At 37.6% G+C, this 144179-nt stretch overlaps 1 protein-coding gene across 1 annotated transcript; it reads left to right on the top strand.

Annotated features, from left to right (window-relative positions):
* The first annotated feature begins 37045 nt into the window (after window positions 1-37045).
* TMEM38B (transmembrane protein 38B) lies at window positions 37046-111544 on the top strand. The gene is made up of 6 exons (XM_027863052.1): window positions 37046-37264; window positions 67860-68016; window positions 100028-100212; window positions 101152-101239; window positions 105199-105316; window positions 110970-111544. The coding sequence occupies exons 1-6, from the start codon at window positions 37126-37128 to the stop codon at window positions 111168-111170; spliced, it is 888 nt and encodes a 295-aa protein (XP_027718853.1). The 5' UTR covers window positions 37046-37125; the 3' UTR covers window positions 111171-111544.
* Window positions 111545-144179: the final 32635 nt, after the last annotated feature.

Raw genomic sequence — 144179 nt, 5'->3', positions numbered from 1 at the left:
ACTTTCTGAAATGCATAAGTTAAAACCATTGCTGATTTCTGTGTTGGTGCTGGACATATCCCTGAATACATGGACATTGGAAGCAGGGCTAATGTTCAATTTTCTCTTTTGTTGATGATAGACTATCATGATGATATTGCAAAGAGAGCAAGGTATTTCATTTAAGCCTCATACACATTGCATTTATACAACATTTTAACTTTTACCAAGTATTTTCCACATAACCACCTTGTAAAATTGGTTGTGAAGACTTATTATCCCCATTTTATGGCTGAGAAAACTATTCAAAATAACTAATAATCAGAGAAACTAAAATTAAAATTTGGTAGAAAAAATGCAGCCTTCAAGGCTCTCCTTAAATGATATGTCTCCCATGCATATGTTAAAATCATACAAGAGTTCTTGACAAATGCAATCATGGAGATAATTATGTTCAGCAATCCTCTGATTATCATATCAAATGAAGCATAAAATGGGTAGACATACGCTTGGTTAATGTGTTAGCCAATGTAATGGAGAGAAGCAAAATCCAAATAGGATTCCTCATTGATGGCAAGGTTCTCCATATGCTCTTATTTGAAGCTGAAATTATACTCATTGCATCAAGTCTTAGAATACTACAAAACTTCCTTGATGAAATCTGTAATTACTCAAAAAAGTTGTCTGGAAAAATGAAGAGTATGAAAAATGCTTATTGCAAATTACACCAGGCATTTGGATGGATGGTCCATTAAACTAGTCCATCACTAGATGAGTCTTTGTCAGGAATAGTAGACAGGAAAGCTGGGCCCACAACTGATTAGAAGATCAGGCTGGATGACACTGGGGTAACTGTACAGTGATTCCAACCCCAATACAGTGCATCTCCTTTCCAATCCTCTCTGTGTGATCATTGGCCACATCCCTCCACTTATGTGCAGATGTACCCAGGGTTCTATTGTGGGCCATATTCTCTCTCTACACTTTTCAGTGTTGGTTTAATTCCTCAATTCTCATGGGTTTGAGCACCATTTCTATGCAGAAGTGCTAGGAGTCGTCACTACTGTCAAATGAAACTCAATTAGAAATGAAATTAAAATTTCCTTTGAATTAAAATGAACTTCATTGTTCAGGAGAATAGATGATGAACAATGACATCTATTTTTCTTCCTCTTGTTGCAGTGGTTCTCTCCTAATATTTCATTTTTTCATCATTGTGCAGTCATCTATATGCCAGCCCTGCAGTAGAGGATATTGAAGTGATGGGAGTTTTTAAAAAAAAAAAAAAGTTGTATTAATGACTTTTGCTTTTTACACACAGTTATTTCCCAGCTAACCTTTCTACCTTGGACCTCCATTTAACTCTTCCACGTACAATGATAAAAAAAGCAAACAAATGAAAACACCTCGCAAAACCAGCTGACAAGACAACCATAGTGGACGCCGCTACACACCATATTCTGAGAGGAGAGAAGTTGGTTGTCTAGGACCACACCCAGTAACTGCAGCAAATCTGACTTCAACTGCCTTTTAGTACTGTTTTCATTCACATCACTTTAGTTATTTTTGTGTAGATTATTTTTTTGGCTCTTATTGCTTTGATCTGACAGTTCATACATGTGCCTCCCATGTTTCTGCTAATTTCTCATAGTCATTGTTTCTTAAAGCTTAAAGTTTCTACATTCTATGAAAGCCTAAATTGCCATTAGATAATTCCAAGTAGATATCTTGTGGATGTTTTAACTCAAAGTTTCCAAACAAGACTCATTGTCCTTTCCTCAAATCCTCCATTCTTTGTAACTTCCTTTAAAAAAAAAAATGAGAGTCAATATGACATAATAGATAAGGAAAGGGAGAAGGAAGCATTTCTATAGTGCCTACTATGTGCCAGGCACTGTATTAAGCATTTCTATAAATATTATCTCATTTAATCCTTACAACAGCCCTTTTACAGTTGAATAAATTGAAGCAAACAGAGTTTAAGTGACTTACTCAGGGTCACACAGCTAGCAAGATGGTCTCAAAGCCAGAAAGCTTAGGTTCAAGCACTACCTCTGATACATACTATCTGTGTAACCTCTCGGGCCTTTTGGTAGATCTTGGACTCTAAGCCGTAGAGAAGGTGCCGCTTTATATTAATAGAAGGAGTTTCCTCACTTGGGAGTTCCCTATACCAACGAAATTACGAATCTGATACCTATCACCATATTATGCCATAATTAGTTAGTTAATTAATTCAGCCATAATTTATTTGACTGTTTCCTAAACAAAACATCTACTTTGTTTCTAGTTTTGTTTTGTTTTGTTTTGTTTTTGCTACTACAAAGAAAAATGGTATGAATATTTTATAGTATCTAGAAATGTTCTTTCTGTATTTGGCTTCTTTGAGGTTATATACCCATTAGTGGGATTATTGGATGAAAGGATATGAATAATTGACTCTTCTCACATAATTAAAAACTATTTTCTGGAACGTTTGTAGGGCTTTAAATAGTTGAGCCCTGAATAAATTTGGCAGTTCAGATGAGTGGAGACCAGGCACTGGCTGTAGAAGAGACTTTTACAGGAAAGAAGAAAGGGATTTATTTCTCCTTTCCCCTATCAGCCATAGAAGTTAGCAGGGGAGCACCTGGCTAGAATGAGATAACCACATTTAGTAGATGAAGAAGCAGTTTGAGTTCTAGGAAGAGCTGAGGGAGCAGAGACACACACTGCAAACAGACATTGACACAGAGAGGCAGTTGCTCCAAGGAAGAAGTAGCTTTGAGGTGTGAGACCTCCGGCAGTAGAAAAGAGAGCTGGTTACAGATTCAAGAGAAAGCTACGATAAGCAAGAGTTAAGTTGTGGAGAAGATCAGACTCGGGGAACCAAGCTAAGTGTCCTATTCAGTGGAAATACTATACCCAGGAGGGGCTTAGTAAAGACCCTACTCTGACATTGGAGGTCTTGTAACACTGCAGTTGTGAGTTGCTGTGGCCATATGGGTTCACTACATGTATGCCCCTCTATTAGGGTACTCTTAGTCTGAAACCACTCTTCCCATGGACACTCTCTGTAATTGTGGGAGAGTGCATCCCAAGTTGGGTGGGTTGCGGAATGTTTTGTAGCTACTGTTTTTACTATCCCATCTTTATAAATGTCTTTGCTAAGTGTTAGTTGTGTCTACTTATTGTTAATAAGAAATATGCTGTTGAGAGGTTTGTGAGCTATACTATTAGGAGCAACCAACTTCAAGGTGTCCCTAGAACTTATGGGAGGAGTAGCTACTCTTTGAAGACCAAAACAATGTGTTTGAGTGCAATTTGGGGGAATGTCTCAGAGACGGTGCTGCATGTACATTATAAAACATATACAAAAGATAGAAATGAGAAGACATAAGAAAAAGAAATAATATTTCAAGAATATTTTATTTTATGTTTTAATGGTATAAAATCCATTTTGGCTGTTGCTTAAATATCATTAATATTTTTAATGAGAGCAATGGGATTAAATATGTTTCATTACTTCTGAAAATCTTAGTTTAACATTTTATCATACAATAATTCCAACATTTTATTCTAAGTGTGGCTTATTTTGATAGTTGGTTTTAAGTCTATCATACTGGAGGAAAAAACCTAATAAAGATATGTAGATTCAAATGGAAGAATTATATTAATGTATATTATTATTAACTCATGATACTCATTTTCAATCCCACCTACTAACTATGCAAAGGTTTTTCTTTTAATTAATTTCTTTTTAGTTTTCCATTTCCATTTTAATCACTTCCATAATCTTTTGAGTTTTAAATTTTCTCCCTCTCCCTCACTCCCTTTCCCCCCAAGATGGTGAGTAATCTGATATAGTCTTTTTTTTTTTTTGGCTAGGCAGTGGAGTTAAGTGACTTGCCCAGGATCACACAGCTAGTGACTGTTATGTGTCTGAGGCCGAATTTGAACTCAGGTCCTCCTATATCCAGGACCTGTGCTCTATTCACTGTGCCACCTAGCTGCCCCCAGTATAGTCTATACATATACATTCCTATTAAACATATTTTCATATTAGTCATGTTGTAAAGAGGAATTAGAACCAATAGGAGGAACCACAGGAAAGAAGAAACAAAACAAAACAGAAGTTAAAAAAAGAGCAAATAGTATGCTTCAATTTGTATTCCAACTCCATAGTTCTTTCTCTGGATGTGGATAGTGTTTTCCATCATGAGACTTTTGGAGATGTCTTAGATTCTTTATGCAAAGGTTTTTGATGAAATTTGATTAACAAATTCATATCTTCCTTGATGTCGATTAGTTGTTCTTTTAAACAAATCAGAGAGGGCTACATTTTTGTATTTTTAACAAATGAGTTCAAAATGCACCGACCTGTTTTTTGGAAGGTGCTTCAGTAGGTTAAAATAGAATTTCCAAGTTTTTAAAGTGTGCAGACCCAAAAGGTTTTACGGATGCCACACAACATCAATTTGACAACAAAAGCTTAGTTTTAAAATGTCTGGCTAATCAAAATGGCTTTATCCTATTATTAATTTAGTATCTCAAGGTACAATATACCATTAGAGTGAGGTTCATTGTTAATGAGTACGTATGACCCCATATTTCAAATAATCTTGATATTTAAATTTTTTTTTGCAGACCTTATCAGGCCTGATTAAATTATTATTGTTTTAATCTTGGAGTGTGGAATCATAGATTTAGAGCCAGGAAAGGATCCTACAGGTTATCTGGTCCAGTTCTCATATTTTACAAGTGTTGTGAATGAACTTTAGCAAAAGGGTAAACCAAGACACATTTCTTCACATAAGATAACATTTATTAACAGTGACATATATAGCTGTCATTCATTTATGCCAAAGACACCGAGCAAAGGGATAGCTTCCCTTTTATAGGCTTTGGGGAGTATAAAACAAAGAACAGAATAGGGTAGATGCCATCATGGGATTGAGGACAACATGACTGGTTGGAAGTTTGGTAATGAGGGGCTAGCAACAACCCCCTATTTTTCTCCTGTGACTAAGAAGTATTCATTGTTTGAGTCCATGTGGAAGATAACGGCCCAAATTTTTTGGACAGCAAATCAGACATCCTTGAAGGATAGCTTGGTAGTGTAAATGTATTGCGCCCAACTTCCTTATGGCAAACTGCACCCCCCAAGATCAACTAAATTCGTTGATGCAAGAATGGAACAATGATCATCAAGGGAACAGAATTTCTAAACTTAACCCATTACAAGCCAGCTGAATTCTGAACTAAGTTCAGGGACAGAGTTAGTTACAGAAAAAAAAATCAATTAATTATAAATAGGATCAATAAATAAATGATAAAGAATTGATCTTAGTCATTTCACAGATGAAGACACTGAGGCCCAGAGAAGGAAAGTAACTTGTCTAAGGTCACACAGATGGTAAATGGAAGAGCCAAGATTTGAAGTTAGGTCCTCTGATTCCAAATCTAGCATTTTTTTTTTTTAGGGAGAAGGTAGGGTGGAGGATAAGTAGTTTATTCACACATAGAAAAGGGAATGCTATATGTTAAAAATTGTAGAATGATTAAAGCAGAATCAATTAAATTTATCTCACTTGTATAGATGGTTGGGAAGCCAACATTTAAGCCTCAGTGGGAAGAAGCCATTTTAAACTTCAACTCCAGTGAACACAGTCAGATTAAACATCACAGGGACTGTCTTTTTGGGGCCTCCCTTTCTGATGGCTTCTTTTTCCTTGCCACCAGCCTGATTCTGCTACGGTTGTTGCACACTGCTCTTGTTGCTGGCATTGAGAAGCCTTCTAAGACCTTTGTATTCCACAAGGAAGACACTACAGAAAATGAAACACAAACTGAGAGGTAAGGCAGCCAGGATTCTCCAGTACAAGCATGGCTAGTTGAGTCCTCACTGTACATGGAAGCTTGGCCCCACCATTGTTTATACAGAGAGAATGAAGGACTTTTCAAATTAACTAATATTTTATCTATTTTGTTTTTAATTCAACTCTTTATCAGTGCAATTATAATTTTGTTTATCTCTCCTTTGATTTTTAAAATTTCTGCTTTTATTTGTTTTGAGATTTTTAATGTGTTGATTTTTCTTGATTTTCTAGTTATAGGTTCAATTCATTGGTCTTATTTTCCTCTCTTTTGTTAAAATCCGTCCAGGTCCAAGATTGATTTAGTTGGGGTCCATGAATTTTGTAATGTTTTCTCATCATTATTATTTTCTTGAATATAATTTTAAGAAATTGTTTCTATGATTTGCATTTTCATCCTTTCATCATTTAGTTTCCAGTTGCCTGTGCCTTGGTTAGTTCCTTATCAATTATACTTTTAATGTATTATAGTTGGCAAAGAATGCATTTAATATTTTTGCCTTTCTGCATTTATTTATGAGTCCTTTATGCCTTAACACATTCATTATTGTAAAAGTGTTGTGCAGTACCAATAAGTAGGCATATCCCTTAAGATTACCATTTAGTAAGTGCTAAAGATCTATCACATTTCATTTTTCTAACCTTTTTTTTTCCAGATCTTGAATTTCTTTCTTTCTTTCTTTTTTTTTTGTTAGGTTTGTCTAAGGCTTTTAGAAAATCATTGAACTTACCTATGATTAACATTCCTATTTTTCTCCTTGGGGTAAAACAGACAATTCTAATCTCTCTATATGATAGACTTTCAACTACTTAAAAATAGCTATCTTGTTCCTCCAGAGTCTTCTCTTTTTCAAGCTAAGTATGCCTAATACCTTCAACCAAATCCTCTCATGACTAGGATTCAAGGTTCTTCACCATCCTTCTTAAACTGTAGTGGTCAGAACTTAGTATAGTACTCTAAATGAGGTCTGATGAAGTGGGAGCATTATCTTCCTATTATTCCTAGAAGATATTCTTTTTTTTTTAATGCAATCCTAGATTGCATTAGCTTTTTTTGATTATCATTTCATGATGCTGATCCATATTGAACTTGTGGTCCATTATATCCACAGTATCTTTTTAGAACAACTGCTTACTAGTCATGCCTACCCTACCTTGTACTTGGGAAGCTAGTTTCTTGTACCCAATTGTAAAACTAAATTTATTCCTATTGAATTTAATTTTATTAGATTCATCCCAGTGCATTAGTTTGTCAAAATCCTTTTGCTTTCTGGTTCTATCATCTAGTGTGTTAGCTATCCTTTCTCACTTCATATGATCTGAAAATTTGATGAGCATGCCATCTATGCTTTTATCTAAGTCACTGATAAAAACATGAAATAACATAGGGCCAAATAAAGATCCCTGAAGTATTCCACTGGAAACCTCTTGCCATTTTAACTTTGAATAATGAATGACTTCTCTTTGTCTGGCCATCCAACCAGATCTGAATCCATCAAATAGTATCATCATTTAATATATAGTTCTTCATCCTGTCTACAAGAACAGTACAAGATATTTTATCAAAAACTTTGCAAAAATCTAGGTGAACTATATCTACAGCATTCCTCTCATTAACTAGATTTTGTCAAAAAAAAAAGAAATAAGGCTAGTCTGGCATAAACTGTTCTTGTTGAAACCATTTTTACTCTTGAGTTCATTTCACAACAATATTTTTAATGATCCATTCTATAGTTTTCCCAAAATTCATATTTGGCTCACTGGACTACCATATAGTCAATCAACAAGCATTCATTAAGCTCTTACTATGTGGTAGGCATTGTACTAAGTGCTGGGGATATAAAGGAAGAACAAAACCAGTTCCTGCCCTCAAGGAGCTTACATTCCAATGGGGGAGATAACTTGTCCCTAAATAGGTATGTATCTTGCCTTTTTTTCTTTTTGAAAGTTGGGACATTTGCCATTCTCCAATATTGTGGTACCTTTCCTCTTTTCCATGGTTGTATGATTTTTTTTCCAACCTTACTGACAGTAGCTTAGCAACCACACCTGCCACTTCTTTCAATTCCTATTCTGGACTAGATGACCGGAATTCATCAAGGACAGCTGGGAACTATCTAGCTTTTCCTTCTTTTCTTTACTCCTTAGCCCTCTTTCATTTTTAAAATTAAGCTTTTCCATTGCTCTCTCCATTAGCTCCCCCCTCTCCCATCCCGTGCCCAGGTATTTTTGTGGTTATTCCATTCTCTTTTCTGCTCTTCTAGTTATAGTTAATACAAGATTATCATTTTCTGGAGGTTTCTCCTGGCACTCTTTTACTCCATAGTGTTAGGAGAGGGTTGGTTTGTTGTTGTTACAATCGTTTTGCTGGGTTTTTCCTGTGGGAATTTTTTTTGGGGGTGGAGGGTTAAAGATTTATTTTCCTTTCTCTCTCTTAGTTGTTATTGTTTTACTTTTTCTGGTGCATTTTTTGCTGTTTTGGATTCCAATGAGAACTGTTTTAGATACACCCTCTCTCATTTATCCATCTTGTTGGAAGCTCTTGTCTTAAGTTTCATGCTCAAGACTTCACAATCCTTAGCAATGCTTTTTAAATTCTTTGTGGCAGTATTACTTGTGACCATGTGAATCACCTGAAGATAATGGTTACTATCTGGTTTGATAAGTTTAAGGAGGTTCTCTGTCATATCTTGAACACATAATTAGGGGAAAGTAATACATCTTTCTATTGTTACTGCCAGGTCAACAAAGAGTTGGTTCAGGACCCTTCAACAAGGGGTCACCAACCACCACTAGAAGTCTCTTCTTTTTCTGACTTTTACTGAATTACTTCTCGGATAATGGCACCTATGTGTCCACACAATAATTCCTCAGAGGATAAGCATCTCTTTCCTTCTCAGAGGATCTACTCTTTGAGAAAACCTCACGTCAGTTTCTTATCTTCTATCGTGCAGAAGTCCTTCCATTATTCCTCTGTGTTATGTCCTGTTTGCAAAGTGGATATTTTCATTGATTCTGCTCTTTTATATTTCATATCCAATCATTTGCCAAATCCTTTTAATTATTTCCTCATGATATTTGCTGTACCTGTTGTTTCTTGTCTATTCCTACTGCCATCCTTCCAGGATAGACCCCATTACCATCCACCTAAACAATTATAATAGCCTCCTAAGAGATCTTCTCACCCTCATTCTCTTCCTATCTAACTCATCCTGCATACCACTACCAGACTCATCTTCCTTATGCACAAATCTGTCATATTATCCCTTTGCTCAAAAATCTTCGGGGGTTCTCTATTGCCTACCAAGTAAAAATATTTTTTCCTAGGCATTAAGTTCTATTTTCCTCCTCTCCAAAAGCCCAGAAAAATGCTCTACACACAGTAGGTATGTAAAAAAAAAGTAAGTTGAATTGGTAAATGAAAGCACAGACGGCATGCTCATTATATTTGCAGATGATACAAGGGCTGAGGCATGTCCCTTATGCTCATCGACAAGACTGATCCAGGAAGAGACAGTAGTGGGAGAACAAGAGGTACAGAAGAGAAATGAAAGATGAAAGTGAGAAGCCTTTGACACCAGTTCACTCTGCATCAGGAAGCTCTGATCCTGACTTCCCAGACTTCAGAATCATTCTTTATCTTCTCTCTCATTCTGGAACTTCTCTCAGCACCTAGAATATCCAACTATTCCTATAGCCTTCTCACCCTGGAATATCCCTTCTCCAGGCTGGCCCCCTTTTCCCATTGGTGAGTTCCCCTTGAGGCCTCCATTTTATGGAACTGCCCAGGCTGGATGGCCTCCATTCCCCCATGCTTGACTTTCTGATTCTGAAAACCATGCTCCCTATTAAGTAGCTGAATATCTAGTTTGAGGATGGTAAGGTTGGGATGGGAGGGAGTAACAATCTATCAACCCCTGAAAAGGACAAAAACCAAAAAAAAGAAAATGCTTATTGTTAGGCAGGCAGTCCTAGGTGAGAAAAGGAAATGACATTAAATGAATTAGACTAGAAGTTAGGACCTTCATTGGAATTATTAGCTAAATGAAACATCATCCATAGAAAATTATTGAAGTTCTATTTCACAGATAATTCCAGCTGAGATTAACCTTAGAGGTCATCAGTTCTGATCTCTTAAATGTATATCAAGGAGAATTGATTTGTTCAAGGAGATACAGTATATTCATAGAAAATCCAAAGGTAGAACCCGTATCTTCTGATTCCGATTCCGGGGCTCTTGGCATGACGTCATACTACCTCTCTAGAATAAAATCAGGTTGGATATAACCATAGAGGATTCATCCAATGGAAAAATTCTTTTTAGGGTGAGCCATGACTTTTCAGGTCTTTTCCTCTTCTTATTGTTGTCATGCATCAAAGCTCTGTCTATGTAGGGCAGGTCTAAGAAAGAGCTTCCCTTCAAACAACTGAAGGATTAAGTAGTTAGTAAGAATCATGTAAATCAGTTTATAGGATGACTGAATTGAGGGAATCTGGCAACTGAAAAAACCAATACCTTCTGTTTTTCATATGGTTAGTTCCTTCATCTTTGTGACAAAAACAAATCTTTGTTCCATCATGAAAGGAGGAAAGAAACCAGTTGTTTGAAACCAAAATGGTTGGTTTACATGGAGTCATATCACTCTTTTCTTTTTGGAAGTAGTGAAAAACTCAATTGTGCTCTCAAGATGTCGGTCACTGAGAATGGTACACATAGTCAAAACCACTCTGGTCTTCAGATTCACTTGAACTAAATGGTTTCCTTTCTTCCTCCCTCCCTCCCTTCTTTCCTTCCTTCCTTCCTTCCTTCCTTCCTTCCTTCCTTCCTTCCTTCTTTCCTTCCTTCCTTCCTTCCTTCCTTCCTTCCTTCCTTCCTTCCTTCCTTCCTTCCTTCCTTCCTTCCTTCCTTCCTTCCTTGTTTCTTTCCCCATTCAGTATTTCAGGAGTTTCAAAAGGATCCATTGCCCAAATACCTACAACCACCACCATCTATGTTTATATCTTAAAAATAAATGAGGGGCACAAATCTAATAGAGAATTCCCTGAAATAAAATACCCAGTGGACTGTATTCCCCACAAGCCCCTTATCAGTCTCCTGCAGAGATTCTAAAATGCTTATCTCGATAGACCAGATTATGGGGCTCACCCACTCTACATGCTGAGTAGGAATCAAGGGACATTCTCCACTGTCAGCAGCCCCTGCTTTGCCAAGCCAGATAAATCAATTAATGGGATGCAAGGCTGCTTGCCTTTCTTTCTCCTTCCTAATGTTTCCCTAGCCCACACTCTCTCCCCCCAACCCCAACCCCTTAGTTCCAAGTTTAATACCATCTGAGAGTCCTTATTTACAAGAGGGCTTGTGCAGGTGCAAGCTTTCAGCCCAACAGCATAGGAGCTATTGCCAGCCCCCCTCCTAGTCCTCAGGGCTCCCCTCTTTGTGTGATACCTTTTCTCTCCTCTCCTTTTCAGACTGAAGGCTACCCCTGAGCAGTTAATCGGATTATGCTAATTTATACTTCATGAACCCAAACAGTGTAAGGGATCTGCAGAGGGTCTGGGGAGGGTGGGACAATGAGTTTAAGTCAGTTAACAACAACAACAACGGCCACCAAAAACACATTGCAAGAAAAGAGTATGTCTTTTGTGCCCTAAAACAAAGACTGCTACTCTGGGAAGCCCACATAGCTCTTGACAGTTTAAAGTGCTCACCACTGGAGCAGAAAAGGCACAACGGTGAATGTACCATGAGTGGCATAATGGAAAAACTGTTTCCTGTTGTTGTTTTTTAAAGGGAGATTCTTCCTCCTGCTTCAACACTCTGCCCTTCACCTCCCTCTATGGCAGACCCTTTTATGTATGATTCTGGAAGCTGATGTATCCTATTGCAGTGGACAGTTCAATGTTTATCAATGAAACTCAACAAATATGTATTAAATGCCTATTAGGCAGGAAGCACTGTTCCTGTGAGGTGCTTTGCCAGGCTAGCTGCAGGTGTAAATTTAGTTAGAAAAACATTTTCTAAGGCTCTTCTATGGCACATGGTGTAATATTTTATCCGATCGGTTAGCTCTCCTAACTTTGTGGCATCGGCAGATACAATGAGCAATGTTTTCATTTAGTAACTCCATTAACAAACATTTATTAAATGGTATTTAGAATAACTCACTAGGAAGGCACTGGAAGAGATTAAAAAGAATTGTATCCTCAGAAGTGGTATGCCAAAATGAAAAATGACACAATCTCAGCTTTTCAAAGACTTTCAGTTTAATAGGAGGATATAACAGATACACAAATTAGCATGTTACAAGGTAGAATGAAAGAGGTAGGGGAGAAATCCAGACAAAATGTTTAAAGAAAATTTGTGGAAGTCAAGAGATGACTTTAAGTCTGGACTATGTAGATCAGTGAGGTTTCATGGAGGGGGAAGCTCCTGAGCTGGGCCTTGAAGGAAAGTGAGATTTTAGCTTGGTTATTGCAATGCAGGCCTGTAATTCTGGCTCCTAGGGAGTCTGAGGTTAGTGGATTGCTTGAGCTTGGGAGTTCTGAGTTGCATTCTTGTTCAAGCCATTCAGGTATCTCTGCACTAAGCCTGGGACCAGGAGCAGGGGGCTACCAGGATGCCTAAGAAGGGGAGAACTGGCCCAGGTCAGGAACTAGATCAGGTCAGAACTCCCATGTCAGTGAGTGGGACCTTTACTTTTAGCCAGAGTAAGCTAGGGAGACCGAATCTTAAAAAAAAAAAAAAAGAATAAAAAGACTTTCTAAAAATAAAATAAAAATTCCAACAGTTGGAAATGAGAATAGACCATGATATACATTATTGGCATGGAGGATAGCCTGCTCAAAGGGTAAGATGAGATGGGGGAAGGAGAGGTGGGGTGTGGTTTAATTTTACTGAAAAGTACACTGAACAATACTATCCATAGGGTTTTCTTGATGAAAATACTGGAGTGGTTTGCTATTTCCTTTTCCAGCAGGTGGTGTGATTACTGACTTAGAACCATACATCCTAGAGACTGAAGTCAAGTGGACCTTTAGAAGCATCGCTAACAATAAGGCTCGTAGAGGTGACAGAATTCCAGTTGAACTATTTAAAATCTTAAAAGATGGTGCTGTTATAGTGCTGAACTCAATATGCCAGCAAATTTGGAAACTCAACAGTGGCCACTGAATTGGAAAAGGTCAGTTTACGTCCCAATCTTAAACAAGGTCAGTGCCAAACAATGTTCAAACTACTGAATAATTGCACTCATTTCACATACCAGCAAGGATATGCTTAAGTTTCTGCAAGCTAGGCTTCAGCAATATGTGAACTGAAAATTACCAGAAGTATAGGTTGGTGTTTGAAGAGGCAGAGGAACTAGAGACCAAATTGCCAACATTTGCTGAATTATGAGGAAAGCAAGGGAGTTCCAGAAAAACATCTACTTCTGTTTCATTGACTACAATAAACTAGATTGTATGGATTACAACAAAGGGTGGCAAGTTCTCAGAGATGGTAGTACCAGATCATCTTACTTGTCTCCTGAGGAACCTGCAATGTGGGTCGAGAAACAACAGTTAGAACTGAATATGGAACGACTGACTGGTTCAAGGCTAGGAAAGGAGTATGACAAGGCTGTATATTGTCACCTTATTTATTTCACTTACATGAAGAGTACATTATGGGAAATGCCAGGCTGGATGAATTAAAAATTGGAATTAATGTTGCTGGGAGAAATATTAACAATCTTTAATGCAGATGATACTACTCTGGTGGCAGAAAGTGAAGAAGAATTGAGAAGTCTCTTGATGAGGGTGAAAAAGGAGAGTGTAAAAGCTAGATTGAAGTTTAATATAAAAAAAAATCATGGCATTAAAAAAAAGATGATAGCATCTGGCCTGTGGTAAAGAAAGTATTTTCCCTTTTTTCTTTTTTGTTTTTTTTGGCAAGGCAGTTGGGGTTAAGTGACTTGTCCAGGGTCACACAGCTAGTGTCAAATGTCTGGCACTGAATTAGAACTCAGGTCCTCCAGATTTGAACTCAGATACTCCTAACTCCAGGGCTGGTTCTCTATTCACTGCACCAACTAGCTGTCCCTCCCTTTTTTTTTTCAGCAGAAGGAAAGCAATTGGGAAAGAGTCAGGAAGGCCCCCTTCACAACCTTCACTAGACTGTCTTCTCAGTCCTTTCTACCAAATCCCACTTATCTACCTGGTACTGATCTAACATTCAGACATGCCACTCAGTGCCCTCTGAGAAGCAGCTTACTAACATTTCCCCCTTGCAAATAAGATTGCTGCTTCATCAGTACAAATACCTTTACAACAAAAATAGCTAATCCAGGATCAGACAGGGTGACAGACAAATAAATAATAATCTATTGTGTCAGTAGGTTCCACTTTGTACAGCAAATTCTATTGTTTACAATCACTGGAATATCTTTCAGGAAGATTATATAAATATCACACTGTCAGTTATCTTTAAAATATTAACATTGATACCACCAAGTGACTTGTTTATTTAGCCTAAGATGTAATTGGTATGCTCCCCTCTACTTCTTGCTTTAAGAATTGCAATCAAGTCAACACTATCAATTCCTCTACTGTCCATTTACCATCCTAGTGACTTCCTAGAATGAAAATACCCTTCATTGCTTACCACTTTCCTATACATGTTGCCTTACACTATTAGAAAGTGTAATAGGGATGAGCTGGCTTATGGGAAGGGGAGGGCAGCCCTTAAACCATGTGCAGATATTGCTGGCCTGGTTCTAGTTCAACAACTACATGAAAACTCAGTGTGAGTCTGTTTTTAGTCATGTGTGACTGAGGGACTGGCACTGAGGGATGACAAAAGGCTTCTATTTGGTTTTAGATTCAGGAGAACTGATGGCTCAGGGGGTTGCTGAGCTAAGACTCAGTGTGCCTACAAAAGGGGTGACCTGCCCTTTTGTGGTTCTTCTCTTTTCTTTTGAAGCTGTGAGAATGCAGGAATATTTAGAGCTAGTCCCAAGATCCAGGTGGGAGGGAGGAAGCTTGCCTCATTCCCCTACCCAGCAATGGTGACTGTGAATGGCCTTTTCTATCTCTTTTTGTGTTTGTTCTTTCATCTTAGATGAATGAGTACCTTAAAATGGAATTGTCCAAGCGTCCTTGTGAATTTGGAAAATCCAGAGATCCCATTAGGAATCAGAACTGAATGGTGGCAGTAACATTGCTTACCTAACATGGGAGCAGTATCCACAGGAGGAGGGAGAGATTAAGCATTAACCTTGAGGTGAACATGCCCAGGAAGCTACCTTCTGAGCATTGCAAGATCTAGAGAGATTTCAGGATATTACCTGGTGACTTTTCCTTCCTCAATACCAGAAGAGAAGGTGCGGGGCTGGAGGAGAGTACCACCAGCAGCAGCAGAACAGACTGACCCAGTGGAGAAGCCATCTGGGCCAGTGGGACTGCTTAGCTTGGCATCAGATCAGCCTAAATCCAGCTTATCATCCAGCAGAGATGATAAGCTCTTCAAGTAACCAGCCCAATTGAGCTGCAGAATGATCATCTATCACTGATGCCATGTTCCATGTTGAACTTCATGAAGACTCCACAAAGGGAAAACAAAAAAGACTTTCAGGGTCAGGAGTTGGGAGGTACTCCTTTACCATACATTGTCTCTACACATATGCCTCACTAACATTGTACTTTACAGTATAGACTAAAGAACAAAATCTATTTTAAAGTGAACACAATCTTGTTAATTCCCATTCTGTCCATGAACCCTTTGGATTTTTATGGAAGAGTGTACCTTAGACATTTGGGAGAATGTTTTGTACTAATTGTTCTTATTATACCTTCTCAGTAAATCTTTTTATTTCTAAAAGCCAATGGAGTTAATTGGTTGATTATAGATGTGGAGTGTACTAGTGGGGACTAATGACTAAAAAGACTAGAAGTAGAACCCCTGATGGTTACCCCTAGAACTGCTTGCATGACTTTATGCAAATCCATTTCCTGGCTTCCTTCAATTCTTAGATCAAACCTCACCTTTGACAAGAGAATATTTCCAATCTCCCCCAATGCTGTTTTTTTTTTTCTCTTTTAGATTGCCTTCAAGTTACCCTGGATGTATCTTATATGTACATAGTTATTTATACGTTGCATCACCCATGAGAAAGTGAATTCCTTGAGGGTAGAGACTGTTTTTGCCCTTTTTTTGTATGCTCCCAGTGCTTAGTACAAAGCCTGTCACATGGTAAGTACTTAATCAATGCTTTTTGACTTGACTTAACTTCTGGGTACCTCAGTTTCCTCATCTGTAAAATAAGGGAGTAGGATTGGTGACCTCAAAGGTCACTTTCAACTCTAAATCTATGATCCTATGATGTTATAGTTATTGATACTCATGGTTCACCTAAAAATACTCATTTTTTTAAATTTTCACTTTCCCTGGAAACACTTACATGAACTGACATAAAGAGTAGTGAGCAGGACCAGGAGAATATTGTACACAGTAACAGCAGTGTTATAATTATGATCAACTGTGAATGTCTTAGCTATTTTCAGCAATTCAATGATCCAAGACAATTCTGAAGGACTTATGTTGTAAAATGCTATCCATCTCCAAAGAGAGAGTCTGAATGTAGATTGAGGCATACTTTTTTTTAAACTTTCTTTATTTTTCCTGCTTTTTTTTTTTTCTTTCACAACATGACTAGTAGGGAAACACATTTCTCACGACTGCACATGTATAACCTATATCAAATTGCTTGCTTTCTCATTGAAGGGAGAGGGAAGGGAGGGAATGTGGGAGAAAATTTGGAATTCAAAATAAAAAAAAGCCAAATGTCAAAAACTGTTTTTACATGTAATTAGGAAAAAATAAAACAATAAATATTTTCACTTTTAACCATGAGAGGCAGTTTTCCATAGTGGATAGAGAGCTGGCCTCAGAATCAGGAATACCAGGATTCAAGATGACTTCTGCCACCCTGCATTTGCAAAGGAAGTTGCTCCTTAAAACAAAGAAATCACAGATTTAATAAAAATAAAACAAACCCCCAAACCCCATATCTCAAAATTCTGTTCCCTGTTCTAAAAGATATTGTTTTTTCCCAGGAGTTCAACTAGAATTTGTATGTGTATACTATATAAATCTACTTTTGAACTTCTCTCTTAGGCCAGATCCAATAATTCACGATATATTGAATTTGCTATCCCAATGTTAACTTTTGTGAAACATGGTGTAAGGGTGCACCCTGTTTAAATTTCATCAAAATTGAAGGGAAAAGACAGAAACAATGAAATGTACAGTTGAGGTCTTTTCAGGGTGTTTTTGTTCAGTTGTTTCAATTATGCCTGACTCTCTGTGGCCCCATTTTGGGGATTTCTTGGCAAAGATACTGGAATGGTTTGCCGTTTCCTTCTTCAGCTCATTCAGATAAGAAACTGAGGCAAATTGGATTAAATGATTCATTCAGAGTCACACAACTAGTAAGTGTCTGAGGCCATATTTGAAATCAGAAAGAGCCATCTTTCTGATTCCAAGCCTAGTGCTCTATCCACTGCACTACCTAGCTGCCCTGCTTTTCACACCTTGGAAGGGACCTGAGGCTTTGAATAGCTCAATAACATAGGAAAAGTCCAACAAGGAAAATAAACTAGCTCCAGAGTATAGACTGCCTCAATACCTTTGTCCCTAGAAACTTTGCTTAAGATCTAAAAAGGAATCTGGGCAATTTAGCTTACTGGTCAACATACGTAAGAGTACAGTTTCTCATTGGAGGAACCAGGCAGACTTGTCAAGAGAGAACAACTAAGCTATCTTCCGCTTCCTGCCTGGGAGGTGACAAACCTTAGAGCCAAGGCCCTGAGGGAGGCAAAGATGAAAGGTTTCTGCCAACTTTAGAACAAGTGATTCTGCCCTTTATTAAAGAGTGCAGCACTGGAACACTCTAGCAGACAAAGCTCAGTAATGCCCAGTTGAGCCGGAGGCTGGAGGTGGTTGAGCATGAAGCTTCCCATTGAAGAGTGAGCCCACAGAGTCCCCAGTATCAATCTGCCTGGCAGAGATACCATCCAAGAGACCTGTCCAGCTCAGCTAGATAAATGACCTGCTTGGCCCAGCCTGGCAGTACCTATAGGGAGTGGGCAGGGGGAAGGTGGCCCAGCAGCAGATAGACCTGTCCAGCAGGGACTTCACACCGTGCAAGAAGCAAGCTCAGCTGACTCACCTGTCCAGCTGAGACACCACACCCTGAGAGGAACCATCTTAGCTGAATCATGGAGTAATTCATCCAACGCTGATGCTACACCCTATAGTGAACTTTGTGAAGACTTTCTGAAGAAAAAGCTGGGCGATCCTATAGTTCTAGAACTTTGAGTTGCCTTGGCCATGGTATTCTCTTCACATAAACCTTACTGTATTATGTCTGTGCCCACTCTCTACCTGTGCATTTGTAGGAGAGTGCATGCCAGGGAAATATGCTTGGTAACTACTGCTCTTTCAATGTTACTTGAGTAAATACTTTTGCTAAGAATTAAACGAGCCTTTTGATTCAGATAATCAGACTAGGAGTAGTGACCAAAAGGTTGCCCCTAGAAAACAAGATAATAGTCACCCATCTGGGGATTCAACTTGTCACAGCTAAGGCAAGTTGGAGATTGAGTTCAGAGAGGGTACAACAATGATAAAGGAAAAGTTGTTAGTCTTTTTCCTCACAATCCTCCCCTATAGCAGGTAATCATAGTTCTACCATCTTAAAAATTATTTTCTCTGGCTGTCTCCCATGTCTGGCATGCTCTCCTTCCTCTTGTCTGTTTACTGGCTTCCCTGGCTTCCTTAAAGTCCCAATTAAAATCCCATCTTCTACAGGAAGCCTTTCTCAACCCCTCTTAATTATAGAGCCTTCCCGTTGTTAATTATTTCCTATTTATCCTACTTATGCTTTGTTTGTACATATTTGATTGCTTGTTGCCTCCCTCATTAGACTGTGAGCTCCTTGAGGGCAGGGACTATGCCTAGCATATAGTGGATGCTTAATAAATGTTTATTAATTAAGGCATCCTCTCAAGTATCTCAAGATGTCCTTTATTCTGTCCATCTACTTCCTTAGTCCAAAACACTAGCTTTTCCAAGCTCCTAATTCATCCCTTCCTAATATTAATGCTATTTTTCATAAACAAAGATGATACTACAAAGTCACCAAAGGCATGGGCCTAGAGGCATTTTTTTCTTCTCTGAACTGGAAGGTATCTTAGAGTCATCCATTCTAATCTGTACTTGAACAAGACTGTCCTCTACAATACAGCCAATGAGTCCCAGGTCAAGTCTTTGCCTGAAGATCTCTACTGAGGAAAACTACTACATCCTGGGGTAGTCCATTCAAGTTTTGCCTAGTTCTAATTGTTAGAAAACTTTTCTTAATATAAAGTCAAAAGCTACCTTTCTGTGACTTTTATACATTCTCTAGTGATGCCCTCCAGGATCACATAGAACAAATCTAATCTTTTTTTTTTTTTTATACAATAGCTCTAGAAATACTCAAAGACACATATCATGGCCTCCCCAAATCTTCTCTCCTCCAGGCTAATCATTTCCTTCAACCAATCCTCACATGGCATGATCTCAAAGCCTTTCATTGTCCTCACCTTTCTCTGGATGCCTTCTTTGACTTAATAAATATCCTTCCTAAAATACGGTATCCAAATATGCCAGACATATTCTGAGCAGGGTACAATAGGACTATCGAATTCTGACTCTTCTCAATACCTGTATAAACTTAGATAGGAGGCAGGTAGGTGGCTTGGTGGATAAAGTACTGGGCCTGGAGTCAGAAAGATCTGAGTTCAAATCTAGTATCAGACACTTACTAGTTGTGTGACCAGGGACTAGTCAAAACTTCTGTTTGCCTTAATCCACTGAAGAAGGAAATGGCAAACCATTCCAGTATCTTTGCCAAGAAAACCCTATGGTCAGCATGCTATGGCACACAAAGTCATGGAGAGTTGGACATGACAGAACACTCATCTTAGACAAATCACCTTGTCTTTTTAGGTTTCAGTTTCCTTACATGTAAAATGAGGGGGTTGGAATAGAACAGAAGTTCTTCATGTATGCTCTGGGGATCCCTGAGATGTTTTATGGGTCCATAAGATCAAAACTATTTTCATAGTAATACTAAGATATTTTAATTTCTAAAATGGAAGTATTGATAGATACAACCCAAATAAACACAAGTTATTTGGAGAAGGATCCTCATTAGTTTTTAAAAGTGTAAAGGGGTCCTAAGACCAAAAAGTCAGAGAATTGCTGAATTAGATCATGGGATTTATAAATGGAAGGGACTTTATAGATTTTTCTAGTCCAGTCTGGTCATTTCATAGATGAGGAAACTGAGACATAGAGGGTTTAAGTAATTTGCCAAATCTCACACCTGACATGACCTACAAGATATCTTCTAGCTCTAAATTTATGTTCCTATGATTCTAGTTCTGAATATTATACCTCTCTTAATGAAGTCTAAGATCTCATTAGCTTTTTTGCTTACTATATCACATTGTTGACCAATATCGGTCTTATAGTCCACCACAATTCCCAGGTATTTTTCCAAATAAACTTCTATCTAGACACAACTTCTCCATCTTAAACTTTTGAAGTTGATTTCTTTTCCAACAAAGGAGTAAGATTTTTATATTCACCTCTATTAAATTTTATCTTATTAGATTCACAACTTCTACCCTTGTGTCATTTGCAGACTACAATCTGCAAATGAAAACAAATCTAATTGTATTTAAAGGCATAGATTGTACTCAGTAAGACTATAATCTATGCCTTTATCCAAATGATTGATTAAAAACATCAATAGCATAGGGCCAAATAGATCTCTGGGGCACTCTTATCAAACTATTAATGATTGCTCTTTGGGTCGAACCATTTAAACAGCTCTAAATCCATTCATTTGGCTGTACTATTTTTAGCCAACATCTAATCTTGCTAATAGTAAGAATGACTTTGTCATATATTTTGAAAAAATCCAGGTAAATTGTATCAATTGCATTTCACTGATTCCCCAGTCTAGTAACCTTGTTCAAAAGGAAATAATGTTAATCTGGAATGATCAAACACCTTTGACAATGGCTCAACAATTATTTTGGCCAGTTCTTTTAGGACCTTGAGACATCTGGGCCTGTTGAGTTGAGCTTATCAAGGACAACTATTTTTTCTCCTAGTATCTCACTATGTTTGATTTCAACCACATATGAACCATTTTTGTTGTGTCCTTTTAGCTATTTTTGGTCTATAAAAATTAGTCTTTACAGAAGACCACATCACAATTGGATGAAAGGATGAAAAAGCATTTGATTCAGTAGAGCAAAATGTTACCTCATAGGCTATTCTCCAATACAGTGCCTCTCATATTCATTTCAAAACTATGTAAGATTCCTTGAAAGATTTTATAAATGATACCTTTGAAAAGTGTCTGGTTATTAATATAAAAAGAAGCATAAAATAAGAAGACATACATTTACCAAAGGTGTTTTCAACTGTCACAGAGTTTATACAAACATAGAATCCAAGTGGCAAAAGGCCATAGATGATTATGTCTTCCAAACATTCCTGATTATAGATGATACTGTAATGGCTGTCCTCAAGTCCCAGAGTGTTACAGGGACTAGGGCTAGAAAGGAGTTCATATGAAACAGAGTCGGGGATTTTAGTGGACTGCTAGCTCAAGCTGAGTCACCTAAAAGTATTTTGCATGGCAACCTAAAAGTATTTAAGCTGCAGAGATAGAACCAAGTGTTTACAGCAAGGGAGGTAATAGTTCTATTGAATTCTGCCCAAGTCAGATGATATCTATAGTATGAGTCTAGTTCTAGGCATCATAATGGAGGAAGGACAATGATAGACTGGAGCATGTCCACAGAAGGACAACCAAGACTAGCGACTTTCATGTCATGTTGTAGGTGGATTATTTGAGAGCATTATGATTACTTATCTTGGAAAAGAGAGCATTTGGGGTGGAGGTGATGTAAATGATAACTGCCCCCAAGTATTTGAAGATCTCTCACATGGAAGAAGGATCTGACTTATTTTGTTTGGTCCCTCAGGGCAGAACTAGGAAGGGATGGAAATTATAGGGAGACAGATTTGGCTTAGAATAAGAGAAAACTTCTTAATAATTAGAGATGTCTAAAGAAGAATGGGCTTCCTCATAAAGTAGTAAATTTCTCATTCCTGCAGAGGATTAATGACCACTTGTCAGGGATACTGTAAGTACTTCTGTTCAGATTCTTTTGGACAAGATGATCTCTGAAGTATCTTCTAACTCTGTGATTTTATGAGTACAATATTTGAAAAAGCTTTTATTTTTATCATAGTGTTTGCTTGGCAGGATGTTTTGAATTTCATTTTCTGTCCCATTATTTTGATACTGAAAACCTTTCAAGGAGGAGGCTGAGTACTTTTTAGGGCTACACTGCACACATCTTTTTTAGTCTTCCTCCCTGTAGAGCTATGGAGGTGGGACCTCAAAATACTCTGTCTCTGAAGTTAAGCCAGAGTCATGGCCTACCAGCTCTAAGCTCAACAGATTCCTTGGAGAACTTTGTAGCTACTATGCTTTACTTCTCTTCCTAAAAACATGAATGTTTCACTAAAAGATATTATAAACTTTTGTAAGAAGATTATGGTAAAGCCAACAATGGAAACAGAATATGTTGGGCCCTCTCTCTTGTCCTGATTCCCCTCCATGTTTCTACCCTTTGAACTCATGGCACTTTCCCAAAGTATCTTCCTGAGTGTGCAGATAACAGACAGTGAAGGATTTTCACAAAATTGCCACATCTCAAATCTCAACATATTCAATAAAGGTGATGGGGAGGAACCTTGAAACAACGATCATATCAAGAATACAACTGAAGGTATCTGAAAGGCCTTCTTATTACAGACTATACCCTTACTGGAACTTTACTCCTTGCCATATGGGGATGGTACCAAGTATTCAAGACACTTGAAGAAAAGATACATATATGCACAAACACTTGGTTTCCTCCCAGCTAGCACACCAAAGAAGAAACACAAAGATATGCTCACATCTGCAAAGTTTTTTGTTTTTGTTTCTTAAACCAGGAAACCAAGAGATATAATAGTGCCTCAGGATTACCAGGCTTATTCTTGCTGTTAGCAACTAAAAAAAAATCAGCCAGCCTAACCAAATCTACTGGCATTGGTTACTGCCTTTGATTTTCCTTAAATATGTTAGTTAATACAACCCCCCCCCCACCCCAACCCCAGTCCAATGATGGAGAAATGCATTCCACTGCCCAAAACCTAGTCTTGAGTTGCTTAGTCTAGCTCTGCACTAACTGCTGGCCATGGTGCTGTTTCCCTGTTCAGTTAACAGAAACCATTTTAACATTGTTTTTTCAAGTCCCAACTTTTCTGTTTTTATATGTTGAAGATACGGTGCTCTATGGTAAAAGATAAAAATAGCTTGTATCAGAGGTGATGCCAGGTGTGCAGAATGATGGGTGGTTACTAACTAATCTTTGCAAATTATATAAGGATCTATATAAGGATCTAGTGGGGAAGAGGATGTTGTCCTTCCTTCTGAGAAGAAAAAACAAACAAGTAGAACTCATGCAATATTACAACTAAAAAGGGTTTGTGACCTTTTATTGTCATAAAAGTCACAGGATCTTAAAACTTGAGGGGACCTTAAAGATAATCTGTTATAACACCCTTATTTTACAAACAAGGAAACTAAGAACCATAGAATGAAAGCAACTTATCTAAGTTTCACTGCCAGTTAGTGACAGAGTGAAAGCAAGTTGGCAGGAAAGCAAGTTGCTGGTAAAGTACACACACACACACACACACACACACACACACACATACCCCGCACAACATACACATATAATATACACATACATACACACACAATGTACTTCCCCCCCCCAAAAAAAACTTGTATATTAGGGAGCAGAGGAGTCAAAAAGGTTCTAGCTAATAAATTGTGCTACAAAAGTAGACAAGCTTTCTCTTTAACCGACTCCAATAGCCCAAACAAGATGAATTTTTCATTTCTTACGTAGCAGAGAGAAACCATTGTTAGTTCAGAACAAACTACTAGGAGAATTGGAGGGATCTCACTCCAAAAAGGATCAGCAATAATTTTAAAAGGAGATAAGTCCTGTGTTACATTAAGCTATCATTGGAAGTAATTAAAATGAGTAAGAAAGGTACTACATTATACCAAGGGTTTATTTCTTTAAAATAATTCTTTATGTTTATAATTTTAATATAGTTTCAGTGAGATAAAATAGGTCAAAGTTTTTAATATGTAGTTACATTTTTTATTTTAGAAAAGAATGAGTGTGCTCATTTTATTAACTACTTAGCTCTGAGAAAACATTTTCATTGTATAAGACTTATTGGCTAAGCCATGTGGCAATTAATGAGGAACTCTTACCATCTAGTTGCAATATACCCTAATTGAATGAATAAATGAATGAATGAATGAATGAAAAAATAAAACATTTATTTAGTGACCACTAAGAAATATAATAAGTGTTGGACATGCAGTTAGAAAAGCAAAAGAGTTCACATTCCAATAACAGGAGATAGAACATATAGGAGGTTTCAGTTTCAAGTCAGAAGGACAGGTCTAGCGGTCCTTAGGGTTCAGTGTTAAAGTAGATGGTAATGGTACTTCCACTTACGTTGTTGAACTATTTGTTAGTATCAAGGGCATTGGTGGCAAGAACTTCCTCCCCGCTTCACCCCTCAATCCCCCACTAGGTCTTTAGTAGTTGTAGTTGATGAGGATGCCTGGGCCAGGCTGGAAGCAGGTTTGGGGGTCACTGCTGTTCCTGGGGCTCTGGGGCTCAGGGTCCTAATGTAATTGGCTTGAACCAACAGTTTCCTGGCTCTCCTTGATAGTGCTTTTCTTTTTCAAGAAGGTAAGACAATTTGCAAATGAATTACTTACTTTGATAATTTGACATCTTTGATCTATTTATGTAGTGACTCTCTCTACTAGGGTAGATTATAACCCAGCCAAACCTTCTCATCCTATGTCGTTCTTGTTAATGTCTTGATATGTATTTGGCAAAGAGGTGCTATCCAATACTTCTAGATCTTTTAACCTTTTATATGTGACACTGTGCAGCACTCCATTCTTACTACCTAACTGACCCATTATATTTTCCTTTCTTTCTTTATGTCTTTCATGGCACTTCTAATGAGCAAGTCATAATTGTTAATACGATCTACACTACTTTATTCCTACCATGAACCTGCCTGTTACTCTTAGGGAAAATTTGGATTCCTCAGAAATTGTGGCATGCCGTGATTTTTGGCCAAATAGCATCACTGGGAGAATATCAATGCCAAAAAATGTTCTTTGAAATGGGAAGCAGTTTGAGATAATTGAAAGCATCATACAATTTCTAAATGAAATCTGTCTTTCTGTTTTTCTTCTGGGTAGTTCTAGGACCAGTCCATAGCTCATCTGTAGTACCCATTCAAGATACATATGTTGAATTAGCTACTCAAGAGTCAACCTGGTCCCCTGGCCTCTGCCTGTCCTGTAGTGACCTACTACTCGGGTGGGACAGAAGTTGAAGTTACTAGAAGTCATTGCATATCATTGAGCACTTGTAAGAAGAAAAAAGCTGTCCTATTTTGGTACTACAGTAGGTGTCCCTCTGTCAATGTTGCAGTTATTAACGGGATTTTCTAACGAAATCCCTGAGGTGCCAATGTCTGTGAGAGATTGCAAGGATGGAGGTAGAAGCCTGTTGGCACTGGTATTATTAGCAGAAATGGCAAATAATATTTCCAGATAAAACGTCTATGGTAGTTTTGAATTTTGTTACTTAAAGGGACTTGACAATTATTTTACAAATGGCAGTAGCTTCTAATAATCTCTAGACTATCAAGATGTTTCAAAACAATATCAACACAATTATGTCAGAAAGATTTTTGGTTAGTTAATTAAATTTTCTTATACTACAGATCCTGAGTATAGGTTGTAGCCCCAGAATGAGTTTTGAAAGGACAATCATTTTTAGACCTATGTAATGCATATAGATATATGAAAATCCCCTCTTCTCTCCCTGCACCCCACCCCTCCATGATAAGCCATATTCAGGTTCACATAAACTAGATTTGAGGAGGAAATATGGCATGTGGTCATATTAATAATATAATTTGTGATACTAGGCAATCATAGCACACTATTTTAACCTACTAGTTTACATGAAAGAGTATAAGTAATACTTATTAAACTTAAAATCATGACAGTGTCCAGAGTAGAAAACAGTTGAAACAACTCATCTTTTCAAATGTGCCATTTCAGGGGCACAATTAGTAAAATTACATTGAGTTTCTATAAATAAGTGTGACTAATGCATATTCAGATATATCTGGGGCTTATAAAATTCAGATGTAGGCAGTACTTATAACTTAATGTATCTCAAAGGTAATAAAGAATGACTTAAATTTTCTTACTTATGTTGAACATTTAAAAAGTTTTCAAATAACATAAAATATCATAGCTTGAAGCCCATATGTCACATTTCTGCACAACATAATTTAAAATAATATGGTCCTAAAGTTTTCCAAAAATGCATATGAAATCTATAATCAGAACACATATACTTAATAATGCAATTAGAGCTTTTACGTGACTTCCTAAATGTGAATTTTCCCATTAAAAAACTCATTAAATATGTGCTCGATTTTACTGATTTCCCAGAAATGAAGCTAATGCCACTCAGTGGATAAGAAACATTACTGCAAGATAAAAATAACTAGTAGAATTTCTGGTCATTGCCATCTTGAGCTAAGATATACAGATGAAGAGATGCTAGAACCAGAAGTTATATTAGTGATAAGACAGACTAACATACTTATTTTATAGGTAAAGAAACAGAGGCTAGGAAGGTTCAGTAACTTGCCTGAGAATGCAGGTACTTACTAACAGTGAGAAAGGTGCCATAGTTCATTAACTCTTATTTAGATCTTTGATACACAAAAGTAATGAGTGAACTTACATTTGAAGCCCAAAGGCATTTATCAGGGACTTGAACAAAAAGACGAGTTTACAATAAAGCCACAAGCATGCAACCCACATGGTGCTCAGTACTGTAAGGATGAGCTACACAGCCAAACAAGAAGTAGACCATCCATATGGTGCTGTAAGATCAGTGCTCATATAGCCTTAGAAAATGGGTGCTCTCACATCCTGGTAAATAGAGTCTCTCTTCAATGATCCTTAACTAAGTATTCCTACATAACCATCCCAGACCTCAGTTTACCTCTCTCTGGAGATGCCATCAGTTTTGGTTCAATGTTAGGAGTCATAGTGGTGAACAATAGCTAGTTGATCACCTTCACCAGACTATTTTGGAGTTGAGTTTTTATATTTCTCTTGGAGGCCATGGCAACACATGGCAACATGACAACTTTCAAACACTCACTTTTTCTATCTGATAGAGTTCAACTTGTCTCTGCGTCAGTAAACTAAACAAATTCCTGGTACTAGGCTTTGGCTAATCAACTGAGTATGGGGGTAGGTAAATGGTAGAACAAAATTCCTTCATTGATCAATTATCACAGAACTAGAATATATGTGATAAATTGTGTCAGGAATATTGCATGCCCAGTTAGTTTACTTAATGCAAAAGGTCAAGGTGGTAGTTTCCATTTAAAAGACATGACTATAACTCTCTCTATATATCCATATCTATATCTATATACCTTTAGACATATAGTGGATTATACTGGATAACTACAGGGGTTTTCTAGGTCCTTGGGTGTGACCTTTTGACTGAGTCCAAGTTTTACAGAATAAATTCATTTTAGGGGATTTGCTCTGTGAAGTTTGGGTTCAGTCACAGGGTCGTGCTTGAGGACCTAGAGGGCCAGATTGGCCTTGCTAGAGCATAGGATTCAGAGTCAGGAGCAACTGAGTTTAAATCTATCTTCACATACACTAGCTGTGTGACCCTGGGCAAATCACTTAACCTTTCTTTGCCTCAGTTTCCTGAACACTAAAATGGGGACGATAATAGCACCGTGCCTGGCACATGGTAGGTTCTAAATAAATGCTCATTTACTAATAAAGACAATAAGGGAAGATACACTAAGGTAAGCATGAAATGCTTTATTATTATTTCTATTAATAATAATGATAATAACAGCTAGCATTTATATAGTGCTTACTATGTGCCAGGAACCAGGCTAAGCATTTAACAAATATTATCTCACTTCATTGTCACAATCACCCTGGGAGGTAGGTGCTATTATTATCTCCATTTTAGAGTTGAAGAAACTGAAGCAAATAGGTTAAATGAGTTGCCCAAGGTCTCATAGCTATTAAGTGTCTGAGGATGAATTTGAACTCAACTCTTCCTCACTCTAGGCCTAACACTATTTATTGTGCCACCTAGCTATTTAATTCCATACAGAAAGCTTATGTCATTGAAACAAGTACCTATGATTTCATAGCTATAGGTACTCCTTGGGTGACAACTTTCTCCATAGATATCAACTCACTTATAATTTATAGTGTTAGAGAGTAGCTTAAAGCTCAGAAAACTTAAACAAATTGCTCATGGTTGTATAGCTAGTGTCAGAGATGGGATTTAAAGCAAGTCTTTTTGACTCTAAGACCAGTGCTCTATCCACTATAGCACACATAAAAAACTCTCAGGCCTTTCATTTAGTCTTTTTCATCTATCATTTTTATATATTGATATGAGATCATAGCCAATATAATGTTTAAGTGGATTAATTCAATGATAGGTATTAACTTTGTATTTCGAAAAATAAGTTTTCTTGGAACACTAATGTATTGTTGGTGGAGTTGTGAAACGATCCAACCATTTTGGAGAGCAATTTGGAACTATGCCCAAAGGGCTATCAAAATGTGCAAACCCTTTGACCCAGCAATAGCACTTCTAGGGCTATATCCCAAAGAGATCATACAAATGGGAAAAGGACCCACGTGTACAAAAATATTCATAGCAGCTCTTTTTGTGGTGGCAAAGAATTGGAAATTGAGAGGATGCCCATTAATTGGGGAATGGCTGAGCAAGTTGTGGTATATGAATGTAATGGAATACTATAGTGCTATAAGAAATGACGAACAGGCTGACTTCACAAAAACCTGGAAAGACTTCTATGGTCTGATGCTGAGTGAAGTGAGCAGAGAACCAAGAGAACATTGTACCCAACAACAGCTACATTGTGTGATGACTAGTATTGATAAACTTAACCCTTCGCAGTAATACAAGGATCTAAGACATCTCCAAAGGCCTTGTGATGGAAAGTGCTATCCACATCCACATAAAGAACTATGGAGTTTGAATGAAGATTGAAGCATACTATTGGCTATTTTTTTTTCCCTTCTGTTGAGTTTTGTTTCCTCTTTCTGGTGGTTCCTCCTATTGGTTCTAATTCTTACTTGCAACATCACTAATGTGAAAATATGTTTAATAGGAATGTAAAAAAAAAAGAAAAGTATGTTTTCAGAAATGAGAAAAACAATTGAATTGGCTCACAAAATTTATACAGGCCTCAATCTCGTTTACTTTTGCTAAGCTAGATTTCCCTCCCACTGTCCCCACTTCCTTCTGTTAGTGTCCCTATCACAAGGTTAAAAACATAAGCATCTGCCAGGATCAAATACACTAAGCTTTCTGGCAAATATATAAAGATTCTAACCTTTGTAGGATTATGATCTCATTTCCCTGAGGTCTTCTTTGTTTTCTTTAGGCCCTAAGCAGGTGGGCTAGTGCTTATTTGCAGTTTTAAAATTAATCCCTATTAATTCATGGACAAATTAACAAAATTTCAAATTAAAAATTTCAAATTATCTAAAGAGTATAAATTGATTTCTAATGATTCTCTACTGCTAAGCACATGCCCTATACCTGATAAAGGGGAAATAATATTTCCAGAACATTTTTTCTAATGCAAATATTACTGTGACCCTTCACTAGTGTGAATTCATTCATTCATTCATTCATCAACTCATTCATTCAGCGAACAGAATATCTACTATACACAATGCACAGTGCTGGGTCCTAGAAGAGATACAAAGAGAAATAAGACAAGAATCTGTCTGGTCCCTTCCTTCTCAACCCCTTTTCCTCCAAGACACAACATAGTAGGAGAGAATCAAGAATTAATGACAGGATCATAAAACCTCAGAGCTAGAAGGTATACCTCAGGGGGTCAGGTATAGCTCAGGCTCTGGGGTCCCTTCTCCCAGCCCACACTCATCAGTACTAGGAGCCTTTTTACTCCAGGGTTAGGAGTATCTTCCTAATGCTTTATAAAACTCTTGAGCTCCCAGCAGAGTGCTTTCCCCTCACTGATTTTCTGTTGATATCAATTAGCCAGCCAGACTTAATTAGCTTTTAGAAATGAATATTTACTAAGGAAGTATAGAAAGAACATTTGGTACAAACATGATTTTATTGGTGCAGGTTACTCCCTGGGAGAAAATTCAACTATATCAATAATAATAATTAACATTTATATAGCCCTTTAAGGTTTAAAAAAGGCTTTACAAATATTATCGAATTTTATCCTCACAACAATCCTGGTAGGTAGATGCTATTATTATCCTCATTTTTTTATATAAAGAAACTGAGTCAATCAATTCTGCTTCCAGGAGCCTAGATGGCAGAGTAAGAAGTAAGTCACTCTCACCGTCCCTTATTGACCTCTGAAAGCCCAGAAAATATCGCCCCAGGAAAAACCCTGGAAAAACTGAACCAGCAAAAAGATGGGATGCAGCAATCTTGTAGCCCAGGAAGCTTGGGATATGAACAGGCAGTTTTCAGATGAAGCAATTAAAGCTATCTATAGTCATATGAAAAAAATGCTCTAAATCACTATTGATTAGAGAAATGCAAATCAAAACAACTCTGAGGTACCACATCACACCTATCAGATTGGCCGACATGACAAAATTGGAAAATGATAAATGTTGGAGAAGATGTGGGAAAATTGAAACACTAATGCACTGTTGGTGGAATTGTGAAATGACCCAACCATTCTGGAGAGCAATTTGGAACTATGCCCAAAGGGCTATAAAAATGTGCATACCCTTTGACCCAGCAATAACACTTCTAGGGCTGTATCTCAAAGAGATCATAAAAACGGGAAAAGGATTTATTCGTACAAAAATATTTATAGTAGCCCTTTCTGTGGTGGCAAAGAATTGGAAATTGAGGGGATGCCCATGAATTGAGGAATGGCTGGACAAGTTGTGGTATATGAATGTGATGGAATACTATTGTGCCGTAAGAAATGATGAGCAAGCAAACTTCAGAAAAACCTGGAAAGAGAGGTATGAACTGATGCTGAGTGAAGTGAACAGAACCAGGAGAATGTTGTACACAGTAACAGCCACGTTGTGCAGTGACAAACTTTATTAGACTTAGCTCTTCTCAGTATTGCAAGGAACATCTCCAAAAATCTCATGATGGAAAATGCTATCCATATGCAGAGAAAGAACTATGGAGTTTGAATGCAGATTAAAGCATACTATTTGTTCTTTTTTTCCTCTCAATTTTATTTTGTTTCCTCTTTCTTGTGGTTCCTTCTATTGGTTCTAATTCTTCTTTAAAACATGACTAACGTGAAAATATGTTTAAAAGGAACGTATATGTAGAGCCTATATCAGATTGCACACTGTCTTGGGGAAAGAGGTGGAGAGGGAAAGGGAGAAAATTTAGAACTCAAAAGCTTATGGAAGTGATTGTTGAAAACTCAAAATAAATTATTTAATTAAAAAAAATAAAGAAACTGAGTCAGACAAAGGCTAAGTGACTTGCTGAGGATCACACAATTAGTTAAATGTCAGAGATATGATTTGAATTCAGGTCTTAGGAACTTCAAGTACAGCATTCTATCCATTGTTAATTACTCTTAGTGGGATGGGGGTGGTTGATTCAATTGCCCCCTCCACCCCACCCTTACATAGTCATACCTGAGGCATGAATATCCTCTACATCATCTTGGACAAGTAGTTCTTAAGGCTCTACTTGAAGACTTTTGAATCATGAAAAAAAAAAAAGACTATCAGCAAAACATTTAAATATATGTATATGTGTATGGTGTATGTGTATATATTATATTTAATAATAAACCCACATATGTATATTTAAAAGTTTCACTGGTATTTTTATTTTATAACATTATTCTTCCTATCAAATAGAACCCTTGCTTTTTAAAAAACGTGTAGTCAAGCAAAGCAAACTAATATGAAACATATGCCTCATTCCTTACCTCTAGTCCAACGTTCTATAGAAAGCTGGGATGCATACTGCACCATCACATTTCTGAATTCATTATTGTTCACAGTATTTATCAAAGTTCAGAAGTATTTCAATTTCTTTTTTTTACATTATTGTGGTCATTGTGTAAATTGTTCTGGTTTTGCTTACTTCATTCTGCATCATTTTGTAGGAGTTTTCCAGTGTTTCTCTAAATTATTCAGATTTGTAATTTCTTTCTGTGAAATCATATTCCATTTAATCATATACCATAATTTAGTTAATCTATTCCCCAAACGAGAAATGCTTACATTGTTTCTAGTTCTTTGAGCACCTTCGGTTATAAACCTGGTAGAGATATTGCTGAGTCAAAGGGTATATAAAGTTTAGTGACATTTTTGGCATAATATCAAATGGTTTTTCCAAAATGGTTAGACCAATTCCACAGCTCCATCTATTTTCTATAGCCCCTCCAACATTTATTATTTTTGTCATTTGCCATTTTTGTCAATTTTCCGGTTATAAGGTGAAACCCCAGAGTTATTATGATTTGCATTTTTAAAATTTTAAATGATTTAGAGCATCTTTCATATGAGTATTGATAGCTTAAATTTATTCTTTTGAAAAAAACACCTTTTTATATCCTTTGATCATTAATCTGCTGTGAAATGGCACTTGCTCTTTATTTATTGAGTCAAAATCTCTACCTTTGTGTAACCACCACTCAGAGGAATTCACAGAATCATAGTACCTCATCTGGAAGGAACCTCAGAGACCATCTCTAGTTTAACCTTAACTTGAGCAAGAATGAAGTCAACAATATACCTACAGAGAGGTCATCCTGCCTTTGTTTGAAGACTTCTAGTGAGGGGGAACCCTGGCTTCCTAAGGTAGCTTATTTTGCTTTTGGCTAGTTTTAATTGTTAGGTAGTTTTCCCTTACAATAAGCCACGATTTGCCTCTTTGTAGCTTTCACCTTTTGTTCCCTCTTCCCAGTTGCAGCCCCTCAGGTTCTTGAAGATAACCTCTTCAAATGGATACTTATGAGGCAGCCCCCATTCCTTTAGCCCAGCATCACAGGGCATGATTTCCATGCCCTTTATCACCTTTATCTCCTCTTTGAGATGCTCTCTAACTGATCAATATTTTTCCTAAAACGTGGTGCTTGGAATCAAACACAGGACTCGAGATGTAGTTTAACTAAGCCAAAGCACAATGGAATGACCACCTCCCCAACCCTAGGTGCTGTGTAGCTTTAATTTAACCTGAGATCACATTAGTTAATGTGGGCTGCCATACCATCCTTTTAACTGATATGGAGTTTACAATTCACTGAAACTCCCAGATCTTTTTCAAGTGCATTACGTTGTGGCCATGTAGCATACCACCCCACATCTTGTACTTGACAAACTGATTATTTTAAACCCAGGTTTACACTTCACCCTATTGAAGTTCATTTAATTAAACTTGGCTGGATATTCTAACCTCCTAAGATCTTTTCGTATTCTTATTCTGCAACCTAGCCTTAGTTATCCTTCCTAGGTTTGTGTTATTCCTGAAGCCAATAGGGCCAATTAACCAGAGAACCTGTTTTCCTGTTTCCTAATTTCCAGGCTAAATAAAGGGAGGAAGGGAGGAAGGAAGGAAGGAAGGAAGGAAGGAAGGAAGAAAGGAAGGAAGGAAGGAAACAAGCATTTATTAAGTGCCTACTATGTGCCAGACACTGTGGTAAGCACTTTACAAATCTCTCTTCTGGTGCAACCAGATCCCTCAGCCAATCCACCATCATCATCCTTACCTCACCCAGAGGGTGACCAAAGAAGTTTTATTAAATTACATTTATTATAGATCAATAAATGAGGGATCTACTTTTAAAAAGTGAATAAACTTGAATGATTTTTAGTTTAACTCCACACAGTTAAAGTGAATGAAGACTGATTGACTTAGTTCTTCTCAGCAATACCATGATCCAAGACAAGACCAAAGGCGTAATGGAAAATGCTATCCACATCTGGAGAAAGAGCTGATGGAATCTGAATGCAAATCGAAGCATTCTATTTTCACTTTCTTTTTTTTTTTTTGTAGTAGCTTCCTTTTGCAAACTGTAACTGTTTTGCATACTCTTTCTTCTTTCACAACATGACTAATATGGAAATAGGTTTTACATGATTCCACATATACAACCTATTTCAAATTCCTCACCATCTTAGGAAGAGAGGAAGGTAAGGAAGGAGGGAAAAAAATCAAAATTTTATAAAAAAAGAATGTTAAAAATTGTCTTTACATGTAATTGGAAAAAAATACTATTAAAAAAGTGAATGAAGAATTGTAATTGTAATATATGTCAAGGAGAAAGTGAGGTCATAGGAACCTCACAACTATTGTACCTTTATGTAAATATAGAAGTGTAGAATCTCCAAAACTTATTTCAACTTATACTGTACTTCCTACGGCGTATCACCTGATCTGGGAGTGAATACTGTGTTACAAAATGTAGTATGACCAGAGTAGGGTGCGGCATATTACTAACTTCCTTTATTCTGAATACTACTTTTCTATTCATGCAGTCCAAGTTTGTATTAGCTTATTTGACTGTCCTGTTACACTTAAGTTACTTAGGTTGAATTTTGCACTAAAATTTCTAGGCTTTTCCCACATAAATCAGTGTCACTAGACATACTTCGACTTTTTCAAATCATTGAAGTGTCCAGGCACATGGACATGAGCTGCAATTAAACATTTCTCATAATCTATGTACCTAAGCAGCTGAATTTTTGAATCCAAGTTCAGCAGTTTGAAATTTAACAGGAATGGTGTGACCTTGGGCAAATCCCTTAATCTCTCTGGGTCTTAGTAAGATGAGAGTGTTGGACTAGACGATCCTTGGGGTTCCTTCTAGTCTTAAATCTATGATCCTAGGGTTCCAAGTTTGAATGAAACAAATATTTTTGACATTTAATTATTACAATTTATTTTAGGATTTAAATGACTTCCAGGTATAATTCTTAAATCCACAACACACTATTAAAAACAAAGAGAACTGCAAACCAAACTCAAACTATCAAACCTATTTGGTTGATTCAATAAAACGAGGTGTCAAATATAAATCAAATAGCCAGTCAATAGGCATGTATTAAACACCTCTTCTGGGCCAGACACTGGGCTAAGCATTGGGGATACAAAGAAAGCTAAGATAGTCTCCACTCTAGGGAAGTGATTGTCTAATGACAGAGACTACGTGAAAGTAATCTCTGTACAGATAAGATACAGGATAAATTGGAGATAATTAACGGAGGGAAGGAGGATCACAAATACATTGTGGAATTAGGAAAGGCTTTAACTTCTGCCTATTTACATTCTTAATACCTCTCCATTTTTATATACTTTGTTTATAATAGCACTCAAGAAAACAGTCTCTTGGTAGGAATAGAGATATATGTGTGTGTGTGTGTATGTATGTATATGAGAAAGAGAGACAGACAGAGAGACAGAGAGACAGACAGAGATAGAGACACAGAGAGACAGAGACACACACACACACACACACACACACACAGAAGAGAGGGAGAGAGAGAAGCTTTCTTTCAAAGGAATTCTCTTATCTTCTGATTTGCTAAAGAATCACTTGTTCGTGTGGTGAGTGCTGGGGACCTGGAGCAATAAATATCTGAGCCAGTACACTTATTAGCTATGTGACCCTGAGCAAATAATGTAAATTTCTTGGGGATAATAGCATCTTCTTCACAGGATTGTCATGAAGATCAAATGAGACAACTGGTGTAAAATGCTTTGCAAATTCTTTTCCTACCAAGAGACACCGTATCTTCGGACTCCACGGTATTTTCACGGGCTGCCTGGACTTCTCTCTCTTACCATCACCGCCCCCTGGTTTCCTTCAAGTTTTAGTTAAAGTCCCACCTTCTGCAACAAACCTTTCGCTTAAATTTAGTTCCTTCCCTTTGAGATTATATCCAATTTATTCGGCCTCTACATAGTTTGTTTGCATGTTCTGTCCCCCGTTAGACTGTGTGCATTGCGGAAACTGAGCCTGTTTTTTGCTGTTCTTTTGTATCCCCAGTGCTTAGCATCGTGCTTGGCCCAGAGTAATTATATTACATTAGTATCTTAATAAATGCTTGTTAATTTGATTTGATTGTTCCTCTACTGGAGACCAAGCTCCCTGAGGGCAAGAGAACCAGTGTTATCTAAACTTTGAATCTCCTCCAGAGCTTAGCACAATGTGATATTAGACTGAACCCCTTACAAGCAGGGCCTGTCTGGGTTTTTTCTTTCTTAGCACAGAAGGGGCTTTGCACACAGCAGTCACTTGATAAATGCTTCTTGACTCTTCACACAGCGGTAATACACCTGCGGATGAACTGAATCAAAGTAAATCCCTGCACAAAATTCTGGACTCTAGAGGGGCAGACTCTGGTGTTTTGAAATGGGAAATCATTCTAATCAGGGCTCCCGGGGGAGGGAACGGAGGCAGATAGCCAGACTTAGGTCGTCCCGGCCCCCGCTTCGGGCCAGCCTCCAAAGCCAATGAAACGACGCCACCGGGCGCCTCAGCTATCCGCAGACTTCGAGCGCCCGGCGTGCGTGGGAGGGCGTGGGGCGCTGAATCACGGAGTATAACACTAGAAAGTCGGCTCTCAGGTCGTTTCCAGTTCTGGACCAGGTGGGGTGGAGGAAGTCTCCCACTTCGGGTCGTGGAACCTCCAAGAACAGCTAAAGTCGCTCCGCCCAGTGACAACTGCCTCCCGCGCCCGGACCTTATGTGGCCGCGGGGGGGAGGGGAGGGAGGAGGCGGGGCCTATCCTGCCTGACCAACCGCCTTCCGCGACTGTTGGCGTCCCGCCCCCGGATTCCCCTTCTCCACCCCCTCCCCCTCCGGGCCGGCGAGGCATTGAGCGCATGCGCGCAGCACTCTAGTGGGTGAGCTGAGGAGGGGGCGGTGGAGGAACGCCCCCATCGGAGCGGAGCTGACCGCTGGAGCTGGAGCCCGAGTCCCGCGATGCGCGGGGGACCCTCCGCCTTCGCCATGGAGTACGTGTGGGAGGAGGTGACCCTCACCTTTTCCCGGGTCCCCATGTTCCCCTTCTTCGATATCGCCCACTACCTGGTGTCTGTGATGACGCTGAGGCAGCAGCTCGGTGAGTCCCCTTGGCTGGGAGGAGCCCGGGACCCTCAAGACGAGGGGCTGCTTGCGGGGCGGCGCGGACTGGCCCCAGTGCCTCTCCCTGCCCGGGGGAGGCGTCGCTCCCCGCCTCAGTTTCCCCGTAACGCCTCTCCTGACCCGCTGCCCCTTTCCCTGGCCCTGCTGTTCGCTGTGCTTAGCACTCGCAGTCTGAGCGCCCTGGAATTGGCGACTGTGATTTTATCATTCTGCACTCCGCAGGGCTGTGAGTGTAAAGTCTGACAATGTTTGTAAAACCCTTTTCAGACCTTAATGGAGCAGTAGAAGTGTTAGCGATTTTATCGGTAGAGTTGTTTCCTCCCAGGAAGTAAACTGTACGGATAATATAGATCCTCCTCCCACTCTTTGGGACCCCCCCCATTTCCCCCCACTTCTCAGGGTCAGGCACAGGATCTCGCCCATACATGGTGCTTAATGGATACGTTCTTGAAATGGGTAAGGAGCACCACTGACACATGGGTTCTTGTGTACCAGTCTGTATATAATTAACTTCGGCCGTCCAGGAAACACATGCAGTCTTGGCCCTTGCCTGTGGAGAAGGCTTGCTGCCTCTGATATGCCATTTAAGACAGGTGGCTAAGTGACTTAGGGCCAGAATTTGTGGCTGCAATGTTTCTGTTGCCATCTAAGGATCTGAAGTTTTGCCCAGTGTTAAAGTCATGTTCTTGTAAAGCATTTAAAAATTGAGACACAAGGTTCACAGCTGACAATCCCAAATCAGAAGTGTGCTTGAGATTTTTTTTTTCTCCATTTAAAAAAAAATGACGTCTCTTAAAATATTCGAGAAGTTATGGGGCACTTTGCAACTATGAATGTTCTGTAAGTTTTTAAAATAACAGTCTCAAAGTAAAAGTTAGAATTATAGAGTTTGAATTACTATCTGATTTGCAGGATTTCTCCAGTATGTCTTCTGCAAACCTTTTCTTCCTTCTTCATACCTCCTTTGGCTTTTCTTCCCCTCACTCTTTCAGCTGAGAATTTGCCTTATTTTTCAATCAGTCAGTAAACATTTATTAAGAGCCTACTATGTGCCAGGCACTGTGCTAAGGTCTGGAAATGTAAATATAAATAGTAACAAAGAGTCCCTGCCTTCTAGGGGTATATAATCTAATGGGGAAAGACAGCACATTAAAGGAATTGAGGGGGAATGGGGAAGGATGATGGGGAGAGGTAGAGAAGAACTAAAGCAGTGGAGCTAGTGGGAAATCAGGAGGAAAGCTGTGCTGAACCCCCTCTTTAAGTAGAGGCCTTGGAGCCTGTGCCCTCACTCTAGTCAGAGGTCCAGTCAGAGGGGCAGAGGGCACTGAAGAGATGTGAAGAACCCGCAGATTCAATCTTGCAGCATAACGAGATTTCCCAATGATGCCTTTTCCTGGGGAAGCAAGGCAAATGGAGAGGTCCAAAGAGATCCAAAATCAGTTGAATTGGTGGGAAATGGGAAGAAAAACTTCACTGAAAAAATTGTGAGCATTTGCTTAGAACTCCCATTTGTCATCTCTTTTTCATCTTATATCTCTCAAATGTCTTCTGCCTCTTACTTCCCCCATGTCTCATGTGAAGAGGTAGCTTTTCTTGCCAAGGCAAATTGTTTTCTGTGCACAAGTGATCCCCTTCCATCTTTTCTTCACCATCAGATCGACCCTTCTATCATCTCCATTCTCTCTCTAATCTTCAGTCACTCTTCATCTACTTAATGGTTGCATCCCTTCTTCCTATAAACACGTCTATGTCTCCAATCCTCAGAGAAACCCTCACTTTATCTATCCTTGCCTAGTTGTCATCCCATATGTCTTCCCTTTAATGGCTAAATGCTTTGAGAAGGCTGAAGGCCATATATAATTGTCAGCAAAACAGTAAATTGTTCAATACCTGCTATGTGCCAGGCATTGTCCTAAGTGCTGAGCATACCAACGGAAAGGTAAATGACAACCTCTGCTCTCAAGGAACTTGAAGTCTAATGGGAGAGACAACATGCAAACCACTAGTAGTAGAGGCAGCTAGGTGGCAGCAGGAGATAGAGTTCTAGGCCTGGAGTTGGGAAAAACTGAGTTGAAGATCAGTTATCAGATATTTACTAGCTATGTGACCCTAGGCAAGTCACTTAACTTCTGTTTGCCTCAATTTCCTTATCTGTAAAATGGGGATAATAATCACACTTACCTTCCAAGGTTGTTGTGAGGATCAAATGAGATAATATTTGTAAAGGGCTTGCACAGTGCCTGGCATGTAGTAGGCTCTATATAAATGCTAACTATCATTATTATTATTTACAAATAAGATATATACAGGATAAGTTGAAAACGATCATTTGGATTCAGTAAACATTTATTAAGCACCTGCTGTGTTCCAGGCATTGTGCTAAGCCCTGGGGGTATAAAAAGAGGCATAAGACAGTCCCTGCCCTCAAGGAGCTTACAATCCAATGTGGGAGACCACATGCAAACAAATATATACAAAGCAAGCTATATACTGGATAGGTAGGAAATAATTAACAGAGAGAAGGCACTGGAAATAACAGAGTTTCAGGAAAGCTTCTTGTAGGAGGTGGGATTTTAGTTGAGACTTAGAGGAAGCCTGGAAGTTAAGTAGTTGGAGTGGAGGAGGGAGAACATTCCACACAGAGAGTGCCTGGAGCCTGTGAATCAGTATCTTGTTTGTAGATTAGCCTGGAAGCCAGTGTCACTGAAGTGAAGAATACATATTGAGGAGTAAGGTAAAGTAAGAAGACTGAAGAGGTAGGAGGTGGCTAGTTTATGAAGGGCTTTGAGTGCCAAACAGGATTTTGTTTTTACTCCTAGCTTCAATAAGGAGGCCATTAGAGCAGGGGTGGGGGGTTATTAGAGTTTATTGCATTAGAGTTTATTGAGGTGTGGGGGGGATGGGTGTGAGGTAGGGTGGGAGGGTGTGAGGGAGTGGAGTTCCCTGATCTGACTTGAGTTTTAGGAAAATCACTTTAGCGGCTGAATGGATTGGATAGAGTAGGGAGAGACTTTGAGGTAGGCAGATCTCCTGTTTAGTCATTTTTTTTTTTTGCAGTTGTGTCCAACTCTTCAAGACCCTATTTAGGGTTTTCTTGGCAGATACTGGAGTGGCTTGTGATTTCCTTCTCCAAGCCCATTTTACAGATGAATAAACTGAGGCAGATGGGTTAAGTGACTCTATTCACTGTGCCACCTAGCTGGCTTAGGCAGGTCTACCAGCAGGCTGTCAACGGAGAGAAGGCAGTAGAAATGAAGGGTATAGAGAAAGATGAAATTTTAGACTTGAAAGAAGCCAGGGAAGCCAGGAAGCTGAGAAGAAGAGGGAGAACATTTCAGGAATGGAGAAACAGTCAGTGAAAATGCCCAGAGTTGGGAGATATCCATCAATTGAGAGAGGCCAGTGTTACTGGTTTGAAGAGTACGTAGCAGGTATAGGGGAAGGAATATAAGGTGTAAGAAGACTGGAAAGGTGGAGGGAAGCAGGTGATAAAAGGCTTTGAGTGTCAAACAGGATTTTATATTTGATATCTCCACTTCCTTTCTTCTCATTCTCTTCTTAGCTCTGCAGTCTGACTTCCAAGCCTCAGCATTCAACTAAAACTGCTCTTCTAGAAGGTTACCAAAGATTTCTTAATCTCCAGATCTACGGGCCTTTTCTCAGCTTTCACCCTTCTTGACCTCTCTGCATCCTTTGACAGTATTGATGCTTCTCTCTAGGCTTTTGTGACACTGTGTGCTGGTTTTCCTAACTATTGAACCACTTTTCTTCTTAATCTCCTTTGTTGGGTCTTTATTTAATGTTGGGTGTTCCTTCAGGCTCTGTCCCATTTTCTTCTCTTTTCCCTCTAAACTCTTTCCCTTAGTGATTTTGTCAGCTCCCATGAATTCAATCATCAGCTCTCTAGCAGATGATTCTAGATCTATTTATCCACCCTTAAGTTCTCTCCTAATTTCCAATTTCATCTGACTGCCCATACATCCCAAATTGGGTGTCCCATCTTAAACTCTTATACATCTTCAACTCAACATGTCCATAATGGAACTCTTCATTTTTCCTCTCAAGCACTCTGTTCTTCCTAACTTCCCATTTACTGTCAAAGGTACTGCTGTCCTCCCAGGCATTCAGGCTGGCAATCTAGATGTCATCACTCCTCACTCTATCTCACCTCCCCATACTTAATCTCTTCCCAAGCCCTGCCGATTTCACTTCAGCAACATCTCTCAAATATGCCCCTTTTTCTCCTCTGATACTGCCACTACTCTAGTGCATGCCCTGTCACCTTATACTTGGGCTATTGAAATAGCCTGCTGGTGGATCTGCCTACCTCACGTCTCTCTTCACTCCAATCCATCCTCTATTCAACTCCCAAAGTGATTTTCCTAAAGCACAGGTCTGACCATGTGGCCCCTTTGCCTCCAGGATCAAATACAAAATTCTCTCTTTGGCATTCAAAGCCAGCCCCTCCCTACTTTCTAGTCTTTTTATACCTTACTCCCTGACACATATACTTGATCCAGCAACAGTGAGCTTCAGGTGGTTCCATGAATAAGGCACTACATCTCTTGGCTTTGGGCATTTTCTCTGACTGTTCCTCTTTCTTGGAGTGTCCTCCCTCCTCACCTTCCTCTGGCTTTCTTTAGTCTCAACCAAAATTCCATCTTCTACAGGAAGCCTTTCCCAAACCCTTTTAAGGGCATCTTCGCTCTCTTAACCATTTCCTGTATATAGCTTATCTATACATATTTGTTTGCTTGTTGTCTCCTCAATTAGATGGTGAGCTTCTTGAGACCAGGGACTGCCTTTTGGCTCTTCTTGTATCCCCAGTGCTTGGTACACTGCCTGGCACATAGTAAGTGCTTAATAAAAGTTTACTGACTGATACACACACACATTTATGTGTGTATATATATATATATATATATATGTATATATGTATATACACACACACACATATGCAGGTGTTGTTTGTGCATTGTTATTTGCATGTTATCTGTAGATTGTAAGCTCCTTGCTTTTCTTTGTATCCTCAGCACTTAACACAGTTCCTGGCACCTAGTAGGTGCTTAATAAATGCTTGTTGACTGACTGGTGTGTGTGTGTGTGTGTGTGTGTGTCTTTCTCTCTCTTGTTAGGTGAACTTCCAAATATTTTATATTGTATTTTTTGTGTTTGTAATATTTTGTAGTTATTTTGAATGGAATTTGTGTCTTCCTTCTGAGTTTTGATGGTAATATGCAGAAAACTTGATGACTTACACGGATTTATTTTATGTCCTGCTATTTTACTGAAGTTATTGTTTCAGTTAATTGTTTTAGTTGAATCTTTCAGGTTCTCTAAGTAGACTATCATATTATCTGCAAAAATGATGTTTGTTTTTTTTCCATGTATGCTGTTATTTCTTTTTCTTATGTTATTGCTTTAGCTAGTACCCATAGCTATAAGTCAAGTAATAATGTAATAATGGACATTCTTGCTTTATCTTTGATCTTGGAGTTAGGAAGAATTCTAATGTGGCCTCAGTCACTGAGACCTGTGCAAATCACTTAACCTCCCTCTCAGTTTCCTTGTCTATAAAATGGAGATAATAATAGCCCCTACTTTCCAAGGTTGTTAGGCACTTAGTACTTATTTCCTATTATTTTACAAGATTAGATAACATTTGCAAAGTGCTTTGCAAACTTTAAAGTATTATGGACATGCTAGTTATTATTGTTGTTACTATTGTTATTATTGGGAAGGTTATAATGTTGGTGCTTGGCTTTAGATATGTACTACTTACCATATTAAGGAAGGGCTTACTTATTCTTTTGCTTTTTTTTAACAGAAATGTGTGTCTTGTCAAAAGCCTTTTTTGTTATCTATTTATATTAATATAATAATACAACTTCATTGTTTTTCTTATTAATATGGTTTCTTATGTAGTTTTTCCTAATATTGAAATAACCGTGCACTCTTGATATTAACCCAACCTGGTCACAGTGTGTAATCTTTTTGATATGTTGTTGTAGCCTTTGCCAATATTTAATTTAAGTATCAAGATTACATTTGTGTCATAGAAGCAATTTGGTAGGATCCTTTATTTTCCTCTTTTTTTGCAAACTCTTAGTATTGGACTTAAGTATTCTTTTAATATTTGCTGGCATTTTGATAGAATTCATTTGTAAATCCAGCTATTCTGGAATTGTGTTTATTGTTTCAATTTTTGTTTTCAATTTTGTTAATTTTTTCTGATTTTTTTTTGTTTTTGATTTCTTTCTTTCCTAAAATTTTTTTAGTTACATGCCCAATTCATTGGTTTTGTTTTTTCCCTCTTTTAAGAGTTGATGAAAGTGAAGTCAGAGTAGTAAAACTGATCTAAGAAAATATTGAGGGTATAGAGACTGGAGGTCTTGATGAGAGCAAAGAATGGAGGCAGGAAAAATTCAGTTCAGCAAACATTTTATTATTCAGCAAGCCTATTATGTGCCAGGCTGTATGCTCTGCAACTTAATATGCAAAAACTACAGGTCTTGACTTCAAAAGGCTTACCTTTTAGCTGGGAGAATGTGACATTTCCCTAGATAAGTACCATATAAAGCAGAATGGTAGAGTTAAAGGAAAGATTCAAAGTGCTTTAGATTAATTTAAGGATTTGAAGGGTCATTTTCATCCTTAGTGATGAGGAAAGGCAGTTGAGTTGGGTCTTGGTGGGCCCACCTTGATTTGAGTACTCTATTCATTCTATGCCAAATTGCTTCTCAACTGCAATGTAAAATAATTCATAAGTGAGGATAAAATGAGATATTTGTAAAGTGCTTTGCAAACTTTAAAGTACTATATAAATGTCATCAATGTTAATATTAGTATTATGATGACAGTGATCTATAGTGATATGTAAAAATTACTGAAGAGAACAAAGACTGAAAAAGCAGTCTGACTGGACCAAGTATTTAAGAGGAGACCTGTGCTGGAGGCAGCACAATTGTGAGCGTATTGAAGGATTTATGTAAGGTATCTGAAGGAGAAGATACCAAAGTTGTGCAACACATCTTTGACCTTATTGATATTAAAAAAGGTAAGATGAAGAACATCAGTAACTACTGACACGTGTGTACTGTTCTAGCCATACAAATTTTCTTTTTTAAAAATTATGCAAGCATGAATACTTTCATATACAGAGAACAGAAAAAGAGCGTTGTATGTGAAATTGTGACTCTATTAAATACAACTAATTTTTTTAAAAAGTATGTAATTTAACACAGTGCCAGTATTGTCCTGCTTGCTTGTACATATTTTGGTGTATTTGGGACCTTTCTTTCTCTCTTACTTCCTTGGAGTATATGCCCAGTAACGTTTTGGCTAGGTTAAAGGATATGAATGGGTTGGTTATTTTTCTCACATAATTCCAAATTGTTTTCCAGCATGGCTTGTAATGAGTTTGTCACTCTGCCAACAGAATGTTAATGTGTTTGTCTTCTCATAGTCTTGCCAGCATAGATGCTGTGTAGGGCTCTGCTATCCCAGGGGTTCTTGACTGCTGGGTCCTGGGTTTCCCTGTTTGGGGTCTGAGGGGAATAGAGTGGTTTGAGTATCCCTCGTCATCTTCCTCCTGCCTCAGGGTGTCATGCTGTATTTCCTAGGCCTGCTTGCCTGCCCAGTGGTGGCAGTTGGTGAAAGGAATTTATGTCAGTCATTTGTGGTTAAGTTAACAATATTAATTTGGCCACCACGTACTTAGTGCCGGCTCTGTACAGTGAACTGTGTGCAAGGGGCTGGGAGAGGTGCAATGACCTTGACCACCAGGAACTTATAGACCTGTTTCTGCGGTGGACACGTGTAGACATAATACAAATTTGACTCTGATAAGGCAAAAAACAGGAAATGCTTGTTTGTCACCCTTCCTTCTTTCATAAACTCGGGACTGTTTTTGTAGTGGTCATTGTAGTCACTTGTAATAAAGAAGAGGAAGGGGATAAGCATTTTTGTAGTGCCAGGTACTGTGCTAGACACTTTACAGATACCTCATTTGATCCTCACAATACTGCAAAGTGGGCACTATTATCGTCACCATTTTATAGTTGAAGAAACAGAGGCAAATGGAGTTTAAGTGACTTGCCCAAGGTCATATAGGTAATAAGTATTCAAGGCTGAATTTGAACTCAGGTCTTCCTAACTACAGGCCTAGTGCTGTATCCACTGTGCCATCCAGCTGTCACTTACAGAACTAAATTGTTCTCTATTTAATATCCCTGTTCTCCTTTCCCCTTAAGCATAGGTGAGGATCCAATATTAGTATTTAGAATTGAATAATTATAATGTGAATAAGTTTCAGTCATAGCATTACTTCCTATTGACTTTATTTTTGTTAGTGTTATGTTTTCATGTCAAAAGTCCTCGTTTCTGACATACTGAAATCCTTATGCCTTCTACATGATTTCTACAAATTAATAACATTTTTGGTAACAAAGTATATCTTTAAAGTGTATCATCTTTGTTCGTGGAAGGATTTCTATAACTAGAATGTTAAATTACATTCTCAAAGTATTGGGACAAGTGGTTTATTGAAATCTTGGTCAGTCAATCAGCAAGTATTAAGAGTCTACTATTTACTAGGATCTGAGGATACAGATAAAATGAATGAAACAGTTAACTACAGGGGAGATGACATACATACATGATTTAGGAAATATTTAGATCTTACTGAAAGTACTTATTTTGCTAAGCAGCATAGTTTTCAGTTTTCTTCACTTCTTTAATATGAGAAAACAAATTATTAATTTGGAGAAATTTTACTTCTTACAAAGTAGGGGAATAAATGGTAACAGCAGTTTGAGAGGTACATGTAACTATGATAGCTCAGATTCTTCTTGTTTTAGAATATAGATTTCTGCTTTTGTCATGGTTAAATATTTTATTCTAAATCTGTTATGATTTGGATTCTTTATAAGGAATTTGTATTGACTGTTGTATCTATGACTCTCATGGTTTAGATTTTCCCATACTCTTTGCAAAAAAAAAAAAGAGGTTCTTTTTTAGATAGCATAGCATACTTTAAACCAATTAGCAAAAAACCAGCCTCTTTTGTACTTAAAATAGCATGTGTGTGACAGTTGCTGTTAAAAGGGCAGTACTGGTACAGATTTCTCTTGGATAAAGAGAAGTAGTAAAATATTTATAAAGTAGATCATCTATTTAAAACAACTTTTTTAAAAAAATACTTTGGATGGTTTAAAAAAATGAGATATATGGTTTTGAAACTACTAACTTAATTGTACTGGCAGCATGCTTATTAAAATAACCCTTGAAGTGATCTGTTCAGTTCATATTCCTTTTCCTCTCATTATTTACATACATAATTTATGCTATATTAATGTATATTTAATTTATTATGACTTAGTCCTCAAGAGTTACTTGAAGCATGTAGAGGTTAAGTGACTTAACCATAGTCACATAGCTTCTTTGTTGTTGTTCTTCAGTTGTGTCTGATTTTTCATGACCTCACTTGAGTTTTTGTGGCAGAGATAACTGGCGTGGTTTGCCATTTCCTACTCCAGCTCATTTTACAGATGAGAAAACTGAGCCAGACAGGGTTAAGTGACTTGACCAGGGTCACATAGCTAGTAAATGTCTGAGACCAGATTTGAACTCATGAAAATGAGTCTTTTTGAAACCAGGTGGGTGCTTTATTGATATGCTGTGCCACCTAGCTACCTAGTCACATATTTTGTAAGACATTTTGAGGTTTAGGGCCAAGATTAAAAAAAAAAATTCTATTTATTAATTTTTATCTTCACTATTTTTCTCTTTTTCAAAAAGCTGGGACAGTTTATTTTTTGTCCTGTGCAGTTTTCACTTATGATTTCTTGAAATATAGCTCTGGAAAAACAGACTTTAAGAAAGCCTTTGTGTTTAAGTGGAGATATTTGACTGCCTTTAAACCTAAATCATTCTGGCTGTCATTGAATGGCCAATAATAGCTTCCAACCCAAGCCTTTGTGGCTCATTGTTTAGGTTTTGATGGTTTAGAATGAGTGTAAATAAAAAATTGTTTTTTGTTCTAGCCAGAAACTCTAAGGGTCTTGCTCTCTCAGATTGATAGTTTTGTGATTATAGATTGGGCCATCTGTTGTCTCCATTCTTATTTAGCCCTTAGTCACTGAATGTTGCCTCAAACAAACTGAGACCTGGGAGAGACCTAATTTAGAAAGGTCAGCATCACCCACAGCATACTGGGCCATTGCCAGTTATCTTGACTTTTGTCTTGCCACTGGACTTGTATGACTGGAGGAGAGAGTGAGACTTATGACTTTGCTTATTTAAATCCAGTTCACACACTAGTCTCTAGGACATCACCCTTCTGATATCTTTGGTCCTCTTTGAGAAGGAACAACAACAACACAGTCAAGATTTGAACCAGAGCTCTCTAAACTCCAGGTTTCATCTGCTTTCCACTGTGCCATGGTGCATTTCCAACTCTGTCCTCTATTGTTTTCCTGCACCTTTGGAAGAATGAAATTATCATTAAGGCAAGTTACAGATTTATTAGCTACTCTCACATTGACAGAGAATAAGCTCTTGGTAGCAGATGGCAGGTATAGCTGAAGTCTCCCGACATTAATTATGATATAATTCTGAACCAAATTTCTCTCTCAAATTTTTCACCTATTTCTTCCTCTTGTCCTGGTTTATAGTTTGTAGTATGCTCCTACAACAGTTTTGCTTCTGTTTCCACTCTACTGATTCTTACCAAAATGTTCTCATGATATGGGAGAAATTCTGATAGATTTCTAGATCTCTTGATATCTGTATATATTCTTGATAGATAATGCTACTCCACACTCCCTTCCTTCCCTATCCTTTTAAGTAAGATATATGTCCATCCAGAACCAAATTCTTTTTTATGAATTTGACCCTTTCAAGACTCAGTATGATCTGATTTCTGTTAACTTATTGTCAGGTTTCTGTTCACTGTGTTAATTATGCATTTATAGACATATGAAGCCATGAATTTTGTTACTAGTTCTCTTTTTGGGTATCTCTTGAGAATTACTCTTTTTTTTTCCCTCCAGCTATTCTTTATTTGTTGCTTTCTATGGCACTATGCTTGTCAGACATATATGGACAATTTTTTCCTTCTCTAGCCTCCATTTTCAGTTCAAAGCTCTTTTGACTAGATTTGCAAGACTCTAATTAATGTGTCTTTACTGATCCTTAAGTGCATTCTGTCCCTTGCCAAGAGCTCATCGCTTGTGTATTTCAAGCCATGGTGTAGAAATCTAAATTCTGTTCTCAGGTACTACTTCTTTTTTTCTTTTCCTGAACTCTCCCTTTGTTACTAGCACTGGATAACTTCTTCTTTGAGGTTCATACAATCCAATTTTATCATTCAGTCCACATTCAGGTAGTTGTTACCTACTACCTCCTAGTATATTCTCCCTCTCAGTGAATTCAGTGCCTGGATCAGACTATCCCTTTCCATCTCAATTACTGTACTTATATTAGAGGACCTCAGTATACGTGTTGGAGTTACTTCAAGTACCCAGACTTTCCAGTTGCCTCAATTTAGTCTGTCCCTATGACTTACTCCTTCATTTCATCTTGGCCATACATAGGGGTGGCTATACTTTTTATCTTTCACTTTTTTTTAAATTTATTTTATTTTACTTTTTTAGGCAATTGGGGTTAAGTGACTTGCCCAGGGTCACACAGCTAGTAAGTGTGAAGTGTTTGGTCTTAGGCTGATTTTAAACTCAGGTCTTCCTGACTTCACGGGTGGTGCTCTGTCCATTGCATCACCTAGCTGCCGCCTTAGCATTCACTTTTAACCCATCAATTGCTGTACATAATTGGAGGAAATCATGAAACTGTGCTTCCTAGATCCACTGCAAATTTATACCATCTTATCTCAATTGGGTCTTCATTTCAGCAAGATAATCCTTCTACTCTTTCTTAATCCATTTCCTATCCTACTGACAACAGCAGCTGTTCTAAACCGTATGTTCTAAGCTATATAAATTCCTCCCCTCTCATTTTCTCACCTTCTCTGATTAGCATCTCACCTCATATTTCACCAAAAAAGTTGAGGCCATTCATCAAGATATCTTTCTTCTCTCCTCTTTATCTCATGATTCTCAGACATCATCCTATACTATGCTCTCTTCACTTCAGGTTCTTAAGAAGAGGTAGCCTTTCTCCTTACCAAGACAAATTCCTCTACATTAACTCTTGATCACATGTTCTCCTGTCTTCAGCAGACTGCCTCCAACTATCATCCTCACTCTTTCTCTAATCTTCCATCTCTTCCTTTCCATTGGCTTCTTTCTTGTTGTCTACAAACATGCCCAAATCTCTCCAACCTCAGAAAAACACCTCCATCTAGATCCTATCATGTCTGCTAACAATTTGTTCTTTATCTCTTCTCTCTTTTTCAGTTAAACTCCTTTAAAAAACTTTCTACATTTGGTAGGAATGTAGTATACTCCTCACACTGTATTCTAAATCCTCTGAAATCTGACTTCAGATCTCATCTTTCAACTAAAATTGCTTTCTCCAAAGCTACTGAAGATCTCTTAATTGCACAACCAATGTCCTTTGCTCAACGCTCATGCTTCTTGATCTCTCTTGGTTTCCCTTTTACCTGTGGGACTGCTCCTTATCCGTCTCCTTTGTTGATTCTTCATGTCATGATAATTGAGGATGTCCTGCAAGACCCTGTCCTTGATCTTCTGCTCTCTCTCTTTCTTTTTTCTTATGCTCTTTTATTTAACGATCTTTTGGGCTCCCATAGGTTCAGTTTTCATCTCTGTGCTGATGATTTCCAGATCTTCATATCTGCCTAACCTTAGTCTCTCTCCTCAGTTCTAGTTCCACAACATCAACTTACTATTAGACATCTTGAAGTGGATGTCCTGTAGGTAACTCCAGCTTAGTATCAGATACCATCTTTTTAACTAGCACTTTTTGGCTTTCCATATCTGTTTTTCTCTTTTTAATCACCTACCACAATAATGGTAATATATTACTTATGCTCCTAAGGTCTCAATTTTATTTTATTTTTTGCCTAGAACTTCAAAATTCTTAGCAATACATTGTAGGTTCCTTCTAATTGTATCATTTGACCCTACTTGATTCATTCATTCCCTGTTTGATTGATCTTGAAGATTGTAGTAAACATTAAATTGGACAACTCTTTGGAGGTTCTTTGTCATGTCCCAGATAACTTGCCTAAGGATGGCAGACCTTTCCATTATTTATATCAGGTTGATAAATAGATTCCTTAGTAACCTTAAGTGATATATCAAGTTGAGTCAATAAGCATTTATTAAGCATTTACTATGTAATGGGCAGTGTGCTAATCACTGAGAATACAAATACAAGCAGAAAGAAAGACAATCCTTGTCATCAAAGTGCTTATATTCTTTTTTTTTTAAATTTTTAATTTTTAGGCAATTGGGGTTAAGTGACTTGCCCAAGGTCACACAGCTAGTAAGTGTCAAGTGCTTGTTTGGAGGCTGGATTTGAACTCAGGTCTTCCTGACTTCAGGGCCGGTGCTCTATCCACTGCGCCACCTAGCTGCCCCAAAGTGCTTATATTCTAATGGGGGAAGGAAGTTGAAAAGTGAGGGATAGGTGGAAGAGATGAAAGTACCCAAAGTTAGGTCTTGTAGAGAAATTACTGGAGAGTCATAATGCAGCTTGGGTTGGCCCAGGCATCTTAAAATAGAGGTTCTGGATGGAACCAGCCCATCAGAGGGAGAAGTAGCAGAGGGCAGAAGGTACATGGAGTGTAGGAAAGCACAGGAAGATTGGAAAATAGGAACGGGCCAGATTGTGAGGAGCTTTAAATGCCAGAGACAAGTTTATATTTCATCCTAGGGATAATAGGTAGCAACTGGAATTTATTGAGAAGGGAAAGATGACATAGTCATATCTGTGCTTTAGGCAAGTCACTTTGGTAGCAGTGTGCAGGATGGATTGGAATGGGGACAGACATGGAGGCAAGGATGTAGATTAGGAGACTATTGCAATAGTCCAAGTGAGCTTTAATGAGGGACTGATGTAGGGTGGTGGCCATGTCAGTAGAGAGAAGGGATCCTCTTTGGAGAGAAGGGAACCTATTTTTTTTTTGCACTTAATAGTATTTTACTCTTTTCCAATTACATGTAAAAATAGTTTTCAACATTAATTTTTGTAAGATTTTGGGTTGCAAATTTTTCTCCCTCCCTTCCTTTTCTCCTCTCTCCCCAAGACAGCAAGACTCTGATAGTAGATTATACATGTACAATCATGTTAAACATATTTCCACATTAGTCATGTTGTGAAAGAAAGAATCAGAACAAAAGGGGAAAACCATGAGAAAGAAAATTAAACAACAAAAAAGTGAGTCAGAATGGTGAGTGAGAGACCAAGACTAGAAATTTAGATTCAGCATGTTTAGGTTTGAGAAGTGCTATTTCTTTGGGGAGCAATGAAATCCATAATGAATTTCTAGTTCTTTGTTCATTAGTAGCTTAATTGGTTGTATGTGAGGTGTGATGCTATTTAAGAATTTATGTAGGCATAACTCAAGTAAAGACCTTCATTAAATTACTAAAATAATGTAAAATGTTGTTCAGTTTTTTTCAGTTGTGCCCAACACTTCATGACCTCATTTAGAGTTTTCTTTGCACAGATACTGTGGTTTCCTTCTCCAGCTCATTTTACAGATGAGGAAACTGAGGCAAACAGGGTTAAATGATTTGCCCAGGGTCACACAGCTAGTAAATGTTTGAAGCTAGATTCAGATTCAGGAAGGTGAATCTTCTTGACTCCAGCACTCTATCCATTACACCACCAACTGCCCCTAATGAAAAATAAAACCTGATAGTTAAATTATTCAAATCAATTAAATCAAATTAATAATTTCAAATCTGCCTTTACAAACTCAGTCTCAATTGTATGTATTTGAGCCTTGTATCTGTAGTTTTCAGGAACCATTAGAAGTTTGGTAGGGGAAACTGGTTGATCTCAAAAGATTTGCACCAGTCCTTAGACCTTTAGGAAGTGGTTGGTACAAGGGAAGAGGCGAGGGGACAGCTGTTCACACTGGATTGCAGAAATGAGAGAAACATAGATATTGTCTTCTTGTAGCTATAGACAGTTTGCCTTCTTCAACTGAGTAGTATTGCCTAATAAATCTAATTCTTCCTTCTCAACCTGTTTCTGATTTAGAATTTTACTTTAGCTTCAGAAATAAACTTTGCAAAGGTTTGTTCCTGCCTGCTTCTGTTCTATTCAGTGATAGGAATGAGAGTAGTTTTGTCTTTTTTAAAAATTTTATTTATTTGCTTGTTTTTAGTTTTCGACATCCAGTTCTATAAGATTTTGAGTTCTAAATTTTCTCCCCCTCCCTTTGCTCCATCCTCCCCAAGACAGCATGCAGTCTGACATAGGCCATATATGTACAATCATATTAAACATATTTCCACATTAGTCATGTTATAAAGAAGAATTAGAACCAAAGAGGAAACCCATGAGAAAGAAGAAACAAAAAAAAAAGAGGGAGAGAGAGAGAGAAAAAAAAATAGTATGCTTCTATCTGCATTCAGATTCCACAGTTAATTCTCTGGATGTGGATGGCATTTTCCATCATGAGTCCCTTGGAATTGTCTTAGATCATTGTATTGCTGAGAAGTGCTAAGTCTATCAAAATTGGTCATTGCACAGTTTTGCTGTTACTATGTACAATGTTCTCCTGGTTCTGCTCACTTCACTCACCATTAGTTCATGTAAGTCATTCCAGGTTTTTTCTGATGTCCATCTGCTCATCGTTTCTTTTTTTTCTTTTAATTAATTTATTTTAAATTATCAGCAATCAGTTCCATAAGCTTTTGAGTTTTAAATTTTTCTCCCCCCTCCCTCCCCAAGATGGTGCCCAATGTGATATACTCTCACTCTCTCTCTCTCTCTCTCTCTCTATATATATATACATTCCTATTAAACATAATTTTTACATGAGTAATGTAGGTAAGAATTAGAGCCAATAGGAGGAACCACCAGAAAGAGGAAACAAAGCACAACAGAAGAAAAAAAATAGCAAATCGTATGCTTCGATCTACATTCAAACTCCATAGTTCTTTCTTTGGATGTGGATAGCATTTTCCATCATAAGACTTATGGAGATATTCCTTGCAATGCTGAGAAGAGCTAAGTCTAGTAAAGTTTGCCATTGCACAGCGTGGCTATTACTGTGTACAACGTTCTCCTGGTTCTGCTCACTTCACTCAGCATCAGACCATACAAATCTTTCCAGGTTTTTCTGAGGTCTGCCTGTTCATCATTTCTTACAGCACAATAGTATTCCATTACATTCATATACCACAACTTGCTCAGCCATTCCCCAATTGATGGGCATCCTCTCAATTTCCAATTCTTTGCCACCACAAAAAGAGCTGCTATAAATTTTTTGGTACTTGTGGGTCCCTTTTCCAGTTTTATGATCTCTTTGGGATACAGACCCAGAAGTAGTATTATTGGCTCAAAGGGTGTGCACAGTTTTTATAGCCCTTTGGGCATAGTTCTAAACTAGAGCAGTTTCATCTTGTAGTGGAGAACATGATTCACTACATTAAACAGATATTTAGAGACAGTTCTTCAGATTTTATTGATTTTGTTAGTTTTTATTAGAAAAATATATAAATTACTAACTAATATTAAAAAAATTTCTAACTATCTCTTTACTAACTGTAATCTAAGTGTATGTTTGACTTATTGCCTAGTATTTGAATGTAGTGATACTTGTTTTCTTAAAATTTTTAAAAAACTTTTATTTTTTTATTTTAGTCAGTCAGGGTTAAGGGACTTGCCCAGGGTTACACAGCTACTAAGTGTCATGTGTTGTGTGTCTGAGACGGGATTTGTATTTAAGTCCTCTTGACTCCAAGGCCGGAGCTCTATCCACTGTGCCGCCTAGCTGCCCCTTGTAGTAATACTTCTTATACACTTCACTTTTGCTATTAAACAGTTCTGATAATTTCACCCAGATCATTATCTTGTCAATCTTTTCAAGTATACAATTCATCTTAGGTAACTACAGTGTTAATGATAGAAGCAGAAATAATTAGAAGTATTAATTTAAACTCTTATCTAAAACTCCAGTGGTAACTGTATCACTGTAAGTACCCTGCGTTATCCTTCCCAGTGCTTTGCCTATCCAAATTATCCCTTCTTTCAAGTCCTCTTTTCTTTTTATCAATGTCTTTTGTTTTTGTACCACATTAATTTCCAAATATATCCTTTTGCCTCCCCTACCCAGTGAGCTATTCCTTGAAACAAAAGTTTTAATAAGAGAGGGAAGTGTGAGAGGGAAGAAGAGTTTAACAAACTTAAAGCAGCACCTTTTCTGTGTCTGCCAGCATATGCAATGTTCCATACCCATCAGTTGTTCAAGTTCAGACTCTCTTCACAACACTTCATGGTGGCTTTATAAAAAATAGTTTTGGAGTAGTGTTAAATCAGATAGCATAGTTTATAGCTGCTGAAGAATTTTGAAGAAGAGAGATCAGTGTTGGCTGAACAATACTGAGAACTTAGGGAAGGTATGATTTGATCTGGGCTTTGAAAAAACCATTGAGACAAGCGTTTATTAAACACCTGCTGTGTACAAGGTACTCTGGCTAGGTGTTGAGTATGCAAAAGCAAAAACAGTAATCCCATTTTACAGTTTACTGAGAAGTGGGTGGATTGTATCATGTACAAAGAGAAGTGAATTTAAGAATGGTAGAAGAGAGGAAGCACTAACAGTTGGGATGAGGAAAGGTACTTCAGCTGAACCTTGAAAGATTTGATGGGATCCAAAAGGCAGAAATGAAAAGAGAGTTATATAGAGGATACCTGGTGCAAAGAAATGGAAACTGTAGGTGTAATATCAAATTGGGGATTACTAGGTCAATTTGGCTGAAATGAAGAACATGTGCAAGAATAATATAAAATGTCAGGAAGAATATAGAAGGAATTTGGATAATGAGGTTTTTAAGTGTCGGGCTAAGGACTTGTATTTTATCCTGGAGGCAACAAGGGAGATACTGAAGATTTTAAGCAGAGGAGTGACATGGTCAGATTTGTGCCTTAGAAAGATTGTTTTTGCAACTGTTTGGGTAGCTTCCCCAAGGAATCTAGAAAGAAAAGGAAGAAACTGAAGCAGAGAGAGTCAAGGTGAGAGATGATGGCGGCCTCATTTAGAATACTGACCATGTGATGAGAGAGAGAAGACTAATTTGAAGGATGTTGTGAAAGTATAATCGTCAAGATTTGGTAGCTGATTGAATATGGGAGGTGAAGGAGAAGAAGGCAGGGAAGAGAACAAACATTTATTAAGCACTTACCATGTCAGTGTCAGGCACTGTGCTAAATGCTTTACAGATACCTCACTTGAAGTAAGCATTAAGAATGTGTCATGGCTTTACAATCTTAAGTTACTAGAAGAAAGGTTTCCTTCAATAGAAAAAGGGAAATTTGGAGGAGGTATGGATTTAGTGGGAAAGTGAATGAGTTGTTTAGACTTGTTGAGATTCAGATGTCAATGGAAATTCCAGATACAAATGTCTAACATTCAGTTATTGGGGGCTTCAGTAGAGAGATAAAGAGATAGATATGGGAGTCATCTGCATAGAGGTGATTATTGAACATGTGAGAGATGATAACTCTAAGGCAGAGCTTAGAGTAAGAAAAGGGTCAGGCTCTGAGCCTTGAGGTTAGAGGTTGGTAGAGACCCAGTACTTAGTGGGCAGGAAACACATGCTGTTAAAGAAGAGGAAACTGAGAGCCGTTAGACAGAGAACAGGAGGGGAAGCAGGAGAAAGTGGTGTCAGATACTAAGGGAGAAGACAGTATCCAGGAAGAGGAGATAGCTGATAGTGTCCAAAGCTGAAAAGAGGAGGCAGGCTGAAGATGAAGAAAAGAGCTTTGAATTTATTTATTGGTAACCTTGGAGAGAGCAGTTCTAATAGAGTGTTGTGGTTGGAAGCCACATAAAACAAAGAATCCCTAAGCCAAAAACTCATAACTCATATAACAAAGAAAGGTAGAAAATGGCCATCACTATGTGCAACATACTTCTGCTTCTGCAGAATTGTGGGAAAGGGGACAGTGAGTGCTTAGAATCACACAGTTTTTAGTCTGTTAATAGACATTAATGTGACTATTGATACTCTAAATGTGAGAGCCTTGTTCAGTTACTAATAAATGGACATGTTTTGGGGGTAATTGCTTATTCATTTCCAGACTGCACTCTATATACTTCCTTGCCTCCCTCCCATTCAGTTTCCTTTAATGTGTTATCCTTCCCCGTTAGAGTGGAACTTTTTCAAGGAAAAGTTCCTTGAAGGCAGGAAAACCATGTACTGCAGAACTAATAAGTATTTGTAAAAAGACACCATCAAAATAATTGCAGTATGCCGACCAACATTGGTTGTAGAGAATTAAGTGGTAGAGAAATTCTATGAATAACTTGGTAAGACCCTCTAAATCAAAGCAACATATACGTTGATACTTGAAGACTTCAGTGCAAAGGTGGGAAAAAGGAGATGATGGTATGTAAGAAAGCATGACACAAAAGAAAAATGAGAGAGGCTAAAGACTTTTAGATTATACAGAAGCCTAGGACCTCTATACATGAATACTTTTTATTAGAAAGAAAAGTTAGATGATGGACATAATATCACAAAGTATCAAAATGACTACATTTCAACAGGCAGGAAAAGACTTATTGATATGGAAGTTATCCCTGAGTTGGCATTTTGTGTAATCAGAGCTAAACTAAGGATTTATAATAAACAAAAATAAAAAATAAGAATGAGAAAAAGATATGGCATACAATTAAGAAGGTTTAACCCTGAATTATTTAAACTAGCTATTGAAAATGGAAAATGGACATCAGTAATGAAATGACATCAACACAGATTGTAATAATTTCATTCAGAAGTTAAACTAATATAAATTATATATAAATATGTAATCTATATAAATATAAATATATATATATATATATATAAATTGCTGTACAAGAGACCAAAAGAGTCTGGAAAACACCTTAGCTTATTTACTTGCTGAACTGCCAAACATTGTGTCAGAATATAAACTTGCCTGTAAAATCTTGTGAAGAAGAATGATGGACAGTTATAGGTAGTATTATATCATAAAGCAGAGGAAAAAGTAGAATAAAACCAGTTTTAAAAAAGTCTGATAAGATACCCAACTACAGAAACAGTTATCTGAAGGACATTCATGAATGAAAATAGAAAGAGGACTACAAATGGAAGAAGGAAAAGATTGCAGAAACCATTTTAGCATACACACATACACACACTCACACATTCTCTCTTCATCATGAATAGTTGAACCACAGTGCTTGGATCATGACATCACTCTCCCTTAGAGAGGAGGGAGGTAAAAATGTCACTGAAATGAGCAAAGATGTGAAAAACAGCTGGACTGTATCAAGTATAGATGGAGGATATCAATGCTGGAGGAGATCCAGTTGTGAGCACATTGGGAGGTTGATATACAGCATACCTTAAAAACCAAAGATATCAAAATCATGAAAAAAAATCTTGAACTAGGTGGCACAGTAGATGGAACACTTGGCCTGGAATCAGGAAGAACTGAGTTCAAATCCAGCCTTAGACACTAATCATGTGATCCTGGGCAAGCCACTTAATTTCTATTTGTCTTAGTTTACTCATCTGTAAAATGGGAATAATTATAGCACCTTTCTCCCAGAGTTATTGTGAGGATCAAATGAGATAATAAATGTAAAATGCTTAGCACAGTGTCTGGCATATAGATTGCTGAGAGATCATAACTTCTATTAATCTGTATGCCTACATTCTCATCTGTACCAAAATTTTTATGGAGGTCACTTATGCACAAATTTAGGGCATCCTTTATGAAGTATATTAGAGAGCAAGAGGGTTTTTGCAAGATATTCAACAATTATGATCACATCACTGCCATCTCTCAGTTGACCAAAAGATACAGAGAATATAAAATCCCGTTAGGCTTATTGTTTGTTCATTACAAAACGAAAAATAAAAACCAAAACAAAACTTATCATGTAGAACAAAGTGCTGCCTTATAGATCCTTTTATAACATTGTGTCTTCCATCTATATATCAGCATTATATAGGATTCTTTAGAACAGATCTACACAACCTGCAGCCTGCAGGCCACTTCTGACATACCAAAGGATTTCCTGTACATTTTTCGTAGACCACCTGAAATCCTTTGGTGGGCTACAGGTTGTGCAGACCTGCCTTAGAAGATGTAATACTAAATAACCATTTTCAGTAACTCTCTGATAATCAAACATCAAGGCATAAAACAAGGAGATGCATGCCTGCTACAAGTATTCACCCCTGTCATGAAGCAGATCCAGGGCAAGAGTCCAGGTTGTAGATCCTGTGGATGGTGAGATCTTCCAAATTCAATTTTTTTGCAGGTAACAGTGTCTTGATTGCATCAAACTGCAAGACATTGGAAGAGACTTGTAATCACTCAAAAGAATTTGGCCTGTATCTCCACACAGGAAAGACCAAGGAGATAAAGAGTGTCTGTTTCTCAGATTTTAACATTCATTTGAGTGGATACCCTACCTGATTTGTTCAACAGTATGTATACTTGCAATAGACAATACAGAGCATCAGTGAGCTGGGCCTAGAGTTGAAAAAGAGTGGGCTGGATAGTTTTTGATTCATTTCAGAGCTTTTTCCTGACCCCACACTTCCCATAACAGCCAAGGCCTATCTTTTCAATGCAAATATTTTATGGGTTTTGCTCTATGGAAGTGAGACCTGGAATTCCACTACACAGAATGTAATGGAAAGGCACCTGGTAAACATAAACAGGCTGTGTAGAGCCAATGAGGAATTTTGAAAAAAAAGACATAAGAGATGTCATTAATGAATTTTATGATGGAAAGAGAAGATGAACTATTCAAGTAAAAAGAGCTTGCGAGAGCTTCATTGGTAACCTCTCAGTGTTGGGAGAAAGTGAGGAAGGGCTCCCGCATAGTGGGTGGACCCTCTTTGGAGAACTTTTAGGTGAATGTGGATGTGAGTCTCACAGGATAGGTATGGATGGGTTGCTGTCTGCATCATTGGAGGGTATCCAATAAGTGAGCTCACAGACCCGTCTGATTTATTTATTTATTTTTTTATATTATTCCCTAGATTATCTTCCCAAGTAGATTTTAAATTCCTCCAGGCTAGTAATTGTGTTGTTACTCTCTTTGGTTTCTACAAAAGGGAGTTATAAGCCAAGTGGCTACTATGTTGAAGGCACTGTTCTTGGATCCAGCAATAAAAGGACAAATGGAAAAATAGTTCCTTTCATAAAGGAATTTACATTCTGCAGGGGAGGGGAGAGATGGAACATGTAAACAGATTAATTTGAGAAAGGAGGGGTTGAATCCTTTTGCTAAGATCAGGAAAGGCTTCTTGTAGGATAGAGTAACAAAGTTTGTCAAACAGAGGTACTCCCGCTATAAGGAAGAGTGAAACAATGGCCATTTAAAAAAAAATACTTTCAACTCCTGAATAAATACATCTACTTTTAAAATTAAAACAAAGTTCAAATCAAAATCAACAAAAGACCTAAATTCAGTAAATTCTTGCAGCTATTGTATAATACTGTATGTGCAAACTCAATGAAATTTGAGTCAAAAATGTTATATTTCTCAACATCATTTATTTTAATAAGTAGAATATACATAATAAAATGATTTCTTCTCTTGCTGCCCCCTGCCAAAGGCAACATCTAAAAATTATCATATTTTGTTGCTTAATTTTTTAAAGTTAATTAATATCTCTCTGTGATAGATAGTTATGTAACTTATAGAAGAGAATGCCTGTTGCAGTATTTGAAACTAGTATAAAGAAAGACAATAGAGAATTATTAGCTAAAAAATTGGCTAAACGAAACTAAAAAGACCAAGTCCATGAGTTATCATTTGCTAAATTTTTCTTTGGATTCACAAGTGATATTACTGATGGAGACCGAAAGGTCATTGTTAGCTTAGTACAAATGCTTTAGCTCCAGATAGCATGGAATTTAATAACTTGAAATGACATCTTGAAAGTGTCTATGCAGTATGCAGTGACATTTCTCTAGAGAAAATTAGGTTCTTTTACTTAGCAAAACCCAAACTTGTTCAAAAGCCATTTTGGTGACGTCACAAGGAATGCTTCGTCACATAATGTTACTTACAGAATTGCTAAGCATAAAAAGCCTCATTTGATAGAAGAGATTCTGGTGCCACCTGCAGCTATTGACATGATTAAAATGACTCTTGGCATTGGTTTGATTAGTAGGTAATGTAGTGGGAATGGGAATTCAGGCCAGTCACTTAACTTGTCATTGCTCCAGTGGATAATGCAAATGATATATTTGAAGATACATTGTTGAACTTGTTGTTTGGAGGTGTGGAGTTTGTGATCTTGTAAACCTGTTGATGGCATTGCCATGTCAGGAGAAATTTTTAGTATAGTTGGCAGATTTGAAAATTGACATGAATTGCATCGGACTTCTGTACTTTACTAGTTATTAAGTTTTTATTACTAGTTATTGAGCTATACTAGCTTAATTTATGTCAGGATGAAACGTAGGTCTATAAAACACAAGTAACAAATATGGCAATTAAACATGCTTTACAATTACTTTTTTGGAAGTAAATATAAATAAAGAGCTATGTGTAGTTTTCCAAGTTTTCAAGCTCCAGAAATCCCATTAATAGGACATGACATTGCCTTACTTGTGCTAAAAGTCGTACTAGCTGTGTGATCCTGGGCAAATTAATCACTTAGCTTTTCTGAGCCTTAGTTTCCTCATTTATAAGATTTGGGGGGTTGGATTTGATATGATCTTTAAGGTTTCCTCTGGCTCTAAGTCTGTGATACTACTTTAAAGCCTATTTGATCTAAAAGAAGGAATTGCCATTTTTCATAGTGATGATTATAAAGATGAGGAAATTTCAGTCAAATTTTCCTTGTGAAGCTTGCACATTCATTGGATATTTTTGAAAAAAATTGAGCATTCTAAATCAATGATAGACTCTCAGATTCATACTCTGATCCAGAAACATAAAGGTACTGGATTTATAGAAATATTAAAGCTACGGTTAATACATTTACAAAATTATTTGTGACTGTAAATGACTGTCCTGCATGTGAAATGAAAGAGAGTGAAGACCTGTGTATTAATCACTTGGCCAGTCTTCAGAAATAATTCTTATTTTGTTTTAAAGATCCAGATATTTGCAAATTTGAATCAATTAGGAAGCCGTTTGCTGTAGGCATACTTGATATATTTAATTTGACTCTCTGAACTGTAGTGGCTCATAGACTTGTCCTGTATGTTGAAACAAGCATTTGAACTTGAAAGTCTTATGAAATGGGTATTGGTAAAGAGTTCTCTGGCTTATCATATAATTTGTTACAAATCTATCAGAGCACTGCCTCTGACTTCAGGTCCCAGCTGTGATATTTTCAACTTGTGTGATGTTGGGCAAATAACCTCCCTGGGCTCAGTTTCCTTACCTGTGGAATGAGAAGGTAGGACTAGATGGCCCGTAAGGTTCCTTACGGCTTTCGATCTATGGTTCTCACATTTTATTGGTATGAACCTTGGCGAGCTGCTGTAGCTGTTGTAAAGACCAAAGTTTTAGTGGCTGAAAAATAATTATGAGTAGCATTATCTCCAATAATACCACGTTTTGAGAAACTACCAAAATCAAGCCTACCTATCACATTAACAATATTATAATTATGGTTCTTATTTTTGTGGTACAGATATGAAGACTCTAAAGGATGTTATCAATACATATCTGTATGTTACATTGCTTTTCTCATATATTTAAGTACTTAATTTTATTTTGACAAAATGTGAGCTAAGGAAATTGAGTAGATTCTTTTGGGAAAAGTGGGGATAGGCACAAGGTAATTTTATGTCTAAAAGAGGTAGAGTGCTAAATAAGATTTAGAAACCACAGGGTGAGAGATATGTATGAACTAATCTTTGAAGGAAGTTAGAGATTCTTAGGAGGTGGAGATAAGGAGAGATTGCATTCTTTGTTTGGAGGTTAGCCTGTACATAGGCTTAGAGGCAGGAGATGAAGTGCCGTGTTATGGGAAACAGCAAGTAGACTATTTTGGCTTTCAAGGTAGAGTGTGTAAAGGAAATTATATGCAGGAAACTTGGGAAAAATAGGCTGGATCCAGATTATAAAGGACTTAAAATGCTAACTTGAGAAATTTGTATTTTATTCTAAAAGTAATAGGGTGCAAGAGAAGGTTCTTGAGCAGTAGACTAGGGTCATGGTCTGACATGTGTCTCAGATTATTTTGGCAATCTCTGGAGGATGGATTGGAGAGGGGAGAGACTGCTGGTTGTATGATGTGGAGAGGCCTTCTTTATCCAGTTATTAATTATGAGTCCCCAGAGGTACAGATAGTGTTTTGTTTTGGTCTAGACCTGTGATTTCATTGGTGTTATGAATTCCCTGGAGGAAATTTCCTGTACTAATATATAGCAGCAACTGTTTTGTAGCTTACAGTTTTAGAATTTCTGAGGCACTGACAAAGGTTATATGACTTGTCCATTGTCTGATAGCCAGTCTGTGTCAATGGAATTGTCCCATAGTTCCAATTATAACCTAGTTTTTGTCATATAAAACTTATTTCCATAATTTTTAGTTTTATTTTTATCAAATACATTTTTATTGACAAATTTTGTTTTTTTTACATCACCAAAATTTTACCCACTATCCTCTCCTTCTAGAGAGTCATCTCATATAACAATATTTTAAGAAGAGAAAAAAAATCAGCAAAACTAATAAATATTGCAAAAAAACTGAAAATATGTACAATGTACTACCCACCTTTACAAAGAAGTGGGATGGATGTATCTTTTCATATCTCTTTTGAGCCATGCTTGTTCTTCATAATTTTGCAACATTTACTTTTGGTTGTTTTGTGGTTCTCTCCATATACATTACTGTAGTCATTGTTTATTGTATCTTGACTCTGCCTAATCCACTTTGCATCAGATTGTGTAAATTTTTCCATGCTTTGTCTTCATCATCCTCATATTTTCTTGCAACTTAGTAATATTCTGCTTCTTTCATTTACCACAATTAAAAAAAACTTCAGCTGTTCCCCAGTTGATAGTTATCTACTTTGTTTTTGGTTCTGTGTTGTACACGTGTAGTCATGCAAAACTCATCCATAGTAGTCATGATGTAAAAGAAAACACAGACAAAAAAAAAAACCTCAAGAAAAATAAAATAAAAAAAAAGTATGCTTCAATCTGTATTCAGACAACATCAGTTCTTTCTCTGGGGATGGGTAGCATTTTTCATCGTAAGTCCTTCAGAGTTGTCTTTGCAACTCTGGATCACTGCAATACCAGTATTCTTTGGAGAGTGAGAACATTCTATTACTCTTTTGCTTCTTTGTGTCATTTGAAGCATTATTGTAATTGTAGTCAGTTTTTAGGATATGAACATTTTGGTTGTGTAACATTTTGTGAGAGAATATTTATGCCACTCCCAAAACTCAGAAGCTGCAGTTACACTCCAGTGCCTCCAGGATCAAATATAGATTCCTTTGTTAGCTATTCAAAAGCAAATTTACATTCTGATTCTGGCCTATGCACTACTCACGCTGGCCTCCTTGCTGTTTCTCATATCCTATATACCATCTCCTATCTCCTGTGCATTTGAACAGACTCTGTCCCTGAGACCTGGAAAGCTCTTCTTTCTTACCTCTACCTTTTGGAATCCCTGTTTCCTTTTTATGCTCAGTTTAAGTAGAACTATTTGAAAGAGGTCTACTGTGATTTACCAGTTGTTAGTGGTACCTACCACCAACCAGATCACATTTACACTTATTTTATATATATGTTTTCTGCATTTACTTAACTATGAACATGCTGCATCCCCTGTAGAATATAACTCCTTCAGGGCAAGGATTATTATTCTGTCTTTTATATTTCTATTTCCAGCGCCTCACATAGAGCTAATATGTAGGAAACAATAACAATTACTTGATTGATTGAATATGTGTGTGTTTGAATATAACTTTCTTATGGTAATTTTGGTGTCTAGACTTGATTACATAGTTGGCATGCTCATGTAGGATAGGGGTAGGATTTTTTGTTAGTTTTTTGAAAAAAAAAAGCTGTTATACTTTTTGTTATAATTATGGTAGATGTGTTTTTAAGCAAGGAGGTACTTACTGTTGCATCCTGAGGTGGATTATGTGAGCTTAACAAAAGTGCTGTTTTTGCATGAATGCATACATTGTGAAAAATAATGGATTTGTATAGTTGAGTAGGGTGTATACAAGGAATAATAGCTAACATTTTTATAGCGCTTTAAATTTTGCAAAACACTTTACATAAGTTAACTTGTTTGATCAGGAATTAGGTTCTATGGAATTTGTATCGATCCAAAATTTTAGATAAAATGATCACTTATCAGGTATATTGTAGGGGGATTTATTCTTCAGGTAGGAGTTAGGATAGATTACTTCCATATGTAAGATTACTTGAGTCAGGGATATGAACTAAGAAGGCTGTTGCATTTGGTGGTGAGTAGTACAAAGGGAAGGAATACACATAAACATTTTACTTGTTTCAAAATACTGCTATCTTTTTTTATATCACCTTCATTTTCTTTTCTTTTTTTTTTGGCTAGGCAATGAGATTAAGTGACTTGCCCAGGGTCACACAGCTACTAAAGCATTAAGTGTTTGAGGTCTCATTTGAACTCAGGTCCTCCTGACTCTAGGGCTAGTGCTGTCTCCACTGTGCCATCTAGTTGCCTCTTATCACCTTCATTTTCAAATACATCTCCCCCCTCCCTGCCATCCCTTATAACAAAGAAACAAAAAGAAAAATACAGTTCAGTAAACAAAAAAAAACAAAAAAACAACGAAAAACCAAAAACCAACATGTCAACCAAGTCATATAACATATATATAGTCTTGAGTCTCTGTCTGTCTCTCACTCTCTAGTACATAGTACATTAGTCCCCCACCTCTTCAAAGGGAGAAAGTACATTCTAATATCTCTTCTGTGGGGACAAGCTTAGTCTTAAATAATATTTCCCTTTTTTTTGTTCTTTCTATTTACATCATTATAGTTTTTGTGTATATTGTTTTCCTGGCCCTGTTCACTTCACTTTCATCAGTTCTTAATAATTTTCTTAATAATTTTTTATGTTTCCCCATATTCCTTATATTCATTATTTCTTACACAGCAATAATATTCTGTTACATTCAAGTACTACAATGTGTTTAGCCTTCACAATCCAGAGACATCAACTTTGTTTCTATTTCTTTGCTATGATAAAAATTGCTGCCATAAATATTTTGGTATAAATAGGGTCTTTTTATTTTTGATCTCCCTGGGGCATATGCCAAGCCTTAGAATCTCTAGGTCAGAGGGTTTGGCTATTGTAGTCACTTTCTTAGTGTAATTTCAAATTGCTTTTCAGAATCTTTGCTGTAGCAGCAGTATGTTAAGTTTTGTATAGCTCCTAAACATTGAACATTCACATCTTTTGTCATCCTTGCTATTTTGCAGGGTTTGAGGTGAAAGCTTAAGTTGTTTTGATTTTCATTTATCTTCTTTGTGACCTGGAACGATCTTTCACACTATATAGTTTATAGTTTGTAATTCTTTTGAGAATTGCTTATTTTTATCCTTTTATCCTCATCCATTTGTACCTTTTCACTGAAGTCATTGAATATTTAAATTATATTTAATTCAGAGATTGTTATTGCTCCTTTGTGGAAGTTCTTTCTTTGTATTTCATAAGCTGCAATTATTTTCATTATTTTGGCCAGTACTTGGGAATAGTGTATGTCTTATGAAATGATGTTTTTTGGGGGGAATTACATGTACTTATGTAAGTATATATAGAATGAACACAAGCTGGTTAAACACGATTTGTGAGGAAGGGAAAAATCCTAGAAAGTTTGAGGGAATTGGGATTTATTTATTTACCTTTTCTTTTTTTTTAAATTTTTTTTATTTTTAACATGTGTTTTTGAAACTTTGGGTTACAAATTTTCTCCCTTCCTCCCTCCCCACCCACCCTCATTGAAAAGGAAAGCATCTAGATACAGGTTATAGATGTGTAGTCATGGAAAACACTTCCATAGTAGTCCTGTTGTGAAAAACTAAGTATATTTCCCTTCATCCTATCCTACCTTCCATTTATTATAGGCTCTCTTTTGACCCTGTTCCTCCTCAGAAGTATTTGCTTTTGATTATCCCCTCCCTCAATCTGCCCTCCCCTCTATAAACCCCCTGCTCTCTTGTCCCTTTCCCCCCTTATTTTCCTGCAGAGTAAGATAGATTTCCACACCCCATTGTGTATGTTATTCCCTCCCTAAGCCTTAAGTCCTCTACTTCATTGAATGACCATTTTTCACCCTGAAGGATTATACTCAGTTTTGCTGGGTAGGTGATTCTGGGTTGTAGACCTAACTCCTATGCCCTCCGGAATATCATACTCCATGCCCTCCGGACCCTCTAATGGTGTGTTCACTTTTCTTCTTTGGACAAAGATCTACCATTTAGAGTTCCAATAGCAGTTATAAGCTGTATTTGTAAATTGTGTAGAAACTTCATGATTTTTAGTACTCTGCTAGCATTGCTGTACCTCTCTCTCCCAACATAAGTGAAAGAAGCCTGCCGTGACCTCAAAGTCATTTCACATTTATTTGTCTTTGTTTTGTGGACTGCCAATGAATTTAAGTGGCCAGCCTCATAATGATGTGCATTTCTGTATTTAAATTTAAATAAATAAACTTGAAAAACTGACTTAGTCTTTTGCTGACACCACAGTTAAAGAGATCTTTCTAGGCACAGTAGATTCTACTTTGAGCTTGTACTCTTTTGGCATCCCTCTGAGAACCTCAGTTCATCTCCACACCACTAGGAGGCGTTGGAATTGGACTTTGTGGAGTGACACTGAAAATAGCCCTCTGATTAAAAATAATTCAAGGGGCAGCTAGGTGGCACAGTGGATAGAGCACCGGCCTTGGAGTCAGGAGGACCTGAGGTCAAGTGCGGCCTCAGACCAAACACTAGACACTTACTAGCTGTGTGACCCTGGGCAAGTCACTTAACCCCAATTGCCTAAAAATTAAAAAAAAAATTTATTTACCTCATTAATTGTTAGCCCCAGAATAGACATTCAGGAATACTTATTGATAGAACTGGAAGAATATCTGCTCTGCGTTAAATAAGAATATGAATCTTAGTGTAATTTTTTGGAATTATGGTTAGTAATACAACTAATAGAGAACAAAATGTTATTAGTTTGTCCAGATAGCTATAATTAATAAGATCACCTTTTAATCAAAACAGCATTTGCTAAATGTGTATATTTAACTTTTTGACCTATAAATGAAAGCTGCTGAATATTTGAAAACTATAGGGTATTAACATTTTTTTTTATAGTTTGGTTATACTAGTTATATTTGACATGTCTGTATTTTAAAAAATATATAGTTATCCAAGACCACCTTTTTGGTTTTTCATTTCAGGAGCTGTTGCAGTGGCATGGCAGAATCCTTTAGTAAGTTGGTTTAGTGCTATGATGCACTGCTTTGGAGGGGGAATTTTGTCTGCTATTCTGCTTGGAGAGGCTCCAGTAAAATTCCTTGAAAATAACACAAATGTCTTATTGGCATCTTCAATCTGGTAAGTAGCAACTATAGGAGAGTATGACACATTCATAAAAATGTTTTCAGAACTGCTCTTGTATTGAAAGCATCTCAAATTTGGAAAATCCCTAAGGAATCATAAAAATTATAAATAAGAGTTCCACCACTTACTTCATGGGGTGATTTTTGTCAGTCTGAAGTCTATGTTCATTTAATTTTCCTGGGAAACACTTTACAAATTTATTCAAATGGATAATAATTATGTTAAAAACACATTAAGCTACATCAGAATTAACTCATATTTTGTTGATCATTCTCATTGATTCTGTAATTGAATGTTTAAGTAGTCACATTAGTTGGCTCATTACTTAAAGATACTCCGTATAATATTGCCCTGACCAGTACAACTTAATAATGCACCCATTAAGAAATTATAGTCAAAATCTGGTATAAAATCATAAAACTTTACAATAATATTTTTGGCTAATTGTTTATGTATGACATTGTTTTCCTCTTATCCCATTCAAACCTAATTAATAGTGATAGGCAGTACATGCCTGTATTTATTAGTAAAACTTATTAACAGGAAGAGCCAAGAGGAAATACTTTTTCAGATGTGTTCAGACAGTATAAATACCGAACCCTGAGTGGTATTAATTATTCACTTAAGTAGAATTGCTTAGCCTTTAGTTATGATACTTCAGTGCTTTATTGGATTTTGAATCTCACTGATATCTCTATACCTTTCAGTTTTACAGGTAGTAACCCATTTGCTCTCTCTCATCCTGTGCTATTTTTGTTTACGTCTTCTCCTAAAACCCCCATAGAAATGATACTTAGTATGAAGAAGGATTTTTCTAGGACTTTTTAGCATTTTATGATTGTGAGAAGAACACTTAAGATAGCCATCATTTATCACTGATTCTTACTGCATGATCGAACCACCCCTTTTCTGATCATACTTCCGTATAATTTTACATAATTTATTGCATAAAATCATTATTAGTAATATGCTGCAGCATACTTATACCTACCGTGCATCTCTCTTCATTGCCCTTTTAGTCATTGGCCATTTTGATTTCTTGGAGCTTGCAGTGTTCACCATGATTCATAGCCACAGAACATTACCAAGAGAATATTTGTGTTAATATGGTAGAATTTTGTGTCAAGTAGCAGATTGGTATTGTAGAAAGGTTTGCACAATCTCCCATATTCATTCTACCCCACTGTCTTCCTTCTGTTTAATTCTTTTTATAAAACATTTTTTTAAAATGTCATTTGCTTTTACATCACAATCATTCCCAGAGGTGTCTTCTTCCTTCACTTTCCTACCTGTGAGCTATCCCTTGTAACAAAGATTTAAAAAAAAAAAAAAAAAAGCAGTTCAACAAAATTAACCAACTCATCAACTGTGCCTGGCTGCACATGTTAAATCCTATATCCATAGTCTCCCACCTGTGCCATTAAGGGAGGGAGGTAGGTACTTTTCTCAAATCTTCTATGCGGCCAAACTTGAATATTATATAGTATTGTTTCTTTTTTTGGGGTGGGGGGGTTCTTTTTACTGTTGTATTTATTGTATATTTTGTTTTCCTTTTTCTGCTTGCTGTACACTGCATCAGTTTAGGTCCTGTCAAATTTCTCTGAATTCTTCGTATTTGTAATTTTAAAAAAATTATGTTTTTATTATAAACTTAATCATCAACAAACATGGCATGTAGTAGACACTTAATAAATGCTTATTAAACAGTAGTCACTAAACATTTATTAAATGCCTGCTATATGCCATTAACAAACATTTCTGTATGTAAAGAACAAAAAGGAGGCTTGTGTATGGAACCTTGAACTTTGTTACGTAGTTTTTTTGAAAAAGAATATATTAAATTTAACATGATAGTAAGAAAATTGCCCTGTTTATATGTGTTCCCTTCTGAGATTTTTTTTTCATTCATTTTTAATGTTTTACTGGCCATCTTTCTTCTTTTTTGATCTTTATCTCTATCCAGTAAACAACCCCGCAAAAAAACCCCTTTTTCCCTCAGTAGAAGTCTCTCATATAACAAATAAGTATAGTCAAGCAAAACAGTTCAACCTATTGGCCATGTCTTAAAATGTATGCCTCATTTTATACCTTTAGTTCATTACCACATTGCCAGAGTGGGGTGGCATGCGTGATTCATTATTGGTCTTCTGAAGTCATGATTGCTTTGATAAGAGTAAAGTAGTCTTTTAAAATTGTTTTTGTTTTTGTTTTGTTGTTGTTGTTGTTGTTGTTGTTGTTTTTAAGGCTATTGGGGTTAAGTGACTTGCCCAGAGTCACACAGCCAGTAAGTGTTAAGTGTTTGGTCTGAGGCCAGATTTGAACTCAGGTCCTCCTGACTTCAGGGCCGGTGCTATATCCACTGCTCCACCTAGCTGCCCCTTTTTTTGTTTTGTTTTTGTTTTGTTTTAAAATTGTTTTTCTTCACATTTTTATGGTCATTTTTAAAATATTTTGATCTTTTATATTTAGATTATTTATATTCAGGTTATTTGGATCTTATATGTGGTATAAGATGTTGGTCTAAAGCTAAATTTCTGCCATACTGCTTACTAACTTTGTGAGTAGTTCTTGTCAAATAGAGACTCCTTTCCCTCGTAGTTTTATGTTTTGGGGTTTATTGAAAATGGAGTTACTGATCATAGGATCATGGATCTTGAGTGAAATGAGACCTCAGAAACCATCTAGTCCAACTTCTTTATTCTACAGATGAGGAAACTACGGTCTGTAGAGAGTATGTCTTTCTCAAAGTGCCATAGGTAAATAAAAGTCCGAGAAAGGATTGAATTCATATCTTTTGATTCCAGAATCAGTGTTCTTTCTACTGTATTGCTATTGCCAATCAGTTAATCAATAAACATTTATTAAGTGCTTACTATATAGGCCAGGTACTGTGATAAACATTGGGGATACAAAAAGAGGCAAAAGATAGTTCCTGCCTCAAGGAGCTTATAATATAAGTGAGGGACCAAATACACACAGTGTAAGCTATGTATAGGATAAATAAAAAAAATCAACAGAAGGAAGGTATTCCAATTAAGAGGGCATGGAAAAGGCTTCCAGTAAAAGAAAGGATTTAAAGGAAGCTAGGGAGGTCAGTAGATGGAACTAAAGGGGGGCAGTGTTTTCAGCCATGACGGACTGTCAGTGAAAATGTTCAGTGTCAAGAGGTGGAATCTTGTTCATGAAATATCCAGGAGGCCAGTGTCATTGGATGGAAGAATATGTATCTGAGAGTAAGGTATATGCTAAAACCATAGTTGAGTGTGATTTTTTTTTTTGATTCTTGATTTTATCCAGTTGGTTCCACTAATCTGTTTTTCTGTTTTTTAACTAGTGCCTAATAATTTTGATGATTACTGCTTTATAATATAATTTGAGGTCTTGAAGTGCAATTCTCCCTTCATTCCTATTTTTTTTTTTTTAGGCAATTGGGGTTAAGTGACTTGCCCAGGGTCACACGGCTAGTAAGTGTCAAGTGTTTGGTCTGAGGCTGGATTTGAACTCAGGTCCTCCTAATTTCAGGGCCAGTGCTCTATCTACTGAGCCACCTAGCTGCCCCCTTCATTACTATTTTTAAAAATGATTTCCTTTAATACTCTATAGACCTTATTTTTCCTCCAAATGAATTTTATTATTATTATTATCATCTTCATAAAATAGCCCCTTGGTAGTTTGATTGGTTTAACATTACATTTCTACATTAATTTAGGTAGCAATGTAATTTTTATTATATTGTCACAGCCCAACCAGGAACAGAGACATTTAAGTCATTCTTTTACTAAACAATATTATGTAATTGTTTGTATAAAAATCTTATGTATTTTGTGGATTGATTCTTAGATACTGGGGAAACTTCTTTTTCCAAATCTACTTGTCTCTTAATTGCCTCATCTGATGATGTCAGTCCCTATCCTTCTTGACCTAACTAAAGCATCTGATACTGTGGTCTACTCTCTTTTCCTGGATATTGGGTTTTCACAACCCCTGTCTCACTCTTATTTTTGTGCTCTTTCTCACTCTTGGCACTTGACCCCCTCCCCCAACTTTTCTGATCTCTCAGTCTCCTTTGCTAGATCATCATTCATATCTGACTCCCAGCTGTGGTATACCCCAAATCTCTGACCAGGGTCTTCTTTACTTTTTTTTTTCCTGGACACACTCTTTCTTTGGTTACCTCAATTGTCATCTCTGTGCAGATGATTTCCAGAGCTATATGGCTGTCCTTAGTCAGGCCCACATTTATTGTGTATTGGATATTGAATAGGCAGAAGTCTCAAAGACATCTCAAATTAAGCTTGTCCAAAATGGAACTCATTATCTTTCCCCAAATTTTGCCCCTCTTCCAAGCTTCCCTTTTTTTCTGTGCAGAGTATTACCTCACTCTAGTCATTCAGGTTCCTAACCTTGAAATCATTCTTGAATCCTTATCTTCCGCGTGCCCCACAACCAATTCTGACAGATCTTGTCAGTTTAACCACTTCATTTCTCATGTTTATCACCTTCTCTCCACTCTCACATGCACCCTTTCCCACCTCCAAACCTCCCACTTCATTCAGTCCCCATCACTTCTCATGTAGATATTGCAGTAGCCTCCTGATTGGTTTCCCTGCCTCAAGTTTCTTCCCTCTTCAGTTCATTCACCATAGGGCCGACAAAATGTCATGATATTCTTAGAGCTTAGGTACAATTCCTTTTCTTTGGCCTTGCTATAGCACCCTAGACACTACTGGGTTTTACTATGTCCCTTGCTATTATTCCACCTTGTTTATTAGGCCTTACTAATCAGTCAGGAAACATTTATTAAGTGCCTACCATATGCCAGGTACTGTACTATGCACTGGGGATACAAAAAAAAAGCAAAAGACATTCTCTACCCTTGAGGAACTCACAATATAATGGGAGTAATAACATCTTCTGTACTGCTATCCCTTTCAGACCCCTGAGCATCGTCATCTGCCTTGTTGCTAAACTCTGAGGATGACTGGGCCATTTTATCCATCCTGCTGCTATCTTTTCCTGTATGTGTTGTCATCTCTAATTAAAATATAAAGTCCGTGAGAGTAGGACTGCCTCACTTCTCTTTTGTGTCATTTTGTATCCCCATTGTTTATTTATTAGTACAGTAGCTGTTTTTTGTTCAGTTGTTTTAGTCATGTCTGACACTCCATTGACCCCATTTAGGGTTTTCTTGGCAAAGATACTGGAGTGGTTTGCTGTTTTCTTCTCCAGCTCATTTTACAGATGAGGAAAGTGAGGCAAACAGGGTGAAGGGTCACACAGCTAGTAAGTGTCTGAGATTGATTTTTTTTTCTTCTGAGATTGAATTTTAACTCAGGTCCTCCAACTCCATGGCTAGAGCTCTATCCACTGCACTATCCAGTGGTTGTTGGCCCATGGTGAATGTTAACTGACCATTCATTGATTCGTGAAACTCCAGAAGCTCACTGTTACCTATAGGAGCAAATTTGAATTCTTCTATTTGGCTTTTAAAGCCAATTAAAACCTGGCTGCGGTTTCCTTTTCTTACCTTATATGCATTAATTGTCTTTATTCATCTATGGTCCAGCCAGATTCTTCTTATTGCACAAATTGCTCCATTTCCTTTCCTTATACCCTTCTTTTCACTGTGCTTATTTCTTTCTTATGTATGGCTAATAGAATCCCTTGCTTTGTTCAAAATTGAGTGCCCCTGTTCCCTGCAGTGTACCTTGTATGTATTTTGTTTACATAATGTATGGGAGGCAGCTTGTCACCAGCCTTGAAGTCAGGAAGACCTGGGTTGAAGTTCTGCCTCTGATACATACTGGTTGGTGATACCAGGCAAGGTACTTTAACCTTTCAGTCCCCGTCGTCTCCTTTTTTCTTCTTTTTTTTAAAAATTAAATTAAATTTATTTACTTAGATTTTAAGTTCTGAAATGTCTCCCTCTCTCCCTCCCAACCCTGCACTAGAGAAGGCTGCTATTTGACACATACGTACTCTATGCATGCTTGTATTTATCAATTCTTTCTCTGAAGGTGGATAGCATCTTCCTTCACAGGTCCTTTGTGACTGATTTGAATATTTATAATTATCCTTTATAAGGATAATTTATACTTATCCTTTGAGTAATATTGCTGTTACTGTCTTCAATATCCTCTTGGTTCTTCTTTTTTCACTCTTCATTATTTTATGCAAGTCTTTCCATGTTTTTAAAAACAACTTGCTCATCATTTCTTATAGCAAGTGGTATTCCATCATAATCTTATACCACAACTTGTTCAGCCATTTCCCAATTTTGGCCATCCCCTGAGTTTCCAGTTATTTGCCACCAATAAAGAGAGCTACTATAAATATTTTAAAACATATAGGTTCTTTTCCTTTTTACCTGATCACCTTGGGAAACAGACCTAATATAGTGGTATTGATGGGTGAAAGGGTACACACAGTTTTATAATTCTTTGGGCATAATTCCAGACTACTCTCTCAAAATAGCTGGGTCAGTTCACAGTTCCACCAATAGCGTGTTAGTATCCCAGTTTTTCTACATCCCTTCCAACATTTATCATTTTCCCCTTCTATCATTTTAGTCAATCTCATAGGTGTGAGATGATATCTCAGAGATGTTTTAATTTGCATTTCTTTAATCAATAATAATCTAGAGCTTTTTTATATGATATGTATATATAGCTTTGATTTTTTCCTCCAAAAATGACCCGTTCATATCCTTTGGCTATTAATCAATTGGGGAATGATTAATATTCTTATAAATTTGATAAAGTTTTCTATATGTTTGAGATATCTATAAATTCTTTTCCAATTTTCTACTTTCCTTCTAGTCTTGGTTATATTGGTTTTATTTGTACAGAACCTTTTAAGTCTAATGTAATCAAAATTATCCATTTCATATCTTAGGATGCTCTATCTCTTGTTTATTCATAAATTCTTCTCCATTCTACAAGTCTGATAGGTCCATGTTCTTATGTATGATTATCTGTAGAAACTAGGTCATGTGTACATTTTGACCTTTTCTTGGTAAATGGTATGAGATATTGGTCTATACTTAGTTTCTGCCAGACTGCTTTCCAGTTTTCCCAACCATTTTTACCAAATAGTGAATTCCTATCTCAAATCTTAAATCTTTACACTTGTCAGACACAAGCTTACTATGATAAATTACTACTGTGTATTTTGTGTCTACTCTGTTCCACTGATCGACCTATTTCTTAGCCGGTACCAGATAGTTTTGATAATTACCACCTTAAAATATAGTTTAAGATTTGGTATTGCTATACCTCCTTCCTTTACATTTTCCCATTAATTCCTTTGATGTTCTTGACCTCTTGTTTTTACAAATGAATTTTGTTATGATTTTTTCTAGCTCAATAAAATTTTTTTTTGGTAATTTAGTTGGGATGGCACTGAATAAGTAGATGAGCTTAGGTAGAATTGTAATTTTTATTGTATTGGCTCTGCCCACCTATGAACAATGACTATTTCTCCAATTATTTAAGTCTGACTTTATTTGTTTAAAAAGTGTTTTGTAACTATGTTCATGTAATTCCTGGGTTTGTCTTGGCAGATATGCTTTCAGGTATTTTATGCTGTCTGCAGTTATTTTAAGTGGAGTATCTCTCACTATCTCTCCTTGAAGAATTTTGTTGGTGATATATAGAAATGCTGATGATTTAGGTGGATTTATTTCATATCCTCTTACTTTACTGAAATTATTAATTGTTTCTACTAGTTTTTTTTAGTTTAATCTCTAGAATTTTCCAAGTATATCATTATTGTGATATAATTGTCTGTAAAAAGAGATAGTTTTATTACCTAATTGCCCATTCTGTTTCCTTCGATTTCTTTTTCTTTTCTTACTGCTATTGCTAGCATTTGTAATACAATATTGAACAATATTGGTGATGATGGGCATCCTTGTTGTACTTGTGATCTTATTGGGAAGCCTTCTAGCTTACCTCCATTAAAAATAATGCTTGCTGAAGGTTTTAGGTAGATGCTTCTTATCATTTTAAGGAAAAAATCCATTTTTATGCTTTAATAGGAATGAGTGTTGTATTTTGTCAAAAGCTTTTTCTGCATCTGTTGATATATTCATATGATTTTTGTTCCTTTTGTTATTGATATAGTCGATTGTGTTAATAATTTTCCTTATATTAAACCATCACTGCATTCCTGGTATAAATCCCATTTGATTGCAAATATTGTGATGTATTGTTGTAGTCTCCTCACTAGTATTTTATTTAGAATTTTTGCATCCATATTCATTAGTGAAATTGGTTTATAATTTTTTTCTGTTTTTTTTTTTTTATTTTCCTGGTTTAGGTATCAGCACCATATTTGATTCATAAAAGGAGTTTGGTAGGATTCCTTCTTTGCCTATTATTACAAATAATTTATTTAATATTGGAATTAGTTGATCTTTTAAAATGTTTGGTAGAATTCACTTGTAAATCCATCTGTCCTGATACTTTTTTCTCAGGAAGCTCATTTATGACCTGTTCAATTTCTTTTTCTAAAATAGGTTTATTTAGTCTATTTCTGCTTCTTTTAATCTAGGCAGTTTATATATTTGTAAGTATTCTTCCACTTCACTTAAATTGTTACATTTATTGGCATATAATATTATATTATTGGCATATAATTGGGCAAAATAACTCCTAATAATTGCTTTGATTTCATCTTCATTCGATACTAGTGATTTGGTTTTCTTTTTTCTTTTTAAAAATCATATTAACCAATGGTTTTATCTATTTTATTGATTTTTTTTATAAAACCAACTCCTAGTTTTATTTATTAATTCACTGATTTTCATACATTCAATTTTATTAATCTCACTTTTAATTTTCAGAATTTCCAATTTGGTATTTATGTGGGGATTTTTAATTTGTTCTTTTTCTAGTTTTTTTAATTGTACATCCAATTCATTGATCTGCTCTGTCTCTATTTTACTGATGTAAGCATTTAATGATATAAACTTTCCTCTGATTACTGCTTGTGCTGCATCCTATAGGTTTTGGTATGTTGTCTCATTACCATTCTCTTTAATAAAATTATTGATATTTCTATGATTTGTTCTTTAGCCCACTCATTCATTAGGATTATATTGTTTAGTGTCCAATTAATTTTTAATCTGTGTTTCCATAGTCCCTTATTAAGTGTAATTTTTATTGCATTATGATCTAAAAAGGATAATTTATTATTTCTGCTTTTATGCATTTAATTATAAAGTTTCTGTGTGGTCAGTTTTTATAAAGGTACCATGTATTGCTGAGAAAACATTATATTCCATTGTATTCCCATTCAGTTGTCTCCAGATATTTATCATATCTAGCTTAGCTAAGAATCTATTCATCTTCTTGACTTCTTTCTTATTTTTTTTTGTTAGATTTATCTAGTTCTGAGAAGATTGAAGGCCCTTACTATTTGTTTTCCACTTCTATCTGTAATTCATTTACCTTTTCCTTTAAAAATTTGGATGCTGTAGCATTTGGTGCTTATAGCTTTAGTATTGATATTACTTCATTATTTATGGTACCTTTTAACATAATGTAGTTTCCTTGATTTTCTCTTTTATTTAAATCTATTTTAGGTTTAACTTTGTCTGAGATCATGAATGCTACCCCTTCTTTTTTTTTCCCATCAGCTGAAACATAATAAATTCATCTCCAACCCTTTATTTAAATGTGTTTATTGTAAACAACTTATTGTTGAATTCTGATTTTTGATCCATTCTGCTGTCCATTTACATTTTATGGGTGAATTCATCCCATTCACATTCAAAGTTATAATTACTAGTTGTGTATTTTCTTTCATCCTATTTTTCCTCACTCTTTATCCTTTTCTCCCTCTCTTTTTCCCTGTCCCTCCTCAGATACATAATTTACTTCTGATCACTGCCTCCCTAATCCACACCCCTTCTAATAGTCCTTCCCATATCCTTTCTCCTTGATTTACTATTTCTCTGTAAGTTAAGAAGACTTTTACCATTCTAGATGTATGTTCTTCATTCTTTTCCCAGTTCTAGCACTACTAGCCTTCCACCTACTCCTACTCTCCGCTATAACAGTTCTTCCATTCAAGCCTTCTTTATGAGATTATTATTATCATTTTACCTTTCCCTACCCAAATTTGGTTTTTAGAATCATCCCATCATACTCAACTAAACTCCTGGCTTTCTATCTATGTGTGCTTTTTCAAACTACCCAAGTAATGATAACACTCTTAAGAGTTTTAGATAATATTTTTCCATATAAGAAGTAAACAATTTGACCTTACTAAATCCTTTATAATTGGTCTTGCATGTTTAACTTCTTAATATTCTTCCTGATTCTTGCATATCTGATTTTCTGTTCAGTTCTGGTCTTTTCCTCAAGAATACCTGAAAGTCCTTTAAATCATTAAAATTCATTTTTTCCTTGCAGGATTACACTGAGCTTTGCTAGGCAAGCTCCTTTGTTCTTTGGAATATCGTATTCCATAGCCTTTGATCTTTTAACATAGAAGTGCTGATTCTTGTGTTATCCTGATTGTAGCTCCACAAAATTTAAATTGTTTCTTTCTAGTTGCTTGTAATATTTTTTCCTTGACCTGGGAGCTTCAAAACTTAGTTATAATATACCTATGAGTTTTTGTCTTGGGATCTCTTTTAGGTGGTTATTGGTAGATTTTTTCAATTCCTATTTTACCTTTTAGTTCTAAAACTTCAGGGCAATTTTCCTTAATAATTTTTGAAGTATAGTGTCTACACTCTTTTCTTGATCATAACTTTTAGGTAGACCATCAATTCTTATTCTCTCCTTGATCTGTTTTCTAGGTCAGTTGTTTTTGTAATGATATATTTCACATTCTCTATTTTTTCATTCTTTTGATTTTTATTATTTTTTGTTGTCTTATGATGTCATTAGCTTCCTCTTATCCAATTCTAATTTTTAAGAAGTTATTTTCTTCCATAAGTTATTTAATCTCTTTTTCCAATTGGTTGACTTTCTTTCATAATTTTCTTGATTTTATTGCATTACCCTTATTTTGTTCCTAATTTTTCCTCTGCTTCTCTTATTTGATTTTTAAAGTCTTTTTTAAGTTCCTCAAAGAACTCATTTTGAGCTTGTGACCATTTTACATTTTTCTTTGAAGCTTTAGAAGTAACTGTTTTGACTTCATTGTCTTCTTATAGTAACTATCTGTGGTTGAGTTCTTTCTTTTGCATATTCATTTTAATTTTTTTAGCAGCCTATTTATTGGCTGTAAATTTTATTTTGGAGTTGGGCTCTAGTCCCAAGGTGTGGGGGATAATGTCTCAGGCTTTAGGTTTTTCGTGCTGTTGTTTTCTGAGCTCTATCTAGGAGCCTTTGACCTCTTGCTTCTTCAAATGTTCTGTAATCTAAGGCCAGGTGTGGTCACTATTCTTCTTGCTCATACTTTGATATGTGAGTGACATCAGGCACTCCTTTCTACCCTTGAGCCATGACCTGGGCCTCCAGCAATGCTGTCACCTTAAATACTCTTACTCCCTGTGGTCCAGTGGCTGCAAGCTTCAGCTTAACCCTCTACCCAGAAACCAAAACCAAGCTCTCTGCTCCCTTGCAAGTGACCGCAGGCAGCAGGGCCCCACCCCTCTGCAACCACACTTACCAGCATATGCTTGCTTCTCTTCATCCATAGCCACAGCCTGGGACAGCCATACCTCCACCAACACAGCTGCCCCTAGGACTTGTTTTTTGATGTAGAGGTGTCTGCACTTCAGTCAGGTCAAACCACCACTCCAGAAGGTCAGATTTTTTCCCAACATTCTCCGAAGTTGTCTTAGGCTGAACAACTGCTTTACCCAGACTTTTAATTATTTCTGCCACTCTGAAGTTCACTTTGAAACATTATTTTAAATTATATGTGGGGGAATTGGAGAGATCCAGTTAATTTCCTGCCTTATTCTGCCATCTTCCCAGAATCCTCCAGCCTTTCAGTTTCTAAGATTATTCTTTAAGACTGTTAAATTGCAGAGTAGTTGCTGATTTGCATAAGTGGAGGGAGCATACTCATTGAGAGTTTCCTAAACAATAAAATCACAGATCTGGACCAAAAATATACTATGATATATGATTTAGTCATAGATCCAGAGCTGGAAGAGAACTCACTGGACATCTGTTTCAACCTTTTCATTACAAAGATGAAGAAATAGAAGCCCAGAGAACTTAAGTGACTTGCCCAAATGAATACAGCTTGTTGTTTTTGTATATGTTTTCTCCTCCAATATACTGGGAGCTCCTTGAGGGCAGAGACTTTTCATTTTTGTCTTTTTATTTCTGTCACTTTGCCGAGTACCTGGCAAGTAGTAGATGCTTAACAATATCTTGGTGATTTTTTTTTTATTTATTTTGTATCCTTACTGCATTACGAAAGCCATTAACTGTTTCAATTTCTTTATTGATTCTCTGGGGTTTTCTAAGTAAACTATCATGACTTTTTCATAGAAGGTTAATTTTGTGTTTTCCTTAACACTGTTTATGCCTTTAATTTATTTTTCTTATCGTATTGCTCTTGCTGGTATCTCTAGAATTATGTCAAATAATAATTGGAAGAATGGGGTATCTTTGCTTTATACCTCTATTTATTGAGAATGCTTTGAGTATTTACCATTCTAATGCTAATTTTTGGTTTAAGAGATTTTTCTTAAACATTTAATCTTTCTGTAATTATGTTTTATAGATCTTTTTTTCTAAGCATGAGTGAGAATTATACCTTGTCAAAGGCTTTTTTGTATCTGTTGATAGAATCATGTGATTTGAATTATTGGTTTTTTTTGTTTGTTTTTTAATATGACTATTTTAATTGTGTTCTTAATCTTGAATAATCTTTTCATTTCTGTTACAAATCCAGATTGGTTATAATGAATGACTTTTTGATTATATTACTGTAATCCTTTTGCTGGGATTTTATTGAAATTTTTTGAATAACATCCATTAGTGATGATGGCCTATGGCAGAGATTCCCAAATTTATTTGACCTACTGCCTCCTTTAAAAAAAAAAAAATTACTCAGTGCTCCCCTGGAAATCTTTAACTCTTTAAAGTTTTTTTTGAAATTTGCATAATTTCTGAACAATATAAAATTTTTTTAAAAAGGACATATCTAACTGTATTGTGTTGTATTATAAACAAGTCATTTCACACACGTATTCCTGCCGATGCATGCTGGACTTCTCAACATTGTGCAACATGCTCACCTGCCAACACTTGCTTGTCAAGACCTGCTGGCAGACTTGACCACTGATTGGTTATAACTTGCGTTTTGTTTGTTTATTTGGAAGATAATGTAATCACTACGATTTTAACTCTGTTATGCAACAGATGAAACATGTATGAATGGTTTTTCAAAATTTTCTTCTCAGGGCAGCTAGGTGGCACAGTGGATAGAGCACCAGCCCTGGAGTCAGGAGGACCTGAGTTCAAATCTGGCCTCAGACACATAACACTAGCTGTGTGATCCTGGGCAAGTCACTTAACCTCATTGCCCAGCCAAAAAACAAACAAAAAAATTTTCTTCTCTCTCTTTCTTTCTTTATGCTTCCACTGACCCCTTATTTTTATTCAACTCCCCCCAATTGTACCTGTCTACTACCACCCCCTGGATCCTTTCAGTGCCCCCCACAGGTGGTATCGCCCACTTTGGGAACTCTGGATGGTCTTTTTTCTTTACTGTTAAATTTATTATGTTGGATCAGTGGAGCATATTTATCTCATAAAAGGAGTTTGGTAATGTATTCTTTCTGAGTTTTTGAGAATAATTTGTGTAACATAGATGTTAATTGCCTTTTATGTATGTGATAGTGTTGGCAATTACTTCATGGTTTCTCTTCTTTCATTTTCTATGCTTGGATTTAAGATATTTATTTCATCTTCTGTTAATTTGGGCATTTTATTTTTCTTTTAAATTCTCTTTTCCAGCTCTAATTATGCAAAATAATTTCTATTATTCCTTTTCTTTTTTTTTGTGATTTCATTTTGTTTTTTATTTTGGTAATTTGATTATCTCTTTTCCTTTAAAAGTCAGGTTTGCTAAAGTTTGTTAGTCTTTTTAGAAAATCAGTTTTAAATTTTGTTTACCTTTTTTTTTAGTCTTTTTTCTGTTGTATCCGTTTTTGCTTTATTTTTCAAGATTTGCTATTTGGATTTTTTTGGTTAATTTTCTAGTTTTTAAAAATGCATACTCAATTCATTAATGCTATCCTTTAAATTTTGTTAATATGTTTTTCAGAGCTAATTTTTCCTCTAAGAACTGCTTTAGCTGCATCCCATAAATTATAGTATGGTATCTTATTTTCATTCCCTTCTACTAGCAGTTGTTTCTATGATTTTTTTTCAATGCAGCTCTGATCTCTTCATCAGGAATACTTAGAAGTCTTCTATTTCATCAGAGATCAATTTTTTCCTCCTGTAGGATTATGTTCAGTTTCACTGGTAAGTTATTCTTGACTGTAAGTTTATATCTTTTTTCTTCTGAAATATTGTATTCTAAGCTCTTCATTTCTAAATAGTGGCAGCTGCTAAGTTATATGGGATCCTAACTGGTTCTTTGGTACTTGAATTCTTTCTGACTGCTTGTGATATTTTTTCTTTTACCAGGAAACTTTGGATTTTGGCTTTATTTTTCTGGGAGTTTTCATTTTGGGGTTTCTTTCAGGAGATGGCCGGAAGATTCCTTCTATTTCTGCTTTGCTCTCTGATTCTAAGAGATCTGGTCAGTTTTATTTTGAGATTTCTTGAAATAGAATGTCTAGGCTCTGTTTTTGGTTCTGGCCTTTATGTAATACAGTGATTCTTAAGATTTTTCTCCTTGATCTGCTTTCCAGGCCTATTGTTTTTGCTATTCAATACTTTTTATTTTCTTCTATTTTTCTCAATCTTTTAATTTTGTTTTAAGATTTTTTTTTTTTGTTGTCTCATGGAGTCACTCGAGTCACTGGCTTCTATTTGGTCTGTTCTGATTTTCAGGGAGTTTGTTACTTAGGCAAAATTTTGTACCTCTTGTGCCAAATGTTTAATTCCCTTTCTAATTTTTTCTTCTATAGCTCTCCTTTCTTTTCCAGCCTTTTTTTTTTAAAACCTCTAGCACTCTCATTTCAGCGATAAAAACATTTTAAAATATTTTTTAAAATTCTTGATTCATCTCTTCCAAGAATTCTAGTTCAATTTTTGTCCAAGCTGTGTTTTTCTTTGAAACATTCCTTGTATGTATTTTGGAGTCATTTTCTTTTTCTGAATTTGTGCCTTGAATCATCCCTAACACCACAATAGCTATTTGCTCATTTTTCCATCCTTCTTCCTGACTTTAGACTTGATGTAGAGCTGGCTACTGTGCACTTCTGGAAGGAGGGTCATGGCTGGCCCTGTTGTTGCTTTCTTAGGGTTAGGAATGTTGTTATTATTCCAAAATCTTAGAGACAGCCCAGTTTTGGGATTTGCAAGCTTTCAGTGTTCTCAGAGTAGTCTAATGCAGGGCAGAGTATGATCGCTACCCACGCTTGTCTGAGCTCTGCAGGTTCCTGGCCTGAGTTTGGGTCTGAGCAACAACAGATTGCTGCTGGTTTGAGCCCTTATCAGCCAGCTGGGAACCTCTCCTGCTTCAGAGTTCTACAGCTACAGGCTTCTCTTTGGTCTGACATTCCTGCCCTGGTTCTTCTTCAGGCTTCAAACTGGGCTAGAAGCTGGAAGGGAAGCCCTACTCTGCTCCTGGGATCTGACTTCCACCACTGATGAATTTGCTTCTTGTTCAGTACACGGCTTAGGTGTGGCCACAGAATGCCACCCCAGGGTACATTTTCCTTCCTCAGTTCACTCTGTATCTCTAATCCAGGATGATAGCGAGAGACGAAACTACCAGTTGGCACCTTTTCCCATACCTTGTACATGATGTCTCAGTATGGGTCTGGGACCTTGTCTTACCCTGGTTCACGGCCTTTCCCTGCGTGATGGAATATTTCACACAGGCTTATGCATCCCAATCAGACCCCATCTGCAGTGTCAGCAGATCTCCCTGTCTCTCTATGCTGACCTGTGCTGGACAAATAACTCACTATGATTTTTTTCTTGGATTTGTCCATTAGAATTAGGTCTGGGGAATTTCCTACATATATTTTGAGGGTTTTTGTTTTTGACTGGGGGGTTGGGAGGTTGAGGTGGCAAGGTGATGGGAGTTCATTAGTCTACTTCCTGCTACTCTGAATACATTTTGAAGACTATTCTCAGCTCTGGTCTTTTTGTCAAGAAAGATTGAAAGTCCTCTATTATAGTAAAGATCCATTCCCTCTCTCACACCCCTTTCCTTCTCTTCCCCCCACTCCCCCAAGTTTAGGCTTATGGTAATTTTTAATATGTAAGATATAATTAGTTATAAGCCTTTTGGTAAGTATTATTTTAATATCTTCTCTATAGTAGTTGCTGAATAGTTTTGTATAATACTGACTGTGGTTCCTTAGTGTGTATTCTTTTTTTCTGGCTGCTTGTGATACTTTTTTTTTTTTGACGTGGGAATTTTGAATTCTGTGACATTCTTGAAAGTTTTTAATTTAGAGTTTTGAGACATGACTGGTGGATTTTTTATTTTCGCCTTGTCTTGTTTATAATAGCTCTGGGACAGTTTCTTTTATGATTTCGTAAAATACTGTATTCAAGTTTTTGGTCATAGATTTCAGGAAGTTCATTGATTCTTTTTTTTTTTTTCTCCTTTTTGTGGTGAGGTAGTTGAGGTTAAATGACTTGCCCACGATCACATAGCTAGTAAGTGTGAAGTGTCTGAGGTCAGATTTGAACTCAGGTCTTCCTAACTCCAAGGCTAGACCTCTATTAACTGCACCATCTAGATGCCCCCAAGTTCATTAATTCTTAAATGATCTCTCTTCTATTTGTTTTCCAGGTCATTTGTTTTTGGTAGTAGATTCCTCTTTCATTTCCTTCTAAGTTTTCAGTCCTTTCATTGTTCTGGTATTTCTTGTGGTGCTATGGAATAACTGACTAATCTTTATTCTGTTCTGTTTTTTAGGGAGTCTACTACTTCTTGAGTAAGGTTTTTTACCTTTTGTTCTAAACTGTTTATTCTTCCTCCAGTCAGCACCCTTGAGTGCTAATTTCATTTTTAAAAAATTTTGCTTTATTTCTCCCAGCTACTCTTAGTGTCCTGGTAACTAGTCATTCTTTGCTCAGAGGCTATACTTATGCTTCTTGTAGAATGACCTCTTTCTGAATTTATCTCTTAGACTTTTCTTAAGCCATACTATTTCTTCAATGTATTCAGAATTTTCCTCTGTTGATGTATATTTCCACCTTCCATTCTTGCATTTGGATTTTATGGCCAAGGCCAAGATCTGACTTCTCCCTTGCCTGTACTTTTGGATGGGGTGGGTAGATTTTGTTTGATCCTCTTCATTTTGTAGTTTGGGTGGGTTGGATGGTATTAGTTCACTTCCTCTGCCATAATTCCTGGTTTATGCTTTTCTCAGCTGGTGGCCCAATGTGGATTTTGGCCATGGCTCTGAATACCATTCTCTTTGCATAATCCCTAATTAAGAGTTGGCTCCATTCTCTGCTCTGTCCCTGACAGGCCCCAACTAAATGTTGGAGTTCATGTTGGTAACAGGCTTCCTAGAAGACCTCACTGTGCATTGGTCCCATATCCTGCTGTGGCTTGTGATCTATCCTGTATCATGGCCGCTCTGACCTCACTCCTTAACTTTCCTCCCCCCACTTTCCCCAAACTAGCATGAGAACTGCTTGAGTACTGAAGGTATCCTGTCTCCTGGGGCTCTGGCAAGAGTTCTGGCTTCAAGTCTTGTAGATGCCCCTGGCCAGGTGCTACGTGGGTCCTCTTTTCTGCTATGGCTGTGAAAGGAGAGTTGGATTCAGGTTTCTTTGAAATTGTCTTCCTTTACTCACACTCTCTTCATTGGCCCTGTCTTTTGCCATGGCCTTAACAAGAGCACTGGCTTCTGCTTTCTTGGGGTACTTAAATACTCTAGGCCCACAAGCTAGGACCAAGATCCTGTTGCTCCTGGGTCCCATTTATGGGGGGTTGTGCTGATTTCTGCCTCCATTGCTATGTCTCTTCTCTTAAGCACCCACAGATTTTTGACTATCTTGTGCAGTCCTGGACTCGATAGAGGAGCTTATTGGTCTTTTCTCCTTGGTCTTCTTCCTTGTTCCATGTGGTGCCCTTTTAGTTCTCCACTGAGGAGTTTATGGGAGGGCTGGGCTCATTCACTACCACTTACTTTAACTGTTGCATTAGTCTTTTAAGTGTCTCTGCTTCAAGCCTTTTCTCTTTCCGGTCCCTCACAGCTGCCATATTCATTTTCCTTGTGCACAGATCTGATTATGTCATGTGTGCTCAAAACCCTTCAATGGTTCCCTGTTGCCTTCTGAATAAAGTCTAGACTCAGTCGGAGCCTTTCACACTTTTTTGCCACCCTACCTTTGTTGTTTTATCTCGTTTAACCCTGGAGTCTCTATGTAACTTGTTGGCTCACAATCCTCTGAATAAATTTTATCTTTTCCTTCAAACTTCTATATCTCCTCTCAAGTATGTGCTGTATTGGAATACCGCCTTCCCCCATCTCTGCTTTTTGAATTCATGTGCATGCTTCAACCCTAGTTCAAGTGCCATTTCTTTCATGAAGCCTCTTTGTTCTCTACTTTTGGAAATGAGTTTTTCTTCCTAAGACCTCATACAGTACTTTGGACGTTTATTATGTATTTATAATACTCTCTTTTGTATTATAGATATTTGTGTATATTTCTAGGTAAGTGCTGTAAGGGCAGGTGTGGTATCATGGGTGTGTGTGTGTGTGTGTGTGTGTACCCTCAAAACCTAGCACATTGCTCTGCAACCTCACAATAATATGTTTGTTTTGTTTTTTTTAGTGAGGCAATCGGGGTTAAGTGACTTGCCCAAGGTCACACAGCTAGTACGTGTCAAGTGTTTGGTCTGAGGCTGGATTTGAACTCAAGTCCTTCTGACTTCAGGGCCAGTGCTCTATCTACTGCACCACCTAGCTGCCCCACAATAATATATTAAATAACACTTCTGCTATTTATTTATTTTTAAAGTGATGGTGTGATGATATGTAACATTCTTTAGAAGCAGCATAGTACTGTGGAAAGTGTGAATCCTAGTGTTTCCACTTGTTAGTTATGTGACCTTGGGCAAATAACTGAACATCTCTGTGCTTTAGTTTCCTGATCTGCAAAATTAGAGGATGGAGTAGGTTTCCTATCTGTAAATTTATGACCCTGTAAACCTTTCGGTTCTAAGATACTGTAATTACAGAAATGTTTTAGCTGAATGCATATGCAGAAGATGAATGTTCTTTTTGTGATTTATATATATTTAAAAATGTTTATTACTATTTTTTGTTTGTATATAACCTTTTCAAATCTGTCCCTTTTTCCTTCTCTATACTTCTCTAAAGATGGAAGGAGAAAGAGAGAGAGAGAAAGAATATAATTCAAAGTAATTCAGATATCAAAGGAGCCTGATAATTCCAACCTCATAGTTATTTTCCAAACTCTGCAAAGAAGTGAGGGAAAGGTACCTTAAGTTTTTCATTTCTTATTTGATTCCAGGCTTATTTATTATAATTATAAAAGAGTCAGAGTTTTTTCTTTAATTGTTGTTTTTTCCATTTATATAAATTGTAATTATGCATATCAATTTATAATTTTTCTAAAGCAGTTGGAAGGAGTATCAGTTGTTTTCATTTTTAAACTATATAAATGAAAATTATGATAATATTGATTCTGAGTTTTTTGTTTGCATTTACATGATTGTTGTCCATTGTGTGTATTGGTTTTAGTCATTGTATATATTGATTTATAATTTATATTTCTGATAAAATTTGTCACTGGGATAAGATTAGAGAGATTGTGAATTAGGATCTTAATTTTTTTATAGTGTTTCAAAATTTTGTCCCATCTTTATATCAACTTAGAAAATTTTTGTTATGTATAGCAGATCTTATGGGTCCTCTCCCTTAGAATACTAGTCTTTGTAACAATTCACAAATACAGCGTTGTTGAATAATGTGAGATCGAGATAATATCTATCTTCAAAAAACTTTCCTGAACAAAATTAAATTGAAATTAGTATTTAAAACAAAAAATTCTATGTCATTATAATTCTTCATAGGTACATTTATTTTGTTTCATGAAGTTTAGACATTACAGTTATTTTTAAGCACGTTTAGGTTGTAGAGCTCCTTTGAGGCAGAGACTGTCACATACCTCTTTAGATCATTCTTGGTGTGTAAAAACAGTCAGCACCCAATAATTGTTGCTTAATGATGATAATATTATATTCTCTCTTGTTTATTATTCTTAGTATATCATGGCTTTTGCTTCATCTAGTTCTAGCTTGTGAACAGTAATGTGGTACTTTGGGCTGGTGGACTGTGAGCCCCAGTTGATCCTCCATATGGTCAGATTGAAAAAGATCTTACTGTCTTTAGTAATAACAATTACATGACTTAAGTTTGTGGATTAGGACCATCTACTGGAAATGAGGAACAATAACTTATGATAACTAATGTTTGGAAGATTGCATATATTTGTGATGTTTTATGCTTTAAAAATTAAATTTTTGAGAAATATTATGAATATTTCATTGCTGTGTATGGTAACTATTTTACTTATTAGTTTATTTACTATTTACTGATTAGTTCATTTATCACACCATTTCTACTCTCTCAACTGCCATACTTGTTGTATTTAACATCACTAAGAGTGCAGTTGGATTAAATATGTGTTGGACCTGTCATTCTATGATTACCTCATAATGAAGGATGGGAATATTTAAAGAAACTATTATTATAATTACTACTATTATTATTGATAGTAATAACTGAGTTAAACTTTGTTATTTATTAGTTTATAATTATTATTATTGTTAATTTGCCCAAGTAGGGCTTTCATGTTGAGCTAATGTGAAGTTTTTTTGTAACTGATATATGTAGGGGCTGGATGGGGGGGATTATACGGGCCGCACGCCGACCCTCTGCCAGTCATGCGCCAGTACCCACTTCCCTTAAAAGAAGTACACTACCAGAGTCTTACCCACGCCTGGGTCTTCGGTTCTGAGCCGGATCACCACACAGAGACGAGCCATCGGGAGGCACCAACACCAGAGCTTTATTCAGAGGCCAACACAGCAAACCATCATAGCAAGCCCAAGCAGCAAGGCCAGAGCAACAGGGCAGGAGCCAGGGGAGAGCGCACGTGTGTGATCTGACCACGCTTGTTCCTAAGTACCTACTTAGCCCCTCCTCCTCAGCCCGCTACTAGCCAATGATTGTAGGGTCAGATACCGGAAGGGGCTGTCTGAGTTTAGCACACGAAGGGGGAGGGAGTGACGTAGGAGGCTAGGATTGGATACAGGAAGGAGGCATCTGGGATTGACGCATGGACAAGAGTACGTGACCTAGGAAGTCAGACTCAGGAGGGGACTGGGTCAGTGCTGCACAAAGGGACCCGGAGGTCAGGAAGGTCACAAGAGGCATCTGGGGATGACGTTGCATATAGGGAGGGGACTAAGCAGAGGGAACTCAGTCCTCTGCCATCCCACTCCCACATGGCACCGCCCTTTGCCTCAGGAGCTCAGGCTCGGCTACTACTTCCTTGTACCCAGCTTATCTCATAGCACTGCCCAATTGCCTCATGGCTTCTCCGTATCCAGCCCATCCCAGTGCACACGACTCTGCCTACCACAGTCCCTGCCTCGACTTCCAAAATACCCAGATCTTACCTTACCCTTGCCACAGTACCCAACCTGGTAGCTGCCAACATCAGACAGTCCCTCACAGGGGATAGGGAGCTATGATTTCATTGAAGTCTCGGATGAGAAAGCTCCCTCTAGCAGTGGAAATCAGCACCTTCTCTGCATCTTATAGTCTTAGAGAATTGTCCACAGCACTGAGGAGCTAAGGGACTTGTCCAGGATCACATAGGTAGAATGTGTTAAAAGAGAAAATGACATTACTTGCAGAAGCAATTGAGTAGAATTTGTGAAGGTAGTTTAAAAAAAAAACCCTTAGAAAACTAATTCTTAAAGAAAAAAGTTTGCAATTATGGGATATTTTAAATTCCCTTTTAGCTTTAAGATTGGATTAATCTAATTCTGTGTGGTCTAGCCTTTGGGTCCATCTTTCAACCCAACTCTTAGTGTTAACTGCAACTCTCCTTACAACTTCAGCTTATAATGGCCTAGCTTCTCTCTGTACCATTAGTCTGGCATCCATTTCTCTCTAGCTTGTATCACTTATCTCACCTATGTGTCCACAAGGTCCAGGCTCTGCCACTAAGTAGACATGGTGATTTACTAAACTCTATGTTTCAGGACCTCAGTAAACTGGAGAGAATATTTGTATTCATTCAGTCAATCAAGAAGCATTTATTAAGCACTTACTGTGTATCAGCCTTGCCCCATCATCTCTGTCTTAATCATGGTGGAGAGGCTTGCAAAGCTCAATGAAACTATAAACTATGCTGAGAGTGTGAAAGCTAGCTTGAAGCATAACGTTAAAAAAAAAACCAAAACTAAGATCTTGGCAACAGGTCCCATCACTTTCTGGCAAAGAGAAAGAGAAGAAATGGAAGCAGTGTCAGATTTTGTATTCTTGGGCTCAGAGATCACTGCAGATGGCAATTGCAGCCATGAAATTAAAAGATGCTGGGACAGCTAGGCAGTGCAGTAGATAGAGCTCTTGCCTTGGAGTCAGGAGGACTTGAGTTCAAATACGGCCTCAGACACTTGATACTTACTAGCTGCGTGACCCTGGGCAAGTCACTTAACCCTGATTGTCTCACCAAAAAAAAAAAAAAAGAAAAGAAAAGAAAAAGAAAAAGAATAAAAGAAATTAAAAGGTGCTCACTCCTTGGAAAGACAGCTATGGCAAATCTAGACAGCTTATTAAAAAGCAAGACCGACCTGCCAACTAAGGTCTATATAGTCAAAGTTTTGGTTATTTTTTAGTAGCAATGTTTTGCTGTGAGAATTGAATTATAAAGAAAGTAGAGCACCGCAGAATTGATGTTTTTGAATTGTGGTGCTGGAGAAGACTTTTGAGAGTCCCTTGAACAGCATGGAGATCAGATCAATCAATACTTAAAGAAATAGTTCTGGTTGATCGCTGGAAGGTCAAATGCTGAAGCTTAAATTCTTTGGCCACATAATGAGAAGATGGGACTCTTTGGAAAAGACCCCTGGTGTTGGAAAAGAGTGAAGGCGAAAGGAAAAGGGAATGGCAAAGGATGAAATAGATAGAAAGTGTCATGGAACCAATGAATATGAACTTGGACAGACTTTAGGAGATAGTGGAGGGCTTGGCATACTATGGTCCATGTTGTCATGAAGAGTTGGACATGACTGAACAACAACATGTGCCAGGCACTGTGTTTAACGATAGGGATGCAAAGAAAAGCAATAAATTTTATTATATTGATTTGATCTACCCGTGAACAATGAATATTTCTCCGGTTATTTAGATTTGTCTTTATTTGTGTAAAGGCCATTTTGTAATTGTGTTCATATAGTTTTTATGTATGTCTTGGCAGGTAGTTTCTCAAATTTTATACTATCTCTAGTTGTATTAAATACAATTTCTCTATCTCTTCCTGCTGGATTTGGTTGCTAACATACAGAAATTCTGATTATTTATGTGGGGTTATATTGTCTTACAACTCTGCTAAAGTTGTTAATTGTTTCAGCTAGTCTTTTACTTGAGTGTCTAGGTTTCTCTAAGCAAACCATCATCTTCATAAGCAATACTTTTATTTCCTCTTTGACTACACATATTTCCTGTTTCTTTTTCTTGTTTTATTCCTGTAGTTAGCATTTTTAGCATTATATTAATAGTAATGATGATAATGGACATTTTTACTTTACTCCAGTTTTATTGGAAAGGCCCCTAGTTTATCCCCATTACAGATAATCCTGGCTCTTGGTTCTAGATAGATACTATTTTTCATATTGAGGGAAGCTTCCATTATTCCAGTGCTTTCTTATATGTGTGTGTGTGTTTATGTGTTTAACAGAATGGGTGTTGTATCTTGTCAAAAGCTTTTCTGCATTTGTTGACATGATTTTTTTTTTTTGTTACTAATATGATCAGTTATGTTTATACCTTTCCTAATATTGAACCAGTCCTGTATTCTTGGTGTAAATCCAAACTGGTCATTATGGTCAAAGATTAAAATCTTTGTCTTATGTTGCTATGGTCACTTTGCTAATATTTTATTTAACATCTTATCAGTATTCATTAGGGATTAGGTATCAAAACCATAGTTGTGTAATAAAAGGAATTTGTTAGTATCCCTTTTCCAATTTTTCTGAAACAATTTTTGTATCTTTGGAATTAATTATTCTTTAGATGTTTGATTTGGTCTTGGGATGTTTTTCTTTTCCTTTGGGAATTCATTTATGGATTGTTTAATTTCTACTTCTAAGATAGAGCTATTTAAGAACTCTATTCTGTTAATCTGGCCAATTTATGTTTTTGTAAATATTAATCCATATCATTTAGAGTTTTATTAGTATATAATTGGGTGAAATAGCTTCTAATAATTTTTTTTATTCTTTGTGAATTAAATTTTTTCATTTTTAATATTGGTAATTTGATTTTCTTTTTAAAATCAAGTTAGTTAATGGTTTATATTATTTTAGTGATTTAAAAGAACAGTTCCTAGTTTTATTTATTCAGTGGTTTTTGTTTTTGTTTTTGTTTTTGCTTCCAGATTTGTTAATCTCTTTTGATTTTCAGAATTTATATTTTGGCATATAGTTGAAGGTTTTTAATTTGTTGGTTTTTTCCTTAGCTTTTAAAAATTGCATGTCCAATTCATTGAACTGTTCTTTCTCTTTTTTATTGGTGAAAATGTTCAAAGATATAAGATTTCCCCGAAGTACTGCTGTGGCTGCATCCCAAATATGAATGAATTTGAATTGAATACAGTTTTTTATTATTTCTGTTTGTTCTTTGACACACCCATTTTTTAGGATTAAGTTATTTAGTTTCAAGTTAATTTGTAATTTTTCCTTCAGAGGTTCTTTATTTAATATCATTGTTATTGCATTATGGTCAGTAAAAGATTAATACTTCTACTTTTCTGCATTTGATTGTGAGGTTTTTATCCCCTAATAGGTGGTCAGTTTTTGTGAAGGTAGCATTCACAGCTGAAAAAATATGTCTAGTCCTTTCTATTTCCATTTAATATTCCACAGAGATCTAGTCTATCTAACTTTTATAAAAATCTGTTCAGGTCTTTCATTTCTTTTTTGGTTAGATTTATCTAGGTCTGAAAGGGATAAATTGATTCTCTCAGTATAACAGTTTCTCCCTGTACTTCATTTACCTTTTCCTTTATGGATTTAGGTGCTATGACATATCAATCACTGTCTACGGTACCTTTTAGCAAAATGTAATTTTCCTGTTTATCTCATGTCTATTTTTGCTGTTGGCTTTGTCTGAGATAATAATTGCTGCTCTTTTTTTTAACTTTAGCAGAATCAGTAAACATTTATGAAATACCTACTGTGCCAGACACTATGCTAAGTACTGAGGATGCAAAGAAAGGAAAAAGAGAGCTCGTCCTCTTAAGGAGAGACAACATGTAGACAATGTATACAAACAAGCTACATGCAGTTTCTCCCATTAGATTGTAACTGCTTGAAGGCAGAGCCTCTTTCACCTCTTTATATATCCCCAGCACTTAGTAAATATTTATTGATTGATTGATTGCAGGATAAATAGGAAATAATATAGAGAAGGCACCAGAATTAAGTGGCATTGGGAAAGCCTTCCTGTAGAATGTGGAATTTTATCTGAGAATTGAGGAAATTTGGAGGTGTAGAGATGAAAGAGCATTCCAGGCATAGGGGAAAACCACTGAAAATGTCTGGAGTCAGGAGACTCCAGAATTGAAGAATAGAATGGAGGCTACTGTCACTGGATTAAAGATTATATGGAGGGGTATAAGATGTAGTAAGACTGGGAAGTTAAGGAGGCACTGGGTTATAAAAGACTTATTTAAAAGACAGAGGATTTTATATATGATATTGATGACAGGGAGCCTCTGGAGTTCAAGTATGGGAGTGACATAATTGGACCTTTGCTTTAGGAAAATAATTTTGGTAGCTTGAGTGTAGGGTGAACTTGACTGGGAAAGACATTTTTTTTTTGTTTTTAGTCATGCAAAACATATCCATAATAGTCATGTTGTAAAAGAAAACAGACAAAAAAAAACTCAAGAAAAATAAAGAAAAATTTTAAAAAGTATGCTTCAATCTGTGTTCAGACATCATTTCTTCAGCCAATAGTGAGTTAGAATATTTTTTCATATGGCTATAGATAGCTTTGATTACTTCATCTGAAAACTGATTATATCTTTTGATCATTCATCATTTGGGGAATGGCTCTTATTTTTATAAATCTGACACAGTTCTCTATATGTTAGAGAAATGAGGCCTTTATCAGAGAAACTTCAAAATTTTTTTTCATAGTTACTATTGCTAACTGTATTTCTCGCCATCCTATTCTCCATGCCCCTGTTTATTCTATTCTCTTTTTTCACCCTGTCCCTCCTCAAAAGTGGTTTGCTTCTGACTATGCTTTCCTCTAATCTGTGCTCCTTTCTATCACCTCTCCCCCTTCTCTTATTCTCTTCCCCTTCTACTTTCCTGTAGGGTAAGATAGATTTCTATACCCTATAGCCTGTGTATGTTATTCCCTCTTTGAGCCAATTCTGATGAGAATAAGGTTCGTTCATTCCCCATCCCCTCCCCTCCACTGTAAAAGCTTTTTCTTGCCTCTTTTATGTGAGATAATTTACCCCATTCTACCTTTCCCTTTTTCTTTCTCCCAGTACATTCTTCTCTTACCCCTTAATTTTATTTTTTAGATATCATCCCTTCATATTCAACACACATCTGTGCCCCCTGTCTATATGTATTCCTTCTAACTATCCCAATAATGAGAACAGTCTTATGAGTAACAAATATCATCTTTCCATGTAGGAATGTAAAAAATTTAACCTTATTAAGTCTCTTATGATTTCCATTTCCTGTTTACCTTTTTATGCTTCTCTTGAGTCTGGCATTTGAAAGTCAGATTTCCTATTCAGTTCTGGTCAAGAATGCCTGAAAGTCCTCTATCTCATTAAATTTCCATTTCTTCCCTTGAAGGATTATACTCAGTTTTTCTGTGTAGGTGATTCTTGGTTGTAATCCCAGCTCCTTTGTCCTCTGGAATATCATTCCAAGCTCTTTAAAGTAGAAGCTCCTAAATCTTGTGTTATCCTGACTGTGGCTCCATAGTACTTGAATTGTTTCTTTCTGGCTGTTTGCAATATTTTCCCCTTGACCTGAGAGCTCTGGAATTCTGGCAGTTTTCATTTTGGGACCTCATTCAGGAGGTGATCAGTGGATTCTTTCAATTTCTATTTTACCCTCTGGTTCTAGAATATCAGGGCAACTTTCTCTGATAATTTCTTGAAAGACGATATGTAGGCTCTTTTTTTGATCATGGCTTTCAGGTAATCCAATAATTTTAAAATTATTTCTCCTGGATCTATTTTCCAAGTCTGTTGTTTTTCCAGTGAGATATTTCTCATTGTCTTCTATTTTTTTCATTCTTTTAGTTTTGTTTTATTGCTTCTTGGTTTCTGATGAAGTCATTAGCTTCCATTTGCTCCATTCTAATTTTTAAGCAATTATTTTCTTCTGTGAGCTTTTGGGCCTTTTTTGCAATTTGGCCTATGTTTCTTAAGGTGTTTTTTTTTTATGACTCCTTCACCAAGCTGTTGACTCTTTTCTCATGATTTTCTGGCATTACTTTCATTTCTCTTCCCAATTTTTCCTCTACCTCTTTTTTTTTTTTAACTTGATTTTCAAAATCCTTTTTCAGTTCTCCCATGGCCTGAGACCAATTAATATTTTTCTTGGAGGCTTTGGATGTAGGAGCTTTGACTTTGCTATCTTCTTTTGAATATGTATTTTGATCTTCCTTGTCACCAAAATAACTTTCTATAGTCAGATTTTTTTCCATTGTTTGCTCATTTCCCCAGTTTATTACTTGACTTTTATTTGTTAAAGTAGAGCTCTGCTTCCAGGGTGAAGTGCACACTGTCCCAAGCTTCAGGGGCTTTGAGCAGCTGTTTTCAGAGATACTTCTGGGGACCTGAAAGTTTTCTCTTCTTCCAAGGAGGAGTGATCTAAGGAGCAGTGTTTTCTACTCTTCTGGCCTGTGCTCTGGTCTGTGAGCTACCACAAGCACTCTTTTCTGCCTTGGAATTGTGAGGAGGGGCCCCCCCTTCACTGTGGCTGCCAGCTCTGCTATGCTAGTGCCACTTCTTCTCCTGGGACTGCCCCCCAGGACTTGGACCTGGATCTGAGTGTGGGCGCTCCTGCCTCAGTGCTAGTAAAGAGATCCCTGTAATCTCCTTCTGACCAGTTGTTTGACCCCCTTGCTGTCTGTGGTCTGAGAGCCCTGGGAGCAGCCACTGCTGCTTCAGTCATTCCCTAGGCCTTCCTGCTGACCTTCTAAGTTGTCCCTGGTGTCTGTAGGCTGAGAGGTCTAGAAACCGCCACTGCTGCCAGCAATTCAGTTGCCCTGAAGCCTACTCCAGGCTTGCCAGGGTGGCCTGCATTAGACTGCACTTCTCTCTCAGCCTGGTGCAACAGATCTTTCCTGTTGACCTTCCAAGTTGTCTTGGACAGGAAATTTGTTTCACTCCATCTTTTTATGAGCTCCGCTGCTCTAGAATTTGTTTAGAGTAATTTTTTAAAAGGTATCTGGAGGGTTTTGGAGGAGAGCTCAGGCAAGCCCCTGCCTTTACTCTGCCATATTGGCTCCACCCCGGTAGAGTATCGGAAAGACTCTTGTGATAGGCAGACCAACCAGTTGTCCATTGTAGTAGTCTAGGCTTGACAAGAGGAACACCTATACTATGATGATGTATCAGAGGAGAGAAGGCAGCATGTTTGAGAGATATTACAAAGGTAAAATTTGACAGGCTTTTGCAACAGATTGGATAGGAGAGATGAGAAAGAATAAGGAATTGAGAATGACATTTAGATGGTGAGGCTGGGGGAGTGGGAGGATGGTGTACCCTTGACAGTAATAGGGAAGTTTAGAAGTAAGGAGAATGTGGGGGAAAGTTGTTGTTTTTCCTTTGTTTTTGAAGAGGACCAATGACATCATGGCTGATGTCTTGACTTGCGCATGAATTGGATTTTAGTGAGGCACAGTTGCACAGAATCTTCAGCCTCACTCTCTCTTCCAGAATCATCAAAGTCCAGTGGCAAGACAAAAGTCAAGATGACTGGTGATGGCCTGGGATGCAGTGGATGACTTTGGAATCTTTGATATCTGACCAAGCTCTAAGCTTTCCACAGTGCCTACTTCAGCCACCTTCATGGCCATTGGAACAAATCGTTCTCATCCACCTATTCTACTAGGGCAAGTCTTCACATGCTTGGGTAGACATCCCCCTAACTCACTGACAGGTTTGAGGCCTGTTGGTTACCCTCAACCTGGTTTAGCCTGTCTGCTGAGACAGTTTACTGGGGTATGGCTGCTGTGTATGCTACAGCTTCTTGGAGCCACAGGTGAGAATTGGGTGAAGGTAGACACTAAAAGTGAATGAACAGCCCTGAAAATGTCTTGGCAAGCCCTCACACCAGAGTTGCTATTTCTCCTCGAATATCCCATATGGAGGCATAGAAATAGGAGTGGAGATGTTTATACACCTCCCTCCCAACTTCAGAAATTAGCATGCTCAGAACTTCCATGACCCCATACTAGAATGAAGGATGTAACTCTGACGTGACATTATTTGCTAGAAAGCTGTGTCATTTTATATTCTCATGCTATGCATTTGCCTATTTTATTGCCTATTCTTCCTGATCCTTTGGAGGTGCCACCCTCCTCCAGGACAAGATTCATATGAGTGTCACTTGCTTTGTGGCATCCCTACCACACAGTCATAACCATTTAATCAATTGTATTTGATGCTGATGAGGTGATAATGAAATTCATCTTTAAGCCACCAACATTCCCAACAGTGTAGCTGGCTGACAGCAAATGACAAAATATGATACTGCACTGGCTCAGGCTCACTTTAAGTCTTCCAAAGCTAAGCAAGGGAGGCACAGATAACTGGAACCAGAAGCACTGATGACTGGTGGGATGAGAAACAACTCTATCCTATGCAGGGCCAGGATTATTATCCATTTTTGTATATCTCAAAGCCTATACAAGTGTCTTGAACATAGTGTGCTTCTAAAAATGTTTGTTGAATGAATCATAGTATATTAATTGTCGGAAGAAATGTTCAAGTTTCACCTGCCCCCCACTCTTTCCTCGTTGTATAGATTTTTGTGTACCCCATTTGTTTGAGATAGTTTTCCTCGTTGTTTTTCTCACCCTCATGCTTTTTTTTTTTTTTTTTAATAATTTCTGCTTTACCTCTTCCAGGAATTCTGGATGGACTTGTACCTAAACTGTGTTTTTCCTTTGAGGCTTTGCTTATATATGTTTTGGAATCATTCTTTTCTTCTGAGTTTGTTTCTTGATCTTCCTTGTTGCCATACTTTTTTTTTTTAAATTGTTCATTCTTTCAGCCTAATTCTTTACTTTGGGCTTTATGTTATACCTGTGCTCTGTGTACTTCTAGGGGATGTTTGGACTGAGCTTTTGTCCTCTTGAGTTCTTCTGCTACTTTCTTGTGATATTGAATGTTATATTATTCCAGGATCTCAAAGATATCTCTGACTGGGACCTGTGAGCTTTCAGTGCTCCCAAAGTGTTGTGATCTGGGGTTAAGTCTGTTAACTTCCCTTATGGTTTTGAGCTCTGCCAGTTCTTGACCCAGATTTGGGGGAGGAAGATCTCAGTTGTCTTCTCCTTGGTTGACATTTTCAGTAGACTGCTGCTAGCTTCTATTGGCTCCTTGGGAGGTTCTGCAGGTTCAGCGTGACTAAACTGCAGGATCCCCTTTGGTCTGGGATATCTCCTTAGGCTAGTATGCTGTAGACTTTAGCCAGGGTAGAACTGAGTTCCTGTTGTGCTCCTGGGATTGGAGCCACACAATAACTCTCTCTTCTAAACTTGTTCCTTATTCAGTTATGCCTCCTGACTGTTTCACTGCCCCTACATGCAGACCCCCTCGTCAGTCCACCTGGATCCTAAGAACTAGGTAGTGTCAGTGTTGCTAGATGGCATCTGTCTTGCATCCTGTTGTACTAGTTCAGGGACTCCCTTGGACCTTTCCTGCCCTGGTGCTTCCTGCTCCAGGAATGAGCTGGGTACTGAGTCCCTGAGTATTAGAGTGCTCTGCTCAGCCTCATGCTCCTGGCCAGATCTCATCTCCAGTGTCTGTAGAACTTTCTCTTTCCCTATGCCAACCTGACCTGACAAAATGATTCACTTTGATTTTTTTTTCCTTGGATTTCCCAATCAGATTTGTTTGATAGCTTTTCTGGGTCTTTGTGTAGTTGTGGTAGAGAGCTGGGCTTCCTACCGCTCTGCCATCTTAGCCCCCTCCCCTATAATTTATAAGATCCGAGAGGACAGGAACTATGTTTCATATTTTTTTATCTTTTTCATTACCTAGCACAGTGCATGTGCATATAATAATCTTCAGTTAGACATAAAATCTGTAGAAACTCAAAATTTACCCATGCAGTTGGATTGTGATTTTTTTTTGTCATTTACTAGCTTTGACATGTCAATATTATATTTCTATTGTTTCATGTATATTTGAATACTTTTTTGGTAAATTTCCCCCTCTATAAGCTTCTTCAAGGTAGGTCCCATGTCCCCATTTATTTTGTAATTCCAAATAGTTGCTGTGTGTAGTGCTTTGCCACAGCGGGCACTCAATAAATGTTGCTTGATGATGACACATTGTATTTTTTATTTCTCTTCTGCTTCTTTCCGCATTCACATATAAAAATATTTAAAATTTTATTTCAGGTATATTGTGTTTTATTGCCCATATGACATAGTTTCCGAGTGCTATCGTTTCCCGCCTGTTAAACTCTTGGCTGCAGGAATGAAGGAAGTGACCAGAACTTGGAAAATCGTGGGTGGAATCACACATGCTAGTAGCAATTACACAGATGCCTGGATGGTGTTGGTAGCTGTTGGATGGGCCCGAGGTAATATTAACATCATAAATTATTACCTAATACACCAGAACTGTTGATTAGTCCTTTAGTCACAGTAATGGACTCACCTGCTTTATTAATGGAAAAGTTTTGGAAATAAGAAATTTTTGTTTTTAGACTCCTTATTCTCTGTGGACATGAAAGTGTCATCTTATTTTGGAAATTGCCATAATTAATTAGGATTCCCCACAACCACATAGCTATAAGCTATTTATGGCTCCATGCTAGATATAAAGCCAATTTAAACATGTGACATAATAATGGGGAAATGATTATTTAGAATCACTTGAAATTCTTGATTTCTTCTGTAATATTAATTGTACTATGCTTGATAAATTGCATTTTCTTTTTGGGCTTTTCATTTTAATAGGAGCAGTGCAGTTTTTCTGCTCAGGTACTTTGTAGTTTTATTGCTATATGTTCGAGTTACAATTAATTTAGCACATTCTTCCAACTTCACATTAGGTGATTAACTGTACATGCATGAATGAAAATACCTCATTATTATGAATTTTCCATATTTCTAGACCATAGAACACATTGGAATAAATAACAAGATTTATAGAGAAGTTTCCTTTTGAAATATCTGGATAATTCTTCTGGTCAGTTATAAAACCCTGCCTAGATTTGGGTTTGTAGCCCTAACTTCTCCTGCTAATGGAATATAAAACACAAGTGTTATGGCAGTGAAAGAACAAGACTACCATTTTCTCAGGACCTTAATATAGTGGCCAATTTTTGATATCTTGTTATAATCTGGAAAGTATGGTAATTTTAGATTATAATTGTATGCTGATGCAATTAACCCTGCTTATTTGAAACTTCTCATTAGATTTTCAGCTGGAAGATGTTATAGAATTATCTTCATTTGGTTCTACTTAATCATGTCAATAAAGCAAATCTAAATAACATTACTTTCTGGGTTTTTAGCTGCTGGTGGTAATGTAATCGTAAGTCTGGAGCAGTTTCTAAGAGGGACTTGGAAACCTGAAACGAGCAAATTGCTGAAGATGTCCTAGTAAGTTGGTGAAACTATAAGAAATTGTTGTTATTGGAATCACTGAATGTCTTTCTCTGACATGAATTTGAGAGATCTAAACCTGTGAAATTTAAGTATTAAAACCATATAGCATTAGGAAATAGAGTAAGGAGGCAACCTGGCATGGTAGAAGCAGCATTGGCCCTGGAGTCAAAGGACCTAGGTTCAGATCCCACATCGGAGACTTGCTATTTATGTAACCTCCCTGGGCTTCAGGTTCCTCATCTCCAGAGGAGGTTGGACTGGCTGCCTTTGCGGTCCCTTGCAGCAATTCTATATCTATGAAAAAAAAGTAATTTTTTTTAGTCTTTGAAATATTTTTTGAAGGCTTTAAAGATTTGTTAAAATAAAAACAAACAAATAAACCCCCTGAGTTACAGTGGGTTTGGGAAGAATATTTTGTCACTAGATAGGAAATAAAGACATCTAAGCATTTTTTAAGTGATCTCAATGATAAGTTACCCAGAGAACCCTCCCAACAGTTAAATATTGAGTTGATGAGATAAATAGCAAGCAGTTATCACAATATATTGTGAATTGGTTTAAAAAAAAGTGGCAGTTGAATTTCATAATGGACAATTATAATTATACATTAACATATCTTGAGAAAAATAAACCAAAATGTATTTAGAAAATGATGTTGTTTGAGCAGTCGTTTTGAACCCATTAAAGGGAACTTGGAGTCATGGTCACATGTTCTTTGAAGATTTTGGTCCCGTGTGCTGCTGCAGACAAAAGGACTCGTGTTGGACATCATCAGGAAAATAGTAGGAAAAAAAGCAAGTCACATTTGTATAGCACTTTAAAGTTTGCAGGTGCTGTCCTCATTATAGGTAGGTATTGCAAGTTTTATTATCTTTTTTTTGCAGATGAGGAAACAGATTCAGACAAGTTGAGTGACTTTTTTAAGGTCATACAACCAGGTAATATCAGGACTGGCATTTTAATCCAAGTCTTTGCTGGTTCTTAAGTCTAGTGCTCTTTCCACTGCCATGGTTAGGGTACATCTGAAAATGAAGTCATGTATGCTGGGCTTTATGCCAAGAAGGAAGAAGGTTCAGAGAAAGTCAACTATAGAGTAATCAAGGTGGTGGAGGGCTTCTAATGAAAACAGTTGTAAAAAATAATATTCTGTAATATAAATAAAAATGAAGTGTGAGGAAGTATAAGATGCAAGTTCATAAACTTAAAAAATGTGTGGACAGAGTAAATAGGTTTTAGAAAACCATTTCACTGTTAAAAACCATTTCAATATTAGGGGGCTCCTTGAAGCTTGAAAGACGGTAGGACGAATAAAAGGAAATGCTACTTTTCGATGTTTACTATTCACAGCATACTTATTATATGAAGCAGTAGTATTGGTAGAATAAAGTAATATTAAAAAGACTAATAAAATTAATGAATACGTACTTCCACAATGGATTATTGGGGCTGGCAGCTATTACTTAAACTTTTGATCTAGTTATCTCAGAAAACAACCATATGCTTTGCAATAGTAATTTACATTTACATAAAACTTTAAGATTACACAATACTTTCTCAGCAGTGACCATTATTTATTACACAGTTATGAGTTATCCCCATTTTGTGGACTCAGGTTAAATTACATGCCAAGGTCAGAATACGTCTGAGTTGGGATTTAAACCCAAGTCTCCTCACATCAGGTCCAATGCTCTTTCTACTACACCATGTTGTCTTATTTAAAGGTGAGTTATCATCATCATCATCATCATCATCATCATCATCATTCGTATTTATGGAATGGTGGTCTAACCTGGTATGATATTTCTACTGTTCTTTGTAAGATATATCAAGATATGACTTGTGATTCTTTTTGTGTTAATATTAAAGTCTGTGGTCATGCATCATCATGTAACAGCAGAATTAGCATTCATTGAACATCAAAATGGTTAAAAAAAAATTTTTTTTTACCATAGTTTTATAATTCCACAGTAGTTGTTTCTATCTTGCTCCAAATAACTGGACCATTGGGGTTCATTCATGTATATATACATGTATATATATGTGTGTGTGTGTGTATATGTGTGTATATATGTATATATATATGTATATGTATACACACACGTGTATGTATATACATACATATGTGTGTATATAGGTATACAGTATATGATAGGTATACACATTAAATTTATTCAGTGAGATATATATATAGATGTATACATCTATATCTATATACATCTATATATATATCTCGTTCTTAAGTCTTAAATATTAATTAAATATTAAATATATATATATCACTGGATAAATTTATTGTATACCTATCATGCTTCTTTTTAATGGTATTTATGATATGCTAGCATAAACTTTATTCTCAGAGTCCAATGTCAGTGTTGTAAGAAAAAAGAAAAGTTAAATCATTCCTAAGAAGTCTTAAGGCCTATAATGCTATCTGTATGTATGCTTATTAATATATATCTAGATTGACAAAAAATACATGTATAATAGTACTCAAGTATACAATATCAGCTGTAATCTCAGCATGACCTACATTTTTATGCAGTTGTCCTTGGTAAGAAAAGGCAACAAAAAATGTTAGCAATGCTATTTCTAAATTGGAAGTTTTCTTTTGTCAGCAATTTTAAAAATGTTTTGCTTTATAGATTTCTTATTTTGGCAACTGAAAAATTTATTAATTTTTACTATAATTTTATATTTACTGATTCACAAGTGCATTTTTTTAGTTATTTTTTTCTATTCATTTTCTGTTTATTCTGCTAGATCTTCATGATGAGTAAAACCTTATGTAAATATACAAATATAAATTTTTGGGGAAATAGTATGTTGTTGTTTTCCTTAAAGTCAGTTTCTTTGAATTATTTTGATGAACATTTCTTAGATTTGGGATGGGTCCCTTCTGGTTGAAAAATAAAGTGTATAAGCCTTTTTATTTTTACATTGGAATAAAAGTATTATAGTTTGAAATTTTAATACTCTCAGTTCTCTTTTGTTTCCCATGTTATATAGTTTTTTCAGTGCTTTGAGTGCTTAGTCTGCTACTAATAATGTGAAACTTGGGTAGATCATGTAACTTTTCTTAATTTGTTTCTCAAATTGTAAATTAGGGATATTGATACATTCTGATCACCATGGATGCTGTAAAGGAATAATGATGTGGAGATATGTTGAAATGAATGAAGTTTTTCAAAAGAAAGACATTATTTTTCACTGTCTACTTCCTTTAAGAGTAATAAATCAAACCTTTCTTCTCACACTAACTTACAAATAATCACTTTATGATTTATATTTAGCTGCTTCTAGAGACTCTTAACTAGTCCTTGCCATGTACTGAAATTAACTCAACTCAGATGCCTCTCTCTGAAAAAGACCTCCTTGATTCCTTCTCATCCAATATTTTGGACTTCTGCCTTCAGGAAATGATTACTACATCCCACTATCCAGATAGGATCTGTAGGCCAGCCCTAACTTTTGTTTGACTTGATATTTCAGTTTTCAGTGACTAAATTACAAAAAATTCCAGCTATTATTTTCACAGAGTAATAAAACATATGGATAACTTAGTGCTTATACAATATGATATTTTCATAGTTTTGGTAATTTTTACTTTTTTATATAGAGTTTATCCTTAGTTGCAAGTATGGATAAATAAAATTTTATTATAGTACTATCATTAAAATTCTGTACAAATAAAAAATATGACAAGAAGGCAATTTTGAAAATATTAAGCTAGCTTTGACACTCCTGTGGGTATCCATCCATAAAGGGGGATGATAACTTACTTGTCTCACAGGATTGTTGGGGTAAAGAGCTTGGGAAATCTTAATGTGCTGTACAAATCTGAGTTCTACCCCTGAGTTATTAGTCTGGCACTATCAAACTATGTCTTTAAAGTTGTGATGAATTTATGACCTAGATATTATTATATACTGAATTAAAATTCATTTTATTTTCAGCCCTGTGAAGATAAGTCTGGTGGGAGCAGTTCTCTTCACATTACAGCATTCAGGGACACTGCCAATGGAAAAACATAGTCTTATGTTCTGCTACACTTTTTTTATCGTTGTCACGAAGGTAGGTGTCCATAATACCTTTTAATTAATTTTTACAAATCCTGTATCAGCCATTCTTTTTCTTAGGAGAATTACATGAAGTTTAAGCGTCGGCAGTATTTTTTTGTGGCTGAACTAGCTCAACAGTAGCTCAGCAGCTGTTTTGTGGTAGTAGAATATGGGCACTGAGACAGTTACTAGAGTTTCATTCTTAAAGCATTACTTTCCCTTCGTACCCTTCTGCTTTTGTGGGGACCAGAAGAAAAGAGTTCTGGGTAGCTTGGGACAGGTCAGGGACACCCTGTCTAATGTGGAAAGGGCAGTGGTGTCCCAGGGCTAGGTTCATTCAGGCACATGTGCTATCATTTGGAAAGAGAACGCTGGAGCTCTTTGAAGCATTTGGGGGTGGACCATTGGATTATAGATCCCAGATGGACAGAACTTTAGAGATTGTCTAGTTCAGTGCTCTTATTTTACGGATAAAGAAACTCAAACTCAGAGAAGTTGTACAGATAGTAACTGAACTGGGATTTGTACGCAGGTTCTCTTCCTTAAAAAGCTTTGGTTGTTAGTGCTCACAACCTTCACAAATTTTCTTGTGCTTCTTAGCAGTAAAACTATTGCATTTCTCCAGTAGAATTTAATTTTCTTAAGGACAGGGACTGTTTTTGATTTATCATATTCCTGGTGCTTAGCACAGTATCTTGCATGTAGTAGGTACTTAGAAAATGCTTGTTAAATGAATGAATGAAAATCTAGTGCCCTTTCCAGTCCATCACCCTGCTTCTCTTTTTGTAAATTGCAAGAAAGCATCATTCCCCATCCTTCATCAGCAGGGAGTGTCTTTTAGTGTAAGGAAATTTGCCTAAACCAAGAATAATTTCACAATTGTATTTCAAATTAAATAGAAATGATCTTCCTCATTTTAAAAAAATTACCTATGGGATCTTGAAAAATTAGTGTATTTTATACTGTTTGGTATGTAACAGCAGGGAACAATTGACGTAAGACTTTTTTAATCTCTACATTGATGTGGTCTGTGATGCAAATACTCTAAACATTTAATGCATATTTAGGTGAACTGGGAAAATGTGGTCTGTCTGTTTCTCTTCCTTCCAATGATACATATCATAAACCCTTTAAAATAAGGTTTCTTGATGCCTTCTATTTTTACATTGCAAGCATTTTTGGATATATCCCTTAAGCAAAATCCACTGATACAGGAACACCTCATCAGACACTATATGCAACACTCCATCACAGTAGTTCCTGCCTTTCTGGGTGTCATCTTCCAGATACCTTGAAGAGGAAATGGGCTTTTTTATGTGTTCTCCTTGCCACAGTTTCTTATCTCTACTGTGCAGTTGTCATTTGTCTTTTACCAAAAATCTTCTATGAGAAAATCTTCACAGCATGGGTTGAAGGTTTTCCTTTTTTTTTTTTTTTTTAAGGCAGTTGGGGTTAAGTGACTTGCCCAAGGTCACACAGCTAGTAAGGGTCAAGTGTTTGGTCTGAGGCCGGATTTGAACTCAGGTCCTCCTGACTTCAGGGCTGGTGCTCTATCCACTGCACAACCTAGCTGCCTCCCCCACCTCCCTTTTTTGGGGGGGAGGGGGCAAAGCAATCAGGGTTAAGTGACTCGCCCAGGGTCACACAGCTAGTGAGTATCATGTATCTGAGACCAGATTTGAACTCAGGTCCTCCTGACTCCAGGGCCAGTGCTTTATCCACTGCACCATCTAGTTGCCCCTTTCCTCCTTTTTTAAAAAGAACTTTGGTAGGCGTCTACTTGGGTTTCATCTCTTGTCATTCTTGGTGCCTAGAACAAAGATTTATTATTGTCTCTTTTTAAAAATGAACAAAAATCTCTTTTATTTCCCTTTATTCTCTCCATTAGAAAAAAAAAAAGAAAAACATAATCTTGTAACAAATATGCATAGCCAAGTAGAACTTATTTCCACATTAGCCATTTCCAAAAAATATGTCAGATTCTTCTTCCTGAGTCTATCATGTCTCTGTTAGGAGGTGGGTGGCATATCCTCATTGGTCCTTCAGAATCATGGTTGGTCGTTGCATTCCTCAGAGTCCTTAAGTCTATCAAAATTATTTGTTTTCTCAATGTAGTTGTTATTGTATAAATTGTCCTTGTTCTGCTCACTTCATTCAGAAGCAGTTCATCCAAGTCTTTCTAGATTTCTCTGAAACCATCCCCTTTATCCTTTTTTATGGCACAATTTGTTCAGTCATTCAGTCATGTCCGACTCTTTGTGACCTCCATGGACCATAGCATGGCAATGCTGTCCATGGGGTTTTCTTGGCAAAGATAACGGATGGTTTGCCATTTCCTTCCCCAGTGGATTAAGGCAAACAGGTTAAGTGACTTGCCTAAGCTCACATAGTAAGTGTCTGAGGCTGGATTTGAATCTGGTTCTTCCTGACTTCAGGCCTAGTGTTCTATCCACTGAGCCATCTAGCTGCCTCATTATGTCACAGGAATATTCTATTATATACAGTGATTTGTCTAACCATTTCCCAATTAATGGGTAATTCTAGTTCTTTTCTACTACAAAAAGAGCTGCTTCAAATTTTTTGTACATATGAGTATTTTCTCCCTTTCTTTAATAGGATTTAGAGATGGTAGGAGCTTTATCCAGTTCCTTTATTTTACAGATGTGGAAATGGAGGCCTGGAGAGATGAAGCAGTTAGCTCAAGGATGCAGAGACAGTGACAGAATTAAACTCTGCCATATTCTAAACCCACCACTCTTTACACTGCACCATAGTGTGCCCATCCTACCTTTTTTAAGTCCTAGCAGAACATCTAGGTCAAGATACCCCTTTGCCATTTAGAAATGTAGGACTAAATCTTTGGGGACAGATTGGGGAGGGATATGGAGATCTCAGAGTCACCTGCATAAAGGATGATGAGGATTAGGTAAAGGCACCGAGGATATTTAACTTGTAGGAGAGAAGATTTAGAGCAAATGTGATAGTCTTAAAGTATTTAAAGGACTGTCAAATGAAAGAAGGATTAACTCTGTTCTGTAGTCCCAGAAGGGCAGAGCTAGGAGTGATGGGTAGGGGTTGGAGAGAGATGCCAGATTAATAAAAGGACAAACTGCCATATAGTTAGAAACATCTAAGTAAAGTGGGCTGCTTCAACATTAGAGAGTTGCATTTTACTACAGGTTTCCCAGCCATCACTTGTTATGGATTTTATGGAGGAATTTCTTTGTTATATGCTGAATTGGAGTTCCCTTATTATCCTTAACAGCTCTGAGATTCTTTGAGGTAATTATTGATGCCAGAGGAGTTGATAAGGTCACTTATATTACAGCAAGACCGTTTTTCCATATTATTCTTTGAGAAATGAGAGAAAATATTTTCAAATGAGGAGAAAATACAGATTAAAGCCATTAACCTCCTACCCTACTAACTTATATGTTCCCCCTCTGATTATCTCTTATTCTCACCCAAATTTGAAGGAGGCATGTTTTTGTCATTTTATAACTTTTTGCAGATTTAACTTTTGAAATTTTATTAATCCTTAAAAAATACCAGTGAAGATGAATTTTTCTTCCAGATAGAGTGGCACCCTAGCTATTTGGTTTGAAGAACAAGGTAAATGTTTAGACTAAAAATTTATGTATGTCTCTAAACACAAGTCCTTATAACCTCTGTTCCATCATTGATTTATAACACTGAATTTTAATGTATTATTTATAAATAGTATAGATCTTTATAGAAATAAAATTTTAAATTAAATGAAATAATCTCTAGATCTTTATTGCAATTAAATATTTAAAAGTTTGTTAACATACCATTTAGGGGCAACTAGGTGATGCAGTGGATAGAGCACTAGCCTTGGAGTCAGGAGAACCTGAGTTCAAATCTGGCCTCAGACACTTGACATTTACTAGCTGTGTCACCCTAGGCAAGTCACTTCACCCAGATTGCCTCACCAAAAAGCAAAAAAATAAAATAACATTTAAAACAAATTATGTAATAATTTGATATCAGTGCTGAACTAGGTCTCTTCTAACTCTGAGATTCTGTGATTTCAACTTTGCTGATAATCCTAAATAGTTTGCTTATAGTTTATCCTAATTCATATCTTACACACAAACTGATTGAAGTATTTCTGATTCATACCGTTCATCTTACTGTCAAGTACAGACTCTTGTGAGTTCTTTTTGCTGGTTCCTGAGGTTCTAGACCATGCGAGTATCTAATGGTCTCTGGGCAACTTCTTTTAACTTCTGGTGATTTCTACTGTTTTAATATCTCTCAGCTACTCCAGAAGAAGCTGAAGAGGGGAGAGAGAGATATAGCATTTCTTTCCTTTTTATTTCAAAGAAGCAAAGGAGTATGTAACTATTTTTCCCCAGTCAGGAAGAGATAACTTTTCCCACTTTTACTCTTTAAATATAGTGAAACTGCCCCACCTTCTTTTCAGAACCCTGACTAGGAGTAATTTATTTTGTGGGGAAAAATAAAAATCATTTGTTGAGATTTAAACTAGCTTCTTTATAAAAAGGCATCCAAGGGCTATTTTTCTCCCAGAACTTAGACTTCTAAAGGTTTGGTTAGTAAACCTGGAACTATGGAAAAACAGAGGGCTGTCTCTATACCCATTCAAGAGGAAAAGAAACTTCAATACAGTGCAAGTAGACTAGTGAATCCTTGTTTAGGAAAATTCGATATGCTGAAAAATCCACATTTGCAAAATCTATATTAAAGATTAACAAAGTAGGTCATACAGTCTCCTGAATATAAATCTAGCTGTATTTCTAGGTGTCCACAAAATACCCGGGCTATCCCAAGGATCCCTGAAACTACCCTGGAATCAGTCAGGGACACCTAAGGACCGATGAATAATTCATTTTCTGTCAACTGTGGAGTGCTTGGTATAAATTATGTTTTCTCTTCTTCCCTTCTTTTGAATTCTGTAGTCTGTCTATAGGGATAAGGACTGCAGCTGTGAATCCATTGGTTTAGGGAACTTCCAGGGCTATACCTTCTCTACAACTTATTGTGTTAGATATTTTTAAGAGCCCCAAGAGGTTAAGTGACTGGACCAGGGTCACACAGACTGTGTGAGGCAAAGGTGGAATTGGAACACAGGACCTCTTTGCCTTGAGGCTCGCTTTCTATCCACTGCAACACATTGCCTTTCAGTCTGTATGTGTACAAATAAAATAAAATAAATTAACAAAGTTGTAAAAGTAAGCAAATATAAGGGTCACTATGGGGAATTATTCACTTTTAAAGTTTAAAATACATAATTTGCACAAGCATTTACACTGCACCTGTCCATTTATGAGAAGAAAATTATAATTCTTTATCTTAGCAGTATCTTCCTGCTCAGTTGTGTGCATCTTCACTTGTCTAAAACCTACTCTGCCTTTAGGGCATATACCTACTCCCAATCTTTCTTGTCCACTGTACCACCCAGAGGTAGTACTCTCTTCTGATGGTACTTCCATGCCAGTTAGAGCTTGCCCCTTAATACAGTGCACAACACATTCAGTACATATTTGCTCTTATTATATCTGCTGTTATTGATTATAATAAACACATTTTGCATTATTTTTACTTATCTCTTTTCATTTATTGAAACTACCAAAATATTGTATTGGAATTTAAATTTAACTGTTTGGTTTTTTTTTTTTCAGATAGCCATGATGCTTACTGAGTCTGAGTCTTCTCCCCTCACTCCTTTTGAGATTATGCTGGGTCGAATGCTGTTTGGCTTTTGGCAGAATGATCCTTCATCAGGACCATGTAAATCATCTTTCAATGGTACAGGCACGAGGTCAAAACCCTATTCAATTCATGTTGAAGCTAAGAGGAGACATACTAAGAAGACAGAATAAATTCACTTGGCGAGCGCTAGGTTGCCAAAAATATTTTCTTACTTGTTTACCTCGCAAATTGTGATAAATATTTCTATTGCAAATGATGTGAAGTAAGGATGATATGTGAGGAAATGCAGGTGACAGAAAAGAAGTATTGCCTTCCGCTTGAGAGGGCTACTATGTTAGCCCTTCAAGAGAGGCAGTGTAGAGTGTGATTTCTTGTATCATGTAAGAATGGTTTTTTTGAGTTAAGTGTAAAAGATTCTATTGTGATCATTTTCAATAGTTTTATATTGATGAAATAAGGCCAGCATTTTTACAAGTGCTAGGAAAATACACCTAAAAGGTAGTTACAAAATAACAAAAAAAATAAATGTTTTCATTTTCCCTTAGCATTTTTCAGGTACCATTTTTATTTGTATATGAACTGTACCTTCAATGTGCACTGCTAATTACCTTCTGTAATTTAAAGGTGTGGAAGCTTGTCAGTCATTTATTTAATTTGAGCAATGAAGGGGGAGAATAAAGCTTTACTAAGGTATTTCACATTATGAGTTGAAACTATATTACCGGTTTGTTTCAGATACATTTTTCTATCTCTTGTCCATAAAATGTATCTAAAATTTTAGGTAATTATATTATTGACACTGGATATTAGTGATGTGGAGTCCCTAGCTAAAACCTACCTTTTCTTTTAAGAAAAAAAAACCAAACTTATTTTTTTTCTTCCAAAATAAATCAGGGATTTAATTTTTCATTAATTATTAATCTCATATTTTCCATTCTAAGAATTTGTCCCTTCTTTTCTTTCATAAAGTACATTTGTACTGTCTGTAGGAGAAATCGTTAATTGTTATCAACATTTCACATAACTAAGGACAAAGAAAGGCTAAAGAATTTAAGCTGAATACATTGTGGTAGTTGTTGTTTTAAAGGAATTATCCCAATCCTCAAGTACATCATATTTTTAAAATACTAATTAAAAAATCCCTTTTGGATATCCTTTTCTGTTGTGGCCTTTTTTTTTTATCTGAATATTCCTTACGACCTGTTTCCAAAACCAGTTTTCATGAGTCTAATGTTTATAATATGCAGGTAAATATATCATTTAAATTAAAATGAATTGCCTCCATGTGAAAATGTAGCATGTCCCTTTCAGATGTCAATTATTTTTTTAAGTAACTCTTGGATTTTGGGTTATAACCAAATACCCAAACAAAAACAATAAAAACACATGGTAATTCATTTGAACACAGAATAATGGCATTAAATCTAATTCCTTTTTGGCAAAAAAAAATTTTTTTAAGTAATGTTAGATTTATATGCTTTATACTGCAGTTTCAAGTTCCAGTTAACACTTTGAGGCATAGTGATATGGTTTCATCTCCCAAGACTATGGACCTATTGCTATCAGAGGATTAACAAGGACTGGGCATTTTGGGATAGCTCAGAAACATTAAAATTCCATCCCAGTAACTGGTTTACCGATAGCCAGAATGTTTTATTATCAAGATATAATCAACACTACAGGTACTATGCTTTGAGCACTTGCAAAAGAACAACACAGATTTTTGATATGTATGAAATGATAAGTACATTTTTAGTATTTTTATTTTAGAAAGGCATTGAATAAGAGTCTTGTATAACATTTGATACTCTTAGTGTTTTAATATTTCATAGTAATACAAGAGATCTAAATGTCAGGCTAAATAACCTGGTCATTTTTACACCAAGTTTGTGTGTGACAAAGTGTTAAAAATTATTCTTGAAGTTTGCAAAATTACTGTAGCTGAAACAAACAGTGTACTGTTTTATGTTTGTATTAGATACAGACTTTTTAACATTAAAGTAATATATTCATCACTTATGGTATGCTGGAAGATTTTTTCATTTTCTTTTTTTAAATGTGTGAAATCACTCCTGTGCATCTAGGTGACTTTTCATTAACAATCTCTTCTCTAAATCGCAAGGAAATTGCAGTTGAGTAAAATGGGTTGAATTTGAAATCAGAGGACCTGAATACAAATCCTGGCAATGCTGCTGGTGTGACTTTGAACAACTGAATTCAGTTCATTAAGCTTTTATTAAGTACCTACTAGACAATTTTCTAAGTGTTGGGAATACAAAAACAAAAGAAACACTTCCTGCCTTCAACAAGCTTAAATGTTCTGCTCGGGTGAGTGGCTGGGATGGAGAGAGAATGATGAGTACTTTCAGAATAGATGCAAAGTAGTTTTGGCCCTGGGGAGAACACTAACCCTTTCAGGGCAGGATGAGACAAAAAACCGTTAACCCCTTGGGGGCAGGATGAGACAAGGCTTCTTGTAGTAGAGTCACTTGACATGGGCCTTCATAGGATTCCTGTAAATCTCTAGGAATCCTAGGGGTTCCTGTTAGTCAACAAGCATTTCTAAAGCACTTACTTTGTGCTAGGCATTGTGCTAAGTGCTGGGGATACAGAGAAGGGTAAAAATACAGCCTGTGCCCACAAAGAACTCTCAAGAGTTATACATTTGTTTAGTTTATAGGAGATGATTTCAGAGGAAAGGTATGAGGGTGGACTGGTGGGGAGGCCGGAAAGACCTTCAGAACATGAGATTTGAGCTGAGTTTTAGAATGTGGAGGTAGAAATGAAAAGGAAGAGCATTCCAAGCATCTGGAATAGCATGTGAAAAATGCCTGGAGTCAGGAGATGGTGTCCCATGTGATGAATAGCAAATAGGATGATTTGGCTGTGCTGTTGAGTATGAGGGGGAGTAATCTGAATCAGTCAGAAAAAGTAGATTGGGTCCAGGCTGTGGAGGACTTGAAAGGTCAGACGTTTATATTTTATACTGGAAGTGATACTAATGCTTTTTGAGGAGGGAACTAAAGTTGTCAGAATTGTTTTTGAGGAATATCATGTGCTCAGATACTTGATGCTTACTAGCTGTGTGACCCTGGGCAAGTCATTTAACCCCATTCACTAGCAAAAAAACCCAAAACAAACAGACAAACAAACAAACAAAACCCAAATATCACATGGTAGTGGAGGGTAGACCCGAGAGGAGAGATCTGAGCCAAGGACCCCATTGGAAAGCTATTGCAGTAGTCTAAGTGAGGGGTGATAAGGGTCTGAACTAGAATGGGGGCATGTCATTGGAGAGAAAGAGAGTGTTAAGAGTTGTGGAGGTAGAATAGATGAGATTTGGCAAATAATTGGATGCATCAAGGGGCAAAATTGAAGAACCAAGGATGGTGCTGAGGTTGCAGATCTGGGTGATGAGGAGGAGCATGATGCCTTAGATAGAAATAAGGAAATTAAGAGGGGGGATGGGTTCTGGGGAAGATAAATATCTGTTTTGGGTGTGTCGACTTTGAGGTGCTAATGGAACATCTAGGTAGAGATGTCTGGCAGACAGAAAGTAGACCTGAGAGCAGGGGGATTGTTGTTCAGGGCTGGATTGGAGGTTCATTCCAAATTTGAGATTCTGTAGGTTAGTGTCCACATTATCATCAAGAAGGTACTTTTCAAATCGGAAAGGCAAGTAACCACATTTTACCTACCTTGACTGTTGCGTATGCACAATATGAAATTGATGTGCTAACTTAAAAACCTCAAGGAGCTGTGATTTCATTGGAGTGTGTACACCTTCCATCCATACAGGTTATAGCCCTTTCATGCTTTTGTGAATGGCTCAATGGATGGCTAAATTGGCCCTTTCTGAACTTAGACTAGTCCTAAGCCAACAAACATTCTATGCCTGGGCTTGCATTCAAATTTTTTCATCTTGGTAGGACCTGCTGGTAGCTCTTTCAAGACTCTTCGAGTTCTCCATACCACAGTATGGATACTTTCATTGGCAGATTAATTTAATGGGGCTTAACATAGTGCTTTGCACATAGTAAGTACGTAAGAGCTTTTTCATTGAAATGAATTATGGTCATAAGCAAAGTTAGGAATGCTTATAAAAACCCAAGCACATGATATGCCATTTTAATGAGATCAACTATGGTAACTTTACTGAACAAGTGACTTTGAAAATCAGCACAAAAGATTCCCTGAGATCAGAACACCTCCACTTCCACTCTCTTCCACCTTAAATGCATAGCCTTTTGTTCTAGGAGAAAAGATTCATGGCTTAGTCAAGAGAAAAATAGCTAGTGGATGGTGAGCTACAAAAACCATGAGTATGCCATGGAGGGAAAACATACCAGACAAACTAATTACCTTTTTTTATAATTAATTTATTTTTAGTTTTCAGCATCCACTTCCGTAAGCTTTTGAGTTTTAAATTTTCTCCCCCTCCCTCCCATCTTTACTCCTCAAGTTGGTGTGCAGTCTGATATTTGCTCTACATATGCATTCCTATTAAATACATTTTCACATTAGTCATGTAAAGAATTAGAGCAAATAGATGGAACCACAAGAAAGAAGAAACAAAACAAAACAGAAGAAAACAAAAGAGCAAATAGTATACTTCGATCTGCGTTCAGACTCCATAGTTCTTTCTCTGGATGTGGATAGCATTTTCCATCATTAATCTTTTGGAGATGTCTTAGATCCTTGCATTGCTGAAAAGAGCTAAGTCTATCAACGTTAGTCATCGAACAACGTGACTGTTACTGTGTACAGTGTTCTTCTGGTTCTGCTCTCTTCACTCAGCATCAGTTCATTCAAGTCTTTCCAAGTTTTCCTGGAGTCCGTTTACTCATTTATTTCTTGTAGCACATTTGTTTGTATACCACAGTTTGTTCAGCCATTCCCCAATAGATGGGTATCCCCTCAATTCCCATTTCTTTGCCACCACAGAAAGAGCTACTATAAATATTTTTGTACATATGGGTCCTTTTCCCATTTTTATGATTTCTATTGGGATACAGCCATAGAAGTGCTATTGCTGGGTCAAAGGTTATGCACATTTTTATAGTCCTTTGACCATACAAACTAATTAGCTTTAACACTTTTTCTCTCTGTTGAACAGAATTATTAGTGAAAAGTGGAAAGAATATAGTATTTGAATCTTTAGAAAACATTTTGTTTTATACACGGTTTGACTTCAGATTTCATTTTGACTTCCATAAAAATAATGTCATGAAACCTTTTCCAAAAGCCTTAATAAAGGAAGGGTAATAATACACCAAGGAAGAAGTTGTCTGTTTAGGTATCACAGGGGTTAGTCTTAGACATTACTATATTTGACATCTTAATGAGCTGAATGAAGAAGTATGCAGTATCTTTTTGTTTGTTTGTTAAGGTATATATTTAATTTGCCATTGGTATCACTATCCAAAATACGGGTTTTTTAAAAAGCATTAAAAAATATTTAAATATGTTTATGTTTTGAAAAAACCAATACTCTGTACCAAGTAGAAATTATCTGTGGGCATATTACAACTTTGTATCCAAATAATTTTAATTGTAACCATTTTTAAAGACCAATAGTTTTAACTAAAACTAAGTGACTTTTAGCATGTGCTGCTGAAGGAAGAAATGACACTCATTCCCTCATCAAAAAATTGACCTCTTAAACAGAAATGTTATACTGGCAATGACTGCTCATGGAAACAATGTCCAAAGAGTTCTTGAGTCTTGTTTTCTGAGATGCTACATTTAAGACCAAATAAAGAAATAAAAGGTTCCTTTGAAAAAAGTATCAAAAGTGTGCCACAAAATTATATTTACAAAACGTTTCTGTAGAAATGATCCCTAGGTGAAGCTTTTTTATACACATATACAAAATTTAAACACCAAATACACGTACTCACAGTGAAGGTTGGCAAATTTGCTAATCTGTAGTGTAAATACAGAATGCAAAGCAGCCTTCAAAGAGGATGATGCTGCACAGCAGTCATTGGCAGCAGCTGCCAAAGTACCTTGATAGTATCTTGTTGAAATGTACTGGAGGATTCTGGATGTTGGAAATACGGGGGTAGGAGATATCATTCAAAGGACTGATACAGTGTTATTTGTAAAATGTGAGTTTAGAGTTAGAAGAGAATGATTTAAGACACAAATATTCAGAATCTAGGAGACACCTGGTAAGTGGTAATTAAGCCCAAGGGACAGAATGGACAGATCATTAGATGTATTTGGAATTTGATAGCGGAAAAGGCCAGTGCTATTTTCTGCTACATACAAAGAGAAAGAACTCTGCTGGATCACACCTGGAATTTAATACATAGCTTTGGGGCATCTTGGTAACAACCAAAAAAAGTTGGACCAGTATGAGTAACATGAATATTTAAATGCTTCAAGGATTCATGACTTCTTTAGAGTGGGCATACCCTAAACCCACAGAGATAGCAGCTCCTCCATACCTTACTGGATGATTTAGTGAGTTGTGGCCAGAATGATTGACTGGTAACCAATTTTGGTGAGTCTCTCTACTCCTAGCTAGTTCTCAGAAAACAGGTATGGAGTCTGTCAGAAGAGCAAGGCTTGAAGGCTTTCCAATTTAGTCAGGCCTATAATCTGCCAACACAGCTTATAAAATCTTGAAGTTATCCACATTCAATAGTGAGGCAACAGAGGAAGACCAATGGAAAAGGGAACTTGGACATCAGGTAAAGTACCTCAGTAGATTTGTAATCTTTTCAAAGGGGTCGTTTCTACCATCTCTGTAGGTCAGGAACAATATTTAGATTATAAATAGAAGTAATGTGTATTTTACCATATGAAAACACCTCAGCAATCCAGATATCACTTTTCTAACAGCCTTGGCTGTCCAGAGCATAATGAAAACTAAGAAGGGAAGCAAGAAACACCTGAATAGCCAAAATTGGTGTTATAAAGACCACATGATAAAGCTCACAAGCTTTATTTCCTGAGAGACCCCCTTTAGGCACTCCCTCAGAGTTTAGTGATTTTTAGTTGACTCATTAATTTTAACAAGCTTGGCTATCTGGTTCCTTAGCCTGGAGGGGATTAACCAATCTGAAGAGAGGGTTCTAGAAGCAGGAAGTTATTCCAGTTAAAAACTGACTACTCAAAGTTTGACCAGAAGGAAAGAGAAAAGTTTTGAAAAGCAAACAACTCAAAATCATTCCCATACCAGGGCCATTTAGCATCAGAAAAAAATGGCCTGGTGCATTTTTGGCCATTTTGGCCCAAGAGTAACACTGTATTGGAGCCAAATATACTTAATGTTGTAAATAATGATCCTGAGCCATCATGAAAAGGTTAAATTGTGTCCAGTGACCTCTGCTTTAAAACAATAGGACTCAAGTGTAATAGATTTTTATAAAAGTTTTAATCCAAAATGGTTTAAAAAAAAAGCCAGACTACTTAAAAGGGATAAGTTTATGCTGGCCACATGAAGTATTAGCATGTTTTCATAGACTGAGGAGGAAAGTTGTATTTTGTTTTTATTTTTTAATGTTTTTATGGAGGTCTTTTGCCTATTATATGACAAATAACATTTTTTTAAAAGACAAAAAAAAGAAAAGAAAAAATAACTGAACAAAATATGGAAAAAGTCTGAAACTGCAAAGTATATTGTGGACTGTCCACTTCTGCAAAGGGGTAGAGTAAAAATATCTCATATTCTTCTATTGAGCCATTCTTGTCCTTTATAATTTTGCAACATTTACTTTTGGGGTGTGTGTGTGTGTGTGTGTGTGTGTGTGTGTGTGTGTGGTGGTTCTTTCTGTTTACATTTGTTATCATCATTGTGTATATTCTTGACTCTACTTCTTTCACTCTGCATCAGTTCATGTAGATCTTTCCATGCTTCTCTGTATTTACCGCATTGGTCATTTCTTATAGCACAATAATGTTTCATTACATTCATGTACCATAATTTGTTTAGCATTCCCTAATCTGTGGGCATTAACTTTGTTTCCAGTCTTTTGCTAGCACAAAAAGTGCCATTATACATATTTTAGTGTATATGGGACTGTTCTGATCAGTGACTTTCTTGGCATATAAGCCTAGTAAAGCAATCTCTGCATCGAAGACTGTGGACATTTCAGTCACTTTATTTACATAGTTCAAAATTATTTTCAAAAATGGTTGAACTGATTCACAACTTCACCAACAGTGAATGCATCAGTATGCCTATCTTCCCACAATCTATCAAGTGTTGATCATTCCTATCTTTTGTCATCTTTGCCAATTTGTAGGGTGTGAGGTGAAACCTCATGGTTGTTTTGATTTGTATTTACTTTATGATGAGTGATCCAGAGCATTCTTTCATATCGTTGTGAATAATTTGCATTTCTTTTGAGAACTGCTTGATCATATCCATTGCTTATTTATGGGAGAATGGATTTTGATTTGACACACAAACACACATACAAGTGAATATGCCACCTAGCGGCCCCTCTAAGCCTCATTTCTTCCAGACTGCTGAGGATTTATCTTGTATCCTGCAAGTTTGCCAAAACTATTAATTATCTCAATTAACATCATTGCTTAATCCCTGGGATTTTCAAATCATTCATTCAAATAGGGATGGTTTTCTCTCTTCTTTATTTATTTTTATTCCTTTAATTTCTTTCTCTTATGGTATTTCTATTACTAGGATTTCCAGAACTATGGGAAGCTGTATATTTAAAAAGTTACCCATTTGATCACTTATTAACTACCAATGTGGAAAGGTAATTATTGCTTTTTTTTTTTAAAGGAAGGGTCCCATTTCCCACTATCAGGCCTCTTCCAGGCAAATACTTAGAAGTTTGTGGCAGAATTCTTCCTGCAAGTGCTCTAAAGCAGGGGAGTGGTGAGAGGGGGGAAGGTATTGAAGGCTCCTTCACTCAGTCTGTCAATGGGCATACCTCAAGGTGGGGGTAGTACCTGTCCTGTCAATATATTTCTTAAAACATGGCACTCAGGTGTGATCATGCTCCAGATGTGGTCGGACCAGGGAGAAATAAAGCGAGGCTTTCACCTCCCTCAGTCAGTCAGGACCCTATTGCCTCTTGTAGCCCAGTATTCCTCAAGACAACCCTGTACTGTGGATGCAAACACCCAAGTGGTGATGAGGCAGGTCCAGAGCAGCTGACATATAGCTCTTTTGGTTCTTGGACCACTCACTTTCGTCCACTACCAACCACTATCTTTTTCTTCAAAGATTGTAAACTTGGGTCCTCAACTTTTCTTTCTCCTCTCTGTCCTGAAGTGGTCCTATTCTACTGTGTCCTCTTTAGGACAGCATGAGGAATGGTTTTAAGTGCAATCCCTCTTTTACTGTGGAGTGTGGAGATCATAGGGTCTTAGATTTAGAGGTGGAAAGGACCTCAGAGGTCATCTAATACAACCTATTATTGTACAGATAAGGAAACCAAGTTTAAGTGACAGAGGCAGTTAAGGTGGTGTAACAGATAGTGTTGGATTTGGAATCAGGAAAACTTGAATTCAGACCTCACCTCGGATACTTATTAGCTGCTTAACTCTGGGCAGGTCACTCAAAAAAACCAACCAACCAACCAACCAGTCAAGCAAGCTAGCAAACAGACAAAATAATCTGTATACTTCAGTTTCCCTATCTGTAAAATGAGTATAATAATAGCACCTACCTCCTAGGTTGTGAGGATTAAGTGACACAATAATTTGTAAAGCACTTTGCAAATGTTAAAGGTATATAAATACACCTTAGCTTTTATCATTAGCAATTGCCCCCAGGTCACACAGGCAGTGAGTGACAGTTGAGATCCTTGGAGGGTTGAGGGCAATCCTAAAGTTGTATCATTCTCTGCTTTTTAGGGAGCATTGGGATATGCATCATGAGGCATAGATCCTTGCATTGGATCAATCTGCTTTCAAACTGTGTTCCCTTGGGTGACTTGCTTCCCCTCTTCATCTATAAATAAAGAGTCTGGGTTAGTCATTAGATGATCTCTTAAGGTTTCTTCCAGCCCTAGTAGTCCATGCTTTTGTGATTCTCGGTCTTTAGTGTGGAAGCTTCAGCACTTAAAGAGATGAGTTTTGACTCTTGGGACCTGCTGTCTCTGCAGTTTGGGCCTTAACACCTGGTTTCTGATAGTATGCAGCATGGCCATGCGGTCTGAAAAAGAAGGGGATGACATGGACTGAGCCGTGTCAGTCGAAGAAGTGCTTTATTTTTTATCTGTAAGGCAAATACAATAGAACAGAATAAAAACTTTATTTCAAAGTAAAATGATAATGTCTGTCATTTGTATTTAAGCTGCATTTGCACAGATTAGACAAAGAAAATATTTATTATCAATGTAATTCCTTGTCAATTGATGGTGCCTCATCCATCTAGGTTTAAACCATACAGGCAGCATTATTCAAAATAGAGCTACGCATATTTTTCCTTTATTATTATAAAAATGAATCTTGATATTAAATAAATTGAACTTAAGCTATATTAGTCAGTTAGTAAATAATTCTTTTAGCTCAATTTATAAAATAAAACAAAGATTCTTAAGAGTTGGAAGATCAAGATCTGGAAGGAACTTCAGAGAATATAAGCCTGGCTTCATTCTACCTTCCCAAGGTTATTACTGAGGAGTAATTGAGGTGTGAAATTCCCTTTATGCTTTCTAGGGTCCAAGGGTCTAGCTTACTTATTGTTACCACATGACTTTCCCTTTTCTATCTCTGTCCCTTTCCTCCTAAGGCCAGAACAGACTCACTCTTTAAACCTTCAAAGCTTAGCTCAAGCCCCAGTTCCTATTTGACACCTCTCCTGATATCTCAAGGTACTTTACCTGGCATTAATTTTGAATATAATTTATATAATTTGTATATGGTATTATATATAATAACATGCAATATGTAATTAGAGCATAAATAAAATTATATATTAAACATTCATAAATTTATATATAATTCTATATAAAATCAGATATATTAAACACATAAATATAAATTATATAATTACAAATTGTACATAATATATAAATTATATACTATATGCTTCTACATAATTTATATATAAATATATAACATAAATATATAACACAATATATATTTCATATAATATGTGCATATGTTGTTTCCTCTGAGAAACTATAAGCCCCCTGAGGATTGGGATTGTTCTATTTTTCGCCTTTATCCACAATGCCTGGAAAAGGGTCTGGCATATAATACAAGTTAAATTGTAGATCAGTGAGGTTAAAATGCTCACTCGAGGTTATGCAAGGACTATATAAGTAAGCCAATACATCAAGGCATACTTTGGAGTGTGCTTTCTCTGGTTCTAAGTATGGTACCATGTCTTGATCAAGATGAGAGAAGTGATTATTTTTCTATATATTAAAAACCAAATTAAGATTGAGGTATTTTCCTTTCTATTTTCTCATTCAGGGAACAGTCCTAGTAGATCAGTCAGTCTCTGAAGGAAAAGGCAGATGATGAGATTGGCCTAATCCTTGGAATTTTTGGGTGGGACCTCACCCAACTAGGAGAGTTCACTTCTGATTAAAGTGTAAATAGAATCTAATCTAGGTGAATTCCAGCCCTAAAGCATTAGGTTCATGCCATAGAAAACCCCCACCCTACCCTTCCCAGCCCATTGTTCCACTTGAATGATCTGGGTGGAGGTGGATTCTTTTGTCTGGAGTGTGGGAGGCAGTTGAGTCTCAAGATCAACCTTTTAGCCTGACCACTCCCTCATTAGAAAAAGTCTACCCACTCATTAATCATTAATCAAAAAGGGTTGATTTTCACCTTTCTGGGCAAACGCCTTTTCCAAATATATTTAAATATTCAGTGATCTCCTTGGTTTTTGTCTTTGGTTACGGAGAGAGACCACTGACCATCAATTTATTGATTATTTGCTAGCCTAGTTAATAAATTGATTATTAGTTACTCAGAAATTCTGTCTCTTGGGCTTTTCATTTGTTATAGATAACAACAGAGAAAGAAGTCATGGGAAGACTTTAGTACATCCTAAATCAGTAATTTCACATAGTAAAAAGAAAAATGTGAGACTGGAACTTTCAGCGTCCCATTATCAAACACTAGGCCAATGTGCTTATTAGTTTCTATATATTGTGTACTTCTGATCAACTATTTCTTAACCAGTCAAGTACCAAATAATGTTGTTAATTACTGCGCTGTAGTATAATTTGAGATCTGATACTGCTAGGCCCCCTACTTTCCATTTTAAAAATTATTTCCCTTGAGATGCTTGACCTTTTTGTTCTTCCAGATGAATTTTGTTATTTTATTTTTCTAGCTCTATAAAGTAAGTCTTTGGTAGTTTTTGTTGGTATGGCACTAAATAAAGCTTGGTCTAACCACAGGCAATGACTATTTCTCCAGTTTTGTTTTTTGTTTTTGCCTCTGTCTTTATTTATGTAAAGAGTGTTTTATAATTGTATTCATATAATTTTAGTGCACATCTTAGCCGGTAGATTCCCAAGTATTTTAAACTGTCTGCAGTTATTTTAATTGGAATTTCTTTTTCTACATCTTACTGATGGGGTTGGGATCTGGACCCCAGAAAGGAAAAACCCTGGACTTTCCCACATGACCAAATCTCTGGAGTTTGCCTGAGGCTATAATCCCATCAACTGGCCTTTCTTTGTGGCTACATCCAATCTCCCAATTCTGTTATCCTTAACCTAGCCTAGCCCTCTCTGGCACCCGGCCATTTCCCACACTTAATCCTAGCTAGGCTCCATTGTCCTTGCCCCAGGAGTCCTGTTCACTCCAGTTTACTGGCCACTTCCATTCAGATCTTCCTTAGACCCCTCCTCCAGTCACCCCAAACTACTTGGCCACTCCTAGATCCCTCCCACAGTCTTTCTATATATAAGGTCCATCTTGTCTCCATTAAGGTGCTCAGATTCCTAAAATCTAGCCACTGCTGTGATTCTTAGAATCTAGCCAATACTTGCAGACTCCTAGATTTCTCAAGAGTCTGGCAATATGATGGATCTTTAATAAACCTTGTTTTTGGCTGAAATAAGGCTTGGGTTGAATTCTTTCGGGCAGGACCTGCGTGTTGTGATCTCAGGGTCCTAGTGATGGGGTTGGGATCTGGGCCCCAGAAAGGGGAAACCCTGGACTTTTCCACATGGCCAAATCTCTGGAGGTCCCCTGAGGCTATAATCCCATCAACTGGCCTTTCATTGTGGACCTCCCTATGGCCCCAGGCCATTTCTCCATTCTCTCTTGGCCATATGGTCCAGGTTCCTGGAATTCTATTACCTCATAGACTACTTGGCCACTCCTAGATCCCTCCCATAGTCTTTCTGTATATAAGGTCTATCTTGTCTCCATTAAGATGCTGAGATTCTTAAAATATAGCCACTGCTTAGGTTCTTATAATGTGGCCACTGCTCAGATTCTTATAATCTAGCCACTGCTTACCCATGTTCAGACTCCTTAAGAGTCTGCCTAACATGATGGATGTACTAATAAACCTTGTCTTTGGCTGAAAGAAGGCTTGGGTCGAATTCTTTTGGGCAGGACCCGCGTGTTGTGATTTTGGGATCCCAGCACCCCTGAACCCCTAAACTGCATCACCAGCACCCCTGAACCTCTAGACCTCATCATTACTGTTGGATTTTTGTTGGTAACAAACACAAATGCAATGATTTATGTGGGCTTATTTTATATCCTGCAACTTTGCTAGTCATTGTTTTAGTTTAATTTCTAGTTGACTCTCTAACCTTCTCTATGTAAACCATTATATCATCTACAGCAAGTGATAATTTTGTTTTTGTTTTGCCTATGCTTATTCCCTCAATTTCTCTCATTTGTCTTCTTAGTACGGCTAGCATTTTAGTACTATACCAAATAATAATGTTGATAATAGAAATTCTTTTACCTTTGATCATTTTGGAAAGGCTTTTAGTTTATACCCATTCATATAATGCTGGCTCTTGGTTTGGATAGATAATACTTATTATATTAAGGAAAGATTTAGTTATTTCTATGCTTTCCAGTGTTTTATTTTTAAAAATGAGAATGGATTTCATATCTTGACAAAAGCTTTTTATGCATCTATTGGTATCGTATGATTTTCATTTTTGTTATTAATATGTTCTCTTAGGTTGATAGTTTCCCTGATATTCACCCAATGTGGCATTCCTGGCATAAATCCAACATGATCATAGTGCTTAATCTTTATCATATGTAGCTGTAGTCTCTATGCTAATATTTTATTTAACATTTTTACATTCTTATACATTATGGATTTTGGTCTACAGTTTTCTTTCTCTGTTTTGACTCTGATTCGGGTCTCAAGCTCACATTTGCATCACAGAAGAAATTTAGTAGGATCCCTTTTCCTATTTTTTTTTTTCAAAGAACTTAGGTAATATTAGGATTAAATTTTCTTTAAATGTTTAATGAAATTCAATTGTAAATCTGTCTGATCCCAGGTTTTCACAGCTTATTCAATTACTTTTCCCAAGGTTGAGCTATTTAAGTCATCTGTTTCTTGTTCTGTTAATTTTGGCATTTTATATTTTTGTAAATATTCATCCATTTTATTTAGTTCATTAGTTTTCTTGTCATATATCAAGAGAATGTCATTTCTAATAATTTTCTTTATTTCTTATTTATCATGAATTCAACTTTTTCATTTTTTGGTACTGTTAATTTGGTTTTCCTCTTTCTTTTTTAAAATCAAATTAACTGTTCATCTATTTTTTGTTTTCTTAAAGCAAGCTCCTAGTGTTATTAATTAATTCAGTGTTTTCTTTATTAATTAATTCTATGTTTTCTTTGCCTGCAATTTTGCTAATGTCTTTTTTTTATTTTCAGAATTTTTATTTTGGTATTTAGTTGAACTTTAAAACTTTTATTTTCATTTTTTAAGTTGTTGCATGTTCAGTGTGTTAATCTATTCTTCCCCTTTATTACTGCAAGTACTCAGAGATACAAATTTTCCTCTAAGTAATACTTTGACTCCGTCCCACAAATTTTTGGATGTTGTCTCATCGCCGTCATTATCTTTAATGAAATGATTAGTTTTTTCCTATGATTTGTTTTTGCTCAAACATATTTTAGGATTAAATTATTTTAGTCTCTATTTAATTTTGATCACTTCCTAAGTGACTATTGAATGTAATTTTTCTTGCATTGTGAGCCATGAAAAGTGTTTAATGTTCCTGCATTTTTGTGTTTGTTTTGAGGTTTTTATATCCTAGCAAATGGTCAATTTTCAGAAAGACACCATATACACCTGAGAAAAATGTGTATTTCTTTCTATCAGTTATCACCAGAAATCTGTCATAGAACTTTTCTAAAAATCTTTGTCCTTAACTTCTTTCTCATGTGTTTCTTGGTTAGATTTTTCAATGTCTGAAAGAGATGGTACATTGAGGTCTCCTATTACTACAGTTTTATTGTCTGTTTCTTCCTGTAACTCATTTAACTTTCCCTTGAATTATTTAGATGTTATACCATTTGGTGGATATATGTTAGTAATGCTATGAAGTAATTGTCTATGGTACCTTTCAGCAAAATATAGTTTAACGCTGTTTAAATTATGCATCTCCTTTTTTCCTCATCTCTTACACTTGTCCTTCTTTTTGTTTCTTGCCCCTTATAAAGAGGAAAGGGGTGCTCAAGAAAGGAATGTATTCGGCTCCCTTGCTCTAGTTTTGATGCAATTTGCTTCTGCTCCTCTTCCCCCCTTCTCTTTTCATTTCACGGAACCCAACCACAGATTCTAATCCTTTCAAATACTTCTTCCGTAGCCTCTCTGTTGGTTAAAGTTAGTTTTGCTTAGGAGTAATTCCTCTGTTAGTCTACCCTCTCACTTATTCCAGTCTCTCTCCCATCTCCTTTTCCCTCCTGTCAAGCGAAATGTGTTTCTGCACTGAACTCTGTGTGTGTGTGTATTCTTCCTTCCTTTGAACAGTTCACATGGAAGCAAATGTTTTGGAGTTATTCTCTTTGTCTGGGTTCATATATTGATCATCCCAATGACCATAATAACTCCTTGTGGTGGGATTCCTTATTTTAGTTTGCTCTTTTTTCCAGTCTTACTTCTTGGCTTAAGGTTTTGTGTTAGGATCAGGCTCTATGCATTTCTGGAGCAGATGTCTGGGCTGTGGTTTGGTGCTGTTTTGTGTCCTCTTGGGTCTTGGTGCTGTATTCTGAGAATACCGAAAACTCTCAAGCTGTGGACCTGGAAGATTTCAGCGTTCCCAAAGCCGTTTGATCCAGGAGGAAGTCTTGTCCCATCCCGCGGGACATCAACGGAGGTCCGGACCTGTAAAAGAAGGAGGGGAGCAGGGGACACAGGAAATGGAGACAAGACAGGCTTTCTGATCAAGTCTCGTTTATTGAAGGCAAGCTCAGGGTAGTTATACACACAGTAAGAGGGAGTGGGGGAGTTCCACCAACGGTATAGGGGCGGGGTATTCCAGGAAGAGATACAGCTTTGTCCATAATTTGTTCTTATCACAAGGAGGCCTTGACAACTGCAACCTAGTAATTTTCCAGAGGTCATACTGGGCCTGTGGTCCCTTACATGTCCCCCTTTTCTTTCCTTAAGAGGGAAGGTTTAGCAGAGGGGTTTGTGCCTGTCTTAGGTTGTCCCGAGGAGTGGGAGACTGTTGCCCGTCATGGGGGCAATATGCAAGGCAACGCCCCTGGCTTAGGTCAGACTCCCCTCAGGGGGATCTTACCCGTCATTGGCTAACCAAACCAGCGCTCAGACTAATCCTTGGGACCGGCCAATGTCGGTATAAAGATCAGGGTCGCCAGTATCCAGCAGACAATAATGGACCTGAACAGGTTTGGACAAGGCCTTGTCCAGCTGTTGTTTGACATAGGAGGTGATCTTCTGGAACACCCAAGGACCGAAGGTTAGAGCTAATAAAAACACAAATATAGGCCCTACAAGAGGTAAAATATAAGGAAGAAAGCCATGAAGATTACTTAAAAAAGGATTTTCAAACAGTTCTCTCCGACGCTTGACCAGATCATCCTGTAATTTCTTTATCTTGTCCCGGACTACACCGGACTTATTAGCATAGAAGCAACATTTCTCCTGTAAGGCCAAGCATATACCCCCTTGTTCGGCTGTCAAGAGATCCAGTCCCCTTCTGTTCTGCAAGACCACCTCGGCTAGAGAGTCGATCTGGTCCTGGAGATCACTAATAGTTCCTGATAAGGTTTGGATATCATCAATGAGCTGTGCAGAGAGTTTATTATAGGAGTGTATGGCGACTCCCAAGCCCCCAGACCCTGTCGCAAGGGCTCCCGTAATGCCCAAGCCAACAAGCAAGGGAGTAGCAAATACGGCCCTTTTATGTCTTCCAGCCATAAAGTCGAGGCTGGGAACCGGAACAGGCTCGTACCCCGGAACAATATCCATCTCAGGTAGAACGGAGGCAATGGAGCAATAACCAGTCCAATTTACGGGCAATGCTGGGAACGCCATATTCCCTCCACAGAGAAAAACATGGCCTAGAGGGGGACACAGGAAACTGCTAGTACGAAGGACAGAGGAACAATTCACATGAGGGAGAAAACCCACATCAATGGAGACAGAGGCATTGGGAGTGGTACCCTCAAAGCAGGGGGCTACAAAGAGTGACTGATTCAAAGGGATCGGTTGAATCCTAAAAGGGGGGCCTAGGGAACAATTTACCGGAAGGGAAGGATTTTCGGCAGGAGCAAGGTTACCAAGGGGGGGTAACGCCATAGGAATGGGAGTACCGAGGGGCAAGCAAAGCCAGCAGTCCGCAGCCAACACAGGATTGGTCTTATTTAGCATAAGGTGAGTGGATTCCAAAATGACAGACATCTGATCATCGAGACTCAATCTGTGAGTCCGGGGACGTACAAGAGGATGATAATGGAGGGAGGGGAATTGGGCCCGAATGAGTTCCTCAATGTGCTGCTGGACCTCATGTTCTCTGGCTCTGTCAGAAGGGCCCCCTCCGTCTGATACATGTAGGGGTGCACGTTCGGGCCAACAGACATCGTGGCCAACATCGGCAGACGAACAAGACGCCTGGGCATATTTGTTAGTATGTCCCTGGAGAGTGGCGGAGGTTTCCCCACCAAAGGTTCCTGCATAGGCTTGCTGTAGAACTGCCGTCAAATAAACCTTATTATTAGAAGAACACTGCTGGACGCTGTTATAGCAAAGGGAATGAATGGCTTGATAGTAGCGACAGGGGGAGGGGCAGGGACCAGGGGACCCAGGCAGAGAGGGAATGACTCGGGGTTTGGCAACACACTCCCACCGTTGCTTAAATCCCCCACCGGTGGATGGTCGATAGGTGAGATAGGCGGTGTATTCATTGCAGTCGTTGGAGTAAGAGAACCGCTGCGGTGTTACCCGTGTATACCCTCCACGGCAGTCACAGGGTGGCCCAAAAAGGGAGGCGAGGAGATCGTTGCCGGCCGGGGCGTCAAAACCAGCAAGGCAGACCCTCAGGACAGCCAGGAGGCACCAGCGTAGGGGTGATCGTTTTCCAAGCATTTCCTGTAGATAAAGAAAAGAAATATTTCTCAGAGAGGTTTGTCCTCCCTGGAAGGAAGGTTAACTGGAGGCAGAGAAGCCATTTCACAGGAATCAACTTGCTTTACAAGCCTCTCAGGAAGCCAGCGAGCAGATTGTTTTTCTTTAATATATATACAGACCGAACCCCGACCCCAAATAAGAACAGGGTCGGGACCCTGCCACTGGTTAGTAAGGGGATCTTTCCACAGTACTTTGGCATAATTGTGCTGGGATTCGGGGTGCCAAAACCTATCAGCCGCTGATTTGCCAGTATCATCCAATTGAAGAAAATTTAATATGAAAAGAGCATGGCTGACCAGGTTCCGAGGGAATCCTTTGACCGGGTAGAATGCCCCTCTTCGAAGTTTGGTAATAGTGTTTTTTAAGGTTTGATGGGCCCGTTCCACAATACCTTGCCCTTGAGGATTATAAGGAATGCCTGTGACATGAGAGATACCAAGGGTGGCACAGAAGGAGCGAAAAGCTGTGCCAGCGTAGCCAGGCCCATTATCAGTTTTAATAGACTCGGGCTTGCCCATAACAGTGAGGCAAGAGAGGACATGAGCTATCACGTGGTGGCAGGCCTCACCGCTCTGCAATGTGGCAGAGAGAAAGCCGCTGTGAGTATCAATGGAGACATGCATATATTTTAAATGACCAAAATCAGAAACATGAGTCACATCCATTTGCCACAGGGCATTAGGAATTAAGCCACGGGGGTTCACTCCTAAATGGGGGGTGGAGAGAAGGGTCACACATGAGGAACATTGCTTAACAATCTGTCTAGCTTGTTCACGAGTGATTTTGAACAAAAGTCTAAGGGTGGTAGAATTAAGATGATGAAGGGAGTGGGCATGAGTGGCCCTATCCACAGGGGACAGATAAAAAGCCGAAATAGGCATACGGGTGGCGTGGTCAGCGAGGTCATTACCCTCTGACAAGGGACCAGGGAGACCTGAATGTGCCTGCAGATGGCCAAGAAAAAAAGGGGCAGCCCTAGCACGGATGGCGGACTGTACTGAGAGAAATAGCTGAATTGCAGAGGAGTTAGGTTTTAGATGGGAGGCTGTTTCTAATAAGGGGACAGAGTGGGCCACATATGCACTATCTGTATAAATGTTCAAAGGAGTGGAAGGAAAAGTTCGGAGGACTACAGAAACAGCAAACAATTCCACTAACTGGGCAGAGCGATAGGGTGTGGACAGAGGGGTAGCCATGCCATTGCATGAATATGCAGCGGTCCCAGATGAGGAGCCATCAGTAAAAACTGTAAGGGCCCCTACTAAAGGCTCTGTAGAAGTTAATTTAGGGAAAACAAAGGGGTGTGTGCGAATAAAGTGTAACATTTTATGAGCAGGATAATGATTATCTATTTTTCCGGGAAATGAGGAAAGCGCTATAGGCCAAAGGTCAGAGGTACGAAAAAGCCAATCAATCTCCGCCTTTGCATAAGGTAGAATGATAGAGTGAGGCTCCTGACCAAAGATCTTGACACTGGTATCTCGGGCTTGAATAATGAGTTCTGCTACTAAATTATAATAAGGAACAACAACTTTGGACGAGGAGGAAGGAAGATGAACCCAGAGAAGGGGAGAGGCCACCTGCCAAAAGACTCCCGTGGGTGTGTGCGAAGTGGCACAGACAATAAAAAGGAATGGAAGGGAATAATCCAGGGCTGACACAAATTGGCCTTGAATGGCTTGTGTGATTAAGTCTAAAGCCTTTTTGCCTTCAAGAGTTAACTGTCTAGGTGATCGGGGGTCTGGGTCCCCCCTTAAAATATCAAACAGAGGTTTCAAATCACTTGTAGTAAGACAGAGATAGGGGCGGATCCAATTAACATCCCCTAACAACTTTTGGAAATCATTAAGAGTTCTTAAATGAGTAGTTCTCAATTTCAGGTTAGAAGACCTAACTAGGGAACCACGGAGCTCAAAACCGAGGTATGTATAAGGGTCCGTGACTTGCATTTTCTCAGGGGAGACCTGCAGACCCCATTCAGCAAGGTTTTGCGAGAGAAAAGCAAAGCAATGGGAGAGGGATTGTGACTCGGGGCTAGCGATTAATATATCGTCCATATAGTGGAGGATATAAAGGGAGGGCCAACGATCACGAGCGGGCTGAATAGCCGCAGCCACAAACTTTTGGCAGAGTGTAGGGCTATTAGCCATTCCTTGGGGGAGCACTTTCCACTGAAAGCGTTTCATTGGGCTCTGAAAATTCACAGAAGGCAAACTAAAAGCAAAACGAGCACGGTCAGCAGGGTGCAAAGGAATAGAGAAAAAGGCATCCTTAAGGTCAATAATGATTTTAAAAAATGAGCTGGGGATTGCCACAGGGGAGGGCAGACCAGGTTGAAGGGAGCCTTTGATGATCATGGTTCGGTTAACAGCGCGAAGGTCCTGCAAGAGCCTCCATTTTCCCGATTTCTTTTTGATAACGAAAATAGGGGTATTCCAAGGGGAATCGCTATATTCAATTCGGCCAGCGAGGAATTGTTCCCGCACTAGCTCCTCGGCAGCCTCAAGCTTCTCCCTTGGAAGTGGCCACTGATCAACCCACATGGGCACGTCATACTTCCATAGGATATGGTCTGCGTGGGGTGCAGGAATATCAGCGGCCATCAGAATAAATTTCCCAGACCTAATCTTTCAGGGCGAGGAGAGGCCTCAATGGGAGAATGAATGCCCTGTGAGTTTTTTCCAAGACCTTGGCCAGGTAGGAAACCCTGCCTCAGCATCTGGGAGGTAACAAGATCACTCGGACTGCACCTAACCATTCCCATCTGTGAGAGAATATCCCGGCCCCAGAGGTTAAAGGGAAGGCCAGGAATAACATAAGGTTTCACAAGACCAGTGTTATTCTCAGCATCCGACCAGGTCAAAAATTTGGCACTCTGCTCAGGATCTATTGCTTGGCCTATGCCTTTAAGGTTAGTAAGGGCAGAAACTAAAGGCCAGGAAGCAGGCCAGGACTCCTTCCTAAGAACGGTGGCATCAGCGCCAGTATCCACAATCCCTTCAAACTGTTTGCCCTCAATCTTTAGGAGAAGCAGGGGCTTTTGGGGGAGAACAGGCTGAACCCAAAAGGCATCGGAGGAGCTGAAGCCACGCTGGCCACGAGGGGAAGGCCTCTGGGAAAAACCCACGGAATTATCAAGAGGAAGCAAAAGAAGCTGCGCCAGGTGCATACCCGCCGGAATGGTTTTTGGAACAACAGAGGCGGTAGAAACTATCACCTTGATCTCACCAGTATAGTCATTATCAATTACTCCTGGATGTACAAAAAGATCAGAGATCGCAGAGGAGGCTCTCCCAAGGAGAAGGGCAAAGAGCCCCGGAGGGCAGGGACTGAAAACCCCAGTACCAAGGACCTGAGGTCCCTGGTCTGCACTTAATACTGTGGTGGAGGAGGAATGGAGGTCCAGTCCGGCGCTTCCAGGGGTTGCTCGGGAGAGATCAGAGATTGAGACACGGCCAGCCGAGCGGCCCCAGGGCCGGCCTGTGAGGGGATGAAAGGGGCCTGGGGCTGGCCCCGGAGGAAGTTTCCCTGCGGTGACAAGGGGAGGCCCTCAGCGGAAGTTTTAGAGTGGCACTGAGAGGCCCAGTGACGACCCTTCTTACATCGGGGACAGAGGCCAGGGTGACCAACACGGCCTTGCTTGGCGTTTGGGCAATTTCTAGCAAAATGACCAGGAGTGCTGCAATTAAAACATTTAGGAGAGGCGTTGGGGGGGGCAGCAGCAACAGCCCCGGCAAAGGCATCCTGTAACGCGGCACCTATAGCGGCGCCAATTTGGTGACTGGAGCCAATATCCTGACAGAGACGGATATAATCAGAAAGAGACCCCTGACGTTTTTGTGGGCGAATGGCGGCCTGACAGGCAGAATTGGCATTTTCAAAAGCAAGCTGCTTGACAAAATCACAGTCACCCTCAGATGGCCCCAACAGTCTTTCCGCGGCCTCAGTTAGACGACTAACAAAATCAGCGTAAGTCTCCTCAGGCTTCTGGCGGATGGAGGCGATAGAGGTCGTGGCGGGTCCTTTAGGAGGTAACAGCCGCCATGCCTTTCGTGCAGCAGCCTGAATTTGAGCAAAAATTCCAGAAGCAAACTTAGATTGGGCCTCATTAGTATTAAAAGGAGGAAGGCCAAGAAGCATTTCATAAGTCCATTCCGCACTTTCCCCTCCGGCCTCACGATTACGGCGGGCCGCTTCCTTACATAATTCTTTAAATTCAGATTTCCAAAGCACAAAATTTCCTCCACTCAGGGTGGCGCGGGCAAGGTGAAGCCAATCATGAGAAGTGAGCCATAAATGATCAAGGGCATCAAGGATGGAGAGGGTGAATGGGGCAACAGGGCCATACTGAGAGACTGCCTCTTTTAGTGTTTTTAGCGTCTTATACCCGAGGCGTCTATATTGCCGGGGGGCAGCCTCCTCTCCCTCCTCGTCAGTATCACTTGACGCAGTTTTGTCCTCAATAACGGGAAAAAGAAAAGGGGGGGAGGAAGAGAAAAGACTCCTTTTCTTAGGGAGTAAAGACCCTGCATCTTTAGGGGAAGGGGGGGGGGCCAAAACAGGGGATTCGGATTTGGGTTTGGAGGTTACTGTAGGGGCAGTGAGAGCAACAGCAGGGCCAGGAATGCAATCAGCGAGTTCCAAATCAAGGAGCCGTAGTTCCTTAAGCAGCTGTGCTTTCTCTTTCTTAAACATCAACGTCTGTCAGAGGGACTGAATCTGAGAGGGGAGCGAGGTCAAGGGAGTATCAACAGGTGGAAAAGGGGGAAGAGTATGATAAGAAGGGGGAGCAGAAGGGGGCAGAGAAGCAGGAAGATGAGGGGTTGGGAGTGGAGAAGCAGGAGCAGCGGGCGCGGAAGCAGAGTGCTGTATAGTAGGAAAACATGCAGGAGCGGTACTGAAATTATAGGGGTCATTATAAGAAGCAGCCTCCTGCTCAAGGTCAGCTGCATCGGTAGGATCTAAGGTATCATTTGACCTCTTGACCAAAGCCTCTTGTAAAACAGGATAAATGCGCTCAACTCTCCTACTTTGGGAGGAAAAATCATCTAAGGGCATGTCGATGGACACAGAATCACAATCCTTCCTAGACTCATCCTCTGTTGCGGGTGGGGCTGGTAATGGACAAAGAGGCTCCGGGGGGCCTCCGTCTTTTTCACTGACAATCTTACAAACCTCAGTCTCAAAAGGACGTATTTTCAAAATATCATAAATACAATTCCAGTAATTGAACGCAGTAACAGGGACCTTCTCGGGCCCGAAAGTTCTAAAATAATCATTAAGACAATCTCCCACCCGTTTCCATCTTTTCTCATCTATAGTTCCTTCCTGGGGGAACCAAGGACAAACGTCCTTTAAAAAAACAAAAAATTGTATAAGATCCTTTTTCTTAACCTTTACTCCCCGTGTCTTTAATGAGGCCTTAAGCCCTTCTACAAATTTTTCATGACTACTAGCATGCTGCCCCATTTTGAGAGTGTCTCCTTACCTCAGGTCTCTATTCCGCAGATCAGGCAAATCCGCGGCGACCAATTCTCATGTATCGTGACTGCAGTCGTTTTTTCCACGGGAGCACACACCAAAAACCTTTACTGCTTTTAAGGGGGTCTCGGGCCCCATGTTGGGTGCCAAATGTCCCGTCCCGCGGGACATCAACGGAGGTCCGGACCTGTAAAAGAAGGAGGGGAGCAGGGGACACAGGAAATGGAGACAAGACAGGCTTTCTGATCAAGTCTCGTTTATTGAAGGCAAGCTCAGGGTAGTTATACACACAGTAAGAGGGAGTGGGGGAGTTCCACCAACGGTATAGGGGCGGGGTATTCCAGGAGGAGATACAGCTTTGTCCATAATTTGTTCTTATCACAAGGAGGCCTTGACAACTGCAACCTAGTAATTTTCCAGAGGTCATACTGGGCCTGTGGTCCCTTACAAAGTCTCGAGCGCTGCCTTCCTGGTCTGAGCTCTGCAAATTGTAGATTTGGATGTGAAAATTACAACTTTGGGCTTGCCTTTGGTTGGAACTCTGGTAAATTGCTACCAAACTCAGCCACTGTTAGCCGGCTGGAAAGCTCTTAAGGTCAAGAGAGACAATTTTGCAGCCTTTCCTTTTGGTCTAGGGTTCCCAAACTTATTTGGCCTACAGTCCCTGCTTCAAATAAAAAAAAACTCAGCTCCGCCCTGGAAAGCTACTTTCCTTTCCTTTAATGTTTTTTTTTTTTTTTTAAAATTTGTGTCTTTTAAAAATATATAAATTTTTTAAAAAAGAAACATGAATCTTAAATTTAATGATTTATTGTAAATTTGAGGGGTTTTTTCCTGCATCGAAATTTTGATGATGCTATATTGCATCATATAACTGCATAGTATCATTGTAAATGAGTCATTACATGCACATACTCCTGCTGATGCATGCCAGGCTTCCTGATAGTATGCCGTTGCCTGCCAACACTCGCCAACACAGCCAAACTGTTGGCGAACTTGACCACTGATCAGTTATAACTTGCATTTTGTGTGTTGATTTGGAAAATAATGTAATCACTACGACTTTAACTCTAATAGATGAAACATGTACCAACAGTTTTTCGAGATTTTCTTATTTTCTCTTCTTTTCTTATATTTCTACCACCCCCTTATTTTTATTCAGCTCCCTGCAGTTGCACCCAAGGTTACTGCCACCCCCTTGGATCATTCCAGTGCTCCCCAAAAGGTGGGATTGCCCACTTTGGGAACCTATATCTGGGCTCTCTGTCTTGATTATTTTGCTGCGGGATTCAGACTGGGCCAGGGGCTGGTCTGAGACCCCTCTCTCTGTTCCTGGTGTCAGAGCCACACAAATTCTGTTTGTTTCTGTACTTATTCCTTGCTTAGTACACAGTCTAGGGCCTGGAATGGCTCTCTGCTGCTCTCCTTAATCCACCCTGGATCTGTAACTCGGATTTGGGGTATGGGTGACAGAGCTGTCACTTGGTCCTTACTGCTGCTCCCGTCAAAGCATCAGATCCCTCTGGGCCAGATCGGGGCTATAGCATACAGCCACTGGCCCTTGTTCAGTTCCCAAGTAGGAAAACTCTTCATGGCATACATACTCCTGACTAGACCTGGTCAGCAATGTCCACTGATCTCTTTCTCTCTCCCTGTGCTGACATGGACTGGAAAAATGTCCTTGATTTTTTTCTTGGATTTCCAAATTAGGATTCATTCTGGTGTGGTATGTCTTCTAGATCTTTGTGGAGTAATTGTTGGGGAGAACTGAGCTGTGCTGATCCCTATTCCTGGTCTCCTTCAAAGTTTTTCCTTTTAAATCTCCAAAAGACTCTAAAAAGATCATATGGGGAGTAATGTTAGAAATATTTTTAGAGGATTTTGTGGCATAAGCTTTAAACTCCTTGGAGTTTTGTACCCTTTAATTTCCATGGTTGATATTACAGTAATTTCTAGAATAGTTTCTGCAGCAATAAATTTAAGCCCCTGGCCGTGTTACTGACCATCACATCTGCATCTTGAGTACAGAGCCTGCCTGTGAACTTCCTTTGTTCCCATAGTGTCAGGCACAGTGCTTTGCGCCTAGTAGGAGCTTATGGAATGTTTGTTTAGTTGCTAAAAAATGATTTTCCTTTTCACAACAAAAATATTAGTTTGTTCACAATTCAGTTATGTTTCACTTCATCCATTCTCAGTCATGTAAGGATTCTCTCCCACCACCTATGATTTTGGAGGGGGAGGGTTTTCTCACAAAGGCACAAAAAAATTCAGTGTCAGGTTTCAGGATATAGTATTTTCTGTAAACATATTTGTGTTACCTACCTGGTTTCCTTGCCCAGCTGTTAGCTGTGTTCTCTGTCATCTCTATGGAAACCACACAAAGTGATGATTATATTGCTTATAGGCCATTATTTTTCATTTAAAATTGAATTTCTGTTCTCCTTGACAATTTTTATCAGCATGTCGATTACCATCAACCCTCATTACTACTTGCTATAGAAATAACCTCATAAAAGATTTTTTTCTTCATTTCTCATCCTATTTCTCTTCCCCTTTCTTTGTATCACTGCTAGACTCATCTTCTTTATTTGCATATCTAATTATAGGACTCCTCTACTCAAAAATCTTGTGTGGCTCCCTATTACTTATTGTATAAAGTTCAGACTTCTTAACCTCCACCATCTACTCTCTTTCATGCATTCTATGCTTCAGTCAAACTGGTCTGCTTCTTGATTCTTCCCTCCCCTCCCCTCCCCCATCAAATAACCTACATTTTTCTACTTTCATTGTTCATGCTTATATTTTCCTACCGTAATGATCAATGAACCCTTCAAACAGTCCCTTGTTTTCATCTTTTTAATGCATTACACATGTAGAACTGTGTATCTATCTCTTTTGGTATATTATTGCCCCTAATAGACTATAAAATCTTTGAGGAAAGGAATCTTGTTTTAGCTAAACTCCCTATCTCCATGCACCTATCAGTGCTCTGTGTATGGTAGATGCTTAATAAAAGTTGATTGATATAAATGAATGCTTATTGATTGATGTCTATATGTATATGCATGTGTCCACATGAATAAGTAGTGTGGCAAAATGACAAAACACTGGGTGAGGAGTCAGGAATGTGGAGGTTCAAATCCTGCCTCAGATAGATATTTACTAGTTATGTCACTCTGGGCAAATTGCTTAACATCCCTGAGCCTCAGTTTCTTCTGTAAAATGAGTATAATAGTGCTTACCCCATAGGATTCTTGTAATGATAGAATGAGATAATATATGTACTTTACCAACATTTAAGCTGTTTTCAAATGTGAGCTATTTTATTTTACAGAAAGAGGATTCATATTTGAGAGGCACCATTGTATGGTAGGAAAGAGTATTGGATTTGGTCTTTAGGAATTACAGTTAATGCCTACTTTGCTCTGTGACCCTGGAAAATTAATTTCATTTTTCTGAGCCTCATTTTTCTCATCTCCAGAATAAAGAGGAATTGGATTGTTGTTGACCTCTAAGATTCTATCAAGCTCTAAATCTATGATCTTATAACTGCTCTGAGCCTCAGTTTCCTCGCTTGTATGGGGGTCCTAGGTGTACTATCTCCCTCCCTATGTCATTGTGAGGAAAGTGCAGACCTGAAAGTGCTCTGTGAATATGAGCTACTTTTATATCTGTTTTAAGGTAGGAGGCTGATTTATGGACTTAGTCAACCTGATCTTGACAAATTAACCACATGGATGATATGGAAAATATTAGAATTGATCTGAATTTCAAATGAAGTCAAACCTAAGCCTATTATAAAAATCCAAGCAAATTGAGTCAGTGATTCCCTCCCACTCTATGACTCTACTCCAGGCACTTGTGATCTTTGAGTTCCCTGTAGGGTGAGCTTGCCTGCTAATTAGGGAGAGTAGATCTGCTCTCACCAAACACAGCGGGCAGATATTGAATGTGCCTAGAGTGGATGACCCTGTGAAATATTAAAGAGTGTGAGGACAACCAAGGAAGTGAGGCAGAGTGGGAAAGAATCACTTAGGTGCTTAATCAGTGTTTATTTCCTCTACTGGGAAATGTGGGGGGTTGGATTAGGTGATCTCTAAGGTTCCTTCCAACCCTAAATCTATGATCATCTATGATTGAGTGAACCAGAGAAAGAGCCCAGCAGGCAAAGTGTTGGATTGAAGTCGATTGATTTTCAGAGAGATGACTAAATGAGGATGGGAGATTGGTAGAGATGGGTGGGAAAAGCCTTCTTAGATGTGTGGAAGAAAAAGGATGGGGTGCAGACATGGGAATAGTGAGTAGTTCAGTGAGTGTGGGATGCAGAGATGCCAAAAAATAGGAACTTCTGACGGGAACCTTTGGTTGCATTAGTCTCACTGTGGGAGCCCAGACAAACAGCAATTTTATATTCTGAGTCAGAAAGCAATTTTCGGAAAACATCTGCAATATATCTACTGCAATTCAATTAAAAACATATTAAATACCTACTAAGTGCCAGACACTGGGAATACAAAGATTAATCCAGTAAGGTCCTGCTTTCAAGGAAGTTACAATCTAATGGGGAAAAAGATAAGACTTTTAAAAACATGGTACAGTGAAGTGTTGAATTTCAAGTCAGAGAACTTGGCTTTAAAATCCTGGCTTTGCTCTGTCAAATCGCTTAACCTCTAGAAGCCTCTGTTTCCCTATTTGTAAAAGGAACAGTTTGAACAAGATGACCTGTCGAGTCCCATGTGGCTCTAAATCTATGATTTTTTAATCTATGAACTGGGATGCAAGGCAGAAGTGATTGTGATAAGTGACAATCTCTCTGGGATTCAGTTTTCTCACTTGTAAAATGAATAGTTGGACTAGATTTCTAAAGCCCTTCTGGCTTTAAACCCTATAAGTGCCAAAAAGAGGTCCAGGCAAAGTGCTTTCAGAAATTTCATCATTTTACCACAGCCAGACCAAGGAACACACGCACACACACACACACACACACACACACACACACACACACACATGAAGGCCAGGAAGTGGCTTTTAGGTAAAAAATGGGGTGTTGAACAGAGAGACCATATAGGTCCTGATTTGTGCATTAAGCTGGAAATGTTTTGTGTTGAGATTAAGTTTGGATAAAATTTAATGAATGCATTAAAAGAAAAACATATTCAGTCCAGAGAAGAATGCCAAAAATCAGCTTCCAAATCCAAGCCTGCCTTTTACCAACTCTAGGTACATCTGGAACTGATCAGATAAATGATACTGACTGTGGCTAGCTTCTTCTAGCTGTATTTATACTCTATATTCTGGCAGCAATGTGTGAATGTTGGGAAAGTGTATTGTCATTTATTAGCCTACAGGGAACAATGTGTTTGTGGATGATATGGTACTCTTTGCATCAATACCTGGAAATTGATACAGTCTTTTCAGAGAGGCCCCTCCAAAGAGATTAAGGCCAGTAATCTACACTGAAAAAACAAAACGGATGAAGAATGTATATTGCTCATATTGACAGGGTGTATCAAGACCCTAGTAGAAGGAATTCTGGGCTTTGGCTTGATGCATGGCTGTTGGGGTTGCTGATTCTAGACCTGTTGAGATTGCAACCACTAGTGCAAAGGGCAGATAATTGACACCTGTTCTTTTGCATTCTTCTAATAAACTTCATTTCACTCTTAAGTCTCTCTCGTTCTCGACCCAAACTTTGATTGACTGATCTGTTGGGCTAATACAATTATGTGTGCTCTATGATATCTCAGAAGAATCAGAATTTTAGTTGACTTAGAGGGCAACAGAGTGAGTGTAAGCAAGCTGAGACATATTAGCAGTCGTGATGATATAGCATATATTCTGGAGCTACTCTCCCAACCCTGACTTGCACTGGCAGGGTGGGTGTCTAGATGCTTGCTATTGCATCTATCCCAACATTTCCAGGGGTTAGAGTGTCTTTCTAATACTATAGCTCGTGAGCCCCCACTGGTATGCTTCTATCCATGATTACTAGTTGATATTACTTAATCATGCAAACTTAATTCATTTTTAGAATTGTATATATCATGGTAGTATAACTGATGTACAACATCCTGCCTACCTCTTGCAAAGGTCTGTGACACATTCTCTCAAAAGTATATAAACAATTCAAAGGAAAGGGATTGGGTTTAGAGAAAGCGCGTGGCAAAGGAATGACCTGCAACTCTTGGAAGAATTGTCGATAGAGTCCTGTCCTCAAGATATTCCCTTTAGGTATAGTGTAGATTTTCTGCTGGGATTCTTATAGAACTTTGAATCTTCCCTTTCTCATCACATCCAATCTGCCTTAGACTCCTGATTTGGGCACTGCTATCCCAGGGACATTGCCAGGACATTGATGAAAATGTCCAAATCCTCATATCCTACAAAGGTCCTGAGTCTCTCCCTGGCCAAAGAGCTCTTCTCCTCCTCACTAAGCATTCCTTCTCAGGAGATTGGCTTGAAAGCATCTAATCTAAGTTACCAGCTGTTTAAAACCTCAATTCCAAACTAGCTTCCTTGTTTTATACAAGTCCCACAGTGTGTCAATAAGTCTATTAATCCTATCAGTCCTAATTAAATCTAACAACAACAACAACAACAATAAAAAACTTTAAGCATCTAAATAGAATTTTAGAAAAAATAGATATGATGAACTTCTTGTGAATATTAAGTGGAAATAGAAAGGTGAATATGTATTTCTCAGTTATGCATATCACCTTCCAAGAAATGAGCATGCCTTTAGACATAAAATACTCATGAACAAAAGCAAAAAACCCCCAAATATTGTATACATCTTTTACTTTCCACAATTCAATAAAATGATATAAAATAAAGGGCCACTAAAAAGTCTTAAAATCAATTGGTAAAATAAATAACAATCATAAGGAATTGATGGATCAAAGAACAAATCACAGAAATAATAGATAATTTCATTAAAGAAAATGAGACAACATATCAAAATTTCAGATGCATAGAAAGCAGTCCTTATGAGAAAATTTATATCTCTAAACACTTTCATCAACAAAAAAGGGAAAAACCAACAGATCAATAAATTGGGCATTCAAATAGGAATACTAAAAAAAAAACTAAATTAAAAGCCCTAATTAAACACCAAAATAGAAATTCTGAAAATCAAAACAGAGATTAACAAATCTGAATGAACTTTATATTTCAACTAGTCCATACCACCGATTCAATCAAGATTTATCCTCATCTGACAAAGGTATCAGGGTCTTGCCAATTACTCTAAGTAGGATTGGGGTGATTGTCTAGGATACTCCCCCTCTCCATGCCATTTATACTCTTATGAAAGTATTTGCATAAAATACAACATAAAAGATAAAGAGGTGGCCCACTCATGTATATTGAGAATAAGGAATAATCAGTGAACAACACAACCTTAGTGTTTCACTGGTATCCATGAGCCATTTAAAGAATTAAAGGAAATCTTCTGGAACTTCAGGTAGATTATCCATGGACTATTTATGTGAAGACAAATATCACAGAAGGATTAGGTAAGAAGGGGTTGTGATATCTAATAGTGGATGGATTCCCACATTGGTAAGATAAACTCTAGGTCCACAGACTATGGTAGGTCTGGACTTACCCTAACACTCAATTTGGAGATTTCATAAGAACTCTGCTGAATGGATTATTTTGTATTTTTCCATTTCCATTTAGGAGGCCATTAAGAACTATGCCACATGGATTTGTTGAGAATTTTTAGTTCTAGGCATTGGGGTAGGCATTACCCCAATAACAGTACTTGTGCCTCTCTAGAACTTTAGAGAACTTTCTAGAATTGAGCGTATGGACAGATATGAGGTATACACCCAGGTTGATTCACTGAGAACAGCAAATGTTTAATTGGAGGAAGAGGTTAATGCAGGTAAACAATGGGTCTCCTGGTCTAGTCTGGCTAAGGCACACCCCATGGAGAGCCAAGACTATGACCTGCCCGATTCTGGAGAAACATGCTTACTTCGGAAAGACTCATTACTTTGGAATGAAAGAGAAAATCTTGGAGGTTCCCTCGGTCATCTACTTTTTGACAGCAAAAAAAGGTGGGAAGACCCTGTGTTAAAGCTGCATCAGAGAGGATTGATCATTAAGCCAGGAGAAGTGACCCTGTCAATGGACGTTAAAGGGAATGACCCTGTCTTCTGTTTCTCTCTTCCTATCTGCTAAGCGTAACGTGAGTTAGAGCCAATATCTGGAGGAGTGGGGGTAGGGCTTTTGTTTCACTCTGGCAATATGGTGGCTGTAAGCACATGGCAGCTAAAGTATATTTCCTGCCTACATAAGCCTGAGGCTGGGTTTGGGCCTACTTCTATTTTCTTTCTTTCTTGAGGTCTATTTCCAGCCATGGAGGTATGCTTATGAATTTTGGAGATACAGAGATTTTGGTCCTTTGTAAGTTGTGGCTGTACTTTTGGAGGATACCCTGGTAATTGGTGCTTCTTGGAGAAGATAACCACTAGTGAGAGGATGAACCCAACCCCTGCCTTGCATGTGTCAGAAGACATGAATCTAAAGAGAATTAGTTGGACAGTACAGAACAGAGATGAAATTTAAAATGCCTTCTCAGCAGTTCCACAAACTGCTCCATGTTCTTATGTCTCAACTCCCCAAGAGATGATGACTGCTATTATGTTACTGCTGCTGTTTGTTTTTCTGTCAACATACACTTTTGGGTCTTGTGTATGTTAAAAATTTCTTTTGTGTAGAAGAAATAAATAGCAGCCCTATATTATATTCAACTTAGACACTCAGAACTTTTTTATTCCTTTCTTTTAGAGGAGACTCTAGATGTGAGCCTAAACCCAAACTTTATTGAGGCAGAGAGTTTAAGAAAGAGTCTAATTCCTCTGTTTAGAAACCAGGCTCCCCAAGAACTGAACCCAGTCCACATTGTTGACTGGACTGAACCTCTTGGCCTGCAGAGGCCAGAGCCCATCAAATAGAACAGGCAAGAACAACTGTGCAGAGACCAAAAGAGAAGTTTATTTTCTATAGTGAGGGAGATGGCTTGCAAACAAGGAGGGAAATTAGACACGTGTGCCAGGACCCCTCACCCAGTGAGGGACCCGCTTTGGGGTGGGGAGCTCTCAATACTTACACCAGTGGCTAAGCAGTGAATTGCAGCCCTGACAAT

Source organism: Vombatus ursinus, unplaced genomic scaffold (assembly GCF_900497805.2).
Source record: "Vombatus ursinus unplaced genomic scaffold, bare-nosed wombat genome assembly UNPS02014770.1, whole genome shotgun sequence".
Classification (NCBI taxonomy): domain Eukaryota; kingdom Metazoa; phylum Chordata; class Mammalia; order Diprotodontia; family Vombatidae; genus Vombatus; species Vombatus ursinus.
The sequence above is the reverse complement of the archived record's forward strand: the minus strand, read 5'-3'. Positions and strand labels throughout refer to the sequence as shown.

What these genes read in the sequence shown, in the direction of transcription:
- TMEM38B (XM_027863052.1), top strand. Translation starts at nt 37,126, where the DNA reads ATGCGCGGGGGACCCTCCGCCTTCGCCATGGAGTACGTGTGGGAGGAG. An exon ending in GACGCTGAGGCAGCAGCTCG is followed by an intron (nt 37,265 to 67,859) that starts GTGAGTCCCCTT and finishes TTTTCATTTCAG; the next exon opens with GAGCTGTTGCAGTGGCATGG. An exon ending in AAATTGCTGAAGATGTCCTA is followed by an intron (nt 101,240 to 105,198) that starts GTAAGTTGGTGA and finishes TTTTATTTTCAG; the next exon opens with CCCTGTGAAGATAAGTCTGG.